The sequence below is a fragment of the Antedon mediterranea genome, chromosome 9, assembly GCF_964355755.1.
Source record: "Antedon mediterranea chromosome 9, ecAntMedi1.1, whole genome shotgun sequence".
Lineage (NCBI taxonomy): Eukaryota > Metazoa > Echinodermata > Crinoidea > Comatulida > Antedonidae > Antedon > Antedon mediterranea.
This window is the reverse complement of record NC_092678.1, coordinates 11,496,798-11,611,350: the sequence shown is the minus strand read 5'-3', so window position 1 is coordinate 11,611,350 and position 114,553 is coordinate 11,496,798. Positions and strand designations below refer to the sequence as shown.

General features: G+C 33.5%; 4 protein-coding genes and 1 long non-coding RNA gene across 8 annotated transcripts; all 5 read right to left on the bottom strand.

Annotated features, from left to right (window-relative positions):
* Positions 1 to 11,193: 11,193 nt before the first annotated feature.
* On the bottom strand, positions 11,194 to 15,136 carry LOC140059053 (uncharacterized). Its single transcript, XM_072104870.1, has 4 exons — positions 15,035 to 15,136; positions 13,687 to 13,788; positions 13,473 to 13,571; positions 11,194 to 13,137 (listed from the first exon to the last, which is right to left on the bottom strand). Exons 2-4 carry the CDS (start codon positions 13,748 to 13,750, stop codon positions 12,116 to 12,118), a joined length of 1,185 nt encoding a protein of 394 aa, XP_071960971.1. The 5' UTR covers positions 13,751 to 13,788; positions 15,035 to 15,136; the 3' UTR covers positions 11,194 to 12,115.
* An 8,522-nt stretch (positions 15,137 to 23,658) lies between these two features.
* Positions 23,659 to 66,028, bottom strand: LOC140058162 (Fanconi anemia group D2 protein-like). Its single transcript, XM_072103721.1, has 23 exons — positions 65,963 to 66,028; positions 65,706 to 65,815; positions 64,514 to 64,580; positions 58,488 to 58,607; positions 58,199 to 58,275; positions 54,524 to 54,661; positions 54,077 to 54,290; positions 53,775 to 53,883; positions 49,916 to 50,009; positions 48,727 to 48,964; positions 48,044 to 48,223; positions 47,275 to 47,400; positions 46,584 to 46,699; positions 46,063 to 46,176; positions 45,764 to 45,891; positions 45,193 to 45,286; positions 44,386 to 44,508; positions 43,977 to 44,169; positions 42,902 to 43,051; positions 40,582 to 40,728; positions 40,036 to 40,167; positions 38,102 to 38,187; positions 23,659 to 23,758 (listed from the first exon to the last, which is right to left on the bottom strand). Exons 4-22 carry the CDS (start codon positions 58,593 to 58,595, stop codon positions 38,131 to 38,133), a joined length of 2,538 nt encoding a protein of 845 aa, XP_071959822.1. The 5' UTR covers positions 58,596 to 58,607; positions 64,514 to 64,580; positions 65,706 to 65,815; positions 65,963 to 66,028; the 3' UTR covers positions 23,659 to 23,758; positions 38,102 to 38,130.
* LOC140059279 (uncharacterized) lies at positions 66,026 to 69,348 on the bottom strand. Its single transcript, XR_011847162.1, has 3 exons — positions 69,288 to 69,348; positions 68,094 to 68,225; positions 66,026 to 66,070 (listed from the first exon to the last, which is right to left on the bottom strand). It is a non-coding gene; the product is annotated as an uncharacterized lncRNA (long non-coding RNA).
* A 364-nt stretch (positions 69,349 to 69,712) lies between these two features.
* LOC140058161 (Fanconi anemia group D2 protein-like) lies at positions 69,713 to 88,445 on the bottom strand. The gene is made up of 17 exons (XM_072103720.1): positions 88,418 to 88,445; positions 83,279 to 83,353; positions 83,006 to 83,122; positions 82,477 to 82,541; positions 81,247 to 81,299; positions 80,499 to 80,546; positions 75,958 to 76,018; positions 75,004 to 75,059; positions 74,822 to 74,882; positions 73,243 to 73,367; positions 72,979 to 73,066; positions 71,838 to 71,942; positions 71,627 to 71,715; positions 71,275 to 71,371; positions 70,580 to 70,615; positions 70,236 to 70,376; positions 69,713 to 69,748 (listed from the first exon to the last, which is right to left on the bottom strand). The coding sequence occupies exons 2-17, from the start codon at positions 83,340 to 83,342 to the stop codon at positions 69,713 to 69,715; spliced, it is 1,242 nt and encodes a 413-aa protein (XP_071959821.1). The 5' UTR covers positions 83,343 to 83,353; positions 88,418 to 88,445.
* A 7,413-nt stretch (positions 88,446 to 95,858) lies between these two features.
* Positions 95,859 to 109,176, bottom strand: LOC140058671 (mitochondrial substrate carrier family protein ucpB-like). Of its 4 annotated transcripts, none has more exons than XM_072104365.1 (6): positions 108,688 to 109,176; positions 105,977 to 106,142; positions 104,554 to 104,708; positions 101,093 to 101,292; positions 100,168 to 100,333; positions 95,859 to 97,937 (listed from the first exon to the last, which is right to left on the bottom strand). In XM_072104365.1, the coding sequence occupies exons 1-6, from the start codon at positions 108,758 to 108,760 to the stop codon at positions 97,750 to 97,752; spliced, it is 948 nt and encodes a 315-aa protein (XP_071960466.1). In that variant the 5' UTR covers positions 108,761 to 109,176; the 3' UTR covers positions 95,859 to 97,749. The 4 variants fall into 4 exon arrangements, with proteins under 4 accessions (XP_071960466.1, XP_071960467.1, XP_071960469.1 ...); XM_072104366.1 differs by having other exon boundaries at positions 95,860 to 97,937; positions 104,554 to 104,693; XM_072104368.1 differs by having other exon boundaries at positions 95,860 to 97,937; positions 108,924 to 109,176.
* Between the last annotated feature and the right edge of the window lie 5,377 nt (positions 109,177 to 114,553).

Sequence of the window (114,553 nt, the reverse complement as noted above, 5' to 3'; positions counted from 1 at the left end):
TATAACCTTGGAACCCATAATCTCAAATGAAATCTATTCGATTTTGGTTCTCCTCAATTGGGCTTGGCAATCTACCTATAACCCATCCCAAAGTGAAACAATTTTTTAAATGGTCGCATATGATAAGGAGAACAAAGTTTGAGCTGTCACTCATCGCGATGATATGCAAATTACCTTAAAATATACAAATTAGGGGAAAGGGTCACCATAACTGAGAGTTGATCACTGATTTATTCAGAATGATGTAATATTTATATTTGCTCTAATAAAACATTGTTGATATCACGGAACTACTAGGCAGTGTGGTGGCAGTATTCACAGTTGGTTCTACTAGGCAGTGTGGTGGCAGTATTCACAGTTGGTTCTACTAGGCAGTGTGGTGGCAGTATTCACAGTTGGTTTTGGGTTTAGTTTTGATTGTTTTGATTAATTTCTTCTTGTAGACACTTTTTTTTTTTGTAATGTTTTTGTTTTTGAGTTTTTGTTGTGTCCGTTGGATATTGTGCTCCGCCAACAGAGCAAACAGAATTTCTATGTTTTTCCTAAAACAAATGATAATAAATGATACTTGACTTGACTTGACTTGACTTGACTTGACTTGACTTGACTTGACTTGACTTGACTTATATTATTTTTTTTAATACCATTTTTTAATTATTATTATTATTTTTCTTTGTTATGCTATTTTATTTAACCCAATTTTCTATTACAATGAATGTAAAAAGTACTGGTTTTAGAAACTTAAATTTGGTATCAAATTTTTCAAAATATAGGCCCACAGTGGTGGCTATCTCCTTTTTAGTTACAATTAATTACAATGAAATACTATTTCCTCTTAAAAAATAATGAACACACATGGGTATAGGTGTATTTGTGAACAAGTACAATTAGAATGTACCTGTGGGAATCATGTAGAGAACTGAAGGCAGCGACTAGAATGTATACAAATAAAACCACCTGCATTAGTGATCTGTTAATAAAACCACCTGCATTAGTGATCTGTTAATAAAACCACCTGCATTAGTGATCTGTTAATAAAACCACCTGCATTAGTGATCTGTTAATAAAACCACCTGCATTAGTGATCTGTTAATAAAACCACCTGCATTAGTGATCTGTTAATAAAACCACCTGCATTAGTGATCTGTTAATAAAACCACCTGCATTAGTGATCTGTTAATAAAACCACCTGCATTAGTGATCTGTTAATAAAACCACCTGCATTAGTGATTTGTTAATAAAACCACCTGCATTAGTGATCTGTTAATAAAACCACCTGCATTAGTGATCTGTTAATAAAACCACCTGCATTAGTGATCTGTTAATAAAACCACCTGCATTAGTGATCTGTTAATAAAACCACCTGCATTAGTGATCTGTTAATAAAACCACCTGCATTAGTGATCTGTTAATAAAACCACCTGCATTAGTGATCTGTTAATAAAATCACCTGCATTAGTGATCTGTTAATAAAACCAGCTGCATTAGTGATCTGTTAATAAAACCACCTGCATTAGTGATCTGTTAATAAAACCACCTGCATTAGTGATCTGTTAATAAAACCACCTGCATTAGTGATCTGTTAATAAAACCACCTGCATTAGTGATCTGTTAATAAAACCACCTGCGCATTAGTGATCTGTTAATAAAACCACCTGCATTAGTGATCTGTTAATAAAACCACCTGCATTAGTGATCTGTTAATAAAACCACCTGCATTAGTGATCTGTTAATAAAACCACCTGCATTAGTGATCTGTTAATAAAACCACCTGCATTAGTGATCTGTTAATAAAACCACCTGCATTAGTGATCTGTTAATAAAACCACCTGCATTAGTGATCTGTTAATAAAACCACCTGCATTAGTGATCTGTTAATAAAACCACCTGCATTAGTGATCTGTTAATAAAACCACCTGCATTAGTGATCTGTTAATAAAACCACCTGCATTAGTGATCTGTTAATAAAACCACCTGCATTAGTGATCTGTTAATAAAACCACCTGCATTAGTGATCTGTTAATAAAACCACCTGCATTAGTGATCTGTTAATAAAACCACCTGCATTAGTGATCTGTTAATAAAACCACCTGCATTAGTGATCTGTTAATAAAACCACCTGCATTAGTGATCTGTTAATAAAACCACCTGCATTAGTGATCTGTTAATAAAACCACCTGCATTAGTGATCTGTTAATAAAACCACCTGCATTAGTGATCTGTTAATAAAACCACCTGCATTAGTGATCTGTTAATAAAACCACCTGCATTAGTGATCTGTTAATAAAACCACCTGCATTAGTGATCTGTTAATAAAACCACCTGCATTAGTGATCTGTTAATAAAACCACCTGCATTAGTGATCTGTTAATAAAACCACCTGCATTAGTGATCTGTTAATAAAACCACCTGCATTAGTGATCTGTTAATAAAACCACCTGCATTAGTGATCTGTTAATAAAACCAGCTGCATTAGTGATCTGTTAATAAAACCACCTGCATTAGTGATCTGTTAATAAAACCACCTGCATTAGTGATCTGTTAATAAAACCACCTGCATTAGTGATCTGTTAATAAAACCACCTGCATTAGTGATCTGTTAATAAAACCACCTGCATTAGTGATCTGTTAATAAAACCACCTGCATTAGTGATCTGTTAATAAAACCACCTGCATTAGTGATCTGTTAATAAAACCACCTGCATTAGTGACCTGTTAATAAAACCACCTGCATTAGTGATCTGTTAATAAAACCACCTGCATTAGTGATCTGTTAATAAAACCACCTGCATTAGTGATCTGTTAATAAAACCACCTGCATTAGTGATCTGTTAATAAAACCACCTGCATCAGTGATCTGTTAATAAAACCACCTGCATCAGTGATCTGTTAATAAAACCAGCTGCATTAGTGATCTGTTAATAAAACCACCTGCATTAGTGATCTGTTAATAAAACCACCTGCATTAGTGATCTGTTAATAAAACCACCTGCATTAGTGATCTGTTAATAAAACCACCTGCATTAGTGATCTGTTAATAACCACCTGCATTAGTGATCTGTTAATAAAACCACCTGCATTAGTGATCTGTTAATAAAACCACCTGCATTAGTGATCTGTTAATAAAACCACCTGCATTAGTGATCTGTTAATAAAACCACCTGCATTAGTGATCTGTTAATAAAACCACCTGCATTAGTGATCTGTTAATAAAACCACCTGCATTAGTGATCTGTTAATAAAACCACCTGCATTAGTGATCTGTTAATAAAACCACCTGCATTAGTGATCTGTTAATAAAACCACCTGCATTAGTGATCTGTTAATAAAACCACCTGCATTAGTGATCTGTTAATAAAACCACCTGCATTAGTGATCTGTTAATAAAACCACCTGCATTAGTGATCTGTTAATAAAACCACCTGCATTAGTGATCTGTTAATAAAACCACCTGCATTAGTGATCTGTTAATAAAACCACCTGCATTAGTGATCTGTTAATAAAACCACCTGCATTAGTGATCTGTTAATAAAACCAGCTGCATTAGTGATCTGTTAATAAAACCACCTGCATTAGTGATCTGTTAATAAAACCACCTGCATTAGTGATCTGTTAATAAAACCACCTGCATTAGTGATCTGTTAATAAAACCACCTGCATTAGTGATCTGTTAATAAAGCCACCTGCATTAGTGATCTGTTAATAAAACCACCTGCATTAGTGATCTGTTAATAAAGCCACCTGCATTAGTGATCTGTTAATAAAACCACCTGCATTAGTGATCTGTTAATATTGTTCGTGGTTTATAAAAACAATAGAAAGGTAGCCGGTTATCTGAACCAAGATTTAAAGAAAACATTTTAATTTTGGACAAAAATCACTCAAGCGTGATTGCGTTTTCACCATCGTATTTGATCACTGAAAATAATTTAAATGTGTTCATTTGGTATGAAAACATAGGGTTTGCCACAAAAAATGTAATGAATGGATTATTAGTTTAGGAGATACCGTGAAAATATGGGTTTTATAGCTAATTTGAATATTATGCTCATTTGCATATGAAGGCGGTGGATGACGGAGGGTTGATTTGTTGTATGTGGTCAGGATAACATATACATTTATTTAAAACCGAAAAACCTTTGCCTACAATTCTGTCTTAGTTCACCATATTTTTAGCTAGATTCAGTAGCCTAATTCATTCTAATAGAAAATTTGGTTTGATAAAAAATCATAAAAAAGAAAAATATATATATAAATAGTATAAAAAATACTTACAGAGATATGAAGATGACCTGATATGTGGGTCAAAGGTCAGAAATGGCATTTCTGATCATCTAATGCCCCATTAGACTGAATATGAATACATGCCTTCTGAACATTTTACGACCAAATATGAAATATGCAAATAAGGAGTAAAAGTACAGTCGTCCATATCTCGAAAACCACTGTTGATTGCACGGACGTATTCAGAATGTACATATTTCTATTTGCCCTAATGAAAAATTTTACAGAAAAAATGACCGGAAATACGACATTTGACCCTCGACCCCATTTCTCAATATTGCACACAGATATATAAAATTAAAATGACTTTGTTCTGCCCTCAAATGACTGGGATACAGGTTTCTAATAACATAGGACTGTTCAAGTAAATCTCAAAATCACAGATGTATCATTTCACTGAATTATTTAATTAAAAAAAATATATGGAAAACGATCATACGTCATTACTGCGTCGTCTATTTTGAAACTCTCGCCTCGAAAGTATGCAAATTAGTGGTACAAGTTACATAAAATATGCAAAGTGTGAAGGAGTGAAATTACAGTTTCCCACATTTCAAAAACCAATATAAGGCTAGATATGTGATTTTTTCAAAAACTTGTTCAGAATGTACATATTTATATTTACTCTAATGAAAGATTTTACGAAAAAATGACCGGAAATACGACATTTCAAAGCCTTATTCAGAATGTACTTTATATTTGCTCTAATGAAACATTTTATTTTTATTCTTAATATTTGCATATACATTAATGCAAATAAATGTCTGTAAAGACCTTGTTTTGGCCTCAATTACTCGGATATAGATTTCTGATAGCCAGCGTAGGGCTGTTTAGTAATTCTCAAATCACACCTTGTCACTCCCATCGAAAGTTTTCAAAGTAGCCATAGGCCTATCTCTAGGCCTATCCGTTTTCGGGATATAATATGGCAACACTGTAATTTAAATATTTCATATAACTTGTACTACCAATGTTCAGAATGTCTGAGCTTATTTTGAATGTTGCTACTAATGCTTCAAAACCTGCTTTACTGTCATTTTTTAAATCAAAAATTTCACCCATTCTTGACTAATGTACTACTACCTGCTTGGATGCCTTAAACCAAATCCCAGTCAATCCGCATAGAGCGAATCCAAAGACATTTTACACAAAATTCATAATTGCAAAAGAGGAGAGATAGGCCTACCGTACATTACCATGCTAAAATCTTCCTCATGTCTCTTGACAACCGTCGCAACAAAATCCTATTTCACTTCATTTCTTTCATGTTTTTGTGGCTTTACTGAATCCAGAATCTCTCTATCAAGACCTCACTTTTAGTCGTCTCTTTTCTCCAACTCTCGTACTTCGTCGTCATTCTCATATAAACCGCTTCTCTAAGCTTTGGTTTCAATTACCTTCCTCTCATTACGTCAAGTAGCTGTTACTGAATCTCTTCTTCATCTTTTATCATCTATTGACTCGTTCATTCTTGAATTCTTTTTTGTTTTGCGTATTCACTTTAATTTAGTTTGTATACAATAACTTTTTGGGTTTTTGTTGTTGTATATTCACGTAAATATTGTTATAAATTTTAGTTTGATCATTAGACTGCTGTCGACTCTTGTAATCATATTTACTTCCTGACCAATTAAATTCATCTCTGTATATTTCATATTTAGTGGAGTCTGTTAGGGCTGAAATAAGGGTGTTTGGTTCAGTTTCTTCCAAAAGCACCAAATTTGGTATACAGGTTGCCTACACTATACAAATTCAATTTTTGATGGGCGCCAAGCAAAATGACCCCTTGGGTCACCTAATTTGCATAATTTAAAATGGCGGACATATTCGCTTAAACAGTCTATATCTCTAAAAATATTGATCACAGGGAGTTGATTTTTAGCCCAAAATGTTCAGAACATAAACATTCCTATTTACTCTAATGAAGTATTTTTGAAAAAAATGACCGGAAGTACCAGTTTTAACCTTTGACCCATATTTTAAGGCATTGCCATATCTCAGTAAATAGTTGTCACAGACAGTTTATTTAAGTGTCAAATTGTTCAGAATATATATGTTACTATTTAATTTAATGAAACATTTTATCCAAAAATGACCGGAAGTACTCAGTTTTGCCTTTGACCGTTACGGTGTAATTACCAACCTTGTTACGGTTAATACATTTTGATATCCATAAAACTACTTGTCATAGAGAGTTAATTTTGGTGTCAAAATGTTCAGAACATAAACATTTCTATTTACTATAATAAAGTTTTTTCTCAAATAATGACCAGAAATACCATATTTGACCTTTGACCTGTTTTTTCAGGCAAATTGCCATATCTCATTATTGGGTTGGAGTGGAAAGTTCATTTTGGTGTCAGATTGTTCAGAATATATATGTTTCTATTCTGCTTAATAGAAGATTTTTCAAAAAAATTTCAGGAAGTATAGTTATTGACTTGTTAAATACATAAAATTTATAAATTTGTTCAGTTAATTGTATAGTTAACTGTATATTTATGATATTATTTTGCAACCCACTTTTGAGCACTTGTCGAAGATGGCTGCTTGCATGTGCAATTGAACAAAGTATACTGAACAAAATTGAATAGATTGTCCTATTTGTAGTGAGTCTAGAGTAATGTAAATGAGAAATGAGAAAATTGTATATACAAAAAATACCCAATCTCATCTAATCGAGTACTTAAATGAAGTCTTCCACATATTTAGCAATAATGTGTAGGCCTACTGATGAAATCCAGAAAAAGTTTTGTTTTGGAAAGTTAGTGTTTCCGTCACTTGTGCTTGCTGTTGCATAACAATTTCATGTTGCTACATTTCTCTTTGTTGCCATAACACGAACAACCACTGAATGGGGAAAAGACACCGAAGATTTCTGTCCTCCAGACCTAAGTCATCCAAGAACCGTCCAGCTTGGTGGTTCTCAACGATTTTCAAATAAAAAAAAAAGAAGAAACCGACCATATACAGTAATCATCTAGAAGAGATTGGATGAATAGGAACAGTTTTGTTACAATGACATGTTACGCTCTAGTATCCTCTTTTTCATATATTGCCCTTTTTTCAAACTTAAAATGAACTCTGTATTGCATGTCCTTGACTATGTGAACAATGCAAATTTTATGAATGGAAATGTTGTGCAAAAATCAACAAAAAGGTTTAGCCTCATTTCTAAGAAACAATATCATACTCAAGCTCAGAACATGATGGGGCATTTCGTCTTTACGAGAACACTGAAAATATTACAATTACCATACATGTGCTTATGGTGACTGAACCAACCAGACTGTTCAAGGATTGCTAAAGAAGTTTGAATAAGCCATTATTTTCCAAATACTCGATATGAGAAAGGACACATCATTCAATACTTTGAAAATGTACATAAAAGAAATGAAAGTAATAAAAGTAAATCTGTTAATGAGGTTAAAACAGCTCATCAATACATTATGTTACACAAGCCAAGAGTTGTTACCAATTCCAATATAACAACAATTTAACATTTACTAATCAACCAAAAATCAAGTAAAAAGGCAACAATGAAAAAGGTGATACTAAGGCGTAATGTCATAAGTAACAAAACTGTAATACCCAAATCGTGTCCAGATGATGGCCAAATTTAAAAAAATTAAAATTCGAGAATTCTGCCAAGTTTGGCGGACCAAGGATTACTTTAGGTCTGGTGGAAAAAAAATATATTTCAGTTGTGGTTCGTGATATGGCAACAGTAGTCTAGTTTTTATATTGTGCATTCCGAAAATGTCCATCCTTTTAATTAGTAGGTTATACCCCAGTTTGAAGGCCCTTTAAAGAAAGATACTCAGCGAAGCAATGCAATATAGGACAATTACCCTGAATGTAACAACCAAACAAACACAAGTGATGGAAACACTAACTTTCCAAAACAAAACTTGAATAGATTTCATCAGTAAACATTATTGCTAAATGTGTAGAAGACTTCATTTAAGTACTCGATTAGATGAGAATGAGATTGGGTATTTTTTGTCTATACAATTTTCTCTCATTTGCGTTACTCTAGACTCACTACAAATAGGACTATATTCAACTTCATTCAGTAGCCATCTTCGACAAGTGCTCAAAAGTGGATTGCAAAATAATATAAATATACATAACTTGAACAAATTTATAATTTTATGTATGTAACAGGTCAACTGTACTTCCTGACATTTTTTGGAAAAATCTTCTATTAAACATAATAGTAACATATATATTCTGAACAATCTGACACCAAAATGAACTTTCCACGCCAACCCAATAATGAGATATAGCAATTTGCCTGAAAAAACAGGTCAAAGGTCAAATATGGTATTTCTGGTCATTATTTGAGAAAAAACTTTATTATAGTAAATAGAAATGTTTATGTTCTGAACATTTTGACACCAACATTAACTCTCTATGACAAGTAGTTTTATGGATATCAAAATATATTAACCGTAACAAGGTTGGTAATTACACCGTAACGGTCAAAGGCAAAACTGAGTACTTCCGGTCATTTTTGGATAAAATGTTTCATTAAACTAAATAGTAACATATATATTCTGAACAATTTGACACTTAAATAAACTGTCTGTGACAACTATTTACTGAGATATGGCAATTCCTTAAAATATGGGTCAAAGGTTAAAACTGGTACTTCCGGTCATTTTTTTCAAAAATACTTCATTAGAGTAAATAGGAATGTTTATGTTCTGAACATTTTGAGCTAAAAATCAACTCTCTATGACCAGTAGTTTCAGAGATATAGACTGTTTAAGCGAAAATGTCCGCCATTTAAAATTATGCAAATTAGGTGACCCAAGGGGTCATTTTGCTTGGCGCCCATCAAAAATTTAATTTGTATAGGGTGGGCAACCTGTATACCAAATTTGATGCTTTTGGAAAAAAGTGAACCAAAATATCCCTAACAGACTCCACTAATTATGGTTTGTTGGTCAAATAAATAAATGAAATGAAACAACTATGTCTAACCACTACAACTCCATGGTCTAACAATAATATACCGTAATGATAACAATATACCGTAATGATAACAATATAGAATACAATTGTTTGCGTTCAATTAATGCGGACGTCAATAAAGGTACTTACGCTAACGCTAATATTATAATCAATTAACGCAAATATTAATTCAATTCAATTCAATTCAATTCAATAAACTTTATTGTCAAACTAAAAAATGGCTTGAAACTTTGGCTGAAAGTACACACATTAAAATTGTCTAAAAACATTGTCGCACAAACAGTAAAAAAAGAATAAAATCACATAAAACAGAGAACAAGATGTTATATAAAAAAGTTAATTCTATATACTGTATGTCACAGTTCTAAGTGACGGGCATTTAAGGTTAATCGAAAAGGGTAATTTGCATAAAAGTATATAAGATTTGCTGAGGAATGTAGTAAACACACCTCACACCTCAGCAATAATACAGATTACTGCCCGTTGGGCTGAAGTTGGTACCAATACGTAACTGTCTGACCACCATTTGTAGTAGACCAATATAGACATATATGTTTATAGGCTTATGTATGATTTAGATTGTAATTGGTAAAAAAAATAAATACATTTAGTTGCTAATATTATACGTCTGTATTTCTTTAATTGGGTTCAATTTAGGCGTGACACTGTATTCTATTGTTAATTCTTTTGTTAATCTATTATTATCATTTAACATTTTGGTTATTGAATTGGTCTTCTATGTGTGTCTCTCATTTGATAAACACGTGCAACTTAATCTGACAACGCGCGTATGAGGTATACTGCACATGAGCGCCGGACTGTCGAACCAAAATACCTACTACAATGTCATGTGGATTTTCACGAAATGGTTTTTTGGGAATGTCGTGGGGTGGGGTTTGCTCTTGGGAATGTCGTGGGGTTGGGTTGGGAATGTCGTGGGTTTGCTCTTGGGAATGTCGTGGGGTGGGGTTGGGAATGTCGTGGGGTGGGGTTGGGAATGTCGTGGGGTGGGGTTGGGAATGTCGTGGGGTGGGGTTTGCTCTTGGGAATGTCGTGGGGTGGGGTTTGCTCTTGGGAATGTCGTGGGGTGGGGTTGGGAATGTCGGTGGGTGGGGTTGGGAATGTTGTGGGGTGGGGTTTGCTCTTGGGAATGTCGTGGGGTGGGGTTGGGAATGTCGTGGGGTGGGGTTGGGAATGTCGTGGGGTGGGGTTGGGAATGTCGTGGGGTTGGGTTGGGAATGTCGTGGGGTGGGGTTGGGAATGTCGTGGGGTGGGGTTGGGAATGTCGTGGGGTTGGGTTGGGAATGTCGTGGGGTGGGGTTGGGAATGTCGTGGGGTGGGGTTTGCTGTAAAAGCAACCATAAAACCCACTGGCTACGACCTATTATTAAGCGTTAATTTGAGTCCTGATTTTGTTACTACAAAAATGTCATTAGATTTAGATATGATCCTGCCTAAATGTATTTAGACTATTTCTCGGCATAAATGCACGTGCATCGACTGTGATCGTACACGTATCTAGGCCACAAATCACGTCGGTTACAAAATGGACGCTTATTTGTTTTCTATTTGTGTCCTTTGATACCATGGAGTAATCCCTTCATAGTAATACAATACAACTGTACATGGTACGGTTACTGGCAACTTTGAATTGTTGAAAATGATTTAAATTTAAATCATATTTCAATAATTTGTTTCTAAAAAATATCCATATTACTACTACCAGCCACGTCATCATCTACAATCTGATGTTTTTGCACAATTCACACATATTCCTTGTTTTTATTTTTGAAATCAGAGAGGTTAAGTTTTCCTTCCAGATACAGTAGGTGGAACTCCTTTTATTTCTCCCAGTTTGTTCATTTGCTTTAGTAAATCCAAATAAATCATGTCGCCAAATTTCCTCAACATTGAAAGTCAAAAACAAAGTTTTGTAAGCATATAGAATTTTATTCACGTTTTTCTTGTTTCCACTGCGTTTTGCATAGAAAATGCTATCTTTACAGTAAACATGACTTTAATACAAAATGCGTGACCAGCACGGGTTACAATTTTAGTAAAATATATTTGATTTATTATGAAAACATGAGATGTCTTAATAGAGAGAAATTAATTGACCGTTAAATAATATTCTTAACCAAACTACCAACCTAACTCAGTAAGATTGTTTAGTTAAATTATTATCCAGGTGGTTTTTAAAATGGAATGACATACTAATATTGAAGACCTTTTGTAGCAATGGTCAAATTCATTAAAGTTGTTTTCAGTACAAAAATATCTTCGCCCTGCGACTTGTATAAATGTATAATACTTATTTAATTTAAATTAATTAATACTTCGTCCAGCGATTTTATTTTTCCTAAATATAGCAACTACTAATGTATTTCATTATTTAATTAATATATTTCGTTATAGTGAATTTGTCTCTTAGGAAAAATACCCGATCTCATTTATACTGACGCTGTTTAGAGTCGTAACATGCATTTAATGTAAACAATTCCAATTAATTAATATATTGTAAACATCTGGTCATCACAAAATATTTACAACTATTGTAACTTACAGACATGCAAATTCCATTGTCAACAGTGAAACAAAAAGCAAATAATTTACAACAAAAAATAAATTAATACACATAACTATGTACACTTCTGGTATCAAACCATGTAACAAACTCTTGTTTAATATGAAATTAGGAAGAACACTACCAAGATGCCCTCGTAGAAATGCAACGGACAAGCAACTTGATCAACAAGCAACATGCACATATCCGAATAGCCTGCATACAACGAAACATGGTTAAGCAACGATTTGCGCAAACGACCAGTGGTTTGTAGGTCACCAATCATAATTAAGAAACAATGATTGGTTTTGTTGTGCTCGGAGAGAGCAGTACGGTGGGCGTAAGAGGTTGCATGGGGAGCACATGATGACCATTAATGACAGTGGGAAATTGGAATGTATTCAATGTACTCATGGATGGACTTAAAGTCATGGGACTTAAAGTATTCCAGAAGCTGAGAGGCAAAAGAGGGGTACCGTTCTGGCTAAGAAGTGGGCTAGCAATCATGATTGGTGTTCCAGCAGCTTGAGTTACACCAGGATACGAGGTAACTGGGGTACTGAGATACATGCCAGAATACGACGGCGAATCAACAGACAGCTGAATTGGTGTGGGTTTAATTCTTGATGCATATGTTGTCATAGTTGTAGCTAGACTACCAGTACAAGTCATGGGTCTACCAGAGCTGTTCACTAACGTAGGTTCATTGCTCATTTTTGCTTCTGATGTGTATCCACTACGGAGTGCTAAGCTGACTGGTGTTGGACTGTATACGACAGAGTTCTGAGCGTCATTTACTTTAAATGTTGGCAAAGTGCTTGTTGTCCAGGCCATTTGTGTAGTATCCGAGGTGGTTAGTGGAGCTGTGGTCGACGTTTTTTGTTCACTAAATGTAGATTTCATTTCCCTGACCTGAGATGGTCGAACAGAATCGCTTTTTCTGTTATGTAAACGGTCAGCTGATGTCCTTTGTGGCTTTGCGTGCATGTCTAGACTTTCCATTTTCACCTTGAATGGAATTTTGTTTTCTGTTTTCACGATTTCTGGAAATGACACAAACTTATATACAAACTTTTGGCCCATAACTTTCTTAATAATATTTTTGTCGTAGTAATATCGGAGCGCACGGCTTAGTTTGTCGTAATTCATGTTATTCTTATTCTTTTTAAGTCCCCATTGGCGTGCTACTTCTTCTGCATTAAGAAGCTTAAATTCTCCTTCTACACCCGTCCACGTTATAAGTGTCCCGTTGTGTTGATCCATCAACAGTTCTAACAGAAATTGCCATAATGTAACGTTGGTGTCCATAGCTGGAAAGAAATTAAACAAATATTTAAGCTTATTTTAACCTTAAAAAATCGTAATTATCAAATTTTGCAAGCTTTCAGTATTTAAATAAAAGTAGTTCCTTGTAAAATATAAAAACAACTATTGTAGTGCTTTGTGTGTAAAGAGAAACATTAACAAATGCGTAGTCAATCGAGCCCAACAGCAACTTCCGTTATAATTACAAACAGGAAATATACTATACAATCTGTATACACTGATGGGGAAAAATTGGAACCATGTTCTCATGACTGTTTGTGAACGAATATTTACAAGTTTTAATAACGACAAGCATTACTGTATCACTAGGCTTGCTTACTTTTTTGTTTCGGCGCGAACGTCATTTTCACATTTTGATATCCACTGACTGTTTTCATGTTTCTTTCATGTACTTCTTTTTTTGGGTTTAGCTTGCTTTCTGTAATTCAATTGATTGTATAGGTTAACTTTTTTCTCATATTTTACATAATTTGAATTGCTATTTTATATTTGGTTTGCTATTGAAATTCCAAAGAAACCCTGCATATACTAACCTGTATTACTTTGCTGTGACACGGCGTGTGTCGGCATGTAGGATGACGTCACCTCAGTATCCATTTGAAGTTAAGGTAAGTATTATGATGAAAACAAAATATCTGTAAAGAAAAAAATATGAACACTAATAATTGTATTTGGCTAATGAAATAGATTGCAAAGTTTATTTAATTTATGGTAAACTAAGTAAATAGTGAATCAATTATCAACTAAAAGAATGGTTATACCTATGCCAATGTACATATGAAAACATACTGTAGTAGTTAGTGTCCCCAGGGAGGGTTATAATGACGCAATGGACGAATATCCTTCAACTTCAGTTTATCTCTCAAAGCATATGCTTAAACACATCCGGTACATCACTTAGTTAGTTTTTAAATTAAATTATATATTAAAATCGGCATCTTTTCAATTGTAGCTTTTGTGTATGAAAATAACAGGCTAAACTCTTAAAGAATTGTTATATGTTGTTTTTTTTTCAAAGTATAATGTGTGTTTAGTCTCATCACACAAACTGCGTACACTTTATCGGCAGTATTATTCGATAATGGAATAGGCCATCCAATGACTAATAAACGTGGGCGCCGCAAGCATCCGCTCGTGATCGGTACGCACGGTACATAGCCAAATAATTATTCGACTTCCAAGTTTAATTCTTAAGTTCAATATGTGTTAAAGCATGGCATGATTTGAGTTCTTTTTATTAAATGATTTTACGTGATTTTACCATAGACCTATAATTATGATTTTACGTAACTATTGTGCCGTTTACAGTTTAGTGTTCCGTTGCATAATAAATCAACAGGAAATGTAATTTGAAACTACAATCAATCCAACACGGTTACTCGGTCAGTGATCATACATACAAAGAAAGAAGTTCGAGACGGCAATTGTTCGTATTTTTGTACTGTATGTACTAAGTAAGGTCACTACTGTTTAAAATGGTACAGTAGTATTGCCTATTCGGACTAATATTTATTTAACAAACATTTTATAAAATAACTTTTAACAAAATAATATATAGTGTACACTAAGTGTGTGTAGACTAGTAGTAGTTATAGCTAGTTAATATTATATATCTATCACCATACACAACAGAACATAATATCATTAGACATTGGAATCATCTAAGATAAATTGATAATAATTATAGTTATTTAGATTTAACGCAATGCACTGTTGTAACCGTTTTAAAGCACTCGAATCGACGTTGTCGTTTTGCCAATATCTTACTTTATTATTGGTATTAGAAATTGGTACCAACCACAGTATTCATTAAGTCACTAATTGGTTCCGTCGTGATTCCGGTGGAAATTATAGAAATAAGAAAAAGAAGAATATGCTTACCGGAAGAGTGTTACTTCTGGAGACCAGCTCCTGTATGTGTTAAACACTGTATTTCCAGTGGTTGACTGTGCTATGTCGCTAGCTTCAGTAAAGAGTGTGTCATCATCGCAGCCGGAAGTAAAAACGAAAACACCTAATAATAGCGATCTGCTGACGTAGGTAGTTGTGTGACGTCAGCTTATAGATTATTTTTCACGTGAATAGGTGAATTGTAAAACGTGATGACGCGCATCATGTGGGTAATTTTCTCTGCGGTTCCTTACTTGGAATTTGATGTCATTCATTGGCGCGAGCTGAATGGAACGTTCAGTTCTTTTAATCATGGATGTTTTAATAATCCATTGTGATTTTTAGTAGACATAATATTTTTTTCCAGAATTTAGTTTCCCTGTTGGAATCATAATTAGGCACCAGAAACTTTAGTGGTAGGCTTATATGTTAAAACCACTGGGATTCAAGGTGCGCTTTTTAGGGGTATTCACATCTTTTATTTTCTAAATGCGGAGTTGAATAAATTAGCGAATCCATTACGTAGGCCTATATCTAATAGTAACCCACGCTCTAATAGTAACCCTTCTTCTAATAGTAACCCTTATAAGTCAAGATATAGGCCTATTATAATCAGGGCCGTACGCAGGATTTTATTTGGGTGGGTGGGGATTAATATGATATTTTGGACAATTTTCATAATATTGAATACTTATTTATTTTAAGTCCCTATAAAATGTGGACCTTTTGCAATTGTGATTTTAGGTTGGTGCTGGAATGGCCTGATAATTAAAGCTACTAGGCTTACCTTAACAGTCCCGCTTGTCCTAAATCACACACAATGTAAATGAGCAAGTCCAAGTCAATATATATAATCGGTATCTTCCGTCTTGTTTGCTTGGTTCCCTGCTTCGAATAGACCGGTTCGGGCGGAACGTCGAAAGAACCAAGAAATCATTACGATCGTGTAAAAATGTGTGAAAAGCGCATGGAAAAACAGGCTTAGGCTATTGCCCCCCCCCCCCCCCCCACAAAAAAAAACCAGTTCCGTATATTAAATATGGTCTGTAAACCCCACTATATTCAGATAATTATATGACAAGAATCGACTGGGCAAAACGCCTGCGATGCTATCTCCGGGCGTCTAGAACAAATGTTTTCCGGCGGAGCATGCCCCCCCCCCCCCCCATTATTATCTCATATCCGCCCCCTCTTTATCAAAATCCTAGATCCACACCTAGCGGTAAACGCAGAACAACTTTGGTGGGAGGAACCAACTTAAGTATGAATTGGCTCTAAAAACAATTGAAAACCATCAGGCCTACTAATTAAGTTGAGTTAGATAATTATTTATTGATGATTAAACCGAATTTACGATTTTGTCCGAATAGGTGGTTTTCACACATTTTTTTTACATTAGCCTATATAAACATATACAAATACACTTTATCACTGACAGTTGCTTCTTAACGTTGTATTAATTAATATTGTAATTACAAAAAAGATAAACGTCGTAGTGATGTATCGTTACGTACATGTACTTTACTGTTTCAATCGACTATAACGGTGACAGTTTCAACAAAGTATTAAATTGCAATGTTTTACTGTGTTTAGTGGTACAGTATATTATTTGTAAAACATAAAACAATTAATACTTCTTTACTAAATGGATAAAGAATATATTTAAAAAGTGTTCCTCTTTTGCATCCATCCTCTTCCCCATCCCTCAACCCTAATGTTACATACAAAACACAAAGTTTGTTTAAATTTGATTCAAACAATTGGTCTCATTTTGCGACAGGTTCCCTTCGGAAGTAATTCCCAGGGCGCTAATTGTAGTTGAGTACATACATCACTGTGTCTATTTATTTGATTATAATTTGTTAACATTTCTGTAATGTGATAGACAGAATAGGATATATGATTGAACTTAAATAAGGTTCAGTAATGTTGATAGTAGTAGAAGTATGATATATTAAAGAAGATACAGAAACAGAGTATTTTATGGAAAGAAGAGGTAGAACAAGAAATATTTCTTACAAAAAACGCTGCTCGCTTATTGACGTAACAGTTTTAAAGATATATTGTCCCTCTGAAAAATATTTTTTATTTCAAATTTGTTTTTGAATGTGTCATTTTATTGTCACATAAAAGTTATTTTACCTGAAAAAAATGTAATTAAAAGCAAAAAATATTTCAATTGTCTGTCAGACAATGGTTTTTGAGTTATAATGAAACGTTTCTTTTCTCTTTTATAATGTGAATTTTGTTACAGAAGTGAATAACTTTGATATGAAACAGACTCAATTTAGTTTACTTTATTGCTAAGGTCAAGTCTGGGGGTCACTTCATCACGCCAAGTGTGAAGTATCATATTACAAACAAAAACTTTCATGGACTGTTTTGATAATAATTCAATGATTATCTGACAGCGAAATACAGTATTGTCATGGGACTCATAAATACCAGAAATGCAGCTGGTACCTATAAATTATAGTCGAGTTTCCATTTTAGCAAAAATGTCAAAGTGTAGTAGGCCTACTATAACTGCTGCTTGATTTCATCTAATAAATGAGTCATCTCGTGTGACGTAGCGGGCTAGAGCAGCAGCGTGAAAATTATGACATTCAATGAATAAAGGTGGTGGTTAACCACACGAAAGAGAAAAAATAATAATAATTCGTATAATTTGGGTACTGATTTTAACCACCTGATATAACCCAGTTTACTAATTAAATTGAGATAGATAATAGTTATTGACGAATTTAGGTTCAACGATTTGCCTCAAATAAAGTGTTTTCCGATCGTGGTATACACTGTCTAATGGATGTCCAATAATACAATAATACGAGGATTGAACAGCTCGAGTACAGCATATGTTGAAAACAGGCCGATTTTCTTTTAAAAAAGTACTATCTTTGATAGATTTAATATACGTTTAAATAAAGGGCGCATTATTTCGACAAATGGTTAGATTAGAAATGAAGAATCACAGGGAGTGCAGTTGAAAGAGTGCGAGTTATAACCATATATGGCAGTAAGTCAAGATTGAACCCCGAACCTTGGGATTGGAAGGCAAACACCAACTCCAATGGCTGTCATGCTTCTTCGTAGTTTCTTTTCTCCAACTACAATTTGGTTTTTAATTACTCTCCTGTAATATTAAACAGCTTGATTACATCATTTTACAGACAAACGAAACTTTATAGTAGACCCCTATGCGTTTTCTTAATAAGTGAATAAGCATATACATATTTGTGTTTTCATTGACGAGGTTGTAATAGTAACTTCAGTAACTATTACTGTACTTGTTTGTTATACGACACAAGACAAGCGTATCTGATAGGTACGTACATTTTCGAAAAAAAAAAATAAGTCTAGATACCATAGGCGTCAACAAATCAGTACTCATGACTCATGAAATTCGATCCAGTTTTCAGGGCCGTAGCCAGGATCTGTCAAGGGGGAGTTCGGACACTGACACCGCCACCACCACCCCGCTCCACGACGGTGGATCGGGCCTGAGGCGAAGCGAATTCTAGATAGCCGTTAATGGTACTCTCGCACATAACATATTGATGATAAGGCACCTCTAATTGGCGGGAAAAGACACTGTCATGCAGCATGCTACCAATGAGCAAAATGATCATACTTTTTTTCTCCTATCACACACGTGAACTATTTAAAGGACGAACATTTGTTGCTGTTTGTTAGCTGCGCGTGTGCTGTGTGGAACCACGATTGTTTGATCATTCACTCGGTATTTTGTTTTGCGTTCAAGTTCAATGCGAACGTACGTAGAGAAGCCCCGAAAAAATCACACTGCGAGTGAAGGAATATGCAATTCTTAATATTATAGCTCTATCTATATTTATTTACAGCAATTTGTTGAGGAAATTAAATATACCAATGTAAATAGGTGAATGTATCGGCTGGTGGTCTAGAAAAAAAAAATCAGATGCTATAATATAAACTACAGTACATTATACCATAGATATTTAATAGTGCAATGTATTAATAGTCACTATAATCCGCTTTGGTGATGATACATTATACTTCATAGCCACACATAAATACTGATGTACGTCGGAAGGCTATATACTTTATATTATGCATGCTGACTGCCAGTGATCTAAACAATAGGTACGCAGTTGTCTGGTGGGCCTGTTTTGTTTACACAAATGTTTCCAGGAATAAATATGCCATATATGGTTATAACTCGCAATAAATATTTAGCAAACTGTCTGATAATCCCTAGCTTAATAAGAGGCAGAGTACAGTTTAATTTGTTATTAAATAAGAGCTAGCGTTCCGATCACCGAATGTTTTACTGTATTTATTTAGTGTGGTTCTTATGCTGTATAAATACAATCAACTTTATTACTGCGGTTTTATCACCACTGCCCAATCCCCATAGTTAAATTTCCATTTCTCCTCAATTTCCTGAGTCAAAAACGGAAGTGTCCCCCTAATTGGGGTATTCAGAAATAAAGAAAAATTACATTTTAATTGTTCTTTATTTCTGAATACCCCAATTAAGGGGACACTTCTGTTTTTGTTTGTATTCAAGAACCATCTGTAGATGGTACAAAATTTACAGTCATTTAGTTTGCAAAAGTAATCTTGAAAAGAAGCTCATCTTGAAAAGAAGCTCATCTTGAAAAGAAGCCCACTCAAGAGTAATAAAAACGAGGTTTTACAGTATACAAATACCTTACAATATGACGTGTCTTGTTAATCAATTGTTTAATCAATAAAAATATGCCATTAAAAGATCACAAAATATAAAAATGTACCAGAACCAACAAAAAAACAGATCATTTAATATTTCTTTAAACAATTTTGCAATAAGATTAACATGAAATATGTAACAATCTAAATGAGTTGATCTAATTGTAGGGCGTCTATATACAGTAGCAAAAACATTACCCAAGTTTGAGTGTTGGTTTGCAATATATTTTTTTACTTCCTCGGGCATTTCAATATTTCTGTTTTAAATTGTAAATATTAAATACATTCAATTAATAACAAAATAATAATAAAAATTGATTTGTAAAAATTCAGTAGTATATTCCTTGAATTTTACAATGATCACATTAATAGCACTGATCGAAGCACAAACTTACAGTACTGTACAGTAGTAGACCAAGTTAGCCTAAACCCTCAGGAACAATAATTCAGGAGGTGTAGCATTTCAAATTTACTGCTTTCATCCTCAAATCCCAGATGGCCTATTGGTGTTCATAACTCAATAATTTACTGCATGTATTTTATTAAAAGATAGCTATTAAGATTATCTTTGCAATACAATATGAATTGTGTGTAATACTTTTCACTAAATAGTTTTAATTGAACCAAAAAGATTACTTTTTAGCATCTTTTTTGGGCTGTGCCATTTACAACACAAAATATTTTTTTTCACATTTTCTGAAAAACTATTATAGTAAATGAAATTATATGTTGATTACAAGTTTCTGTGTAAGGCTAAAAAGTTATAACCAGTTAAGTTTAGGAAACGTTTTTTGATTTAAAAAAAATGAAGGTTAAGGGTGCTGTTCACCCATTTTTAAAAGTGATTTTTCACTTTTTTAACCTGTAAGATTTTTTTAATGGTTTTATTTGATAATTAAATTTTCTTTGTATTAAATAAGTATGGAATATACAAAATTTGAATTGCATAAAATCATCAAATTTTACTAATAATAGTCCAGGCAATCATTTGAAGTTGAATAAGCTAAAAACAAAGCGTCTTTGTTTTTAATTGAAGACATTATGATGATGAGATACAATTCCACAAATCACACCTTTGTTATACCCTAGAACATATGCAAATTAGATAAAAGTAAAATATGCAAATAAGGTTAACAATTATATTTCAATTACTGGTTATAGGGGGTTGTTATAGGGGGTTGTTATAAGGGGTTGTTATAGGGGGTTTTAAAAAAAATCAGAAGATCTCTAATGTGCTATATATGCTTTTTGTGCAGAAATGCCTCTTATGCCATTTATATTATGCAAAACTGACATACATGTACAGTAAATGGTATTTCCAGTCAAATTCGTACACAATCCTCTATCTACATATTATTTCTATCATATAGTAGAATATTTTTTGAGAAAATATAAAAGAAATATTTTGATATACATATATACAGTATTTGTGATCAGAAATGGCCGTCATCTTGGATTTGAAGATGACTGCAGTAAATTTGCAACAGTACAACAATACTTAGCGCTTCTTTTGCACTTAGACCTCCGCTTATAAATGTCTAATAACATACACTGGTCATGTGGTGTCATTGATTGGCATTCATTACAGTAGCAGGTTGTTGTTTATCTGACATGGACATCATGAAAGTAAACCGAGGTAACATGATGTTCAATTACAGTACATGAGTATGTCTTTCTATCAATATAGTTTTTACAATATTTGATTCACAACTTATTTTCATGTTTTTAATAGTTTATCTTAAGACTTTGACCTACAGCGATAATAGTATTAATACCACGTACTAAAGTTATCATACTGTGTACAGTACTAATACAAAATAATATATAGTTTATAATATACAGTTATTTTTTTCAAGGTATATTTAGACAATCCACGTTAATTGTACAGTGTATAAAAATTATAAAAAAATACTTTTATTTTAAAAACAACTATGTCCCTAGCTTTACACTTATCCCATTTGTTTTCTTTCCCTTGTTAGAACTTGCTTTTGCTATCCCATTTTTGTGTATGATTTCATCATTTCCTCCAGCAACATTTTCTCCAGTGACCAGCCTGCCTGGTTGTTCATTTGGTGCTTCAACATTACCATCATACCCCGCATTATTAAATGATGCAACTAGTGTCACATTCTTGTCATTTTCTCCATAATCATGAAATCCAGTTGATGTTTCTGGCATATCACCCATGTTTGCAAATTGTGTTGTGTCGTCGGTAATTTTAAAATCATACTTAGTGAATTCTCTTGGCATTTTATATCTCCAAATGATGATGAATATTGAAGCTAAAACAAGCAAAGTCCCAAGAAAGGTGGCAATTGCAGCGCCAATTAATTCATTTGTATGTTTTTGTTCAATAGAATCCAACTCTTGGTCATTTTCATCAAGGCCTGTAGTACGTATTTGTTTACATTGATCATTTGTAGTGATACTTGGACAGCCTCCAGTTAAATATACAGAAACACATATCAAGTAAGCTGTCCCCGAGAACAGGTTATCGATTGTCACTTGCTCTGTTTCAATATTGCTTAAAAATGCTGTTTCAATTGAATTTAAATCACCAAAAACATTCCTCGTAACTGAATAACCAATTGCATTTTCTCCAAATGATCGAGTCCACCTTAGTGTAACAGTAGTGTCTGTCACTGTATCTGTTTCAACATTAATTATAGCAAGTGGACATTGCTGTATTGGAGGTTCAGTGATCGTTCCAGAAACTGCCAATGAAAACTCTTGTGTGTGTGTTCCTTTCGTATTTACTGCAGTACACTTATAAATTCCCTCATCCTTAAAAACTACAGAATTGATAATGAGTCGATTACTAACGATGTATATGTGTTGCTCATTATTAGTTGTGGTTATAGGCATCGTATCCGGTCCAGTCCATTCATATGTTGGCATAGGATCTCCTACAGCCTCACAAATCAATATCACTGATTTCCCCAAATCAACAGAGCTACCAACAAAGTTTTCAAACTGTAATTTGTAGATCCAAGGTTCACATCCAAATTGCTGCTCATCAACATTTAAAGCAATCGAATTTCTGAGAAATTCAGGATCGTGACATCGCCATGGATAGTCTGCGCTGATTGCATTGAGCCGCTCCCACGTGCGAAAATCATGTAATGAACACGTACAGTTCCATTGATTATCTTCTAAAAGCAAGTAATTTAAGTTTGTCAAATCCACAAACATTTCCCGTGAAACAGTCCTTAGGTAATTGTTGTTTAAACTCAAAACTTGGAGATTGGTTAACTGTGCAAAAGTATCTGTATTTAATGATTCTATTTCCATGTTTGAAAGGTACAAATATCTTAATTGCAGCATTTCCTTAAAGATATTGGCGCCAAGATTTCTGTTTTGATTTCCACTGATATCCAAGTGAATAAGGTTAATGAGATTTTTGAAAGTATTTTCATTAAGGTTTTCCAGATTGCAGTTGGGTAGGTAAAGATGCGTGAGTTGTGGAGAATCTTGAAATGTTTGCGGTTCAATCAAAGATATATCATTATTATGTGCTTCAAATATTTCCAATTCTCGAAGATTTTCAAACATAGATTTATCAAGTATTGTTAACTTATTCTGACTGACTTTCAAAACTTTCAGTTTTAAAAGACTATTCAACACATTGTTAAACGTAGTTATCCTATTTTGTTGTATTTCTAAGGTTTGTAGGTTTCGCAAACCATCAAATGCACCATCCTCAATCTCTTCAATGTTGCAACTCTTTAAAGATAATCGGTTAAGATTTGGAACCTGAGCAAAAGAACCAACCGTGAGAGAGCTGAAATCATTGCCATCAAGAATTAATGTATTTGTGTATTCGGAAATACCTGTTGGAACGGTGTTGAAACCAGCAGAAGAACAATCAACTATCTGTGCTACATTATTACAAGTACACAAGTTTGGGCAATTTGATTGTAGTGTTGCAGGTGGCAATGTTGTCTCTTGAGCTGCTGATAACGAGCATATCATAAGTAACATGCAGAGATTGAAGCTTGCCATCTTCTGAAAATAATAAAAAAAATCACAATGTAGCATAGTGTACAGTACACTAAACTATGATATTTATTTATACACAGTACTGTATGTATGTATTTTTCATAATGTACTGACATATCAGTACATATTACAAGACAATTTTAATGTCCCAACATAGTCAAACTTTTACTTTTATATTAATGAAACACATATACAAATACAATCCAAGTACAACCTGGTATTTTTTATTGTAGCAAAGTTAATGGGTTTAAAATAATGTTATTGGCTCAGTACTTTAAACCAGGGAGTTGTCGAGTTGTCTGAATACACGCATGGAGAGAAATATAGTGGATGATCCAACCAAATTACTGCACAGTAATATTATCTACAAAATTATTCTTTTACTAAATATTAAATTCTTTATTTTTATGTAATGTCATTACACAATAATAGAGAATTTATGATTGCAATCATATCTTTGATGTACAGTAATTGAGACTTCTAAGGTGATCCCTCCACATGATTCTTGGTAATTATTAAATTAAGCTGATCCTTAACTTGTTGTTTGATAAATTGTATTCAATCAAAGGCTGATGTTTCATTCATTCATGTTTAACAAATTAATACTGTACAACTTTTGGCTTCTTGGTGATTTTTGTTAACACTATGGCCAATCACCTATTAAGGGAACAAGGAACACATTTGAGTATGACAATTAGTTAACTCAACCTGTAATACATTATTTTTCCTTAAAAAAAAAAAAAAGTAAACAAAAAATTATATTCATGTACTTTAGATGGTAATATAATTGTAAGTAGTAATATAAAAATTGATCTTCATAATAAAGATACTTTCTCTGGCTATGCATGTTTTCATTGGTGATAGGCCTAATGAACTTCTTCACACCAATATTGCCATAGGCAACAGTCATTGACAATGACATTCATTTTCTCCTTAAATTTTGTACTTAAGGCCATAACCTACACTCGGATATTTGTTCAAATTTCCATTGATTGTGTACCATTTCAAAAACTTTAAATGGTGACCTGCTCAGTGGCAGATCCAGACTAAATGGGAAAATGACGTGCAGAGCCTGTACTTTCTCCATCTGTCACCTATGCCAACAATGTCTGAATAAAGGAACAATTTGCTGGGTCTGATGTGTCCCCTCAGGTAACCTTAGATGCTCTGTTTTTTTTAAAACTGAAAATAACAGTCGGGATGGCACTTTAGAATTCTGAAAATCGCCTTCAAATTACACAGAAATATATTCAACAAGGCAATACTGTACTATAGATAAATAATTATAGTACAGAGCAGAAAATAGCCAAAATTGTAGCACCCAAACACGGACACTACCTGAACACTACACCTTGTAGCACCCAAACACGGACACTAGCTGAACACTACACCTTGTAGCACCCAAACACGGACACTAGCTGAACACTACACCTTGTAGCACCCAAACACGGACACTAGCTGAACACTACACCTTGGTGTAAAAACACACAAATGTTACCTTTTACAAATCTACTTTGTTTAATCCAAATACTTTGACATATTACAGCATTCTGCAGTGTGTACTACAGTATACCCTTTTTTTTGGTGTAATAGATATCATAAACAACCTAATTGATCCAATATGAATCCAACAGTGTACTGTATTAGAATATAAAAATAAATTCAAATATCTTACCACAAAAAGTTAATCAAACAAAAAAAAAATACTCTGGTATGTTGAAATTGTGGAGTTGAAAGTGATAACTGGGTCCTGATACGAAATGAAATGGCTATTGTGTATTGATCCTGACTCAGCAACACAATATGCAGTACGCATTTGCATATCAATCACCTTTAGGTTTCTCTCTTCAATAGACAAAATAGGTGTGCAGTATTGTGTACTAACTGTATTTATCATGCTTCACCGAGTCTTTGTATTGTGTCTATGCTATTCTTATTGGATAATACTCAAATAATAAGATCTTTCTTTCAACAAAATCGTCATAGAAAAGTCAGAAAGAGACAGCGCAGATCCATTTTGAAAGGTGGTGGGATATAGACATAGTCTGGAGACAAATAAAATACTAGTACAACAAGGTGATGACGCCTCGTGCAAGCATGTGAAAGGTGGTGGATATAGACATAGTCTGGAGACAAATAAAATACTAGTACAACAAGGTGATGATGCCTCGTGCAAGCATGTCCACTCGCAAATCATAAAATCAACTGAAAATGTAAACATTAAAAGAATCTTAAAAACCACGCAATTCGTGAAATATGTGTCAGTCAGCCCCTAACCTGGGCACTTTAAAATTCTTTTTTCCAGCAACAATTTAAAATTATAGTGGCAAATTAATGAACCGATTTTCTTCTTCCTTGATCCTTCTCAAGTGTTTACAAGTTGGGTTAAAAAATCTACTTTAAGCGGATCGATTTCTTGACAATTGCAAAGAATACTAAAATTTGATATTTTTTTAGAAAGATAAAATGTTAAAAAGAATAGGCATTCTATAATATCATTCTACAATATAGTACTTGCATTGTGGATATCAATTACAAATTACAAAAAATATGCTTTCTCTACAACTACAATGTATTACTGTAAGAAACTCTTCTTAAACATCATAATTGTACCAAAAGCTCACCTATAAACAGCTTTTGAGTTTGCTAAAAATTAATTCTTCCTATCACAATCACCATAAAGATATGCCAAGGAATGATATGTGCATATAATATCATTTTGAAAGAATTCGTTTTTTTAATTTACCATCAATGTTGAATCAATTAATTAAACAAAAGATCACTTTCTTTCGACCATAGTTTTAAGCAGTTGACAATTTATTAATTAAATGGTGATTGGCTATATGGTGTAGTCATCAATGTCACACCAAATCACCGGGCTTAATCGTATTCAAACCGTGGTTCCCCTGATCTGGGATTGGCTGGCCAGTTGTGATACGTCACTAACCGTCTCATTTTGAAAGTAGACACCTGCTATATTTCAACGAATATGCTTAACAGCACATGGCCAAATCACTATCTTCTAAAACCTAGACTAGAAACAAACTTGCCAATCTGATGTGTAATATGAAAATGTGTGTGTGTGTGTGGTTCAGCTTCATTATCCTGATGCTACTGTATACCATATCATCCAGAAAAGATGTACCATACCCCACACAGTTTATCTGCAGACAAAATTCGTCCAAAATGTGGTTAATTAGGCAACGATAGGACAGCCAACATTCATTCAACCGTGACAGCCTTGAATAATTCATTTTTCTAGCAAACTATGGGCTTTTATTTGTTATCAACAAGACAAGGGGTAAGGCCTGTCATTATGACGAAACAATATCTATGTTTTCTATAATAATAATAATTAAAAAAATCTGATTGACATTCAATTATGTTTTTGCCGCGTTTGATTAAATAATAATAATAAAATAAATACGTAATTGTGATATTTAATTACATTGCCAATTAAAATACATTTCAGCTTGAAGTATTATCATTTTATTATTTTAATATTTTTTATTGAAATTTGTGTAATTTAAATTACACAAATTTCAATAAAAAATATGTACAGTAGGCCTGCTGTATGTACGATCACCATCAGGGCCAAGGCAGATCAAGACGCTCGAACACGTCAGTGTTCACTAGACCATATTATTCTTGTTAGTGGGTTTACCATCTGTATGCAAATTACCTTTAATAAAGCGTTGCACAGGTTAGTGCAGGGCCAGTCGACTAATGTGAGTCGTAGTGGATGTAGCGAAAAACAAATAAATGTTAGTTGAATTCAGTTAATTATAGTTTACATTTGTTTTGAAACTCCGAAACAAAATGAAATTGTAATTTGGTTACTGGAATTTGTGTACTGTACCTGGAGGCTGTTTGAAAACACATCGTAATGGAGGAAAGGAAGGCTGCAGGAGAGCTTAGAAGCAGAAACAAAAAAAGGCCATTTGACAAGAACATTATATCATTAAGGTGCTGTCGCAAGAAGATGACAATCTAGACATTGAAGAAATAACAAAGGTGCTCAAGAAATTTGAGACACAGGTGGCAGAAATGGAGGACATTCATGGAGCATTTGTAGCAAAGGGATGACAAATTTGGATTGGATTGCCAGGTGCAGCTGTTTAAAGTAGTGAAGAGTGCCGAAAAATGAAAATGCTGAAACTGTGGACAAGAAACCAGACCGTTCAGATGTTAAGGGTAATATGGACGGGTCATTCCATACCAAATCACCCAAAAAAAATGACATTTTAAACCCTACTTTCTTCAAATTTGCTCAAATTTGGTTTTTGGGTTATTTTTAGCCAAAAAACCTGAAATTTTTAATTTGAGCGCCATACGACCAACGGTTCGCGTGCTACGCGTCGTCGTTTCTTCGCGATTTTGCGCAAAATCGACACGGCGGGCTATACTTAAATGAGTGTATCTCCGTAACGTGTGGACCGATTTTGTTGTGACAGGTATCTTTGGAAAGGTAATTGTTAAAGCTATCCAAATCTTCTATTTACTTTTGAGATAGAACTATTTAAAAGATGTACAACTTATTCTATCCCATTTGACCTAGGATTTGACCTTGTGGGACAAATTTTTTTTAGATGAAATTTTGTGAAAATTATCTCCTACATGATATTTACATAATATAAAAAAATTGGAGATATATTATTTTTTGTTTGCTTTCTAGCTCATTTCAAAGTTGGCTTACTTCAACAATTCTGGTATTTCTATACAGTGTAGATGTATTGTCGACATTATATCACTACCAAATTTACCTCTTAATACTATGGGTGTCACTGTCAGATTATTTAAGACTACAACAATGCTTTAATTATATTTTCATGCTCCATACAAAATAATTATTACTTAGGTAAACATCTGTACACCATTTGATTACCCCATTTGGTTAGCCAAGGATGTACCATCAGTTTATGGCACTCTTTTCACACTTTCAAGCAAATTGAATCATTTTTTTTGTTTGATGATATTAACTTTGAAAACATTGATTGTTCTTTGCTGTTCATCATTATTTTACATTTTTGTTCATTGTATTTTATTCACTTATTTCTTCACTCATAATTATGTTATAATTACGTTATAAACGGCATGGACCGGGGTGATGATACGTGGGTTGGGGCAAGTAGGGTCCAGTCATTGCATAAAAATACCACTTGCCCTGGTCCATGCCGTCTAGCTGCCATTTTATGCAATTTTAAAACGTTACTACAGTTTTACGTTTTTGTCAAAAATGCAATATTACCACATGATTTATAAGGCTATAATTATGTTATAAACGGCATGGACCGGGGTGACGATACATTGGTTGGGGCAAGTAGTAGTAGTCAATGCATAAAAATACCACTTGCATCGGTCCATGCTGTCTAGCTGCCATTTTATGCAATTTTAAAACGTTACTACAATTTAAATTTTTGTAAAAAATGCAATATAACCACATGATTTATAAGGCTATAATTATGTTATAAACGGCATGGACCGGGGTGACGATATACATTGGTTGGGGCAAGTAGTAGTAGTCAATGCATAAAAATACCACTTTCCCTGGTCCATGCCGTCTAGCTGCCATTTTATGCAATTTTAAAACGTTACTACAATTTAACTTTTTTTTAATAAAAAATGCAATATAAATGCATGATATATAGGGCTATAATTACATTATAAACGGCATGGACCGGGGTGATGATACATGGGTTAGGGCAAGTAGGGTCCACTCATTTCAGAAAAATACCACTTGCCCCGGTCCCTGCCGTCTATCTGCCATTATATGCCATTATATGCAATTTTAAAACGTTCTACAATTTTACGTTCTTATAAAAAATGCAATATAACCTCATGATTTATAAGTCTATAATTACGTTATAAACGGCATGGACCGGGGTGACGATACATTGGTTGGGGCAAGTAGTAGTAGTATTTGCATAAAAATACCACTTGCCCCGGTCCATGCCGCCTAGCTGCCATTTTATGCAATTTTAAAACGTTACTACAATTTTACGTAATTATAGCCCTATAAATCATGCGGTTATATTGAGTTAAATTGTTTTGTATGGAGCATGAAAATATAATTAAAGCATTGTTATAGTCTTAAATAATCTGAGAGTGACACCCATAGTATTAAGAGGTAAATTTGGTAGTGATATAATGTCGACAATACATCTACACTGTATAGAAATACCAGAATTGTTGAAGTAAGTCAACTTTGAAATGAGCTAGAAAGCAAACAAAAAATAATATATCTCCAATTTTTTTATATTATGTAAATATCATGTAGGAGATAATTTTCACAAAATTTCATCTAAAAAAAATTTGTCCCACAAGGTCAAATCCTAGGTCAAATGGAATAGAATAAGTTATACATCTTTTAAATAGTTCTATCTCAAAAGTAAATAGAAGATTTGGATAGCTTTAACAATTAGCTTTCCAAAGATACCTGTCACAACAAAATCGGTCCACACTTTACGGAGATACGGTCATTTAAGTATAGCCCGCCGCATCGATTTTGCGCAAAATCGCGAAGAAACGACGGCGCGTAGCGCGCGAACCGTTGGTCGTATGGTGCTCAAATTAAAAATTTCAGGTTTTTTAGCTAAAAATAACCCAAAAACCAAATTTGAGCAAATTTGAAGAAAGTAGGGTTTAACCCATTGGGTGATTTGACATGGAATGACCCGGACGCTAACTAATATTGATAAATTTAGTATTGATGCTAAACTTATCGTTATCGTTGGTATTGCTTACATTTACAATACCAGAGTTTGGGAGTGATTCTGGAGAATATTGGTATTTCATTTCTAATTCATTCATAACTAATATAGTGTCTCAGTAATAATGCAACTAAGTTACAGTATCTCGTTTTGCACTGGCGAAGCTAGGGTATCTACTGAAGCTTGGAAAGGAAACAAATACAGTGATAGTTTGTGGGGATTAGTCAGGGATATGAAACAACGTGAGTTGGTGTTAAATGAGGTTGGGTATACATGTGATATTAACAGTACCCAGAGCCATATATATAAAGAGTTATGACATTGGATTATAGTCACGTGATATGCAGATCAAATTGTGTCAAACTTGTCGCCATTAATGCATGTAAAGTATAGGAGCAACAAAATACTATCTTTTTTTATATTAAAAAAAAAATATAATTGCACATTTTACGGAGAAATATCGATGTGCACAGCGTACAGAAGTACTTGCAGCAAAGAATATTGCGCGCGCGTGCGATAGTACATTATAACGTTCGCTTGATTGATTTTGGAACAAAACATCCCATAACTACGTTCCATTAATAACAATTATGTAATATTTTCAATTCATAACTGCATGATTTGATGTCTAAATAAAATAATAAAGTGTCGTGGATATATTTGTTAATATAAGGGTATGAACAAGGGTATGAACAATATTAAAATAATAAAGGCGCAAATTATTACAAATTAAATTATGAACGAGTCTCTGAATGTTAATAACGTTGGCGGCGCAGTTTGTGTAAAAACACACAGAAAGCCATATACTGCATAAAAAGGGGGGTGAATTTGTGTGTTTTTTGTATTGGTTCATTCTTTGATGTATCCTAACTTCCATGTAGGCCCTAGAATTAATTTGTTTGTTATTATAAAAAATATATATATATTTTAACAAATCAATACCATTAATGAAATTAATTACTAAAATAAAAACGGAATCTAAGCGTTATTTCATTGACAACAAAATCTAAAAATAATGCATGGAACTACAGGAAAACTCTATACAAAAGAGACGCGCGCGCCCTCAGCGTGCAATTCTTTGACACAAAAATGGCTTCTCATTTTCAATGTCGTAACTCTTTATATATATGGCTCTGACGGTAATATCTTAAAGGTTCAATCATTACTTCCCAAACTATTACCATTAAATGGGTGAATAAGGCAGATTCTATTCTTGAAAACGATCTTCTTAAATTTGTAAAACGGCAGACAAAAATAGCAAGCACTATGTATGATAGACACCTTGAATATGAAAATGCTAGAGGTCAAGGCAAAAAACGTATCACAGTAATTCCACGGAGGCACAAGTTAAGTCTAACATTAGTTATGATGAACCTTTCCAAAGCTGTGCTTGTTATAATGAGACACAAGGGCGTAAGTTATGTTTTAAATGCAAATAGCAAATGATTGTAATTTATGCTTTTTGTATTGTTTTTGTTTTATATTTTTTTCTGGATAATAAATGAATATAAATGAATATGAATATGAATATTGTAATTAGACAAATGGTATGTAATATGACCACAATAGGCTGTAGTGTTACACAAAACTAAAAGTATGTATACTATATCTGAAAGCAACGATAGGGAAGGTGGGTCAAGTAGCAACGATAGGGATAACCCCAATAAAGGTGGATCTTTTTTCGGTAAAGCTAAGGCAGATGAGAGTGCTTGTAGCATAGGTAGTCCAAAAATTAGATCAAAATTAGAGGATAATTATATGATTCAAGACAACAATGTGTCTTTTAGAATTGTCCCAGTAGTGGCACAAAATGGTAAAAAACAGTTGCAGATAAATGTTTATTAGATGATGGGAGTTCTCAAACATGCATAAAATAGTGAGGTATGTAATGAGCTTGGACTAAGTGGCCCTATTGATGAGGTAACGGTCGGGACCTTAAATGGGGAAAAACAACGTTTAGTACATAAAATGTTAAATTTGAAATATTGCCAATAAATAATAAAAGTATTCAATATAAAATTAATACATTGATGACTGATAATGTGACTGGCAATTTAAAGCTCAAACCCTGGAATAGAATCGGAAAGGCTAGTAGTTGACTTTCATGGTTGTAACAACAATAGTATATTAGGAAGTTTTGAGAAATGGAAATAGTTGGAGTCCAAAGTGTGCCCTTGTACGCTACAGAAGAACATAGGGTTAATAATATCGAGTCTATGACATTGAAAATACTAGGTATAAAGTAAGAATTCCCTGGAACAGGAATAAATGTCAATTGCCCTTCAAAACAGAGACTTGAAAATGTAGAAAAAAAACTTTTAAATAATAATGAGCTAGGGCAGGCATACAAGAAAGTTATTGACGCACATCTAGACAAACGATAAATAAGGAAAGTAGATTGTAATGAGCAAACCCCACTCAACAATGGTTTTTGCCACATTTTCCTGTCGTAAAGTTGGACAGGGAAACTATTAAAGTTTGTATAGTATACGATGCAGCAGCTAAAGGGTTTTAGATTTGAACGCGTCACTTTGACGAGTTAGTTATCCGCACGACAAACGCCACGCGCACTTCATACGTTGGAATTTTGCACACGGAAAAGATTATGGCATTATGACCTGAACTGAAGAATATCATATGCTGTTAGTGCTGAATTCTATCAATTTTCTGTCGTATAGTATATACAGTATAAACAGTATATTCTTTATTACATACAGTGTAGAATAGGTGAAATTACGGGACCCCCCGTTTATTCCTATTTTTAATATATTTTCAAAATGAAACACTAAGATAGCAATTTCGGAAGGACATTATCTCAGCAACAACATATTAACGTGTAGGAGAAATTTGAATACGTAAAATATAGATTTGCGCTCTTTTAAATGTGATGAACTATGACGCAAAAGATAAAAATACGACTTTTTTGTATTCAACTGGCCATATGATGACGTCACAACATTTGATTGGCAAAATGTTCACATGAATTCGTATACAATCCAATAGCTTAAAAAAAAAGTTGTAATTTATCACTTTTTATTTTGACGAGCTATAACAGATTGAAATTTACCGTAAAGATGAAAATAAGTGACCTCTGTTATTTACATTTTTAGATGAGATGACGTCATAAAAATTAAAATATTTTTTACTCATGCAAAAGACAGTTAATTGACCTAGAAAATATCAAAATCAGGGTGAAAATGGAAAACAGATAAGTGGAGATGCACTCTATTAAATGTGATGCGCTATGACGAAAGATACGAAAATTCTATATTTTATATTCGGGTGGCGATACGATGACATCACAATGTCCGGTTAGCCATATTAATGCATGATCCGATATCTACAACTCATCAACTTCCAGAATATGTAATAAAAATAACTTTCACCGTTTAGTTTAGAAACTACGACTGTTTAAAAAAAGGTATAATTTTGACAAATTTTGACAAATTTTTCATCAAAGTTAAATTATCCAATTCGACGTGCCCGTATGACGTTAATTTTAAGTCGAAATTGCTTAAAAGTTGGTAAAATTACTAGAAAAGGCTGGAAAAACATAAATCACGCGGAAAAAATTGCGTGCACGTGGGAATTTTAAACATGCTCAAAATGACATGAAACGCGTAGAAAGTTGATTAGAAATTAATTTGTCGCATTTTGAAATTTTAAACGTGGGTGCATTTTTTTTCCGCAGTCAGTTAGCGCAAGATATAAATTAAACTTTTGTTAAGTTTCAATTTATGTTGTTATATGGTTTTCGATCTATGTTAAAAACGCGAAATGCATAAAAAAGTTTACCTCGTAGTTTAGAATCTATGATTGTTTAAAAAAAGGCATAATTTTTACAAATTTTTGAATTTTTTTCCATTAAAAACACGCGCAAATTGTACAATTCGACGTGCTCATACGACGTAATTTTAAGTCTAAATTGTTTTAAAATTTGATAAAATTACTAGAAAAGGCTGGAAAAGCATAATTTTGTGTAAAGCATGCCATTTTTAGTGCACAAAAAGTTAGCGCAAGATATAAATTAGTTTCAACTTAAATTGTTATATGGTTTTCAACCTATGTTAAATACGGGAAATTCATAAAATCATGCGTAAGTCATGTTACACATTTCTGACGTCATTCACAATAGTAGGTGCACAACTTTACGTAAATGCCCATATGTTGACAAAGTTATGAAATGTTATATTTACACATTTTTGATATAAGCGAGACACAAAAACAGAAGAGAAATGCGCGTGCGCGCGTAACGTCTTGTAAAACATGGCATTTTTAATCCACAAAAAGTTTTCCCTTGATATGACTTAAATTTTCACAAAGTGTCAAAACAAAATTATGCTTGGTTTTTAGCCTATGATCAATCATAAAAAATCATAAAATCGCACGTAAGTCACGTTGCGCAACTCTGACGTCATTAAAAAATAGGAGGTGCACAACTTCACGTAAATGCCCATATGTTTACAAAGATATGAAATGTTATGTTTACAAGTTTTTGAGATACGCGAGACACAAAAATGGAGGAGAAAGAAATAACCACAAAAAAAAAGTAACAGGACGATTACAAGGAGTTATCCGCTACTAAGCGGATAACTAAAAAAAAAGATGATGAAACAGGACAGTTACAAGGAGTTATCCGCTGAATGCGGATAACTAATGATGCAAGAAGCCCTGGGCCAAAGATTCTAAAAGAATTTTTTGATGTTTTGATACCGTTTAAACTGAATAGAATAGCTGTAATATGTGATATATCGGAAATGTATCTGCAATAAAAATTGTATGCGGAGGATAAGCCGATGCATAGGTTTCTTTGGAGGGATTTAGATGTATCTATAGAGCCCACGGTTTACGAACACCATAGGGTGGTTTTTGGAATTAATGCCTCTCCATTTAGTGCTTTAACCGTAGCTAGAAAAACTGCTCAAGGTTAAGTTCCCATTAGCGGCCGACACTGTGTTAAATTCTACTTATATGGATGATTTTGAAGTTCTAGAGAAACTTACAGTGGAATCCTTAACTAAGTGTAATGTGTTAAGAAAGCTCTCGTCAGTATTCGATTCCTTTGGGTTTGTATCGGCAGTTATAATACGAATTTGAGAAAAGGATATGACGTGGGATGAGCATATTGAAGGGGAGTTGAAAATTGAATTTATTAATTAATAATTGAAAATTAAACTTACAGTATCTGAACCAGATTAAAACTGATTGGTGTTTATGGCCAAGTGGGAATGGAAAACTTAACTTGCATGTATTTTGTGACGCTTCTGTTGAGGCATACGCTACTGTAATTTATTTAAACCACTGTAGACTGCGATAAAAAAAATCGTTCGGTTTGTAGTATCAAAAACTAAAGTAAAGTATACCAAGACTTGTGCTATCGGGTGCTATGTTGGGACTTAAGTTGGTAAAAGCTGATAGCAAGGGTATTAGATATTGACCTAAGAAAAGTAACATTTTGGTCCGATACCCTGAATATTCTATGGTGGATAAGAGGACGAAGTATAAATTTCTTGTTGTTCGTACGTAGGCAATCGGATTCAGGCGAAATTCAGGGCGCAACTAAGCCAAGTCAGTGGAGATATGTACCAACACAATTAAATCCAGCAGATATTGCTTCCAGGGGATGTTCTGTAGCTAATTTAAGTAAAAATATGGTGGGAAGTGCCAGAGTTCTTAAAGTTAACTAAAAATGGCCAGAGAATAAAGTAGAAACCGTAGAAAACACTGAACATTGACAATTAATGACAGTGATTGGAGATTCTACTAGGTTTTCTAAGTGGTGCAAACTAATTAATGTTCTTGCATATGATACTAGGTTTATTACAAACTATATCATTAAGAAGGGGGATAGTACAAAGGGATGTTTAAGTGTCAATGAAGTTTGTAACGCAGAGTAGGCACTAATTAAACAAGCGCAAAATGATGCATCTAAACCTGAAACAATTAGATAAAAATGAATCGGTTAACCAAAGCAGTATTATAAGTTCACTATGCCCAAAAAAAGAACAAAGAGGGCGACAGGTAGACTGTGATGATTATCTTCCTTATGATGTTAAGTATCCCGTAATTTGGCCTAGAAAAAATCACTAGATTAATTGTTGATAAATAGAACAGGGAAACCACGTAGCAGGTGTCAATCATACACTAACAAAACTATCCGAAAAATATTGGATTTTATATAACACCTAAATAAATTCCTGTCGTTTGATTGGACAAATGTGGATCACATGGCGTGCAATAGTACGCACTATTAAACGATCGTTTGAATAGTACTTTTTTTGTGCACGAAAAAAAAAATATTTTTGCGTTTATAAAATATTTTGTTTTATACTGTTGCTTTTGAAATACAACAGCGCCATCTATTTTGTACTTTCGCGGCTATTTGAATGGTATGACTGGTTTTTACAGATGGAAGTCATTTCTGGAGAGATATACAGTACGTACTAATTTAGATCAAAAAGGCATTTAAATTAGCTTTAGATTGTTTGTAGGATTTTGATTATTTAATGGGAACATCTCTGCAAGATGTGGAATCGTAGAAAAAAAAACCAGAATTAGCCTAGATGTCAAAGTTTTGCCTTTCAGCCAACCCAAGCTAGTATTAGGCCTAGGCATTGGCATGTAAGCTTAAGGCTATTAGTTATTAAGTAATGTGAGACTCCGAAACAATGGCAGAATGAGTGAGTGAGCGCCCGAGTGATACCATAACCGTAAATATGTACAGTACATCATGTGTTTTTGCAGAAGGTTACTGTATATAGTGAACAGTAATATATTGCTTAACCCTTTGACTAGTTATTTACGAAAACGATAGCTCCTCTGCATTACAGAAACGGTACTCAATTTAAGTAACATTTTTGTAAAGGGATATGTACTAATTTAGACCAAAAAAGTACTTAGATTAGCTTAATTAATGAGAACAAATATATAAGAATTAGTCTAGATCAGTTTCAGTTGCCTGGAAATATTTCATTTTACTACTCTGCACTTTGTGGTGCGCGTTATAAATCTTATTATTACACTGAGCCTAGCAATATGTTTTGGTTTTTGACATACTAGGTAGGTGTACAATAATAATGCTTTGTATTCGTGCAATGATAAAAATGATTTCAAGTGGTGAAATATGAAACTCTAATTTCACCTCATGAAATTATTTGCATAGTCAGGGAAGCGTGTTTACTCTGGAATATCAAAATTGCATTGAACATGTATTGTATTTGTCTACCATAATATTTATACAAGCATTTACGATGATTCCCAAATAAAACTTGGTATTCACTTATAACTGAATTCCTGGAATTAGCATAGTAAAACTAATTCTTAAAAAACGATTTGATCTTGACTTCATCACTGCTTCTGAACTCTTGTATCATGAAATTAAAGTTTTGTCCTGTTTATACAATTTACTTCATACTCTTTTATAATAAAAGACATTTTAACTAATATAATAATAAATCAAATGACATAGGTTATGTTTGAAAAGACAGTGCTGCTTATCTAGCAGCACATTTTCTGTCTGAAACGGTCATGTGTTTTAAGGATCAAAAGGTATCACAGCAATTTCAGCTTTGTTTTGAATCGATTAGATTGGTTATTTGCAAGCAGTGGTAATATCATATCAAATTGAAATAAATCTTACCTAATGTAAACTGTATAACTCATTAAACCTCAATACTCAGTATCACTACAAATCAACTCATCACTTTTGTTATCCTCTTTTGAACTCTAAAATGAACAACAATAAAATAAGTAAACATACAGTACATATAAATAATACACAAACAAAAAAACACATTAACTGAATATGCAAGCACAAAATTACAAATATTATATTAAAACATTAACTATATTTAATTCGTCACTATGACGAATTATAGGCTACATGCATTGATTTAAATAAAGACAATTGATTTTTTTAAAAAGATTTTGTCAGAATCTTTAATTATTTATGTATATGTACAGTAAGATAGAATCTTGGTAATGCAAATACAATAGCCGGTATCACTGCACATCAAGCCATTACACACTTGAATAAAGATAGGTTAATGTTAAGTTTGTTATTTCGGTCCAAGAAAATGTGGAAATAAAAAATAATATTTAATATGTTCATTCAGTTCATTTATTCAAATATCGAAGAACAATAGTATACAAGATATGAATAAAAATAAAATAGGACCAAGAACAATAGTATACAAGATATGAATAAAAGTAAAATAGCACCAATAATATATACATACAGTCAGACGGTAGCATGATATAACAACAAGATATTTGAAGAGGACAAGCAAAGCAGGCAAAATATAAATAAAGTGCCTTCAAGAATGCTGTCCTTACACTACAATGAAGGATTAGAAAAAAAAGTAGTATTACCGTAGTTCCTCGGGTATAATCCCACCCCCGACTTTACGATTACCTTCGCACGCAAGCATATCCCCGGGCAAAGTCCCAGTGTATAATTTAATATTAGGCCAGAGGTGGGCCTAGGCCTACTGTAACTAGCTAGGCCGACGTCAATATTTTAAAAGAAATTCTCACCAAAAAATAGAGTAATTTCTCTGAATTTGGCTGACTTAAAACTCATCAAACATTGTTAAGTTGAATACAACCTTAAGGCTAGCATGCCCCGATCGTCACGTTCTGTACATCCTTTCGCCGTGTACATTCTTTTCTTGTTGTTTACACTACTGCATGCTTGATTTGAAAAAAAAACACCGCCCTCTATACCGACCGGCTTGTGCAGTAGTTTGTGTCACATGCAACAACATGCGATTTACACAGAGAGCTCGAGCGTGGGTGAACCGTCGGGAGACGGAGAACTTGTATGATCGAGTTCATGTCGATTTAGGAAGCTAGGCCTAGATCACATTTTAGGGTATTTTTTAAGTAGAAATCTGGGGGAAAATCTATACGGTAGGCATAGCACAGGTAAGACCAATTAGGCCGCCTAGGTCTAGATGGCCTGGCCTAGCCTACATCGGAATATACATTTAGATCGTAGCTTGAAGAAATATCGTCATTTTCAATTCATGCAGTGGGAAATCCCCGGGTATAGTCCCACCTCCCAAATTCCATGTACAAGGGGGGGGGGGGGGGGTGGGGGGGGGGGGGGGGGGTGGGATTATACCCGGGGAACTACGGTAATAGTATAATAAAGAACAACAAATAGTAGGCGAGTGTTGTTTTTCTTTTTACTATAGTAATGTATTGTGAATTCGTATGATTTGAAAGGACATTTAGTGGGGTGAGAAATTAGATTGTTTGCAGTTTATTGTTGATATATATTTTAAATTGATTTTTTAAGATGAATAATGATTTGAAATCTTTTAGATGCTTTGAGAGACTTATTCCATATTGTTGGTCCTGTGTAAGTGATCGATTGTTGTGCTTTTGTGGTTTCTTTCTTGGAAGATTGGAAGTCAGATTTAAATTTATTTTATTCACATCTTGAATAAACGCATCCAAATGGTGTTCCCCAAACGGTTTACCAAACGTGTCTATACAACCTTTGTCGTTATACAATAGCAAACGTGCCTGAATGGGTTCCAAGGCAATAATTTAGCGAAGGTGCCTTACCTCATCATCATCTGTCTTATCCACATTATCATCATCGCTGTTACTCTTCTCCTCATCACCACTGTTAGCGCCGCAATCTACACTCTCAGATTCACTTGGTGAAGCTGGTCTTTGGGACAAAATCTCTGTACCCTACATTGACAGAAACATAGCAACATAATGGCAAGCAAATATACTGTAACTTTAATTTAATTCATTTATTGTAGAATGTGTAAAATAATTGAGATATGATTAACAAATTAATTTATATTAATAAAAACATATTTTAAAATATTGATAACAAATTAAGCTAAACAAGTTTGTATTATTGGACACACGTAAAAGAACAAAAAATGCAATTCGAAAAATAGACACTATCAAAATGTACAAAATATTCAACTTAACATGACAAATTTAAAAGTTACGATATTAGACAATACAATATGCATTATGAAAATTATTTACAATACTGGATACAAAATATAGGGTTACAAAAAATTAAATTATCTATCCAAAAATATCACACTTGATCCTTAAAATATAAAGGGATTCATCGACTAGTGTTACCTGTATGTTTCTGTTTTTTAGGTTTCCAATCCAGAATGCATCTTGGCAGTTGTGTAAAGTAAGCATTACTTTTACACGATAAACAAAACTTTCTAATGAGCGTTTCATGGGAGGAACATGTGCAACCAAGGCAATATCACCAACAGACTGCAAAGAAACGTTTTATTAACAACTGGCTACAGTTTCAACATTGCTTAAGCGTGGTTCCAACTAGCGACGCAACACAAGGACGTAACGCAACGCAAGTGAATTGACCAATCACAAGCGATGGCTTATTTGCTTGTGATTGCTAACTGTCTATAACTTCGCTTGTCATTGGTTAAAACGCTTGCGTTGCGTTTACGTCCTTGCGTTACGTTCTAGTGGGAACCAAGCTTTAGTAGCAAGTTTATCAAAAACAATTTAAAGTTTCAATTTAAAATAAAAAAATCTGGACTACAGTAGTATGCATATGAAAAAAACACAAACTACATTTACATTAAAGATGTACTGTCTCCCCAAATAAAATCAAACTTTGAATAAAAATAGTATTTAAAAAAATTTCTATACATATACCGTAAGCCATATAATGTTATAAAAAGTTTACTTGTTGAAAAAGATTATTTCCTTTAGGTCATTTTTTAGTTATTAAGATTAAGTTAATTAAAAAACATTTTACTTTGCATTAGGCATGATGAATGTGTCAGCAACATGATACTTTGCATTAGGCATGATGAATGTGTCAGCAACATGATACTTTGCATTAGGCATGATGAATGTGTCAGCAACATGATACTTTGCATTAGGCATGATGAATGTGTCAGCAACATGATACTTTGCATTAGGCATGATGAATGTGTCAGCAACATGATACTTTGCATTAGGCATGATGAATGTGTCAGCAACATGATACTTTGCATTAGGCATGATGAATGTGTCAGCAACATGATACTTTGCATTAGGCATGATGAATGTGTCAGCAACATGATACTTTGCATTAGGCATGATGAATGTGTCAGCAACATGATACTTTGCATTAGGCATGATGAATGTGTCAGCAACATGATACTTTGCATTAGGCATGATGAATGTGTCAGCAACATGATACTTTGCATTAGGCATGATGAATGTGTCAGCAACATGATACTTTGCATTAGGCATGATGAATGTGTCAGCAAAATGATACTTTGCATTAGGCATGATGAATGTGTCAGCAACATGATACTTTGCATTAGGCATGATGAATGTGTCAGCAACATGATACTTTGCATTAGGCATGATGAATGTGTCAGCAACATGATACTTTGCATTAGGCATGATGAATGTGTCAGCAACATGATACTTTGCATTAGGCATGATGAATGTGTCAGCAACATGATACTTTGCATTAGGCATGATGAATGTGTCAGCAACATGATACTTTGCATTAGGCATGATGAATGTGTCAGCAACATGATACTTTGCATTAGGCATGATGAATGTGTCAGCAACATGATACTTTGCATTAGGCATGATGAATGTGTCAGCAACATGATACTTTGCATTAGGCATGATGAATGTGTCAGCAACATGATACTTTGCATTAGGCATGATGAATGTGTCAGCAACATGATACTTTGCATTAGGCATGATGAATGTGTCAGCAACATGATACTTTGCATTAGGCATGATGAATGTGTCAGCAACATGATACTTTGCATTAGGCATGATGAATGTCTCAGCAACATGATACTTTGCATTAGGCATGATGAATGTGTCAGCAACATGATACTTTGCATTAGGCATGATGAATGTGTCAGCAACATGATACTTTGCATTAGGCATGATGAATGTGTCAGCAACATGATACTTTGCATTAGGCATGATGAATGTGTCAGCAACATGATACTTTGCATTAGGCATGATGAATGTGTCAGCAACATGATACTTTTTTAAAATAGCAAAACATTTGTGCAAAAATATTAAGTCAAAACTCCATCTGGAATCCAGACTAGTAAATCTTATGCAAATTTCATAAATTGTTAAAATCGCGCATAACACAATTACATTTTAATTATGGTTGAAAAAAATGTTTGCACATTTGTAGAATTCCTTTTGCTCATCTAACATAAAAACTGATAATTTTGACATTTAATGGATTTATGATTTTTTAAAAAAATTTTCACATTTGAGGGCAAAAAAACAACCTTGCATGGCAATATTCTTATACAAAAAGTGTTCAATAGTGACGTTCATCATTCAATAGTGCCACTCAATGGTCATTAGTGCACAATAACGAATAGCACATGATGTGTAATTAACCAATCAATGGCAACTCAAGTTATAAAAGAGAATAAATTACCTTAGAATGACTGCAGATGTGATGTAGCATACGAGTACTGTGTTGTAAGGTCTTTAACATGTTTAATACATCATCCTTTTTTAATCTAAACATTTTATCAAGAATTGGCATCCCACTCCGTAGAAATACATCGATGAATTTTTGTCCTTGCTGTAAAAAACATAAATATTGCATGATATTCATTTATTTGTAATACCCTGTATACATAAACCAGAGTACACAAAAAACTATAGAAAATAAATACAAACACAGTACATATAAAAACAATAGCCAGTACAAACAATAGCCAGTACAAACAATAGCACAGGAAGGTTTTCAATATTTCAATAGTATTAATAACATGAACTTCCAAGAAATTCAATATCAGCACTGTCTGCTGTTTTACGACCGGAAACAGCCATGCTCAAGACACTATCGCTTCTTTTTCACTATCATGCATTGGAGTGCACTCTGCCTGTAAATCGTATGGCAGAAAACCGATCGCGCTAGGCATTGCACGATTTATGAGTACGAACTAGTCATCTCTACTGCAAAAAAAAAAAGAACAAAACAAACACACACGACTTGTATATCTTGTCATTTCTGGTATACAACTGTTTTGCTAGGCCTAGGCTAGAAAGTGATTTAGTTGCAGACCAGAGTGGTGCCTGCTGTGGTAGGTCTAGGCTGGGCCTCCTAGTCCTAGGCGGTGATTTAGTCACCTAGCAGAGTGGTGATTGCTGCGGTAGGCCTAGCTTCTAGGCTAGGTGTATTCATCCAGAAAGGTAAGTTAAAATAACTCATAGACCCATGTTATAAAACAAACAATGCACAATGTAGTGCATGTCGTACCATTGTAAATACCCTTATTGCAATAGAAATGTCAAATGGAGCGACAAAACTTGTAAAGATAAAGACAACCACTGGGAATTACTACTTAAATCCACAACACTTTTTATTTATATATATACATACATACATATACACCTTCAATAATATAGTATACAAACCGTCAATAACATAATAATATGGATTTATATAGCGCACATACCACTCAAGAGTGCTGAAGGCGCGTTAACTACTATAGCATACACACCTTCAATAATGCCGATATATTTGATTTTGCAGTGAACATCTTGATAAGTTTAGTGAGCATTTGCAATACCTTGATTGCTGCGTTCCACTGACACACTGCATTATCATTTGTGCCATCTTTAGTTGAGCTAATCTGCTTTACTCCCTGCACAAGCTCACAAAGTATGTTTCGGAAGAAACAACCAAATGATTGCCTAAAAAGAAATATGAAAATGGCTTTATAAATTGTTCTCAAAATATATTTTCTTTTACTGACATGCTATAAACAAACCTGACATTGCATTCCCCAGAAACAAAATAACCTCTTGCAACTAACGGTATTTACAATATTTGTTTTATATTATTTTAAAAGCTGTTAGCCTACTGCAATAGATTTTAGAGTCTCTAAAAAGTAAAATAGTGCACTATACTTTGTAAGCAGTGGGTATGTCTGAGAAGCCTGTCTTCCTTCACTCTCAATAAGCTCCGTCATTCCTGTTGATGTTATTGTTGATAAGCAATCAAATCTGTCATCTGAATATGTCACATATGTTCTGCAAATGGATTACCAATTATAAAATTCATGTTTAAAACTGTGACACACGAGAGGCGCATCAAGGGACACACTACCCTTCCCGCTTTAATTATAAAATTCATGTTTAAAACTGTGACACACGAGAGGCGCATCAAGGGACACACCACCCCTCCCCCTTTAATTATAAAATTCATGTTTAAAACTGGGACACACGAGAGGCGCATCAAGGGACACACTACCCCTCCCCCTTTAATTATAAAATTCATGTTTAAAACTGTGACACACGAGAGGCGGATCAAGGGACACACTACCCCTCCCCCTTTAATAGTTAAGATAAAATGATGAACTCATTTTTTTTGTAATCTATTTTTTGACAGACCTGGGTATTTTCTGGAGTACACATCAACAATTACAAAAAATAATAATATATTAAGTCAAAGCCTAAATTTCTGAAAAAAAAAACTCCCCCAAAAAACAGGTTATTTCTTTTAAGAAGATCCAGAAACTGCAATTTCAACTTAATTTTAGCCGGTGGATCACTGTTATTTTGAACTTTCTGAACAAGTACATATTTAATTGTTAGTGCTCCCCGCTTGAAAAATATCTAAATAGAATATTAACTGATATAATAACACTTTAAACATTAATATACCTTAAACATTAATATACCTTAAACATTAATATACCTTAAACATTAATATACCTTAATAGTTGTTGAATCAATTCACTGCGTTTGGACATCATTTCACAGTCAACTATACTCCACTTCTTTTGAAGAAATTTCTTGCCCAGATTACCTTTAAAAAATTCATAAACTACTCTTAATTGAAATTATAATAGAGCGACAGTGACGTCAAGTTCAAATATATTTTTTTAATTTGTTTTCTTTCCAATTTGTGTACCATATTTCTTTCTTATCTATACCATTTTTGTTATTTGTTTCTTAGGCATACTTCCACATGCATTGATTTTCTGGCTTTGCACTATTACATACACCTATTGTTGTTACTGTATAATAATGTATTTTTGAGAAATAAATGTTATGTCAGTTGATAGACCGAATTAAGTTTGTTTGCTTCATAAAGATTATTGAATTTTTAAAATATGAAAACATTGACTTATTCTTTTATGAATAGAAATTTAGGGAATAGTTTAACAAAGAGGACTAAAAAGTCTACCATTAAATATAAAAATGATGTTTTAGTCACACGATGGAGAAATAATAAGTTATTTCTCCATAGTCAAACAAATTAGAAATATAGAAAACTATTCACCTAATTTAGTACGGAGGTCAGCAAGGTTAGCTTTGTTCTCAATGGAAATAAGTAGTTTCACAAGTAATACAGCACAGTTCAAGTTGGGTACAGAATTTGAAAAGTTTTCCAGGTACACAAATGACTCTCTATAGAGAAAAGGTTATTCTAATTATTAATATACATTAACTGTTTTTTTTAAACTACTGTACTAAGGTATTATCATTAAGAAAAAAGTATACTGTATGTGCATTAATTAGCTAGCAGAAAAGTACAAGTAGGCAGTCATCTGAATATTGCTTGGTACCAAACTGTATTACCTGAGCAGCTGCTCTCTTGTCACCTTTACTTCACTTGTAGTATGAACACGGTTATAAATATGGACAAAGAAACTCTCCAGTAATTCTTCATTTGCATCATTTGAAAAACCAGACCTAAAATAAATAATTATTTATAGACTTGTAGAAATCAAATAGTTGTTCAGACATCTACATTATTTTCTTAATAGTAATAGTATCGGGAATGCATTACCAGGTGCAATAAAAGAGATCAAATCAATTAATAGTTTTTACACAAATTAATACTTTAAACATTGTTTCTCAGAAAACAATGTACTACCTAAGTCGCTTGCGTCGAATGTCCTCTCGTAAACGGTCTTAGACCTAGTAGCTGCTAAACAGTGATAAAGTACAAACATCGTGCGCTAGCTAGAGGATCAACATGTCGTGTCTCTTTGCTATTTTTTTGGAATCCAGTAATACAAATTGGTGAAGACCTAGTATTTATTATTATTAGGGAAAGTGACATTTGAGTAAATGACTATTACAGTATATGTACAAACCAAGAAGTCACAGCAATTAGCACTTGCAGAACTAGACTGTAACAAGCTTCCATGTGATCGCTGTTAGACGATGGCAGATAAGAATCATCCAAATCCTCTTCATCAGATGCCAATGCCTGTAAATTCAAATAAGAATAAAACATTCTTTTTATTATTTTTGAAAAAACAAATGCAAAAACAACAATATTTTTTACAATCGTCTTAAATGTACGTCAATGGTTAGTTATGATAAAAGGGAAAATATTATACCCCTGAATGTAGTTTGCCTCATTCTCTACCTAGACAAACCCAGGCTAGTTTGTAGGCTCTACTCGTAGCCTGATAATAGCGGCAACGTAAAAGCATACCCTAGGCATAGATAGGCCGCGAAGGCCAAGCCTTGCTTTGTGTCCAAGTTAATTGTCTTTTCTATTTTTTAGCAGAATCCATTCTCTCTGAAAAGTTGACAGTTCTTCCATTCTAAAAAATGTTATGGTCGATTCTATTGCACCAAAAGTGCAATAGTATTTATTTTTACAAAAAAATGTAGTTTGTGACCTTAATAGATTGAAAATGAAGGAAATGTGTCTTTAAATCACATAAAAAAATTTAAAAAATAACTTTGGAAATTTCATAATAAGTAATATATTATTTTAAAAAATGTAACAAATATAATTCCATTAACCCTCCTTTAAATAAAACAACAATTTACCTGATAAAATGCACTTGCATTTTCTAAGTGAAGACATAGCACAGAAGTTAGGTCAAGAACCCGATCTACCATGCAATTTTCACTTACAAATGGTATATGTGTATGGCTATTCTGGTTGTGCAAATTCTATGAAAAAAATGTATTAATTTATCAGGATAAGGTTAACCTAGTCAACAGCACTATTTTGGAAAAATATTTCTGTGATACCGATCACAGTCCTCAGCGTTCTGAGTTGCAACTGATCCTCTTCTGGATTTAGTTGTAGATGGCATCCTAGAAAAGAATTGAACATTTTGGAAACTCTCCTATTTAAAGTGGGGCTAGTCTTTTTCTTGACAAAAATAGCTAACTAAAGACTTTTTTTTCAAAAAAATGTTTTTGGCTATTTAACCTGATGTCTACTACCAACATGTATAACAACTTTTATTCAATTTATTCATCGTAAATCTAGTGCAGGAAGCTGGGCCAAAAAGGTAGTGCTCAACTTTGGACACATGGTAACAAAAATTCTTAAAATGTTTTAAAAAAAAAACCCCCTGCATTAGGGCGTGTTAATTATCACCATTAGATATCACTTTTTCGTCAGGTATTGCTAATTCAAAATGACACGTAATTAACCAATCAAATTGGCAAAATTCAATCAGGTGTTATAATAAATAATGAGAGCTATGATATTTTCATACATTTTCATCATACCTTGTAAAACCCTAATAACTGAATTTCAATTAATTAAGAGGAATATAAAGCACATATTATTATCCTATTTTACCTTAGACAAGTTGATTAGCTTTTGTTTTACCTTAGACAAGTTGATTAGCTTTTGTTTTACCTTAGACAAGTTGATTAGCTTTTGTTTCGGTTTCAGTGATTCATTAACTTTGTAGTAAAGGTCATTCAATAGAAATGCCACTTGTTCTGCTGATACCTTGGCCTCTAGTGCATCGTCCTGCTAACATTTAACAATAATATTTTTAATTGAAATAAAGATTGATGATATGAATAATTGATTTGCTTTCCAAAAAATATGGAACGTTAAAAAACTATGTGTACAGAAACTAAGTGAAATAAAATATGGCGTAAGCATGCAGAAATCGCCAGAGGGCTCCTATTTTATATTTTGGCCCTTAACTGGAGATAAAAATGTATGCCTTCATGATGTCATCACCAATTTATCCAATATATAAATCAATCAGAAATGTACAGAGAATTATTTTACAAATAAGATGCTGATACTTTTTTAACAGCTAGTGATCTGGAGGTCGTGGGTTTGAGTCCCACCCGAGAACTACTTGCGAATTTTTCGCAAGTATTCTGAAATGTACTTAGTATAAAGTACAAATTACGTCAGAGTAGGGCAAAACATCTAATTACTCAACTCCCTGACGCAACATCTACAATTACAAACTATGTATTAATTCAAAAGTTAGAATAAAATGGGAAAATAAAATATACCTTTGCTTCTTTTGAATTTTCCCCAAAACTATTTGAAATTGGTGCCCACGAAAATACTGAGAATACTGTAATATCAAGGTCTCTGTAGTAGACCTTGAAATGATCCAGCAAATTAGTGGTCAACATATTCTTGGATGTTTTCTTTTCTTCTTCTCTTTGACTAATTGATTCATCACACTGTGTAACGGACGAATCTTTCTTCAATTGACTGTTGCTTTTTTGTTGCTTTTGGAAACTCCTAAAATAACAAAATTAAATATAATATATAAATAAAAACTGTTATTTGTTTGAACCTGAAAATAATTGGTAATTCAAACACTTTTCTTTAGGCGTTATGGTTCAAATTATGTTATGATTATCATAGTTCAGTAGCACATTAAAACTGCAGCAAATATCCAATTTTGCTCTTGAAATTACTAATTAAAAATATCAAATTGAATATACTTTAAGAATTAGAAATAGAGAGACAGACATTAGAAATAGAGAGACAGACATTAGAAATAGAGAGACAGACATTAGAAATAGAGAGACAGACATTAGAAATAGAGAGACAGACATTAGAAATAGAGAGACAGACATTAGAAATAGAGAGACAGACATTAGAAATAGAGAGACAGACATTAGAAATAGAGAGACAGACATTAGAAATAGAGAGACAGACATTAGAAATAGAGAGACAGACATTAGAAATAGAGAGACAGACATTAGAAATAGAGAGACAGACATTAGAAATAGAGAGACAGACATTAGAAATAGACAGACAGACATTAGAAATAGAGAGACAGACATTAGAAATAGAGAGACAGACATTAGAAATAGAGAGACAGACATTAGAAATAGATAGACAGACATTAGAAATAGAGAGACAGACATTAGAAATAGAGAGACAGACATTAGAAATAGAGAGACCGACATTAGAAATAGAGAGACAGACATTAGAAATAGAGAGACAGACATTAGAAATAGAGAGACAGACATTAGAAATAGAGAGACAGACATTAGAAATAGAGAGACAGACATTAGAAATAGAGAGACAGACATTAGAAATAGAGAGACAGACATTAGAAATAGACAGACAGACATTAGAAATAGAGAGACAGACATTAGAAATAGACAGACAGACATACAATGACCAGCAGGGGAAAATCGTTTAATGCTTATCATTTTTACATATAACATTTTAACATACAATGGTTTAGCCTTCACTTTAATGCAAACTTCTTTGACTGTTGATAAAAACTCTAAATTCTTTTCTGAAGCAGGAGGCTTGAGTTCTGGTGAAACTAAAATAATGAAACATTAAAAAAATAAAATTTAAAAATAGTTTTTCTCATACTTATACATATTTGATTAAACATTTATCAACAAAGCTATGGAAAACTCCTTTTGGCCAAGAGGAATAAATGTAGATTGCCATTTTCCCAATGCCATAAAAACCAAATTTAACGAAAACAATTCATCACACCACTATGTTAAAAATCATTATCATCAGGTTGGAACAGTATGTAACTGCTGCTGCTTCCTTGGCCTTCAATCATTATCATCAGGTTGACACAGTAACTGTTGCTGCTTTCTTGGCCTTCAATCATTATCATCAGGTTGGCACAGTAACTGTTGCTGCTGCTTCCTTGGCCTTCAATCATTATCATCAGGTTGGCACAGTAACTGCTGCTGCTTTCTTGGCCTTCAATCATTACCATCAGGTTGGCACAGTAACTGCTGCTGCTTCCTTGGCCTTCAATCATTATCATCAGGTTGACACAGTAACTGCTGCTGCTTCCTTGGCCTTCAATCATTATTATCAGGTTGACACAGTAACTGCTGCTGCTTCCTTGGCCTTCAATCATTATCATCAGGTTGACACAGTAACTGCTGCTGCTTCCTTGGCCTTCAATCATTATCATCAGGTTGGCACAGTAACTGCTGCTGCTTCCTTGGCCTTCAATCTTTATCATCAGGTTGGCACAGTAACTGTTGCTGCTTCTTTGGCCTTCAATCATTATCATCAGGTTGACACAGTAACTGCTGCTGCTTCCTTGGCCTTCGATCTTTATCATCAGGTTGGCACAATAACTGCTGCTGCTTTCTTGGCCTTTCAATCATTATCATCAGGTTGGCACAGTAACTGCTGCTGCTTTCTTGGCCTTTCAATCATTATCATCAAGTTGGCACAGTAACTGCTGCTGCTTCCTTGGCCTTCAATCTTTATCATCAGGTTGGCACAGTAACTGCTGCTGCTTCCTTGGCCTTCAATCATTATTATCAGGTTGACACAGTAACTGCTGCTGCTTTCTTGGCTTTCAATCATTATTATCAGGTTGGCACAGTAACTGCTGCTGCTTTCTTGGCCTTTCAATCATTATTATCAGGTTGGCACAGTAACTGCTGCTGCTTCTTGGCCTTCAATCATTATCATCAGGTTGGCACAGTAACTGCTGCTGCTTCTTGGCCTTCAATCATTATCATCAGGTTGGCACAGTAACTGCTGCTGCTTCTTGGCCTTCAATCATTATCATCAGGTTGGCACAGTAACTGCTGCTGCTTTCTTGGCCTTTCAATCATTATCATCAGGTTGGCACAGTAACTGCTGCTGCTTCTTGGCCTTCAATCATTATCATCAGGTTGGCACAGTAACTGCTGCTGCTTTCTTGGCCTTCAATCATTATCATCAGGTTGGCACAGTAACTGCTGCTGCTTTCTTGGCCTTCAATCATTACCATCAGGTTGGCACAGTAACTGCTGCTGCTTCCTTGGCCTTCAATCTTTATCATCAGGTTGGCACAGTAACTGTTGCTGCTTCTTTGGCCTTCAATCATTATCATCAGGTTGACACAGTAACTGCTGCTGCTTCCTTGGCCTTCGATCTTTATCATCAGGTTGGCACAATAACTGCTGCTGCTTTCTTGGCCTTTCAATCATTATCATCAGGTTGGCACAGTAACTGCTGCTGCTTTCTTGGCCTTTCAATCATTATCATCAAGTTGGCACAGTAACTGCTGCTGCTTCCTTGGCCTTCAATCTTTATCATCAGGTTGACACAGTAACTGCTGCTGCTTCCTTGGCCTTCAATCATTATTATCAGGTTGACACAGTAACTGCTGCTGCTTTCTTGGCCTTCAATCATTATTATCAGGTTGGCACAGTAACTGCTGCTGCTTTCTTGGCCTTTCAATCATTATTATCAGGTTGGCACAGTAACTGCTGCTGCTTCTTGGCCTTCAATCATTATCATCAGGTTGGCACAGTAACTGCTGCTGCTTCTTGGCCTTCAATCATTATCATCAGGTTGGCACAGTAACTGCTGCTGCTTCCTTGGCCTTCAATCATTATCATCAGGTTGACACAGTAACTGCTGCTGCTTCCTTGGCCTTCAATCATTATCATCAGGTTGGCACAGTAACTGCTGCTGCTTCCTTGGCCTTCAATCATTATCATCAGGTTGGCACAGTAACTGCTGCTGCTTCCTTGGCCTTCAATCATTATCATCAGGTTGGCACAGTAACTGCTGCTGCTTCTTGGCCTTCAATCATTATCATCAGGTTGGCACAGTAACTGCTGCTGCTTCTTGGCCTTCAATTATTATCATCAGGTTGGCACAGTAACTGCTGCTGCTTCTTGGCCTTCAATTATTATCATCAGGTTGGCACAGTAACTGCTGCTGCTTCCTTGGCCTTCAATCATTATTATCAGGTTGGCACAGTAACTGCTGCTGCTTTCTTGGCCTTCAATCATTATCATCAGGTTGGCACAGTAACTGCTGCTGCTTCCTTGGCCTTCAATCATTATCATCAGGTTGGCACAGTAACTGCTGCTGCTTTCTTGGCCTTCAATCATTACCATCAGGTTGGCACAGTAACTGCTGCTGCTTCCTTGGCCTTCAATCATTATCATCAGGTTGGCACAGTAACTGCTGCTGCTTCCTTGGCCTTCAATCATTATCATCAGGTTGGCACAGTAACTGCTGCTGCTTTCTTGGCCTTCAATCATTACCATCAGGTTGGCACAGTAACTGCTGCTGCTTCCTTGGCCTTCAATCATTATCATCAGGTTGGCACAGTAACTGCTGCTGCTTCCTTGGCCTTCAATCATTATCATCAGGTTGACACAGTAACTGCTGCTGCTTCCTTGGCCTTCAATCATTATCATCAGGTTGGCACAGTAACTGCTGCTGCTTCCTTGGCCTTCAATCATTATCATCAGGTTGGCACAGTAACTGCTGCTGCTTCCTTGGCCTTCAATCATTATCATCAGGTTGACACAGTAACTGCTGCTGCTTCCTTGGCCTTCAATCATTATCATCAGGTTGGCACAGTAACTGCTGCTGCTTCCTTGGCCTTCAATCATTATCATCAGGTTGACACAGTAACTGCTGCTGCTTCCTTGGCCTTCAATCATTATCATCAGGTTGGCACAGTAACTGCTGCTGCTTCCTTGGCCTTCAATCATTATCATCAGGTTGGCACAGTAACTGCTGCTGCTTCCTTGGCCTTCAATCATTATCATCAGGTTGGCACAGTAACTGCTGCTGCTTCTTGGCCTTCAATCATTATCATCAGGTTGGCACAGTAACTGCTGCTGCTTCTTGGCCTTCAATTATTATCATCAGGTTGGCACAGTAACTGCTGCTGCTTCTTGGCCTTCAATTATTATCATCAGGTTGGCACAGTAACTGCTGCTGCTTCTTGGCCTTCAATTATTATCATCAGGTTGGCACAGTAACTGCTGCTGCTTCTTGGCCTTCAATCATTATCATCAGGTTGGCACAGTAACTGCTGCTGCTGCTTCCTTGGCCTTCAATCATTATCATCAGGTTGGCACAGTAACTGCTGCTGCTTCCTTGGTCTTCAACCTAACTCTATCACTGCAGGCTCTGTGGTCTACAAGCTATTGATCTGGAGGTCATGGGTCATGGGTCATGGGTTCATCCAAAAAATTCACTGTACAGAGTATTAAGTACAATTATGTCATAATAAGGCAAAAATTGGACAAATAATAAAAATAATAACATGTCTATATATATATATATATATGAGTTGACAGCTACTCACATTTCAGGAAAGATTGTAGCACATCTTGTAATCTGATGATATTCTCTAACCTTTCGATAACTTTAAGTCTTAACTCAGGATCAGGATGACTAGAGAAGGCATTCAACATCTGCAAAACAATAAATATACTACTGAATACCAATTTCATGTTAACCAATTAGGTTTTAATTTCCAATTAACTTCAATGACGTAAATTAGGTCCTTACTATATAAACACATATCAAACTACATATTGTACAGATATGCCCAAATTTAATTTTTAGATTTCTCTGTTCTAGGATTGATTATTATAACAAACATACCTCTCTGAACCAGTTTATTGTATTGAATATATATGCACAAATATGTTTTCTTTCTTTCACTGAATATTTATCAGGCTTTTGTAGATTGTCTATGTTGATGGTTTTGACAGGGCAGCCTAAGAGAGCATCAATGTCATCCAGGTTACCATTACGAACTTCTTCACACGACTTTAACAGGCGAAACAATGGATTAAGGCATACAGCACACACTGGACTAGAAAGTAGAATAGTATAAAACAGTCACACATCTGTGCCTGATGTTTTTCTACATCTGGTACATTCTAATACTGTACATTATGCACAAATATAAATTAAGGAATCTTATCTAGTGAGTGATTGTGCACTCCCCAGTCTTATTGTTGATTGTACACACTATCGGTTGTCAGTATAGTATCATGATAAATAAGTATGTTGTAAATTATATACTAGACTATGTATGGTACTTACCTTTCAAGATCAGCTGATTTAGCAGCTGGTACTACCATAGAATCGGTTAGTTTTACAATATCAATAGCAATTCCTGCAACAGATCCTTCATGTTCTAAACTGTAAAACAAGCCACTTGATACAAAGCCTTCACTTGCTCTATAAAAATATAATTAGGTGATCATTTAGAATAAAATGATCACCTATTGTTATTGTATGAAATCTTTATTCTTCTTCTTCTTATTCTTATTAGTTATCCGCATTGAGCGGATAACTCCTTGTAACTGTACTGGATCAATTTCTATGTTTTTCTTCTTTCTTTCCTCCACTTTTTTGTGGCTCATGTATCTCTAAAATGTGTTAACATAACATTTCATAACTTTGTCAACATATGAACATTTATATGAAGTTGTGCAGCATGTATTTTTTAAATACGTCAGAGTTACGCAACATGACTTACGTGCGATTTTATGAATTTCAATGATTGATCATAGATTAAAAACCAAGCATAATTTTTTTTTTACACTTTGTGAAAATTTAAGTCATATCAAGGGCAAACTTTTTGTGGATTAAAAATGGCATGTTTTACAAGAAGTTACGCGCGCACGCGCATTTAAAATTTCAAAATTTATTTCTAATCAACTTTCTACGCGTTTCATGTCATTTTAAGCATGTCAAAAATTCCCACGGATGCGCAAATTTTTGCGCGCGCGGTGTACACAAAGCGTGAAATACGTCAATGTTTTACGTAAATCATATTTTTCCAGCCTTTTATAGTAATTTTACCAAATATGGAACCATTTCGACTTAAAATTACGTCAATACGAGCACGTCGAATTGGACAATTTGCGCATGTTTTTGATAAAAAAGTTCAAAAATTCGTCAAAATCATGCCCTTTTTTAAACAGTCGTAGTTTCTAAACTAAACGGTGAAAGTTATTTTTATTACATATTCTGGAAGTTGATGAGTTGTAGATATCGGTTCATGCTTTAATATGGCTAACCGGACATTGTGACGTCATCGTTTGGCCACGCGAATATAAAATATAGGATTTTTGTATCTTTCGTCATAGCTCATCACATTTAATAGAGCGCATCTCCATTTATCTGTTTTTCATTTTCATCCCGATTTTTATATTTTCTAGGTCAATCAACTATCTTTCGCATGAGTTAAAAATATTTTAATTTTTATGACGTAATGATGTCTAAAAATGTAGATAACCTGGGTCACTTATTTTCATCTTTACAGTAAATTTCAATCTGTTATAGCTCGTCAGAATAAAACGTGATAATCATGATTAAAACATTTTCAGGAAGCTATTGGATTGTAGATACGAATTCATGTGAACATTTTGCCAATTAGATGTTGTGACGTCATCATATGGCCAGTTAAATAAAAAAAGTCGTATTTTCATCTTTTGCATCATAGTTCATTACATTTAAAAGAGCGCGCATCAATATTTCACATATTCAAATTTCTTAAATACGTTAATATGTTGTTGCTGAGATAATTTCCTTCCGAAATTGCTATCTTGCCATGTTAAAAATTGGAATAAATAGCTGGTCCCGTAATTTCACCTATTCTACACTGTATGTAGTATACAGATTATACCGTTTGCACTGTATATACCATATGACACAAAATTGACAGAATTCAGCACTAAACAGCATATCATATTCTTCAGTTCAGGTCATAATGCCATAATCTTTTTCTGTGTGCAAACTGTCAACGTATGACGTGCACGTGGCGTTTGTGTGGTGCGGATAACTAACTCGTCAAAGTGACGAGTTACATGTCTAGTTACTTATTTCTCTCTGTACAAATTTGTGTAACAATTATCTAAAAAAGTTTAATGTAAATGATTACCAAAATTGTACAATGTCTTTCAAATACTGTAACTTAGTCCTAATAAGCTTTTCAGCGTGATCACTCATCCATGACGTCGCGTATACGCCATTTTGTGAAATCACATTGTCAATCATATCTCCATAATTCATTATCACATATTAATGAAATTCACTACACGTAAACTTCAGGTCAAAGGTAAAAGTATTAGCAAATAAAAAATTGCGTGTTTCAAGGTCATGCGCGTGAAATCGCGCATTAAAATTTTAAAAAGCTCAAAATTAAGTTTTGATCAATTTAGAGCATGAAATAGGCCATTTGCGTGTTTCAAAAAATTACTGCGCAAAAACTCATTTTTGCGCACGCGATTTTTAAAAAGCGTAAAAAATAAAATTTGATGTATACATCACATTCTACTCACAATCCTTAGTACATTCTCCGACTTTGAGTCCATTCCGACTTAAAATAACGCTATACGAGCACGTTAAAAATGACAAAATGTGCACATTAATTGTACAAAAGTGCTAAAAAATAAGGCCTTTTTAAAATGAATATAACTCTTCAGAATGGCAGGTGACCCCCAATTTGTTTAACTTATTATGGAAGCCAATAAGTTATAGATATAAATATATATACATATTAGACGTACAAAATGGTATGACGTCATCAAATGGCCACTTGAATTTAAAAATTAGTAATTTTTTTCTTTTTGTGTGGGTTATTACATTCAATAAAGCGCATCTCCGTTATTTGAGCCCGATTTTCGCCGAAATTTTAGTATGTGCTTGCTCAATTAATTATCTTTCCCATGAGTTGTCAACATTTTATTTTGATTACGTCATCACGCGTAAAAACTTGAATAACCTAGGTCGTGTAATTTCAGCTACACCATACATTTGAATATCTTATAGCTCTTCAGAATTAAAGGTGACCTTGAAGATTATAACTTATTATGAAAGCTGATGAAATGTAGATATGAATTGATATAAAATTAAGCCTATCGGATGTAGTGATGTTATCATATGGCCAGTTGAAGTTAAAAAGTAGTTTTTAAATTTCTTTAGTCGAAGTTATACAAATTTCAAAGAGCGCGCACTGCGCTTCTACGTGTCAAATTCTCTTCCATTCCTTATATTTATTTGCTCAATTCATTATCTTTCGAAATTGTCATCTTCGAGTTTATTTTGATAATTCCATCATACCAAAAAATTAGAACATGATGTGGGTCCCGTAATTTCACCTATGCTACACTGTATATAGATATACAGTATATACTGTACATATTGTATACGACACATAATAGGTACAACTCAGCACTATATAAGTATATATGCATCATGTCATAGGATAGCGTACATCAGCTTTTTACGATCATATGTTAACGTACACGCATGTTTAAAAAATGTTAATTTCATTAAAATGATAAAAATGATCACCTATAATTCGTCAAAGTGACGAATTAAATTCTAGTTCACTGTTAATATTTCATTTGTAAATGTAGGGGAATAACCTGTGTCTTGTAGTCTAACTGAGACCAATTGCACACAGGTGTGGACGACACATACAAGAATCCATTTCTATCAATAGAGATTTTTTAACCCGAATTGACATTGTTATGAAGTTGCAAATGATTAAGTACACATTTATAAACATCATATGCACTAACAACTATTTGTCTATTGTTTTTTAAAAAAACTGACCATCCTGTAAAAAATCATTTCACATTTATCAAATTTAAAAGGGTGCAATGTAAATTATATATAAATTATAAACTTTGCACTTTGTTACAAATTCCTTGGCAGATAAAATAGTGAAAATGATGCATTACAAAAAAAATCTAAATAACTCACTGTGCTACTGATTCAACATCAATGTCCGTCACATATTTGTCCTGGAATTCATTTGCAATTTCCTCATCAATCCATGACTAAAAGAACATGAGTATGTTTACAATAATGAATTACGTTAAGAACATGATGGTTTCTGTGTTTGCTATTAAAAATAATAATTATCTTTAATAAAAAGAAATCTTATACATAGACAATCATTCCAGTGAGTTCTGTATTCTTTATCTTCATATCTTCTAATATATTGTATTATACAATAATCTTTATGATTTGTATCTTAAACTTATTGTACCTGTACTTTAGCATTGAGTTGCCTTTTAAGTATTATAGTTGCAAGTTCATCATAAAACAGAGCGGTCACTTGTGGCATACTATAACAATTTTTCTTTACGAGCTCCATCAATCCGGTGATCTAAACATAATTCAAAACCATTATTAATCATTATTTCGCTCAACTCTAGTTACCAGTGCAAGCTTGGTGGTCAAGAGGTACGAACACATGGCTATTGATCTGGAGGTCATGGGTTCAAGTTCCACCAGAGAATTACTTGCATATTTTTTGCAACTGTCTAAAATTTTCACTCAACATCCATCTAGCTACTAAGATGCTCATGGGCTATATATAAAATATTCACTCAACATCCATCTAGCTACTAAGATGCTCATGGGCTATATATAAAATATTCATAAACCATATATTACTGTGATGAATTGAGTATTGAGGGCGCTGCGTAGTCATTCTGTAATTGGAATACAGGTGACATTGTGTGATAAAAGACCGTGCGTAAGCAGAGCGGTTCTTTTGTTCGTTTTGTTGGCTCTCGCTATGTTACTACAGTTTTGGTTGAGAGTTTGTTTAAGCTATTGATATGTTCTTATTTTGTAAGTACTAAGCTTAACTTGTATATGTATAAGCAACTGATTTACCATATGTTAACTATAATCATGCTTACAATTAATGAAACTTGCATTTACAATATTTATCTTAGTTTTGCTCAGTCGGAAGTATAATAATCAGGAGTTGTTATCTTGTTATCACGAGTTGATGCTGTGTCATACATACGTTGGTGTTGATAACTTGAGGTACTATTATATTGTGATTGTTCGTTGTTGTATTAGTGTTGTGAATTATTACATTATTACTTATTGTTATAATTGACTGTTAGATACAGTGGCAATTGTTATTTGTTATTCGTATTTTGCAGGGCTTGAATCTTATATCTAGAATCTCGAATTATTCTTGTACCTGAAATGACTTATGCCTATGTAATGATTTGATCGTTTGATGTTGAAGTACAATATATACGAAACTAATAAAATCGCACTGAAGGAAAGAAACCAAGTGTTTTCTCCTCTTTATTTGTTCGGACCACGACAAACTTGGCGCTGCGAGCAGGGTACCAAGCATCAAGCATCAAGATCGAAGAGGACCAGTTACCGGAATCTAGGCTCTCAAGTTATGAATGGAGATAAGAAGATAAGAACATTGATATTTATATATGAATGTGTTGATTATAATTTTGATACTTATGAATGTGTTGATTATAATTTAACATTTTGGAAGTTGACCATATAATTTAAATTGATAATTCTAATAATTGGTGTGACATGTGTGACATACAATACTCTTGCTTGGAATTATAATCATTGAAAAGTGTGGATCTGTTAAAATATATTGTTGATATGTTATCTGTGATCAATTGTTTATATAGTACCTTATAGTTTAGTTTATGAATGATCGTTGTTCGTATATTCTCGATTTAAACTCGTTATATCATCTGTGTATATTAATATGGCGAAAGCTGAGAAACCTGATACTGAGACCACAGGAATTAATAGTATGATTGCTGCGCTTACTGATGTGTTGAAAGGTGTGGGTGTTCAAAAAGTTCCTCCTCCTATTAAGTTGGCTAAATTTAGGGGTCGTCCAAAATCCCCTGGGGATGTCACGTTGCGGGAATGGCTCGAAGATTTTGAGACATATTGTACACATTATAATCTAGGTGGGGACGTAAAATATGATGCCCTAGTAAGTCACTTGGGGGGATCGGCTAAAGACGAAGTACATTACCAAATGTCCATATTGGGTAAAGGCAAAAATGTTAAAAAGGCCATTCAAGTGTTACAGACTACCTTTTCTCCAGATGAATCCGTATCGGCTTTAAATACTTTGTTTTATTCTCGTAATCAGTTGGATTATGAAAGTGTGGCCGAATATAGTTTAGAGTTAATGAAAATTTATTCGCGATTATTGGAAGCTTCTTTCCCCAATGAACAGAATGCTCTCAAACATTTACAGGACTCCACACTCAAACAGAGATTGGTAGAAGGGGTACGGGATCCACTCGTTAGGCGTGAAATGCGCAGAATTGAATTGGCGTCTAGGGGTAAATCCTTTATGGAAATGAGGGAGGAAGTTCTTGAATTGTTTAAAGGCGAGACATCACGGGGTTATAGACCGAAAGTTCAGGGTGTAGATTTTCCAACAAATTCTTATTCAAACCAATCTGAAAATTGTGAAATTAAAAAGGAGTTAAAGGTTCTTAAACAACAGCTAGATCAACTTCAACAGAGTTTATGTAAGTTTTCCCAAAATACCACTAATAATTCTTTTAATAGAAGTGGGCCCCGTCGTTGTTTTAATTGTGGACAATTTGGTCATAATAGAGATAATTGTGAAATGCCTCCAGGTCTCTGCTGGGAATGTAAAAAGGTCGGCCACTTTGCTGCAAAATGTCCAAGTAGAGTTAGGAAGTCAAAGCCCGAACCATCTACAGATAATCATAATCTAGGTTCTGTTCAAATCCCGGTTGTTTCTGTGGAAGATAAAATTATTCCCCCTAATGATTTACGAGAGCCCTCGGAATCCTCTTTGCTTAGCCGTTTAGTTGCCCAAAGCCCTTGTGCTGTTATAAAGTTTGGTTCAGTTGAATTGGGTTCAGTTCTTGACACAGGAGCGGAAGCATCTATCATTCCTTCTTCAATTTATCACAGAATTCTAAAATCTGAGCTGGGTGGTTTACACAGTGCAGACAAGTTATTTACCAATGTGATTGGCGTCTGTGGTGTCGAAGTTCCGATTGAGGGCTATGTTGAAGTTCCAATTGAAATATTAGGGCACAATTTGTTGGGTAGTTTTCTCATTGTTTCTGATAGTGCATGTAATAACAATGTTTCTTATCCAATTTTGACAGGATGTAATATTTTACGTTATATTCAAGATGATCCGAGAATTCTGGAAACCTTGGGTAAGGTAGTTGGTGCGAAAACAGCTTCGCCTTGTACTGGTAGGGCTGAGGTAGTCTTGAGAGTTAATGATGAGCAATCCCAAATTTTTGTTTCTTTAAAGCACTTTAATACAGCTGTTCCAGTGGCTTGTGATAAGTTACATGAAGTCAATGTGTGTTCAAGTGTATTGCCACCGGATAATGTGTGTTCCAACGGCTCTGAGCTGGTTGATGGTAATTATCCGTCTCATAAACGTAGCATTGTTGCAGAATCTGAGTTGGTCTGTCCTCCGGGTTTACTATTGAAAGGCTTACCTAGAGATAAGGAGCGCAAAGTTTTGTTGCTGTTAAATAATTACAAACATGTTTTCTCTACAGGTCCCTATGATGTTGGGAAGTGCGATGTGATACCTCACTCAATTTCATTAATTAGTAACAATGTACCTATTAGATTGCCATATCGTAGAGTCCATCCTAATAATATTAAAGAAGTTAAAGCAATGTTACAAGAAATGCTAAATCAGGGTATTATTAGGCCTTCAAAAAGTGATTACGCCAGTCCCATCGTTTTGGTTCAGAAAAAGGATAATTCTTTGCGTTTGTGCATAGATTATCGCAAATTGAATGGGCGTACTATGAAAGACTCATTTCCCTTACCTAGAATTGATGAGGTACTTGACGTTTTAACCGGTTCTCGTTGGTTTTCAACCCTTGATTTGGCACATGGGTTTTTTCAAATAATCATGGCTGATGATTCTATTGGTAAAACAGCGTTCCGGGTGCCGTGGGGATTGTACGAGTTTTTGCGGATGCCACAGGGTCTTACGAACAGTCCAAGCACGTTCCAACGCGTAATGGAGTATGTACTGGGTGACTTGAATCTCTCTGAAGTTGTTTTATATCTTGATGATATTCTTATCTTTTCAGCTACGTTTGATGAACATTTGAATCGACTAGATAAGGTGTTTAGTAGGTTAGCGAGGTATGGGTTAAAGGCGAAAGGAAGAAAATGTGATTTGTTTAGGGAAGAAGTCGCTTATCTGGGTCATGTCATTTCGAGTAAAGGTGTTTCTGTTGATGTAGGTAAGACTGATAAAGTCGTTTCGTGGCCTGTTCCAAAAAATGTTACTGAGGTTAAGTCCTTCCTTGGACTTGCCTCGTATTATCGGAGGTTCGTCCCGAATTTCGCTAAGATTGCATCGCCGCTCCATAATATTACCCATATGGCAGCATCTCGGGCGGGGAATGGTCGTGCTGGAGTCGGTAAAGACAAAATAAGTACATTTCATTGGGGTTTACCACAACAAATTGCATTTGAAAGTCTTAAGAAAAGTTTAGTGACTCCACCTGTGTTAGCTTATCCTATTTTTGATAGAGAGTTCATTATTGAGGTGGATTCTAGTGGTAATGGGATAGGGGCATGTTTGTCTCAGCGGGACGATAACCAGATTCTTCATCCTATTGCGTATGCAAGTCGTGGGTTACGTGGAACCATATATTACTGTGATGAATTGAGTATTGAGGGCGCTGCGTAGTCATTCTGTAATTGGAATACAGGTGACATTGTGTGATAAAAGACCGTGCGTAAGCAGAGCGGTTCTTTTGTTCGTTTTGTTGGCTCTCGCTATGTTACTACAGTTTTGGTTGAGAGTTTGTTTAAGCTATTGATATGTTCTTATTTTGTAAGTACTAAGCTTAACTTGTATATGTATAAGCAACTGATTTACCATATGTTAACTATAATCATGCTTACAATTAATGAAACTTGCATTTACAATATTTATCTTAGTTTTGCTCAGTCGGAAGTATAATAATCAGGAGTTGTTATCTTGTTATCACGAGTTGATGCTGTGTCATACATACGTTGGTGTTGATAACTTGAGGTACTATTATATTGTGATTGTTCGTTGTTGTATCAGTGTTGTGAATTATTACATTATTACTTATTGTTATAATTGACTGTTAGATACAGTGGCAATTGTTATTTGTTATTCGTATTTTGCAGGGCTTGAATCTTATATCTTGAATCTCGAATTATTCTTGTACCTGAAATGACTTATGCCTATGTAATGATTTGATCGTTTGATGTTGAAGTACAATATATACGAAACTAATAAAATCGCACTGAAGGAAAGAAACCAAGTGTTTTCTCCTCTTTATTTGTTCGGACCACGACATTACTGAATTATAACTTATTAAATAAAAAAAAAATTAACTCGGGAAAAAAAGGCTATAAAATATGGAAATTCCAGAAAATGTCATTTAAAACTATAAAAGCTAAAACTACATCAATATTCAAAAGAGGTGAGTATGTTTGTGAATTTAAATGAATGATGTTCATATATATTACATAGCCTATGAAAATACGATTTGTTGAAACTGAATCACATGACTACATCTGCGAGCATCGTAAATCGTATATTTCCTCGAGTACGATGATTTTGACCGAGTAATTTTCGGGTGTTTATCGTGTCCCTGTCATTAAACATATATAAAATCTAGTAAATTCTCGAGTACGATGATATTGCCTGTGTCATTTTCGTGTGGCAACACTTGCGTTTGGCGATAAATAAACAAAAGTCATCTATGGTCGACTCGTCTGGCGACTTCCATACACCGCATATTATAACCAAGCTAGGTTAATATAAGCTAGCAGTTCTGTTTTGTTTACACTTCAGCGCGGGCCAGGATCGCTGCACACACTACGCTTGAATCACAAGTCGCCAAAACAGAAAAGCCCTATTTGGTATCGGCTGCGATAAACAGGCTTATTCAATTTGCTATACGAGGCTATATTAATTAATAATCTTGGTTTTTAATAATTCTTGTTGTTTTCGTTTTGTATTTTGTAATGTATTTGTATATTATTATTTAAGGTGTTTCATTTAAGACAACAGTGGAAATAAGTTGATTTTTGTTCTGTGTTTTTATCCTATTCTACTTTGATCTTCACAATAAATAAATAAATGCTGTAAACCAAAATGTTATATCTGTTTTGTGAGGAAATTTATAATGCTATTTAGTTTCCATCTCTCCATCTAAACAAAGTGAATATAAGAACTACTTCAATTTCATTTGTGGTGCAGCTTACCTGTTTAAATGCTTCATCTGATAATTCTCTTTGCCCTTTTTGTTTATCATTTGGAGTATCCTGTTCCCTATAAAAAATGACGTTATTATACAGGTATAAATAAATTACTAATTCGGTAGCAACATTTTCATGCAATATAACCCTGTTATTTTGTCAGAATCTCTATTTCTTTATTCTTTCCTTAGCATTATTTTGTCTGCCAATTATCTTGAGATCAATTATTATATTAGAGTATATTGCTTATCTCCGGTGCGCAATAAAAAATTACGCACGATTTAATGAAATCACGTTTGTAATAATATCTTCACAAGCAGGTATCATAATGATTTACTGTATTAAATCTAAAAAAAAAAAAAAAAAATATTTATTTATAAAATATCAGAAATTATAATGTTTTTTACTCAAATATGAATGAAAGAAATAAATGTTTATTTGAATTGAATTGAATAATTTGGTACTCATGAATTTCAGGTCATATTTCATCATATGGCAATACATAAAATGCATTCATACGCACACCTACAATTTTCAACATTTATTTTTGAATTAGAGTACATTTATCATGAAATTGTGTTTTAAAAAATTGCCATGAGTGTGCAGATTTTTGCATGCGCACTGCATGTTGAACGTTATTGTACTCTTTTTGCCCGATTTCTTTGTTTCATCATGGTAAAATTTATGATTCATTGCGGCATGTAATAATCTATCTGCATCAAGGTGGTTACCACATAGTAAGTAAACAGAGGAATCTTTTTTCAACCTTTATTCAGATGTGTATATGGGTCAGCGGTCAGTGATCGGGTCTATAGCATTTTAGGTACCGAGATCTAGTCTCACCTTGGGAAACAAAACAAGATTATTTTTTTCTATATCCGTATTGTTTGTTCAATTTTATTTCTTAGTGTATAAATTATATCCATGATTTATAATGAAATCTAGAGAAAAGGTAACTTATGTCTTTATTATTATATAACAAGGGTAATTTATGACATATGCAGAGGATCAAGTTATTCTTGGGTATATCTATCTGTGTACGAGTGGTAAATTGGGATGTCCTGGAGGTAAGAAGTCATAATTTATTGGTTGCTAGGTGTTCGCAGAAACATTCATTGACTAACAAGCCGATAGCAGGTTTCAAATTTTGTTATATTTTCCATAAAAGATAATAAATCATTGGTATAGAGGGTATTACCTTTTACTTCCTAAAGTATTAAGGATCTCTACAGCTCCAATAACACCAATTTTCTTGTACTTTTCTTTGTCACTCGAAAGCTGCTTACGTATGAAGATATGCAAATCATCCTGGTGAATAATTAAATGTACAACACGTTAATCAATAACTTGCTACTTGTGTCCCTAGACTTTTTTTAAAGTTATTGTTATTTGTTATAATTTGTAAAATATATCTTCATGCAAAATTAAAAATATTTATAATTGTAATTAGCAAACCTGTATCAAGTTTGTATGTTGTTTCTCATTGAATCCAAGAATACTGAGAATGCTAAACAGCTGTTTGATTTGATGGTGACTTAAATTATCAATATAATCAAGAATTCCCTATAATAAAAAGGAAGATTAAACATGAATAAATAACAAAAAGGCTTAACATTTACATACCTGCAGAGTAGGGTATCACAACCAGTTAGAACTGGTTTAAATTGGAGCTTTGCATTTAAGTTATATTACAAACAAAGTTTTCCACTCCAAAATTAGGTTTTAGCTTCAATGTTCTATATATTACAACAACTTGTAGGTAATTCGATGTTTTACAAACAAGTTCAGTTCAGTTTCATAACAGTGGACTGTTTCACAAGTTTTCAAAAGTATTGTTTATGTTTGTCATGCCTGTGAGTATTAATTTGAGACATTTGAAAAAATGGTGGCCTTTTAAAATGGAAGCTATTTTAGTTTTGAAAACATTTCTGAATACAGAAACAATTGATTATTATATAAAATATACAATTTCATAAAAGATATAAAGATTATACCTAGGCCTACTACAATGCTTTAAAATGGGGGCAGGGGGTGGAGGAGATATAATTTTGAGGATTTTGGCTTGTAACAAGTTTGGGTATGTCCGGTAAGATATACACAGTATATATGTCCGGTAAGTAGTAAGAAAGATATACACAGTATATATGTCCGGTAAGTAGTAAGTAAGATATACACAGTATATATGTCCGGTAAGTAGTAAGAAAGATATACACAGTATATATGTCCGGTAAGTAGTAAGTAAGATATACACAGTATATATGTCCGGTAAGTAGTAAGTAAGATATACACAGTATATATGTCCGGTAAGTAGTAAGTAAGATATACACAGTATATATGTCCGGTAAGTAGTAAGTAACATATACACAGTATATATGTCCGGTAAAGTAGTAAGTAAGATATACATAGTATATAAGTAGTAAGATAGATAGTATATAAGTAGTAAGATATACATAGTATATAAGTAGTAAGATATACATAGTATATAAGTGGTAAGTAAGATATACATAGTATATAAGTAGTAAGATATACATAGTATATAAGTAGTAAGTAAGATATACATAGTATATAAGTAGTAAGATATACATAGTATATAAGTGGTAAGATATACATAGTATATAAGTAGTAAGATATACATAGTATATAAGTAGTAAGTAAGATATACATAGTATATAAGTAGTAAGATATACATAGTATATAAGTAGTAAGATATACATAGTATAGTAAGATATACATAGTATATAAGTAGTAAGTAAGATATACATAGTATATAAGTAGTAAGATATACATAGTATATAAGTGGTAAGATATACATAGTATATAAGTAGTAAGATAGATATACATAGTATATAAGTAGTAAGATAGATATACATAGTATATAAGTAGTAAGTAAGATATACATAGTATATAAGTAGTAAGTAAGATATACATAGTATATAAGTAGTAAGATATACATAGTATATAAGTAGTAAGATATACATAGTATATAAGTAGTAAGATATACATAGTATATAAGTAGTAAGTAAGATATACATAGTATATAAGTAGTAAGTAAGATATACATAGTATATAAGTAGTAAGTAAGATATACATAGTATATAAGTAGTAAGATATACATAGTATATAAGTAGTAAGATATACATAGTATATAAGTAGTAAGATATACATAGTATATAAGTAGTAAGTAAGATATACATAGTATATAAGTAGTAAGTAAGATATACATAGTATATAAGTAGTAAGATATACATAGTATATAAGTAGTAAGATATACATAGTATATAAGTAGTAAGATATACATAGTATATAAGTAGTAAGATATACATAGTATATAAGTAGTAAGATATACATAGTATATAAGTAGTAAGATATACATAGTATATAAGTAGTAAGATATACATAGTATATAAGTAGTAAGATATACATAGTATATAAGTAGTAAGTAAGATATACATAGTATATAAGTAGTAAGTAAGATATGCGGAGGATTTTCTTTAATTCTACTGTTTTAATTCGTAACTTAATCCAATGTAATTATTGAAACTACTATAAGATTTACAGATTTTAAGAAAACCTAAAAAGAACCCACCTTTATAAAAGCTGAGAATGGTTCAACGCTCTCAACATTTTCTTCAACAAGATTTTTTAAAATGTTAAGGCAAGTATCAGACATTTCAGGTACACCACTACCCACATGACTAACAAGCAAGCCAATCACCTCCTTCAGTACAACATTAATGATGAAAGAAAAGTAGTATAATGGTTGTAGCATCAAAGCATTTCTATCATTATCATGGTTGAGCACAAATCAAAAGATAAAACAATTATGTACTCCTGTTTAAAATATTTTAAAAGGAAAAAGACTGCAAAATCCTAATGCCTAATGTGATTTCAATGGTGTTCCAAGTATCCCGACTGTTATTATAACTGGGTGATTTCTGCTTTCACTTGGGTTTTTGCAGGACACTTTATTGATTAAATTAAAGGTTTGTATATAGCATCTTTTTCACAAACATCGAGGCATGGTAAAAAGTAATTTAGTACAGATCACTGAGGGCTATATTTTTTACCGTGCCCCCTTAGCCCAGTAACTATTTGTATACTAGGTCCCTGAGTTTATCCAGCCGTCAATCCATCACCCATGCCAGGCTCTGTTTCACAAAGCCTAAGCCATTTCAACTTGCTGCTCATTGTCTAGCCAAAGTAAAATATGAATAAAATTCTTCTTCAAACTTCCCGATTCATGACAAATAAATTATCAGCTTATATTACTATCTAATTCTTCTATACTAAAAACACATTTTAGAAGTATAAATTACAAACAATAAACAAATACACATGAACAGAAAAATATGGATATGCATCGCTGCATATGCACTCTGTATCTCGGAAAACGTTGCCAGGCTGTCGGTACTGTATTTCCAGGAAAAAACCCATTGATTTTGAGATTTTAAATCATCATTTACTTGATGAATAATCATTTATACGGTAATAATTTTATTTAAAAAATTCTAAATAGGCTTTTTCAAAAGCACAAGCAATTTTTTTTTAAATACTCCGTAGATTTCAAAAACTATAGCCAAAAAACTACAAATTGTCTATTGGAGGGATATGAATATATTTCCAATTAATCCATTTTAGGTCCATTTTAAATTGTCATCATACTGTATATACGGTTACTTTTATATTTTATTTTTTATATGCACTTTTGTACTCAGGACTCCAAGGGCTACCGGCCTTTATGTCTGATTGAAAGGGTCAAATACTGTATGTTAGTACTTACCTGTCTACAAAACATATCAAGTGAGATGAATGACAATTGCAGCATGTTTGTAGCAAACAAGCACATTGAGTTATCTTTGCATTTTATCATGTATTCAGCCAAACTGACAATACAACCAATGTGATCTTTAAAAACCTATAAAAAAAATAGTAGTACAGTTTATGTTAAATGTGAAATTAGTACATTAACAATTAGCTAAATTGTGATTGGCTTAAAGTTAGAATTAAGTTAGATGATAAATATAGGCTATGGCAGATAACACGTTAATAAGACAAGATAAATGTTACAATAATGATACCAGACTCCATTGTCCTTGACCACGATTAAACAGCGTGAATGTTACTAAGCAGGAATGTCATTTCTGTCATTAACAGATCATTTTTATGAAAACATTCTTTTGAGTGACTACCTATTTACCTATTATTCTATGAGAAGCTATGTTTTATTTCCTTCTCATCCAACTAAACATGTGAATAATGTGATTAAAGATTGTTATCGTCTAGCATGTATAGCTTTTGTTTACTACAAAATCCACGAACTCAGTGACCTAGCCTTTTCAACCATATTTTATGACCTTGAAATATTTTTTATTAGTTCTGCATACCATGTACTAAACTACAAATCTGTTCTAGGTTCATCATATTTTTACACTTAAATGTCTAGGAGTAAGATAACAATTCTGACATTTAATTTCCCTCTAAATAGTGTAATTTAAATACCACTTTCCAGTGCCGGTCTTTAGTTAGAGGGATTCTAATTAGAGACCAAAGACCACTAAAACCTGGGTCACAAAAGCAGTCTTTGATCAGAGGGAGACCTGTTTTATCTTTGGCTAGAATTGATAGTAATAACAATATGGAACCAATTAATTTTATCCAATTTTGAAAACATTTTATTGTGATGCAAAGTTTAGCATTTTATGTTGGCAGAAAATTTGATACTACTCACTTGTGGGTAGGAAATCAATGCAGTTTGCAGTAGAGCAATAGTAATTAAACCATTACGTATTTTGTTACTTAACATGGTAAGTACCAACTTCTTGTAATTCACATTGGAATATAACATCAAAATCACATACACATCTAAAACCTATGATACAAAATATCAATCACCAACATTAACATTAATTATGAGAAAAATATATTAGGAAATTTACATTACACAATATTTAAAAAAGGAATTAAGTAGCAAGATTTAATATTAATTATTTTCAATGATATATATATATATTCATATACTTTTTGTTCACAAGTTCTTGAACACGTTTTATAAAGTAGAAATGTAAACTGTACCATATGTCCATCTGCGCTGTCAACATCTCCAATTGCCTGTGATGGTATAAAGATTTAGTTATAATACCTTGTTTTCAATCTTTTGACACTGAATAACGGCATTACATTAAATAACAAATATTACGTTTATATATAATATTATTTTATAAACTTAAAGGCAAATTACTGAAAAAATGACAATGCTGTGGGTATCAGTGGCTGGATCTCAATGGAGAATCAAAACGAGAAGTAAAAACGGCAGAAAAGTTAGCAGAGCTTTCGGGCAACACTAGCCCTTCATCATATTTTATAATATATATTATATTATTATATTAGAAAACACATTCTATAATATGGATATTGTATCACTAAAACGTGAATCTGAGCATAACCTTGTTTCTACTGTGAATGGGACAACAGTGCAATATATAATAATAATATATAAACTGTAATATTTTGAAACATTATTTGAGATTAAATTGGAAAACAAATTAAAGGGTGTTATGTTACAGGCACTAGGCATCGACAAACACATGTTTTATGACCTGTCACAAATAAAATTATTTGTAAAATAAAGCACAAAAAATCATAAAAAAATCAACACACAGTGTGGAAAGGCTATTGACGCGCCTGGACGGGTTGTCACTAGCTACCTGTTCATTATGTATGACGTTTTTGCCGCAAGTTCATAAATTCCAGATTCTCATTTTACTCACTTTTAGGAAGCCATTAGCCACAACAGCATTAAACCTTAACACTCTATGGATAGTATCCAAGATAAGAAACCCATCACTGTTCTCATGTTTTTTATTTCTGCAAATAAAAGAGAAAAGAACTGTTTGTCACAAAAGTGTATTATTAATACAATTGATATAATAGTGAAACTACTACGGTAATACAGACTACTGTAACTATGAAGTATATACACAAACCAACCTAAATTTTAAAGTTAAATTAGATCTTTCTTATATACCTGTAGTACAGCAACAACAGGTTCTGCCAAATAATTAATTTTAAAAAGAAAAAAGTGTACAAAATATCAAGTGTTCTAAAAAATTACAACTGTACCCTTCTGTTAATTTTCTTGCTGGTGTTGATGAAATCATTGGAACCATGTTGAATTGCAAGTCAAGGTGTGATCGTAGTGAACTAATAACCTGTAATATAACATAACATAATAATATGTATTTTGATATAGCACAAAAAAATACATTACAAAATGCAACTAAAATGAATAAATTTAGAGATAACACTGCAAAATAATACACAAATAACTTACATTGAATTCAGTATTGGATGCAACTGATAATAGTATAAATCTAACAATCACAGCTAAACTGTCAGTAGATGCAGATTCTAAAATATTTATGGCAGCATTCTGGGCCTGAAAACAATATAGAAATATAATATAGATAAGATATTATAAAACTAATTTATTACAGGTTCACTCATTATTACATGTGCATCAATAATTTTAAAGAATCATTCAATAAATAATTTCCATCTTTACATTTTTTATAATCTAATATAATTTTTACATGGTATATTTTTTATTGTAAAAAAAAAGACAGACAATGCCACAAATGGACGGAAGGCTGAAACTATAACATTTCACAAGACAAAAGTAGTGCTTTCCTATGGAGTAGGGCACCATGTATGTCATGATGTATATACTGCATATATAATAGATGTAGTGCATTTTTTACAATCGATACATGCGATTCAATATATTCTACTTAACCTAAAGTGGGTAGGATATAGAGGGTAGGCTAGGTCTATGTTGTTGAAATAATTCATAGTATGTATGTGTGTTATAAAACAAATAAGGAATGTTTTTTATTTGTTAAAAGAAGAGAATATTTGATTTGTTGAAAGATTGACTTGACTTCCACTGAGCTTCACCTCGTTAAATGTAACAGTCAATATTTCACCTCATACATGTTCTATGTGTTCATATAATGTAAACATTGTCGATTGATTATTCTTATATGTATTCTTTGTAAATATTGTCTTCAGTTGGTTTTCAAATTGTTTGTTTGTTTGTTTTATCTTTATACTGGGTGATCTCTTCAGTCAAAGACTGGTCTCCCAGAGGGCCCAGTTGGTGATCAGTGGCTGTGATGTACTAATACACCGGGGTAACCCCCTACTCGTCTCGAAAGATGTACTAGGTTCTTTAAAGTGCACACGAGCAAGTTGTGTACACTGGACCTACGGTTTATAGTCCTTATCCGAGAAGACTCGTTCTACCACCAGAACCATGGAGTGAGTGAGCCTCGAACCCCTGCCGATGTTATGGCTACGTGATTACGGTTCCACTGTCTTAACCGCTCGGCCACTCACTCACTCAAATTAGGGGTATAATGACTCATCTCATAATCTATTCATAATAATTTTCTTGATTTCTATGTAACTACAACCTCTTGTACTTGATCTGCATCCAACTGCATGTTTGACAAAGCATCGATGATAGGAATGGCCAACTGATGGTTTTCAACCAATAGCTCTCTAAAAAGGTTTAAAAAAAGCAAAATAAATAAACAGACCAGTCAATCTTATAATACTGTTACAGCTATCAACAATGCTTTGAATGGAAAATGACATTATTTTTCTAAATATTTTAAAAATTATACAGTACTTCATTAGAATAGCAGCTTCAGCATTGTCTGACAAATTATACTTACTGTAAGTATCTAGCAACTTCCTCATTCTGATAATCTTCAATGATTTCTGGCAATGTAAGTATCAAGTGGCTTTGAAAGTTAGGTGATACAACTTGTAGAATTTCAAAGACTTTTTTCACTAACATCTGGAGAGTAAACAATAAATATGGTCACCAATGACACTAGACAACCTGTTGTTCAAATTGTGAACAACTGATTGTTTAAATGCGATTAATTACGCCTACAGGGCTGATGTAATTGGATATATCATGTTTTTTACATTTTTAAATCTCTGTGGCAAAATATAATTGCCGCCTGCATCAATTACATGGGGCTTTGGTGTTCGTCCAGATAGGCCTTTCACATCAGGATTCTATAATTGGTTAAGGCGTCATCGACAAATTATTCTCAACAACATTAGACTCAACAACATTAGACTCAATAACATTAGACTCAACTACATAGAATAGACGGCAAGTACTCGCTTTGGAATTTTTTTAAAATGAAATATTTATAATGGTGACAACATCTTTACAGTCGCGGTGGTCCTACTTTAAACGGATAGCCAAAACACTGAGGTCGGCCAAAACCGAGGCAAAAACCAGGTTGTTTGTAGTACATTTGGATAAGTATGAAATAAAAAAAAAAAAAAAAAAAAAAAAAAAAAAAAATATGTTTTGATATTAAAGTGTATATATAAAAGTTTGCAAGCACTAAAAAGTCTGTAATTTTAGACAAATTTGGTTTTAATTACTGGCGTACAGAAATGACATGTGGAGATACATACAATTAGACTAACCACAATTACAATTTGAGATGATTAATGGGAAACCCCGGCAAAATGCAGTAATTGAAGGAACACTGTTCCATCGGAGAACAAGCTACACTTCTATTCTAATAAATAAAGTAAGAACTAGACTAGGCCTATGTTCAGTTAATCGTCTAATAAAAAGGGATGCCGATAGGATCGTATCGTATTTCGTTCTTGTTCGACTACAGCACTACTTTCAATACACTAATATATTTGTTCACAGCATTGTTTACAAAATAAAAATACCTCTAAATTCCCGCTCAAGCTTGAAAAGATAGCCTACTGTGTATATCACGTGTATTTCGCTCTCAAACAGTATGAGTGCGTTTCTGTGCTTGTAGTGATAAATTGCATTTTACTTTTCCATAATTCTTCACTATTATAAATCCCTAGGCCGAGAGGCTAGCGATTTGACGAGTCTGGCCAAAACATTATTTGATTGAAATAGTACTTGCATAGGCTACATATATAAATACAGTATAACAAAAAGAAATGTGGTATGTATATTCCAAAAATAGAAGATTATTATTCTGAATGGAGAGGCATGCGTCGACGTACTTCCAGTGCTAGACCGTTCCGCGTTGTGTGGACGTGTATCTCATTAATATTCATGAAGTTTGGTAATTAGAAAGACCGTCAATGAGACGTGTCTCTGTGGATTGGAATAATTTTTCGATGACACCTAATTTGATCCAGAAATAACTTAAAAGCAGACTGGCATTGGCATAAAGGGAAATGCATTGATTTAAAATCGACCTGAAACAAAATTATTTTCCTAGTTAAACTTACCTTACTATCAACTACTTTGTCTAACCATCGGAACTGGTTTAAAACAAGCATTCCAATGTTACTATTAATCAGAAGTAAAGGATATAAAAATAATAAGTAAATCACATTCACAACAATGTAAGTAATATACTTGTTCAACAGTCTTTTTTAAAAAGCACTATTTAATAATAATTATAAATTACCTATCATCCTCCTCCAATTCTGGTAACTTTTCTAAAAGTATTGTCACTAGTTGTTTCTAATAAAAAAAGAAAAATGTAATAACAACTCCATTCTAATGAATGTTATGTAGATTTGGCTGAGGGACACAAGACATTCTACAAAACCTTCAGTAGCATGTTATTCCAATATGTGAAAAGTGTTTACCTACTGATACCTTCAGTAGCATGTTATTGCAATATGTGACAAGTGTTTACCTACTGATACCTTCAGTAGCATGTTATTCCAATATGTGACAAGTGTTTACCTACTGATATTATTTTGACTATAATTATGCTCTTTTAGGTATGTAGAGCCTGCAAGAAAGCTTATGATTTCATGTGGTGAAATGTTGAAGATACCAGATTCAACCAAAATGTAAAAAATGTAACTAATTGTTACATGGATGTCTCATGTAACCAAGTTACAATGCCTTCATACACTGTAATGTAATCACAGTGTAAAAAGATATGTGGGTACGACACAGGTATCGCTGTGTTACTTTTATGTAATCTTACTTGTTCCGAAACTTTACATTGATGTAACACAAAAATGTTTTTACATGTTCATACAAAGCTCACAAATTGTTACATTTTGTTCTAATTTTTGTACATGTGAATAGTTTATGATGTTTCAAAAAGGGGAACATAAATTTAGGTGGGTCTAAATTTAGATGTATTACTCAATACAGTCAGTTGTAAAATATTAAATAGTCCTTGTTCAACTAATACCGAGTGTTCATTTGAAGTACCTTAATGAGATGCACTTATTGTAAACACTGTTAACATTAAAGCTGGTTCCCACTTGCAAGTGAGTTGACCAATCAGATGCAAGAGTTAAGATGATCCATTGCACTGTGATTGGTCAAATTTGTCTAATAAGTTTGAACCAAACTTTATGTGAAAAGCCTCAATAATATATTATTACATAGGTTTTACCTGAATAGAATCAACACCAAGCAATAAATGTATAAGACTTTCTTGATTACCACATCGAATTCTATACATAATAAAAAATGTAAAGATTTCCATTAAATTAAAAAAAAAAATTAAAATATGGTTATAACTTAATATATCATCCTAAAGTTTTTTTTTTATACCAATTTAAAACGTGCCACTTCAAGGACATGAAAAAAAGGTGGTGCTCACATTTTGGATACAGAGCAATAGACACCACAATGTATAGATTACTGGCCATTGTATTGAGTTGTACCATTGAATGGAACAAAATGATTAATTACTAACCATTGTATTGAGTTGTACCATTGAATGGAACAAAATGATTAATTACTGGCCATTGTATTGAGTTGTACCATTGAATGGAACAAAATGATTAATTACTGGCCATTGTATTGAGTTGTACCATTGAATGGAAAAAAATGATTAATTACTAACCATTGTATTGGGTTGTACCATTGAATGGAACAAAATGATTAATTACTAACCATTGTATTGAGTTGTACCATTGAATGGAACAAAATGATTAATTATTGGCCATTGTATTGAGTTGTACCATTGAATGGAACAAAATGATTAATTACTAACCATTGTATTGAGTTGTACTATTGAATGGAACAAAATGATTAATTACTAACCATTGTATTGAGTTGTACTATTGAATGGAACAAAATGATTAATTACTAACCACTAGATGGTACGCTCGCTTCGTTCGCGTACCATCTAGGTCGTGTCTACAGATGGTTCTCGAATACATAATAATTTCAGCGTTAAAAAAACTGGTGACTTCAAATGTACATGCAGGACAATAATATATGTCGTTTACAGGAACGAATAAATAGACATGGTGATTTATGTACTCAACTAAAATTAGCACCCTGGGAATTACTTCCGAAAAAGATACTTGTCATAAAATAAGAAACAAACTGAATTTGTGTTTTGTATGTAGGCCTAACATTAGGGTTGAGGGATGGGGAAGAGGATGGGTGCAAAGACGAACAATTTTTAAATATATTCTTTATCGATTTAGTAACGAAATATTAATTGTTTTCATGTTTTACAAATAATATACCACTAAACACAGTAAAACATTGCGATTTAATACTTTGTTGAAACTGTCACCATCATAGTCAATTGAAATAGTACAGTACATGTAACGATACATCACTAATACGACGTTTATATTTTTTTACATTATTAATACAAACGTTTAGAAGGAACTGTCAGTAATAAAGTAAACACCTCTATTCGGGGCAAATCGTAAATTCGCTTTAATCGTCAATAAATAATTATCTAACTCAACTTAATTAGTAGGTCTAATGGTCAATTGTTTCTTAGAGCCAATTCATACTTAAGTTGTTTCCTAACCACCAAAGTTGTTCTGCGTTTAGGGCATGTGATCCTTCGTACTGTAGACCTGTCCTCTACTGACTTTACAACGCTACTCATGCCAGTGAGGGGAGGGTGGTGTGTTGGTGGTGGTTTAACTGCAATAATAAAGTTGATTGTACATAATAGACGGCGACTGGAAAGGCTAGCTCATTATGCGTTAAAAAAAAAGATTCCACAGATTGGAAAAAAATGGATCGAATTTCTGTTATGACTGTACTTGTCTTTACGACGCCTGAGGGAATAGACACTTGTGGAACAGAGACTGGAATGTTCCATTTATCGCAGATCAAAACATTTGTATAAACGTATATTAAATCTATCAAAATAGTATTTTTTAAAGAAAATCGGCCTGTCTTCAACATTATGATGCTGTACTCGAGCTGTTCAACCGGTTTTCAGCTATTAAAAACAATTATCGTAGGAGGAGATAGGAAAATGCGAAGCATCCTCGCATTATTGTCTGCGGGTATTTTTCAAGTTGGACATCCATTAGTCAGTGTATACCACGACCACGAAACACCCCTATTTGGGGCAAATCGTTGAACCTAAATTCGTTTTAATTGTCAATAACTAATTATCTAACTCAATTTAATTAGTAAACATGGTTACATCAGATGGTTAAAATCAGTACCGAAAGTACGAACCAACTTTATATACCATGGAACAAAATGATTAATTACTGGCCATTGTATTGAGTTGTACAATTGAATGGAACAAAATGATTAATTACTGGCCATTGTATTGAGTTGTACCATTGAATGGAACAAAATGATTAATTACTGGCCATTGCATTGAGTTGTACCATTGAATGGAACAAAATGATTGATTACTGGCCATTGTATTGAGTTGTACCATTGAATGGAACAAAATGATTAATTACTGGCCATTGTATTGAGATGTACCATTGAATGGAACAAAATGATTAATGTCACTAATGTCATACAAAATCAAAAAATTAAACTAGATTTAATTCGTCACTATGACGAATTATAGGTTATATGCATTAATTTAAATAAAGATAATTGATTGATTTAAGATATATTGATTGATTGATTTTCTCAGAATCTTTAGTTATTTATAATTAATATATGATAGCATCTTGCCAACGCAAATACAATAGCCGGTATCATAATCCGATCAAAGATCCTTCTGCGTATATAATGTCATAAACCATATTTGTGTTTTTATCTTAATTTCATAATAAATCATACATATGATACAAACACTTCAAGACAATTGGTGTTCCTGAGCATTCTAACGATATATATTAATTTTAAAATTTAGCATATTTTCACCATTTTGTTAACTTACACGTGCTCGTATAACGCTGTTTCGCGTTGAAAAGTGAATAAAATATGATGATATTATTAAAGAAAAGTTATACAACAGTAATCGGACAAAAACAGTGCAAATCAACGTTTAACGCGCAGTGCGCGTGCAAAAATCTGCGGACTCATGGCAATTTTTTAAACGCTTAAAATTGCCTGAAACGTCGAAAATAAATTCTGACAATTTTGAACATTTTAAGCGTGCGTACGCATACATTATATGCGCTACGCACGTGATTGTATTGCTATATGATGAAATATGACCTGAAATTTGTGAGTACCAAATTTTGTTTAAAAGTGATTCATGCTTGTGAAGATATGATTACAAACGTGATTTCGTTAAATCGCGCGTAGACTGCGTAATGTTTGATTGCGCACCATGAAAACATAACCACATCGATTCCTGGCCATAAGGAATATACTCTGAAAAATTGACTTAGCTAGATGAAACTGATGCCAAGATAATTCACGGACAAAATAGTGCTAAGGAAAGAATAAATAAACTAGATTTAATTCGTCACTATGACGAATTATAGGTTATATGCATTGATTTAAATAAAGATAATTGATTTTTAAAAGATATTTTGATTCATTGATTTTCTCAGATTCTTTAATTATTTATAATATATGATAGGACCTTGCTAACGCGAATACAATAGCCGGTATCACAATCCGATCAAAGATCCCTCTGCGTATAATGTCATAAACCACATTTGCTGTTACATAATAATAAAGACATAAGTTATTTTTTATCTAGATTTCATTATAAATCATGTGTATAATATATACACTAAGAAATAAATTTGAACAAACAAAACGGATAATAAAAAAAAAATCTTATTTCGTTTCCCAAGGTGAGACTCGATCTCTGTACCTTGAGTGCCATAGACACGAGCACACACCACCAAGCCATACACAACTGACTAAAAATTGTAGAAAAATTCCTCTGTGTATTTACTATGCAGTAACCACTTTGGTGCAGATAGATTATTACATACCGCAATGAATTATAATTTTTTACTATGATGACATCTCTAAAAATGTACAAAAATGATGCACTGTCAAACTATATACTTTTAACTTTAATATATGAACTTTTGAAGGAAGAAAGTTAATGTTAAGTTTGTTATTTTGGCCTAAGAAAATGTCATAATTTGTTTGATTGTCGAAATGAATTTTTTAATATGCAATTAATTATGGCTTAATCAACTTTTGTTCCCTTAGTTTAATAATAAATCATACATAAGATACATACACTTCAAGAAAATGAAATAAAAAATATGTGTTCCCGAGCATTCTGACGATCTATATTAATTTTAAAATTTAGCATATTTTCACCATTTTGTTAACTTACACGTGCTTAGCCTGTCACTTTTGACGTGCTCGTATAAGGCAATTACGCGTTGAAAAGTGAATAAAATATGATGATATTATTAAAGAAAGGTTGTACAACCGAAATCGGACAAAAAGAGTGCGCATTAACGTATAACGCGCAGTGCGCGTGCAAAAATCTGCGCACTCATGGCAATTTTTTAAACGCTTAAAATTGCTTGAAACGTACTCTAATTTCATCGAAAATAAATTTTGACAATTTTGAACATTTTAAGCGCGCGTACGCAAGCGTTATATGCGCTACGCACGTAGTAATGCATATAACCTAATTACGTCATCATGATTATTTTATTGTCTTCAGTCCTAATATAATAGTGCATATTATTACTGAATTATTATTACAATATTTTGCCTTAAGTTCAAAGTTAATTGCCTAACCATAATTACTGGAATAAACATTTGATGACTTACGATTGGCAACTAGAAGATGAAATAGTAGGAAGCAATGAAGTACGAAACCTAAAAAAAATATGATTAACATTAAATGTTTATAGTAAACACAAGTTTTGAAATAATTTAATAAATTAATCTGTAAAGTTAAATGAGGCACTGTTACAAACGGAAGTTTGGGAGGGCAATGTGGAATTATATTTCATTATTTACAGGTAACAGTTTCATCAGAACCTTGTCGAACTGTTTTAAACATGGTTCAGAGTCATGTAACAAAAACTATTTTAAACATGGTTCACAGTCATGTCACAAAAACTATTTTAACAAATTGTTCAGAGTCATGTCACAAAAACTATTTTAAACATGGTTCACAGTCATGTCACAAAAACTGTTTTAAACATGGTTCAGAGTCATGTCACAAAAACTATTTTAAACATGGTTCAGAGTCATGTCATAAAAACTATTTTAAACATGGTTCAGAGTCATGTCACAAAAACTATTTTAAACATGGTTCAGAGTCATGTCACAAAAACTATTTTAACAAATCAAAATATCAATAACTATAAAAAGAAAATTACTTAATCTTAAAAAAATATCCTCAGCAGGAAGTGAACAAGAGATCTCAACTGTGAAAGGCTGGAAATTTTAGGTACGGGAATTATACTGTAGGTGAGGGTATGCACTCTCGGAGTGCCTTCTCTAATACTATATATTAATTGTATTTTCAACATAAATTGTTAATTGTTATAATTTTGAAATTGAATTTCACCTTTCTAAGTTGTCTATGTGTGTCTGGAGTCCACCTAAGAATTCATTGTTTACCTGAAATGATTAATATTAATTATTAATTATTAATATCAGTGTTTGTCATGCACATTCTGTGAACCAAAGCAATCAGGAAAATATAGGCCTGCATACTTTAATTATAGACAAAATCAGCAGAGTGTAAGACAAATTATAGTTGATTGGTGTCATTTAGTTCAATGAAAGTTACATTAGTATCTCTATGCAGTCGATCTACCTACATATTGTTAGGCGTTGTTGTTTTTTCGGCCCTATGGAACAAGCTCTCAGATAATTTTTTAAATAATACGGCTGAGATAATTAAAAAAGGTCACCAAAGGTTATATTTCCTCAGAAACTTCAAGAAACCGTCATTTTGTACTAAATTCCACGCACATTTTTTAACTCAAAGATTGTTAGGTCATAATAGCACACATAAGTATATATACAGTGTATATTTTTAAGCTTTTAAATGAAAATATTATTTCTAACCTATATTACATAGTAATTTTATGTGGGATTGTATGTTTTAATGAATGTTTTTGATTATAATTTTTTCTATGTATGATGTATTTGTGAATGTTTTGTTTGTTTTTACCATAATTTTTCTCGAGGAAAACAATATTTCTATGTACACATTTTCATGGAACAAATAAAGATTCGATTGATTGATTAAACATTACATTAAATAGTTTTAAAGAAATCCCTATAGTCTCTGTAAATGTTATCTAAATGTCTTACAAATTTATATTACATTTTATAATCTTAGAACTGCATATTTTCTATTTGTATATTAAAAAGTTACTGCATGCCATTTTCTTTCTTTTTCTTTAAACCTGGTTGTTTTTAAACACTGTCAATCACTTAGATCCATAACAGTAAACCTCTATATTTAGTGGGAACAACAAATATATAATATGGTGTTTTTTCGAAATTTTTTTTTTTCAGAAACTGCTTGTTTTTCCATAAACAATTGAGTGCACTTAAAAAAACACCTCAAATGTTAATTTTCAAGAATAAAATCAAGGTACAACATGCATTTTATAATCTTGCCTCTATTTAAACATGCATTACAAACATTGGTCTATATTTAGCAAGCATATCAATCAAGAATATCTGAATATACACAAAATAACAAGATTTTAAAAGAAAAAAAAGACACAAATAATTACAACGTTTTGATCAATTACATTGATATGGTTATACTATACTATACCTGTTCTTTGTCATATTTGCTCAGTAATCTCTTTAAACTCTTTTGAAAAACAGCTTGGTCTACATCTGCAGAAAAAAAAAATTAAAATTATACTTAATAGTACGATACTTGTTACTGCATGCAGATATCTGATTTCATTGAGTATGTTGCAGCCTCAGAATCTTGTCACTGTAAGTATTAACACCAAAAAAGGTTAACAAACTGTTTGTTTTGCTTTAGTAACAATGATACAAGAAGTGATATTTCATATATTGCTAATTAATCTACCTTCTACTGTAGGTAGCATAGTAGACTAGGTGGTCTGTGATGTTGAAATAATTCAAAGTATATGCGTTATAAAACAAATAATGACCTTTTTTTTGTATTGGTTGAATGTTGAGAATACTTCATTCATGAAAAAAATTGACTGCTCTACTTAACTAAGGCTGATTCCATAACATCATTCACTCAATTTATGAACCTTCATTATTTATTTGTATACTAAAATAGTTTTTGAAAATTGTAAACATTACATTGTACTAGATCTTACTTAGTGTGTTACTATTATCATCATCTACAGGTAAATTAAAACCAGCTTCTGTCAGCAATTCTTTAAAAAGGTCAGGTTTTTCAAGCAGTAGTTTTGTGCTACTTCGCACCCTCTTACCTGCAAGTAAAATATTTATAGATTAAAAGCAGAGTCCTTTTGTGGAGCCTTTTTTCCCCAAGACCAAATACATGAATACTAATAGTAATAACTACAGTATTTAAAAAAAATGAAGGCAACTAAGAAACAATATACTCGGTACACACAAGTACTTACTATGGGATTCATTCAAATCATTTCCAATTCCAGAAGAACTACGTTTTGTACCTTTCTTTGGCATTTTGCTGAAATCTGTAAATTAATAAAAAACTAGAAATAATCCAAATTTTCTGTAGTATTTCAAACAAGCTACCCTCTGATTAATAATGGAACGATCCATTTGATAGTCTGAGTTTTCTAGTTCCATTCTGGAACTAGAAAACTCAGATCTTGATATCTGAGTTTTCTAGATCTAGAAAAATCGGATATATCTTGAGTTTTATAGACACACTCAACCGTGACCCCAATTTGTTTATCTTATTGTTGTTGTTGTTGTTGATGTGAATTCATGTAACATTTTTACCTTTCAGATCAGGGACAAATTTCATTTTAAAATTTTGTTTAGCAATTATTGCTAATCAAACTGATTTTTTAGTCAAGAAACGTAGTTTTGTATTGTCTTTTTTGCTACACAATTTTAGAAATGTGTAGCAATAAGGTTGTTTTTTATAGCTTTTTGCTATGCTACACTGGCAAAATTATTCCCTGCAGATGTTATGACGTCATCGTATTGTCTCTTTCGTCATAGCTCATCACAATTCAATTTCACCTAGATTTTAATATTTGTTTGCTCAATCAATTATCTTTTGTAAGAAAGAATAACAAACATTTTAATGTTGATGCTGTCATCATTTCAAAAAAATTGAATTTTCATCCTTATATAGTAAATTTCAATATGTTTTAGCTCGTCAGAATGAAAAGTGACCCTTGTGGTTAAAACAAAGCTGTCAAGATTTGTAGACATGAATTCATTTACAATTTTGTCTATCGGATGTTGTGATGTCATCATTCATATGGCCAGTTGAACTAAAAAAGTTGGATTTTTATCTTTTGCGTCATAGTTCATCACATTTAAAAGAGCCCACATCTCGATTCTACGTATTAGAATTTCTTCAACATTTTAAGAATAAGATGATGTTGCTAAACAATTAGCTTGCGAAACTGTTATCTTCCGGTTTTGTTTTGATTACATCATCATGTTAAAAATGTGAATATTAAAAGGTGGGTCCTGTAATTGCTACACTGTATGGTGTATGTATAAAGTATTTATTTTACTGTGTATAGGCCTACTGTGTAACTATAACAAGGCACAAAATAGACACAATTTAGCATCAACAACATATTAATAATATTATGTAATAATATTAATAATTAATATTATTATTATTATTATTATTTTCTTCATAAGATGCCTGTGATTTTGAAAACTAGGTCTAGGAGGGGTGTGTCGAAAGCGAAGACCTCGAAAGCGAAGATCGAAGACCGAAGACCTCGAAAGCGAAGACCCGGCCTACAAAATGGTAGTGTACACAAAATCGGACCAAAATCACACACAACTGATGATAACACCTTGAATTTACAGATTCTAAAAAAATATTTCGATTTTAATCGTTATGTTATCAAAAAACATGACTTTATCTATGAACAAGCTCACGTGTATTCTCCAATGGAGTTAATATGTGATATGGTTTTACGAACAAACACATCGCGCTATTTGCAAGGCGACGGACGCACAAGAAGGACATCACACAGAGCATTGAATTGAATGCAATGCCTACAATTTAAAACCATAGCCAAATTGTATAGAAAAGTATAGAAATAAACTACAATATGTAAATTATAAGAAGTAAAGGATTGCGATAGCCCTATTTAGGCTAATTTTAGAGCCTTAAAGTGTCCGTATCATAGATTTTACACTTGTTTTAAAAAATGTTATAGGCCTACGCGTGAATACAACTTAGAGATCCTTTTTTTTTGCATTTAAATATGTTGATATTATGTTTATTATCTATAATATTTGCATATTATCTAAAATGTATGAATAAATACAATAAGATATTTATTTTCCTTTAATTATTCTGTATAGTATTTTAAACGTTTACATTTTCCCCATTTTAGCCTATACTGCAGTATTGCTGATTTAATTATTCGCCAGTTTAAAAATGTTTTTCTTATAATAATGGACAAATAATATTATCAGTACGGTATCGGTTAGTGTGATTGGTGAAGCGACAGTAATATGTAAAGAAGAAAAATGTAAAAAGTAAAATAAATATTTCATTAACCAACGTATGAACCACTAACTAAAGCTTGGTTCCCACTAGAACGTAACGCAAGGACGTAAACGCAACGCAAGCGTTTTAACCAATGACAAGCGAAGTTATAGACAGTTAGCAATCACAAGCGAATAAGCTAACAAAAACATCCTGCCGCAACGTATCGTATTGACGCGCAACATAAGAAAATACTCTATTTTGCATCCCCTCACGAGAGAATCATTACGATGAACGTAAGGCATAAACGGTGTTGAACACGTCGGTTCCCACTTGTGAGGACACGCAAGTTTGTTCTTAATGCGCACTTTGCGTGGATCTGGAAACTAATTCCAGCTCTTAAAATATTTCCAGGCCAAATTTGACAGAACATATTCAAATTATGATTTGACAAAAAGCTAAAAAGAACGAACGATAGGAATCAGCGTTCTGCAAATTTTGGTTATAATCGATCGTTTCCTGCGAAATATCATCTGTTTCACGGCTTCCATAATTCAGAATAACATTTAATTATGCCATTATGTCAACGTTAACAAAGACAAAAGCCATTCAAAACAAAGATTGAAATAAAAAATATTCGCTCCAAAATTGTCGATTTTGTTACGGTTGCAATGTGATTAGTGACGATATTAAAACGGGTGTTTATTTATATCGGTATTACGTTTACCGACACTGTCAAAAGACATTTCCAGTTCCAGACAGTTTAATGAAGTTCCAGTTCCGCCAACCACAATTGTCCTTATCATCAAAGTAAAACAACTGACTTCTGAAGCATTGCCCGTGGTGAATACAAAAAAAAGAGTTACTCTCTATACATGTCTTTGTTAAGGATGGTGAATTTTTATCGGGCTTAACCACTCTAACCCCCAACCTTCTATCTCACAGGCTTGTGGGATGAGACGACTATTCAACAGTCTCCCGATTTTCAACAGATTGTCGACGTCCCGCTTCTAAATGTTTGCATATCCCTACCATGAGTCTCCATTAACAAAAGAAAATATAAATTTAAAAAAAATGAAGTAACAGGTTACCGGTTGTATACTGACCATTTAAATATAGAATTGACACTACACAAACAAATCTAAGAGAATTATATACTATTATAACGGGTTAACGATCGAGCAAAATCTTCAGAATGTGATGCTTATCGTTCGTTCTACAGTAGGCCTATTAATTTGAATACAGTATAATTTTTGATTTTGACAATAAAAAGATATAAAATAAAGTTCCGTTACTTCACGGTAAGCTATTGGGACGAACTGTCATCGGCCCGGGAAATATTTTAAGAGCTGAAATTTGTTTTCAGATCGACGCAACGTATCCACGCAAAGTGCGCCGTAATGCGTGGTCTAGCGACGCAACACAAGGACGCAACGCAACGCAAGTGAATTGACCAATCACAAGCGATGGCTTATTCGCTTCTGATTGCTAACTGTATAACTTCGCTTGTCATTGGTTAAAACGCTTGCGTTGCGTGTACGTTCTTGTGTTACGTTCTAGTGGGAACCAAGCTTAAGGAAATAACCTTGCGTGTCATCACAAGTGGGAATCGACGTGTTCAACACACCGTTTCTGCTTTACTTTCATCATAATGATCTTTTCGATCGTGAGGGGATGCAAAATAGATAGATGAGTATTTTCTTTACGTTGCGCATCAATACGATACGTTGTGGCAGGATTTTTTTGTTAGTGGTTTATACGTTGGTTAATGAAATATTTATTTTCCTTTTTAAATTTTTCTTTACATAGTAGGCCTACTGTCGTTTCACCAACCACACTAAATATTCTGATACTGATATATTATTTGTCTATTATGAATACATTAGAAAACATTTTGAAACTGGCGATTAAGTAAAACAGCAATAGTATACAATGGGAAAATGTAAAAGTTTAAATACAATACAGGAAAATGAATATCTTATTGTATTTATTTATACATTTAGATAATAAACAATAGGCAAATATTATAGATAAAAAACACATAGCAACATATAAAATCAAAATACGGACACTTTTTATATAGGCTCTAAAATAAGCCTAAAAAAAGCCTACCGCCATCCTTTACTTCTTACAATTTACTTTATGTAGTTTATTTCTATACTTATAAACAATTGGCTATGGGTTTAAATTGTAGGCGACGTGTGCTACAAAGTTATCGGAACAAAAGTGACATTTAATTTTGCATTCAATTCAATGCTCTGTGCGAGGTCCTTCTTGTGCGTCCGTCGCCTTGCAAATAGCGCGATGTGTTTGTTCGTAAAACCATATCACATATTAACTCCATTGGTGAAAACGCGTGAGCCTGTTCATAGATAAAGTCATGTTTTTTGATAACGTAACAATTAAAATCGAAATATTTTTTTAGAATCTGTAAATTCAAGGTGTTATCACGATTTTGTATGATTTTGGTTGGATTTTGTGCACACTACCATTTCGTAGGGTCTTCGCTTTCGAGGTCTTCGATCTTCGCTTTCGAGGTCTTCGCTTTCGACACACCCGGTCTAGGAGGCCTACCTTATAGCCTACTAGCTAGGCCTAGTTTAGACATGACATAGACCCTAGCCTAGCATTATTTTTACAAAAACAAATGTCAAAAATTGCAGGTCTATCTAGCCTAGTTAGTAATAGTAGGCCTAGCCTAGTAGGCCTAGGGCCTCTAGCTAAGAAGCCTAGCCTACTAGGCTAGGAGGCCCTAATGTCTTTAAATACTGTATAAAGTAGCATAGGCCCTACTGGCTATGCCTAATACCAGTCTAGGCCTATAGATAGTAGTAGTAGAAGTACTGTAGTAACCTATTAAATAATACTAGCTAGGCTAGGCCCTAGTATAGTCTAGGCTAGCCTAGTAGTAGGCTAGGCTAGCTAGTAGGCCTCCTGTTAGAGGCCTGTCACGCCAAAAAAGGTCCGGCCTTTAAACAAATCTTTATTAAAATGTCTCCAAGAAGCCTGGAAAAATTCCAAAATAGTTTAAGTAAACTAAGCCTAGCCTAGGCCTATGCATTTAAAAGTAAATATAGGCCTGGGCCTACTAAATATTTATTACCTCAGTAGGCTAGGCCTAGCTAGGCTTTTGATGTAACTTTCACTTTTTTAATGTTATTAACAAATACGCGCCAAAAAATGAAACCCCACGAGGTATGGAACGCCGTTACTGCCTTCTTCGGCTTATTTCCCGTTCTGCCTCCTCTCTACCGTGGTACTCGGACATTTTGCCGAACGCCTTTTCGTCGGCACAGACATTTAGCTGACAGACAGTTTTCCGACCGGACAATTCGCCGACAGGACATTTCGCCGACAGGACAATTCGCCGACAGAACATTTCGTCAAAAACCATTTCGCCGACAGACAATTAGTCGACATGCCAATTTGCCGACAAGAAATGAATGAAGTTAGGCCGTATTTATTCAAAAAAATGCCCGAACGTTTATTGTTTGCGGAAGGCGTTGTTTTTTGGGTGAAATAATGGTAACATAATTAAATAAATTTCCCCTAGATATGAAAAAAATAAAACACATGTAATCTTAAGAAGTGAGAAATTACGTTTTGCTTGGCAAATTTTAAAAGTCAATAAATTCTACTACCGGATAGAAATACAAATAGAAATGTGTTATTATACAGATATTTCCTGCGAGTCAAATGGCCGAGCGGTTAAGACACAGGGGCACCATTTACCGAACTTAAAGAGCCAACAATATCGGCATGGGTTCGGGGCCGACTCGCTCCTAGTTCTGGTGGTGGGACCAGCCTTCTCGATCGGATAAGGAGTCGAGTATAACCGTATGTCAAGTGTACACAGTTATAACCTGTGTGCACTTTAGAACCCAGTTCATCATTCGGTTACTCCGATGAACTGGTTCACAAAATAGCCCATGTATCAGATGGATTACCACCTATATGATAGGACAGTGATTAATATACTATTGGTAATCCTTGTCCACATGTGCCCAAAGACAAAAAATAAAAATACTAAAATAAAAACATCCTATGTAAATAAACCTGTGCCTAAGTTAGTCTACCTTGCGAAGAATAAAGGCGAATAATTACTACTAATCAATGATTCCCTTGGCAATAACATATTCACTAGGCCTAGGCCTTGTACACTAAGAAAGAGAAGAATTTCCATCAATAATTATACACTTTACAGTAATAATAATATTTATTAAAGGTTAATTACATGTGCCAGAAAATGTTTATATTATTATTTATTCTTGTATTCAATTTATATATATATATATATATATATATATATATATATATATATATATATATATATATATATATATATATATATATATATATATATATATATATATATATATATATATATATATATATATATATATATATATATATATATTGACAGTAGTTAATTATAGGAATGTAAATTTTTAATTTGAACGAAATGCATGAAACAGAAACTAGTTCCCTTTACAGTCGCAGCATAAAGTGTATCGTGCACTATTATCTCCAAAAAGATCGGACATTCATCATAAGGAGACTTATTTACTATATCTCATTCTATTCTATTCTATATATTCAAGGATAAATCATACTTTTATTGAATTTGCAGTTTGAAATAGATGGTTTCAATGGCTCAGCAGCAAAATTATAAAAAGTAATAATATTCCTGGTAAAGTTTAAACCGTTTAGGCCTATAAGACTTTAGGCCTAATGTATAGATTGTCGGTGTTCGTGACAAGTAAAACGTTTTCAATTCAGTTCAAAACTCATATTTATAATTATTGTATTGGTTATGACCATAAATTATTGTTGGATGACCAAAATGTAACCTGCGGGTCTATTTTCTGTCGGCCAAATGTCTGAGGAGGGAAAAGGGAAGCTAAAAATGTCCGGCCAATTGAAAGGTAATAAAAGGGACAACTACATTAATAAAGACAATTCTAAAAAAATAAAGCAGGAGTACGGATTAGACTTGTCTCCAAAGCAAGTAAACTCAAAGCTGAAGAGCCTGCGAAAGCAGTACAATATAACACTGCAAAAGACAATAACTCGGGGAAGGAACGAACTACTTGTCCTCATTACGAACATCTCTATAACTAGGGCTAGGCTGTTGAAAGTGATGCGTAAAACTTTATTGCGACTTTTAATTATCGACCAAATAAATGAATGGCACTTTGGGTAAAAATGATGAATTTTACGCGACCACCCAAGAAGTGTTTTGTTAGCAAAAACGGGGTACTAAAAAATTTATACACCGTTTTTTTATACCGGTATTTGAGCAGTTGCAGCAGAAACAGGCCCTAGGGGAATCCCCGAAAAAAGCGCAAAATGCAATGCTTATTATAGCTAAACGATTAATATTAATGGTTTAGTTTGCTGACTTTTTTATGATAAAAAATGTAAACGCGGGCGGGCCAATTCAGGGTTGCGAAACAACAGGACACAACATAAAATAGCGGAACAATCTCGTCGAAATCGGTTCAGTTGAAATGTGCTCGTAAACAGTGGCGCACAGTTGGTTCAAAGTGTGCCAAATGTCTATACGCATAAATAAATACTGATAAGGTTAACATTTGAAGGATATAATTGGTTTTCGGACCCGTAGAATTCAACGCAACTATTTTAAAATGGGTATGACGTAATAAAATAGTGTTTTCTGATTGCATGCAAGCGCATAAGATTAATTTGTTTCTTTGAGGTACGTACTATAACTGGATTTAAAGGTCCACAGACGTTTTTTAATGTACAGTGATGTAATTACAATACTGTTTTCTGATTGCCTACAACTTAAAATTTGATCACTTTATAAAAAATGTATAGGCCTATGGCATCTGTCTGAGCAACTGTTTATTGTCGGATTACTGGAAGGGTATTATCACAACATCGCTTGAACTTCACGTGGTAAAGGTTTTGGCTGTGGAGTTTTTAAAGCTACTGATTAAAAATTGCATATTTCAATGTAAATGTTGCTTAACGCTTTAGAAAGCAGCATACAGTTGTTCTGGTTCTTTTTTTCGTCTGATTGATTGAATGATTGAATTTATTTGGTTCAGACATAAAATACATTAAAATAGACGATAAACAGTACATCAAATTCAAAAGACAACACCAGAAAAGTACTAAAAAACAGAAGGTGTCAAACAATGGAAACAGAACAAAATGAACCAAGGATAATTAGATAAAGTTTCACATTTTCAGTGTAACTTATTTCCATCTAAGTCCTTATGTACATTTAACTGAGACAAATTGACATCTTTAAAAAAGTTATTTAAACAAAAAAACGCAATTTCATAAAGAGAGAAACAAAAAGAAACATCATGGAACATTCTTAAAATATCCTTTGACTTTGTGTTTAAACAGCTTAGTAGAGGTTGTGGCCTTTATACAATCTGGAAGAGAATTCCAGTTTTTTATTCCGTTGTAATAGAAGCTGGTTTGTCCAACACCATTTAGGCGAGGGATTTGAAAGTTATGTTTTCTGGGTCTGGTTTCATGTTTATGGGCGGTACTTAATTTGACAAAATATGGATACATATATGGGATGGATGTTCCGTAATATATTTTATGTACATGTACAAGTTGTAACAATTTTACTCTGTTTGTTACATTCAAATAACCAACAACATTTAGTTCATATTCACCAACGTGTAATCGATTGCCTCTTCCTAAAATAAACCTTACAGCTTTATTTTGTGCCGTTTGTAATTTAATTTTAAGGTCCTTAGTAAGTCCGTCAAACCATGAGGTGGATCCGTAATCGTGGTGACTTTGGATGAGAGCGTTACAGAGAATTTTTCTAGTCTGATTATTTAAGCATTTTACATTACGGTAAAGAAATTTTAACCTAGAGTTGATTTTTTTAATTGTACTTTGCGCCATTGATGTACCACTTAAGTTATTGTCAAGGAGACAGCCAAGGTATTTGACGCACGACTTTTGAGTGATATCTTTATCATTGAAAGTGACATTAAACAATCCAGATGAACTTTTAAGTTTCTTTCTGGTGCCGAAAAGTATGGACTCGGTTTTGTCAGGATGGATAGACAGTTTATTGTCATTGAACCATTCATTACATGACATAAGATTGTCAGAGAGACTCTTAGAAATACGCCGTGCGTCGGTACCACTGGCAATGAGGGCAGTGTCATCGGCGTATAATAGAACTTTGCAGTCTGCACCCTAACCCTACACTCTATATTACGGAACATCCATCCCATATATGTATCCATATTTTGTCAAATTAAGTACCGCCCATAAACATGAAACCAGACCCAGAAAACATAACTTTCAAATCCCTCGCCTAAATGGTACGTCATTTATGTAACAAAAGAAAAGTGTAGGTCCCAGGATGCTACCTTGAGGGACTCCACAATTTATGGTTAGTGATTCAGAGAAAGTACCATTTATATCTACCGTTTGCTTCCTATTTTCAAGATATGATTCAAACCATGATATCGTGTTAGTATTTGCACCTATAAGTTCCAATTTCTTGCATATTAACTGAATCAAATGCTTTTTTTACATCTATTAGGACCATGCCTGTTATGTTTCCTTTACTTGATTCAGCTTTTATTGTGTCTTGTAAATGAATAAGACACGTTTCCGTTGAGTATTTACCCCGAAATCCGGATTGGTAATCATTTATAATGTTATTTTCATTAAGATAATTTTGTAATTGGGAGTTAACAACAGACTCTAGTATCTTAGATACACTAGGTAATATACTGAACGAAACACTAAACGAAAACGTTTGGGAAGACTTTCCTTAGTGCCAAGCTTGTGTTGGCCATACTAACATCTCATTGTCGTTTGTAAACGATAACAAAACGTTTAAATAAATTAATTTTGGAAGTATTCTCCGTAAGTTCTTTTTGTACGTTCTCATCATCACTAATAGTACGGGTTATTATGTCTTCCAGCTCGATATTTGTGCCAAAATAGATTTTTTTAGCTAACTTTGTTATTCTTGAGATGCTGAATCCATAAAAGTTAGGTGCCATTTTTTTCGACCACTCCTTCAGCCGCCATTTTGTATTTCAAAATAGCCGACGTTCCACACTAAAGTTGGTCATCCATGGTATCATTGGAAAGGGAATGTAATACTGATTATTTTATTCCATTACACCCATATCAATAAACGCATAGTTACATAGTAATTGCGAAATTAAACAAATCACGTGACCAATAAAGGTCAAAAGGTTAAAATGCAATTTCACCAAAATACTGTACTGTTTGGTATCGTTGGATAGATCTGTTTATTCTGAATACAGTTTTACTAATATCTATTCTATTTTACTTTGTTTATTGTCATAATTTTCCAATTATGTAAATAAATTGTTTTTAAATGTTCCTTGTTGTTTTATCATGCTAATCCTTATTTACATACAACCTGTCCTATTGGTATATAAGTACTTTAGGCGTTGTTTTCTGTTCTTCTGATGATGAGAATAGTTTCTCGAAACATGTCACATTTTAAGGCAGTTTGTCTATTCATTAAATGCCTCGCTATACTCATTTTAACAATGAAAAAAGTAGTCTCCTTCATATTAAGATAAATACGGTTTTTCTTATTGGTTTTACAATTAATTCAAATGTTTGTTTGATTTTCTTTCGACTTTGTCATTGTCCATTTATATGTTTTATATTATATATTATCCAAATACTAAATAAGTACCGTACGGTACCGGATTACACTTAACTTCAATGTCAAGTTTCCGAGTTATTTAATTTAAAATCAAAATAACTATAGTCCGTGAACAAAGGTGAAATAAACTGTTGTCAAAGCACATCTTTGCTTTGTTTCGTTGGATAGCTTTTTAAAATTCTGAATCTATTTTATTTTTAGTAGTTTACATTTCTGTTTTTCGTAAAAAGAAAAAAATGCTACGGGTCACGGTATCATTTGCGTAGCGTTCAAAATCATTTGTATTTTAGTCAAAGCGGCGGGCACCACACAATATAAAGCCATCTGTGCACAATGCCAATGTTAATTGGCATGTTTCTCCCTTTCTCTTTGAACGTCAGATGAAGTGCAGCAAACAGAATATTTGCATTTGATATTATTATATGTGAAAAAATCTTAATAATTAAAAAAAATTTTTAGATAAATTAGTTTTCCTCAAATAAAGTTTACACGTAATAAAGAAAAGTAAGTGTCCTATTGCTGCCTTTACTACCTTTACAAACTACCAATCGATATTGTAAAGAAACGAATTACGGTATTTTTAACGTCCAAAAATTTCCTTTGATTTTTACGTGTGGTTTGTGATTATCGCAATATAAATCCTAACTATACGTTGTTATTATCAAAAGTCACATAGAATAATTAATCAAATTATACTTGTTTGTGGTAACTTAACTTTAAGAACTTATCGGAAAAAAGGGAAACAATATCCACTTTTCAGCAATAATATTCAAATTAGTTTGAGAAAAACGAAATCTTTTAACTACAGACACTTTATAAATATGTACCGTATGTAACGATTTATGTTATTGAATTCCCTTTTATAAATTTGTATTTTAATTTTGTTACTTTTACTGCATGTCTCAGTTATATTTATCAAAAATGCAGTGGTTTTTTTTTTAAAGAGTGAAGTGCGACCACACACCGGTAGGGGATGGAATCGGCTTTTCAGTCATCGATGGGTTTTGAATTATTATTATTTTATTGTTCTTGGGCATGATCCCATTGTATCCGTTTGTTGTTAGTATTTGTATTCGTATGAGTATGCGCATATGCCACCGATTTAATTGTATATTCAATATAATTATGTTATCATCTGAAACGGTGGAAGATTATTCGACTACTTATACACAGTATAAATGACCTGTTTTCTATCCTGCCTTTATGGTCACACAAATATCCAATATATATAATATAAGAATGTGTACATAAATTAATTTAAATAAGCAACAACTTTTTTATCGATTTACTTTATATAGGCCTATATAGGCCTAGGCTTACAACATGCAACCATGCTATTGGCAGAAAACCATGTTTGAAAAAAAACACCAACATAGACGCCACTGCACTGGATATAGTTATAAATAAAACTACATTAACTAGCAGAATTAAGATAAATCTAAATTACTTCCCAAAGTTACGTTTCTGCCGTAGTAGTTGTATGAACTTGCTCAAATAAAGGTACTAAAATCAATTACTTATACCTCCAAGATCATGTTTGCGTTGCAACTAATTTACTTGCAAAGCAATGGTTGTTTGATCTTGTTTTTTACTTGCAATGCGAAAACCGGGCATATCGAGGATCTTGACAGTTAAACTAAACTTATACTAAAGTATTTTCACACACTGAAATTGTTATTATAACCAGATAAATGTTACCAACATTTGAATGAATTGTAAAACCAATAAGAAAAACCGTATTTATCTTAATACAAAGGAGACCTTTTTTATTGTACATTTAAAAACAGTTTATTTACATAATTGGAAAATTATGACAATAAACAAAGGAAAATCGAACAGATATTAGTAAAACTGTATTCAGAATAAAAAAAGCTATACTACGATACCAAACAGTAAAGTATTTGAGAAAATTAAAAATGTTGACCTTTTGACCTTTCTTGGTCATGTGACTTGTTTTATTGTTAAATAACTATGTAACTATCCATTTTTTTTATATGGATGTAATGGGATAAAATGATCAGTATTACATTCCCTTTCCGATGATACCATGGATGACAAAGTTTAGTGTGGAATGTCGGCCATTTTGAAATACAAAATGGCGGCTGAAGGAGAGGTCGAAAAAAATGGCACCTAACTTTTTTGAATTCAGCAACTCAAGAATAACAAAGTTAGGCGATAAAATTTATTTGGCACAAATATCGAGCTGGAGCTAGTTTTGCTTACATATGTGACTGTACGATAACATTATGTACACGTAATTCACGTAAACACGCTTGTTCGATGGATGTTCGTAATAAACCAGCCGAATGAACAGATTCACAAAGTTGTATATTTCATATATGGAGGCTGGAAAGGTGATCCGCCTGTATACAGTCTTGTTATAAAGACTTCACACACAAACGTTTTGTTGTTGATATTTATTTACAATTATTATAACAGTTGACTATCTATTCCTTGCATATACATAGTATTAACATATTACTTTTGCCTTATCATTATATAAAAGCCTTATACTACTTCAAACTAAAATAATATCGGATAGGCCCATAATATGCTTTATTTTGTAAAAAACAAAATGCAGTTTTTAATCTTAAATATACAATACAAAACGGTAAAAATGATCAAGTCTCGTTTTCATCCGAAGCCCGAGATCCAGCAATAAGAAAGTAAAAGAAAAATATTCAGTTCAGAAGGATGTTTCAGCAGTCGGTGCAGAAAACTAAAAAATTAGAGCTAGGCCTATGGTATGTAGCAGGACATTTGAAGTCATGATTATTTTATAGTTGCTGGAGATTTTAATTTTGGCGATATAAATTGGTTGGATTCTGATTCTGAAGGAAATACAGTAAGAATTGAAAGTTGTTTATTTTCAAATTTGGTGAAGGATCTTTTCTGGTTCCAGCATATTAAAAACACCAATAGAATTCGCATTTGGCATATCCATTTATTTTAGCCTGTGTTGTTGATTTCTCTACTTACCCTCCCATTGGAAAGAGTGGCCATGCGGTCCTAATGTTTAAGGTGCCGATAAAAGAAGTAATTTGCAAACATTGTATATGACAAGGTTCTTCCATCAGTTGTCAAAATCATGGACTTAGGTTTACTGGTAGATAATAATAAGATTCCATTTTTTTTATGAAATACTGTATGGCAGCAAATATTTTTAAAAGAATCAGATAAAACTGAAAATGTTATGGAGTAGAGGTTTACTCATATGATCATAGAGTTGAGGTTTACTCATATGATCAGAGGCTAGAAATGCTACTTTTGAATGGAAGACAAAGATCTGCAATTATTCAGATTTACAAGATATTTAAAGGAATTGATCAAATCCAGAGTAACATTTTTTCAAAGCTGGCGGTCAGATCTAGAACAAGAGGTCATAAACTGAAAATTATTAAAAACCTACAAGGCTGAGAATTTGGCAGAAATTTTGTACAAATTCCTTATGTAACGTGTAGTTTACCTACCTAGCCATGTCATAGAGAAAGAGACATTTAAACAATCCAAATACTGTTTGGAGAAATATTGGCGCTGTCATCCACGGCAGTTCTTGCCATATGATTGCAGTGTTGGATGTATTCAGAGGGTCACACACGCTTAAAAGCTTAAGAAGTCTTTGATACACTTAACGAAATATCATTTAATATATAGCCTTAACTACCAAATACTAAATTTATTATTGAAACTATTAATGGAGACTGGCATTAAATGAAATAATCAATATTATTGAACATGTTATCACACTTTTCATTTAACAAAAAAGGCAATTAAATAGGTTTTATCCCAGCCATTGACCTAAACTGTTCAAACAAGTAGAAACTGATTATAGTATGTGGTCCAAGTCTTAACCAGTTTGGAATGAACCCTTTATACAGTCCAAAAATCCCTTCACTTCGTAGTATTTTCCACAAGCAGTCAAGCGTGTGTTTGTACATAATCTGATCTTTACATATACCTGAAAAATAGAAATTAAACAAAATTAGTACATAGTATTTACTACTACTATCTATTACTACCTTAAGAGATATGCTTATTCTTTTTAGTCACATGATTAACATAATTGTGGTCAGAAAGATCAAATATGCAATAATGTCCTCCTCTTACTGCTATGAAAAAAACCGGCTAAATAGCGTTCTGAAAACAAAAATGGTTCAAAACACACAATTGATAGGGTGTTAGAATGCCATTTAATTGGTGATTGCTGTTAACTTTTAATTTCAAAGCAAAAAGAACGGTTAAAACCCCTGTTGCTCTAACTACAGGAGGATTTTAAATGTTTGACCACCAGAGCACATTACATTTTGGCTCACAGGCGTGGATTTAGGCGGGAGCTATAAACAGGCTGTAAAATAATGACTATTATTATTTTTCTGCAACCTGACTCATCGTTTAGTAAGGTTGCACATATTATCTTAATAAACGGTCGCTAATAACGAATGTAATTGATCAACATGGAGTACTAAATCTAACTAACAAAATGTACAAACCACTAATCCTGTGTCTGGAGGCAATTAGTTCCAGGGAACATGGATGGAATACAAAGTCAATGGCAGACACTCAAGGTCTCTTCAAGAAACTGACAGATCCAACATTCATTGCCAGTTTTCATACCATTTTTCATTGTTTTGGATACATTCGTGGAATCAACAGTAAATTTCAAGGGTCAACACTTAACATCATCGAGGGGGATAACATGGTTGCAATTGTAAAGCGAGTGTTAGAGGACGCAAGGAATGATGAGCAACAGTATGAAGAAGTGTGGAGAAGGATGACAGATATGGCAAGCATTTCCAACAATACAATGGAACCACCAAGGCGATGTGGAGCGTAAACCCAACGTAACAACAACCCAGCTACATACCCACATATGTATTTCAAATTTACAATTTGTAATCCGTTTATAGATTCACTTATTCAGCAGTTCAGTGATTGCTACTTTGGAGATATGTCAACTAAGTCTATCCACGCACTTCAAGTCCTTCCATGTAATTCAGCAACTCTTAGCAAAGATGCAATTGAGGTCTATAAAAACAACTTGCCATCGTATAGTACATTGCAGCAAGAGCTAGGCTACAGTTCGACTTTGGAAATCGGACAGAAGAAAACATCCCCACAACACTTGCAGACACGCGCAGTGCAATGTTCCCAAATATCACTTGGATAATAATAAATATCATGCTATTAACATCCATGACATCGGCTGGTGTAGAAAGAGCTAACTCATCTATATATAAAATTATCAGGCCCGCAGCCAGGTTTTTTTTTTTATAGTTCGGGCGAACCCCTTAACCGACTGCGAACCCCAATCCTCGATATGCCCAATACCCTCACCTCACCACGATCGTGTAAATAACGTACCATATGAACTGACTCTAAGCAACTAAACAAGTTAGGATAGGCCTACAGTACGAAGGTTCACTTGCACTAACGCAAAACAACTTTGGTGGGTAGGAACCAACTTAAGTATGAATTGGCTCTAAGAAACAATTGAAAACCATTAGGTCTACTAATTCATTTGAGTTAGCTAATTATTTATTGACGATTAAAGCGAATTTACGATTTGCCCCGAATAGAGGTATTTTTCACAAACTGTTTTACATTACAAAACACAATATGAAAATACATTTTATTACTGACGTTTGTATTAATTAATACTGTAATTACACAAAATATAAACGTCGTAGTGGTGTAACGTTACATGTACTTTACTATTTCAATCAACTATGACAGTGAAAGTTTCAAAGTATTAAATCGCAATGTTTCACTGTGTTTAGTGGTATATTATTTGTAAACATGAGAACAATTAATATTTCATTATTGAATGGATAAAGAATATATTAAAAATGTTTTCCTCTTGGCACCCATCCTCTTCCCCATCCCTCAACTCTAATGTTACATACAAAACACAAATTGGGTTTGTTTAAATTTGACTCAAGCAGTTGGTCTCATTTTATGACAAGTTTCTCTTTCGGAAATAATTCCCAAATTTTAGTTGACTATATAAATCACTGTGTTCTACTCAATATTAAATCAATAACATATTTATATTTACTTATATTCAGATATTTAGGCCCCCCCCCCCCACTTACAATGCTGGATCCGCCCCTGTTAATTGACAGTATTTGGGAGCACAAATACAATCAAAATGAAAATGATTCAAATATATTTTATAACTTATTGCTTACCATCTATTTTTTGATTCATAATTCTTGTTTTAATTACATCAACAGGTGATGACGTTACAGCTACCATAAATCCCGCTATCATTGAAGCTGTAATATGAAGAGCACCTCCTTCCTTCATAAGGCCAGCATTCAGAATTGTGTGTTTAGTGTGATCATAACCAGCAGTCTAAAAGAGCAATGTACGAGATATTAAATGCTATGCCTATCCTCATGTGATTTTAATTAAAGAATGGTTTTACAAAATCAATGTTAATTCATTACATACATGCTTACAATAAGACTTTCCATCTTGAAATAAGGTGCAGAATGTTTTGTGCCTGACAGCAAAGAATCAATCAAATCAACCAGTTTATTGTTTTAATTGTGTGTATAATAATAATGTAATTTTATTTTTGTTTTTCCTGATTCCTTCATTTTTTTAGAAATATTTTCTCTTAGTAAATTTGTTAAGATTCTCGCTTATTCATATTGATTCATTCTTGAATTTGATAAAAGGTAAAAGTTGCACACAAATTCATCGACAACTCAATAACTACTCCCATAATAAATTTTTTTAATGGAGAGTCAACAATATAAAAAATAGGCATATTTATTTACAAATTTTCATTAAACTACCCATTTCCAGGTATATGCATTGTTATTTCACATTTAAGTTAATTTATGATCCATAAAAAAGGTGTGAAGTGAAGAAAAACCCCCCAAAACAGTCTTTCTATGCTACTTACCCTTTGGAGACCTGAAGATATCACTAGGAGTTCTACTGTACTAGAACATTTATTATCAATATTTCAATGTATTTACAATTGTATTATTAATATGTTTATAAAAGAATAAAAAAAAAAAACACCTTAAAACCTCACAGAAATCCAATATACAAAAAAAAGCTGTGAAATAATTTAATTGGTCTGATAAACTAACAATGTACCTGAGTGGCTGTTACAACAATGGCTCTCTGGACAGTGGGTGACATTCCACGATACAACCCACGTATCCCTTCATTCTTTAGTATATGTGTGAATGCACTAATAAAGCCAGAATATTTAGTTTCAGCCCCTGGCCGTCCTTGTGCTTGTAAGCGAACACGGATCAGATCGGTTGGTGTTGCAATACTGCTTCCAATTGCCCCTACAATATAATTAATCAATAAAGTTTAATACAAACTTTGTATTGAGTGATCTTTTATTATATATATACTGTACTTCTTTTTCAGCAGCTTAATATCGTAATTAATATTGTATAAATTACCACAATAACTTATTATATCCCTTAGTAGAATTGTGTACATACATGTAAGTTTCCCATCATAAGATATTTTTATGTTTTAGTTTTTCATTTTTAAACATTAAATACAAAACTATTTAAATTCTTTTATGCTGTGTATTTTATTTTAATTATTTTATCCTGTAATTGGTGTTTATATTTTTGAATGATTTGACATAAATAAAATCACTATGCCAGCTTCTGTGGTGTTCATGGAGTATGAAAGTACGTTTTTTCTCTTGAATTATATTTTTCAAGCCTTTCCTAGTAATTTTGAAAACAATTTAGACCATTTCCACTTTAAATCATGAAATACGAACACGTTGAATTAGACTATTTGCGCACGTTTTAGTTGAAAAAGTTACAAAATATTGTAAAAATCATCTATTATAGCTCCTCGGGATCAAAAATTTGTTGTAGTAGAATTGTAGATATAAATTCATGCAAAATTGTTACCGCTCAGATGTTATGACGTCAACGTATGGCCACCCGAATATAAAATATAGGATTTTTGTCTCTTTCGTAAAAGGAAATTTACTTTTGCTACACAGTATGTAGTATGTATTTAGTATAGTGTAACAAAATAGAGAGCACGTCACTATCAACATTTTATTTTCTTCAGGTCAAAATGGCATAATTTTCTGTGCGCAATATTCTAACGTATGTGTTTGTTGTGCGGATAACTAACTCGTCAAAGTGAACTATTACTCGTCAAAGTGACGAGTTCAAATCTAAAGTTAAACTTATTATGGAAGCCAATGAGTTGTAGATATGAATTCATGTACATATTAGACATACAAAATAGTATGACATCATCATTTGGCCACCTGAATTTAAAAAATAGATTTTTTCCTCCCATAATTTCACCTATGCTACACTGTGTATAGATATACAGTTTAAACTGTATACAATATCTATATTACCCATTTTACACTCCTGGGCTTAGAATCAACCTGTGTCGTGTCTGGATAGATTTCCTTTTCACACCCAATACATTAACCCGGGAATGACACGGGTTGCGTGTATTTACAGTGAAAAATGCCGACCCATGTAAATGTTCTAGATTAATCGAAATCACCCTCTCTGCTCATTTTAACTCCTACAATTTTTACTCGGGGTACCCGAGTCTAGGACTTACTCATTTTCTCCATCTGGACACTATTGAGTAAAAAGTGCGATTTTTAAAGTACTACTCCTCCCTTATTAGTTGTAGTATTGAGCTGGGATTTGGCATGAATATACTACAGGGACATGTCCTCAAATCTATAGAGCCGGATTTTTAAATTTCAAACCGGATGCAGCCATATGACGTCTCGAAGATGGTACCATATAGCCGTATTTGGTAGGTTATTGATGTGTATGTGACGTCACATCCCGTCTTATGACGTCATTACAGCTTCATTTGCTGTACCCCGAGTATCGCACATTCATGCTTTTTTGTTAATTAATTTGTTTAATTAAAAAGCCACAATGTGTGACACACACCACAGCATTATGTAGTTATATGCGGCTTCTTGGCGTAGTGATTATCACGTTTGCTTAACACGCAGAAGGTACCTGGTTCGAGCCCGGGCGAAACCATTTTTTTAAAACTTTATGGTGAAAAGTACTGTATACGCAATATGATAATTATACACAGTATATCTTATTTTTATTATTTTTTAAAATACTTATTTTGCGTAATCGGTAATTATCACTTTTACACATGTTTATTTTGCTTTGTGCTTATTACCATATTTATTTGTAATTTAAATGGATTAAAAAACTTTCTGTAACCCACATTTTTAGTGTAAGTGGGTTCGTAGTGTAGTGGTTTTCAAGTCTGCTTAACACGCAGAAGGTCCCGGTTCGAACCCTGGCGAAACCTATTTTTCTTTAAATTTATGGTGAAATATACTGTATACGTAATATGATATAGAGTATATCTCGTTTTATTACTCGGGGTACCTGAGTCTAAGACTCTCTCATCTTTTCCTCTTCTTCTTCCATCCGGACACTATTGAGCAAAAAGTGCGATTTATAAAGTACTACTCCTCCCTTATTCGTTGTAGTATTTAGCTCGGATTTAGCATGAATAAACTACAGGGACATGTCCTCAAAGCTATAGAGCCGGATTTTTAGTCTATAGTTCACTATGTCGGTCGGTCGGTCGGTCTGTCTGTTGGTCCGGTATCACTATGCGTTTTATCGCTTTTCTGTACTTTTTGAACTGTTTTAATGTACAGAAAAGTTTTAAAGTACATTACTTTTTGAAAGTTCATTTTTTGCTGAGAGCACACGACTTATGGTTGTTGGCCTTGTTTAATTTCAAACGGGATGCAGCCATATCACGTCTCGAAGATGATACCGTATAGCCGTATTTGGTAGCGCGGTTATTGACGTGTATGTGACGTTACATCCGGTCTTATGACGTCATTATAGCTTCTTTCGCTGTACCCCGAGTATTGCACATTCGTGCTTTTTTTTTTTTTTATGGCAATACAAAAAAGTCTATTCGTGGAGAATAATTTTTCTTTAAATAAAAATTTTTATTTATTAAATAAGCGAAAAAACAAAATCAACCTTATCTTAATTGTATGTAAATTAAATACTATAGTGAGTGAGGATTGAAACCAGCCAGGAAAACATTCACGGGACTGTTTACACCGCGAACACACAAGTTATGGGTTCATTCCGGGTTGACTTGATGCTGAATACATTCCGCATCACTTACCTGGGTGATTCAGCGACCCAGGTAACTTTTTACCTTGTTTACCCCGGCCTACATTTCAGCATTTCTGCGTCCTGGTTACGTCTTGGGTTATACAATTCCGGATCAACTCTGCATTTTTACTGGCAGTGTAAAAGGGGTATAGGCACATAATAGGAACAACTCAGCAGCAGGTCAAAGGATGGAATACATCAATGTTTTGCGCTTATATTTTAATGTATTTTTTAAAATTAAATGTTAATAAAATTATCTTTATCACAATGATCACCAATAATCCGTCAAAGTGAGGAATTAAATTCTAGTTTGTTTTTATTTATTATTTTATTTTTTGGCCAGGTGGAGCTTGCTAGCAACCAGTGGGGTTCATTCATTCTGGCTAAGGGCCTGAAGTAAATGAAAGAATGAGAACACTTTACCTGAGGTTCCTCCTGCACAAATTTTTTTATATAATGGGGTGTTTGATGGATTGGTGGCACCGAAGAGAACTTTTATTGGTTCATAAGAGCCAATACGTATTGTACTGTACACAGACTCTCTGATCAGTGATGGTGTTAAACTATGACAAAAGAAACTGATTAAATTAAAACGTATGCAGTTACTGGTTTATATTCACAGATTACGTTACATATTAATGTTTCAATGCACTGTAAAGCATCAAAACTACAAACCTGTACTCTTTAAAACATTGACTTGTACTATTTTTATAGTTCACTATGTCGGTCGGTCAGTCTGTCGGTCCGGTATTACTATGCGTTTTATCGCTTTCTGACCTTATCTTGATATCAGTTTAATCTAGCTAAGTCAATTTTTCACAGTATATTCCTTATGGCCAGGAATCGATGTGGTTATGTTTTCACGGTGCGCAATAAAAAATTACGCGGTCTACGCACGATTTAACGAAATCAAGTTTGTAATCATATCTTCATAACCATGAATCACAATTAAATAAAATTTGGTACTCATAAATTTCAGGGCATAAATCATCATATGGCAATACAATTACGTGCGTAGCGCATTTACGCGCGCTTAAAATTTTCAAAATTTATTTTCGATGAAATAAGAGTACGTTTCAGGCAATTTTAAGCGTTTACAACATTGCCATGAGTCACAAAGCCACAAAGTTACGCGCGCACGCGCATTTAAAATGCGCAAAATTCATTTTTAATCAACTTTCTACGCGTTTCTTGTCATTTTGAGCATGTCAAAAATTCCCATACGCGCGCAAATTTTTACGCGCGTGGTGCGCACGTAGCGTTAAATACATACTTTTTTCGCGTGATTTATGTTTTTGCAGCCTTTTCTAATAATTTTACCATCTTTTAAACAATTTCGACTTAAAATTACGTCATACATGCACGTCGAATTGGATAATTTGCGCACGTTTTTGATGAAAAAGTTAAAAAATTCGTCAAAATTATGCCTTTTTAGTCGCGTGGACGCGACTATAGTTCACTATGTCGGTCGGTCGGTCGGTCTGTCGATCGGTCTGTCTGTCGGTCCGGTATCATTATGCATTGTAGCACGCGACTTAATGGCTGTTGGCCTTGTTTTTGTTCAGAGCAGTCCAATTTTTCTCCTTTTAATAAGTTCAGTTTTATAAACAACACTACAGTAAATGTTTCCCTAGTAATAATTTTGTTCATACAATTACATATACTACTAGCTGCTTGAGATTTTTTCTTATTTGTCGATAGTTAAAAACGTTCATTAAAAAAAAAAAATCTTAATGAATGATATGAAAAAAAGTCTAATGAAACTAGATTATTTTTTAATATTAATGATTTGTTATATTAGTATATTATAATTACTAGTTATTAATTATTTGTTGGGAGTGTTTACCCTTTATAAAGTGCTAGTATTCCCTCATCCTTCGCAATTCTTAAAGCACCACGGATGATTCCTTTATAGTACCGGTTTTGATATGCTGTCCTTACTTGTCCTCGTTGGTCTGCAAGTTCACCATCAAGTTGCATCCGAATTTTAGTTACATCAACTGGGTTTGTAACTACAAATCAACAAACAAATTACTTAAAAAATGTAAATAACTTTATATTTTATAGCAGTAGTTTTGCTATTTATGTCAAATTTATACACCTGTAATGTATACACCTGTAATGTATACACCTGTAATGTATACACCTGTAATGTTCACCAAATCAACAGCTTACCCATTAATACTGTGCTTGGCAACATAACAAATCTTGTTGGACAGTGGAGAACCTAGATTTATGATTAACATGTCATGTCTACATCCTTTAGAATGATGTACATCTAACCTCCTCATTTGATATCTTCTAAATGATGTCATCTGATCATTCTCTTTTAAATGTAAACATGACAAGATACCTATAATCTACTGTGTGCCAGGGGTTTTCGTATCATGGGCCAGACTGTAATTTACAAATGATGTTGCGAGCCAGATATTGTTTTTATTGATTTTCCACACAAAATGAATATGATAATAAAGTAACAATAAACATATATATATATACAAGAAAGATGTGTGGCTGGTGGGCAAATAAGTTCAAAGAACTTTAAGGCTTACCCACCAGAAAAGATACAATAAACATTATCAAGTATAACGAGTATTTAATACATAGTAAGAATATAAAATAAGAAGTAAAAATACATAAGTAAAATAAAAAATTTAAAAGGTAAATAAATAAGAAAAACAGAGTATAAGTTATTAAAATGAATCATAAGTGTTTTAAACTTTAGCATTTGCACAAGTAATAATAAGTTAATAATAATAATAAATACGTAGTATTTAAGTACAAATAAATGATTTATTATATTCAGAGACTAAAAGCTTTTTGTAGTTGTATTTAAAACTAGAGACTGTACATTTTCTTTTTAACTCTTGTGAGATAACTCTCCAGAGCTTAGGTCCAACATAAAAAACAGAGTGACGACGGGGCTTATAAAACGACTTATCAGGAATAAAATTATTTATCGAACTTCTAGTGTTATGTGTATGACCTTCAGCAGTTTTTGAAAATAGAGAACTTATATGAAAAGGCAAGATATTTTTAGATAAGCGGAACATAAATAGAGATATCAAGTGTAAATGTCTGGGGCACCTATACTTGCGCATAGATTTTAAGGTTTTGCGTAGGAGAAATTTTGTAGTAAATAACAGGACAAGAAGTAGATTGTAATGACAATTTAACAATTTTGTTTGATGATGCAATGACATGGTGAAGGCAAAGTGATTAGCTGCTAGATTTATAATAAGTTGCAACTAATTAGGCTACTGTGAAACAGATGGGAATATTTTGATGGATAATGAAAACAACAGTACTGATGAGTAAATTCAGTGCTGCGGATGAGTGAATTCAGTGCTCCAGATGAGTGAATTCAGTGCTGCAGATGAGTGAATTCAGTGCTGCAGATGAGTGAATTCAGTGCTGCAGATGAGTGAATTCAGTGCTGCAGATGAGTGAATTCAGTGCTGCAGATGAGTGAAGTCAGTGCTGCAGATGAGTGAAGTCAGTGCTGCAGATGAGTGAAGTCAGTGCTGCAGATGAGTGAATTCAGTGCTGCAGATGAGTGAATTCAGTGCTGCAGATAAGTGAAGTCAGTGCTGCAGATGAGTGAATTCAGTGCTGCAGATGAGTGAATTCAGTGCTAAAGATGAGTGAAGTCAGTGCTGCAGATGAGTGAATTCAGTGCTGCAGGTAAGTGAAGTCAGTGCTAAAGATGCATATTATTTTTGATTGCAGACAAAATTGAACTCAACACTAAAAGTATCGTGTGGAAAACTGTTGTTTCAACTGAACAGGCGAAACGGTGCATAAAACAGGCAATGGAATTTGATGAATTATAATTCAGATGCTTTGTTTGAAATGTTTATGAACTACATGTTGATAAATGAGTTGGCTAATATATACTTGTATTAAAGTAACTAACATTAATTCAATTATCGCTGCCTGAATTATGTTATGGGTAGTTTGTTTGGCGTATTGCCATTTGTTTTGGAGGCAATCCGGACCACGGTCCCAATTCTGGACCACTTTTTATTATTATTTTCAGACCTGCTAGTGTTAAAAGATACGAGAGAATTTGCAAAAGCCGGCGAGCAGTCTTAGTATACTAATGTAACAAATGTAATTATGAATATTTAGCATTGACATACCTGAATTTAAGTCGCAAATGCAATTTCGCAGATGACAATTTGACAATTAAAATGTGGTATACTGTCAGTGTCAGAGATAATTGATGTATTTGTTATACTAATTCTCTGTACACTATAAACTAAACTATACACAGCAACATTCACATATCGGTTTTGTTCAGGGAACAAGATCAATGTTTATCAACCAATACGTCATAGAACATCAGACTTTAAGTTTCACATGGTTACAAAGATTTACCAGACTTCTATACCTAGACTAGTTAAGTTAGACCTAGAAATTATTCTTTTGAAAAATGTCATCACATGACATCATCAAATGAGGAGGTGAAGAAAGCTGAAGAAGTCTGGCAACCAACATGTTATTAAATAATGATATTTAATAAACTATTACTGTATAATCAAACAAATAAATTACCAAACGCAGCCGTCATACAAGAAGAGCCTGCAAATACATAACGCAATCCTATGTTATCAATGCCTGAAGACATGCTTTTGCCTTTATCAATTAACTTAGAACTAGCTGGGCTAGGAGGGTAGGCACGTGGAGTATATCTTGAACTTGAGATTTCAGCACACAACAACAGAACAGGTCAGCGTGGATAAATAAAAATATATGCTACAGTGCAGTCATTCTCTGGACTCTGGTCGTACCTACAGTAATGATAGACCTAAATCAAGGTCACCGGAAATAAACCATAAAAGCATCTGATCACATTTTTCAGGTTCACCGTAGTAGTAGACTACAAACAAGAGTAGTAAGTAGTACAGTAGTTAGTTCCCGTCCTAACCTATCCCGTTTCTCTCTCTATCGGTGGTGCTCTCAGCAGATTTTGTTATTCTTTTAGATCAATCATGCGTGACATGATTAGACAGTCAATAGAGGGCACTATTTATTTATTACAGACAGAGCCATAATTATATATATAAAATATAATGGCTCTGATTACAGAAGACAGAGCCATATATTATATGGCTCTGATTACATACACGTACAGAGCCATATAAATCATTAGGGACAAAAAAATATATTACTTTCTGAAATTCGAAATAACGAATTATTAATTCGAAATTTCAAATTAATTTAGTAATTAAAATTGGATAAACCCAAAACAGAATATAAAAAAACAGTTTTTCATATCATGGTGCTAGATTATGGAATACTCTAAAAAAACCAATGCAAAATGGCACAAATTTAAATACTTTAAAATAAAGTATTTATTATTATTATTATTATAATTCGAAATAACGTGCCGTTTTCGGCCACCTCGACTTGTATGGACTATAGGAACTATAAGAAGATGGGAAAATGGGCGTCTCATTTTTTAATTTAGTGTGCTAATGTGTTAAAATACAGCTGCTTTTGTTTTTGTTCAGTGGGAAAACAACTATTGCCCTACACGCTGCAGAAATAAATGCAGTATTAAAGTAACAGTATACATGGCTCTTTATTTCTATATACTTGTTTAGGTATCCTTCCCGAATATGGATATTAGGTGGATTCCCTAAGGTGGATATTGAATAATTTATAGACAGATTTATAGATACAGAAAGTATATATATATATAAATCCAAAGGCAAATTACTGAAAAAAATGACAATGCTGTGGGTATCAGTGGCTGGATCTCAATGGAGATACAAAAATAAAAATCGAAAAGCTAAATCAAAACGATAAAGTAAACAGCCAGAAAAGTTAGCAGAGCTTTCGGGCAACACTAGCCCTTCATCAGTGCAAGTGAAGGAATTTGGATAACGTCAGAGTATAAAGCTGGCAAGTGCTGCCTGGGTGGACAGGAATAAAAGAAATATAACAAAGGGAGCCAGGGTGGAGTCTGAATAACAATAATAACGTATATATATATATATATATATACGTTAAGTCTGGAAAAGAAGTAAAAACTACAGTTTGGTCTCTACAACAGGCTTGTTTCGCGAGTCGTGCAACTCACTCATCAGGAGACTATAATGAGAAGAATCAATTACAACGTTGCTTATAAGCACATTTACTTGTAGAATTAGCATTTACAGGTGATATGTTTTGGAATGTCAGCTGTTATATAACAATGCTTTCTTTCTGTGCCCCGGCAGGCGGACATAAGTTCGTTACGTTTGTTTAATGTCGATAATTCAGGGTGGCGGATGATAAATAATTTCTCTTTGAGGCAGAGGTTGCATTTTTTGTTTGCGCTACTATATGCTTTAGTAGATGCCAAGATGCGCCATGAGATTGAATAGTCTGTGTTGTCCTCGAGTGTCCAAATATGTTTACCGAGTTCGGTTGAGTTTCTAGAACGTGTATTACGGAATGATGAGGTGTGATTTCTGTATCGTGTTTTAAAATCATTTTCAGTGAGTCCGATATAAGTTTCCGAGGTGGATTTGTCTTTGCGTGTAACTGTGGCTTGGTATATTACAGATGATATTGTAAGCAATTTCCGTTTAGCGGGCATGTGTTTTTCTGTCGGCAGTTGCATGTTTTGTTTTCTTGCGTGTTTTCCACGGATGTTGTTTCGGGATGGTTGAGTATTCTCTTGTTGTGACTGTCTATTATCTGTTTCATATTGTTCATAAAACTGTAGCTAATCTTGATAGTGTTTCGGTTGAAGATTTTTCTTAGTTTGTTATCTTTTGGAAAATGTTTGTCTACTAGGGATAGGAATTTCTGTCCAATGTTTGTGCTGACGTTTTTGCTGAACGGTGGGTTGTACCACAGAATGTCGTTTCGTTGTCTGTTTTTTCGTCTTGTCTGGGTTGCCGGCTCGTATTTTAGTGTGTACTTGTATTCACTGTCGTTGAGAGTTTTCTAGGAGTGTTGACAAAGTGCGAGGCAGCGAGGCACGCGAGGCATGCTAGGCATGCCAAATATTTGTGCGAGGCATCATTTTATCATTTCCAAAAGTGCGAGGCATGCGACGAGGCATATAGTTTACAATTTCAAAAAGGTGCGAGGCATATCTTAACGTGCTATTATGCTATATTATAGGCCTAATAATCAATCGATACAAGCGTATCTAAATAGATTTGTGTATACACTCATCATGTTGTTTATTTTTATGTAACGATTGTTTTTTCATTCAAGTCATATCTTGTCAAATTTTACTTTTACAAAAGTGCCCAAACTACGGTTAAAAAATCTGAACGACAGTCTTCAACTTTCGATAAACAATAATTGTTATAGCGACACACTCATCAAATGACTGCAATGTTTGTTGGCATTTTGAGCGTGTTCACTCACATGTCTCTCGAACATAGCAGAGTGAAAATAATATTTTGTCACACCCCTGCGCCTAGATCCGGTAGACCCGAGAGATGGAAAATCCCTCTTTACTATTTAGCAGGTAGCGGAATGATTCAGCCCTCAGCTCAGAGGATTGTGGTGCATTCCCCTCCTATAGCACGTGGTTTCAGCAGCAGCAACGCACAGACTTCTCTCTGAGCGGCGTGCCAAAGACATTCCATTCTCTAGGAACAACACGTGTACCTCTCTCGCAAATAAGGTGAACAGCGATTGCCAGGACAAGTTCAATAACTGGCGGTGAATAAAAGGTAACTGATATGGCGATCCAATAACATGCCGCATGGCAAAGAAAAAAATTGCGACAGAATTCTGGAGCGCGTGTGAAAAAAGACTTACGTCCGACAATTGTAATACTAGGCCTAAAATTAAACTTTAGCTAATATGCTTAGCCCTACTAAACCTAGATAAGAGGCCTATGTAGAAAATAATTTAATCAATTTTGATATAACAATAGTTGGTGTAATATTTAATAATGATACACTATTCCTGTTTTAGTAAGCTAGGTATATTACGAACGATTTTTATTTATTGTTGTCCATGTACGTACTAATAAACCTGGCGCTATAGTTTCCTTCGCTTGTATTTTTACTCCAAATTTGATAACTAACTTTATCGCGTGAATACCACACCTTAGAAGTATACCTCATGAGTACTTTAATGAAAGAATCACATAAAAAATAACAAATAAATCCTTAAATTAATGATTTTACAGGCGTGTTTCTCGCACACTGTTCGCGAATTTCACTTATTCAATGTTCAATATTTTTGTTTCTATGGAGCGCCAAAAGAGCAACGATAATAGAGGACTAAAACTCAGTGGAATGCGTCAATTTCTCATGCATTTATTGGTGAAAAACACGTTTTATTTCAATATATTTGTTAATTTGTCAATAAAAATGCTGTAATATGTTACTGCTGATACTGTTCTGTTTTCAAAGAATAATAATCGATCCTAAATCAACATCACTACCTAGTCTAGACCTAGGACATCCTACTAAGGATATTATGATGAATTTTTCTATTTTATTCTTTAAAAGGTTAACGAAACCGTGTACATTATCAACAGTAACATTTTTCCTTACTGACAGTGACAAAATCTATTGAAATTGTATTTGATTTTCACCAAATAATGCGTTAAATATAAATGGATTCCACAGAGTTTTTAGCCCTCTAATTAATTTTGCTCTTTTGGCGTTCCATAGAAACCAAAATATTGAACATTGAGTGTGCGAAATGCGAGAAAAACAACGTCTGTAAAATCACCAATTTAATGGATTTATTGTTACTTTTATGTGATTTTTCTTCATTAAAGTAGGCCTACTAATTCTAAGCTGTGGTATTCAGGATAAAGTTGGTTAAAATACAAGGCAGGTGCAAAAGGAAACTAGCCTAGCGGGCCTAGGCTACTTCAATTTCGGTGATTTCCTGCCTTGCAATTTTGAGAAATGATAAAATGATGCCTCGCATTTTTTGATGATGGTAAAACGATGCCTCGCATAAATTTCTGACTTGCCTCGCATGCCTTCCCTGCCTCGCACTTTGTTACTACCCGTTTTCTAGTACAGGGGCGGCTTGGTTGAATGAATTCTTGTCGGATGACAAGGACGAGAGTCGTTTGTTTATTCCGGCGGGATATTCTTTAGGATGGTCGGTGGGTGGTTACTTTGTTGATGGATATACTGTAACGTGGCGTTTGGTTTGGTGTAGGGCTGGTATGTGTTCTTCGCTAGGTTGAGTGTGACGTCTAAGAAGTTGATGACTTGTTTGTTTGCTTCTATGGTAATGCGTAGGCCGTTATCTTTGAATATTTGGCATTTATATATATATATATATTTTAGTCCAGTTACAAATAAAAAATATAATTTATGTAACGATTACAGTAGCACATTTTAATAAAAATGACAGACGTACATTTAATAAGATCTATCACATTACTGATTATATTAGGTAATCAGTAAATAAACATTATAATTATGTCAATGAATCTGTACCATTTTGTTACCAGCAAACAAGGAACGTTTGTTAAACGTAATCGAAACGTTAGAAATTGCGTGTTTTTAGGTTTGTTTTTTTCTAAAACGTTTTAAAACGTCTAATTGAACAATGTTTGCATCAAAATTAGGCCTATATAATAACGAATGCAAAACGGAGCTGACAATGTCGCCATGACGAGGATGATTGGTGTCTTCCAATATAGCATGGAATATATATATAGGTATTTATTCATAAAAAACACATAAATAGTACAGAATGAAATATAGCATCGGCAAACCGTTCGCTGTAGAATGAGTCAAGCAGACAAACCAATTACTACCCAGCACCTTCTTAATTCGATCTTTATCCCACCTTACATGCCCTTACTGATAATTCCCAGACCATAAATAATAACATAACATAACATCCCCAAATAAAACATCACTGATTAGTAAAAACATTCTATAGTACTGTACAAATATCCTGCTTTGCCCCCAAACAAACGAGCCTTGTATTTAACTTCTTATCTATACTCCCAGATACTTATAATTGTTAACAATCTCTACTTGCTCTCCTTTATTTAAAGATGTATTGTCCCTTTGACTAATTCCAAAAAAATAAAAAATAAAAGATTTCGAAAAAAGGTGGGTCATTTTGAAGTATCATAATAGTTATTAACTATCACCAACAATTTTTCGAAAAAAAAAAAATTTAACTGAAATACAGACGTTTTTTTGTTTAAAAAATAACTTTGACTTCCAGTCAAAGTTTTCAATCAAAACATATCCCATAATGAAACGCGCTTGTTTGGCTACTATGTATGCATAATCATAAAACTTACTCTTGATCTGTGTGAAAATACCTTCTTAACCGTGACGAGTTGTAAACAATCCTAATTTAGCATATGCATAATGCGTACTCATGGTTTGAAATCTTTGTTTACTTTCGCTCGTGACGATTTTCCAGATGAAATGTAATCAAACTAATTTACCTGTTAATTACGTAAACTTGT

Excerpts from the sequence above, each read along its gene's own strand:
- LOC140059053 (XM_072104870.1), bottom strand. The coding sequence starts at position 13,750 with ATGGATACTGAGGTGACGTCATCCTACATGCCGACACACGCCGTGTCA. Across the intron at positions 13,572-13,686 it reads GTCACAGCAAAGTAATACAG|AAAGCAAGCTAAACCCAAAA; the intron begins GTTAGTATATGC and ends ATTGAATTACAG. Across the intron at positions 13,138-13,472 it reads GTTCGCGCCGAAACAAAAAA|CTATGGACACCAACGTTACA; the intron begins GTAAGCAAGCCT and ends ATTTCTTTCCAG.
- LOC140058162 (XM_072103721.1), bottom strand. The coding sequence starts at position 58,595 with ATGGAGCTCGTAAAGAAAAATTGTTATAGTATGCCACAAGTGACCGCT. Across the intron at positions 46,177-46,583 it reads CTAATTGCTGTGACTTCTTG|GTCTGGTTTTTCAAATGATG; the intron begins GTTTGTACATAT and ends TATTTATTTTAG. Across the intron at positions 44,170-44,385 it reads ACATACCCACTGCTTACAAA|GCAATCATTTGGTTGTTTCT; the intron begins GTATAGTGCACT and ends ATTTCTTTTTAG.
- LOC140058161 (XM_072103720.1), bottom strand. The coding sequence starts at position 83,342 with ATGCCAAAGAAAGGTACAAAACGTAGTTCTTCTGGAATTGGAAATGAT. Across the intron at positions 83,123-83,278 it reads TGATTTGAATGAATCCCATA|GTAAGAGGGTGCGAAGTAGC; the intron begins GTAAGTACTTGT and ends TTTTACTTGCAG. Across the intron at positions 71,372-71,626 it reads GCAAGAAAATTAACAGAAGG|AAATAAAAAACATGAGAACA; the intron begins GTACAGTTGTAA and ends TTTTATTTGCAG.
- LOC140058671 (XM_072104365.1), bottom strand. The coding sequence starts at position 108,760 with ATGTCTTCAGGCATTGATAACATAGGATTGCGTTATGTATTTGCAGGC. Across the intron at positions 106,143-108,687 it reads TTGTATGACGGCTGCGTTTG|TTACAAACCCAGTTGATGTA; the intron begins GTAATTTATTTG and ends GTTGATTTGTAG. Across the intron at positions 100,334-101,092 it reads TTGTTGTAACAGCCACTCAG|ACTGCTGGTTATGATCACAC; the intron begins GTACATTGTTAG and ends TTGCTCTTTTAG.